General features: G+C 42.5%; 1 protein-coding gene and 1 pseudogene across 2 annotated transcripts; both read right to left on the minus strand.

The window, feature by feature from the left end:
- Positions 1-6,260: 6,260 nt before the first annotated feature.
- Positions 6,261-106,566, minus strand: HERC4 (HECT and RLD domain containing E3 ubiquitin protein ligase 4). Of its 2 annotated transcripts, XM_073596442.1 has the most exons (25): positions 106,389-106,566; positions 101,186-101,490; positions 98,434-98,593; positions 83,248-83,324; positions 81,225-81,446; positions 77,583-77,674; positions 77,327-77,457; positions 71,249-71,409; positions 71,100-71,176; positions 65,422-65,546; positions 61,902-61,961; positions 59,733-59,844; positions 57,184-57,373; positions 49,760-49,932; positions 47,472-47,591; positions 43,002-43,025; positions 41,940-42,038; positions 39,831-39,998; positions 39,610-39,753; positions 36,814-36,980; positions 22,156-22,222; positions 18,398-18,480; positions 12,888-13,071; positions 9,632-9,734; positions 6,261-6,790 (listed from the first exon to the last, which is right to left on the minus strand). In XM_073596442.1, the coding sequence occupies exons 2-25, from the start codon at positions 101,409-101,411 to the stop codon at positions 6,582-6,584; spliced, it is 3,174 nt and encodes a 1,057-aa protein (XP_073452543.1). In that variant the 5' UTR covers positions 101,412-101,490; positions 106,389-106,566; the 3' UTR covers positions 6,261-6,581. The 2 variants fall into 2 exon arrangements, with proteins under 2 accessions (XP_073452543.1, XP_073452544.1); XM_073596443.1 differs by lacking the exon at positions 43,002-43,025 and having other exon boundaries at positions 106,389-106,565.
- On the minus strand, positions 24,024-24,142 carry LOC141107019 (5S ribosomal RNA; annotated as a pseudogene).
- Positions 106,567-144,179: the final 37,613 nt, after the last annotated feature.

Below are 144,179 nucleotides of genomic sequence, written 5' to 3' on the forward strand. Positions count from 1 at the left end.
TAATTCACTCACAATTAACTTTGATGGTGTTTTTTATTTATGTTTTTATTTATTTGTTTATCTACTTATTTAAATCTATATTACTACATGATTATCATATCTAATGTAAGCGCACAATTTTTTCTTTGTACATAACCTCTGAGGACTTCTTATCACTAGGACCAATATATACATGGATGATTTTCTCCTACATTCTATACTTAGAACTGTTGGTCTATTTTTTCATCTTGATAGTGGACATTTCAAAACTTTTTAGCGCTACACCTATTTTTGTTTTCTTTGTACTTGGCATATATCCTGTTGGCCGTGTTAGCTGCTGTTTTTTGTTTTCAGGGCAGCGCAGAATTATACTGTATACTTTTTCTTCAATAAATAAGTGTAGCAATCCCCTCTGATTGTGTGTACTCCACCTTCAACACTTGTTGTGTGTGTGTGTGTGTGTGTGTGTGTGTGTGTGTGTGTGTGTGTGTGTGTGTGTGTGTGTGTGTGTGTGTGTGTGTGTGTATGTATATATATATATATATATATACACATTTTTTTTTTTCCTTGATGAAGGCTTCACCTTGGTACTGTATGTGGTATTGAAGAATACCATTAGGGTGAATTTGTGTTTGCTTAAATGAGGGAGATATTTATTCACAAAAGAAAACATTTTAAATGTTTAACCACTTAATAGCAGAGGGTAAATAAATCTTAATGTCTGAGCACAATTTTGCAATTTTATTATGCGTTAGTAAAACTGTACATATCATCACAACTATTGTGTATACAGGTGGATTATACCTTGTTTTTTAGAACTAATTGGCTTTTCTTTTGGTGGTAAATGGTAATGGATAACTCCTGATTTTTTTTGTTTATTATCAAAGGAAACACTAACCCTGACACGGATCTAGATCAAACCTTGATCTAGCTATTTTTTTTTTATTTTTACACACTTTTGTTTACATTTTTCTCCCCTGGCAATGAGAGAAAGATACAATGCATCTTTCCCTCCATTCAGAGGTGAAAAAAATACATGGGCTGGCTGCACAGTGACTGATTACTGTGATAGCCAATCAGAGGCTATCACATCAGGAACTGGGAGTCCTGGCTCTTGATCGTTAGTACGAGCCACGGGGCTTTTGGTGAGAGCCCAGTCTATGTGCTGGGAGCACACTGTGAGGCACGCTCTTAACGCAAACACTGGTACAGTATGTATATATGCAACCTCATGTAAGAAGACCTACTTCCATGAAGCCTCAGATATGTTTACATATATGGGTTAAACTGGGAAAATGTACCATTTTAAGAAAAAAATAACGTCGTTTTGAAATTCATCTAAAAAAAATTGCGACAGGGCCATGTTTACCACAGTGTAGCATCCTCTTTTTTTTTTTAACAACACTCTGTAAGTGTTTGGGAACTGAGCAGACCAGTTGCTGGAGTTTTGGGAGAGGCGTGTTGTCCCATCCCATTCTTAGCTGAGCATATACTGCTCTAAATTGTGGATATAGCTTTCAACATTGATGGAACCTTTTCTGATTTGCAAGCTGTTTATTCCATATGCACTAATGCACCCCCATACCATGAGAAATGTAGACTTTTTAACCAAGCGCTGATAACAAACCTGAAGATCACTCTCTGCTTTAGTCCTGAGGACACGTTACCCAAGGTTACCAAAAAGAATGTCAAATTTCAATTCATCTGGCCACAGAGCAGTTTTCCACTTTGCAACAGACTATTTTAAATGAGCTTTGGCCCAGAGAAGACAGTGGCATTTCTGGATCATGTTCAGATATGGCTTCTTCATTGCATGACAGAGCTTTAACCACTTGCCTCGGCTGCACGAATCGCTGTACCAGTATGGCGGTTCACGCACTAGCTTGTGTGGGTGTTTGCAGATTGGCCAGCGGGGGAGCCAATCAGCAGGTCCGATGGACTCAATGTCCGCCCGCGATCCTTCCCCGCGGATACAGAACGGAGATCTGCCGAAGTAAAAAAAGGCAGGTCTCCGTTCTGACAGTGGATTACACCGAGATTTTGTCTTTCTGCTATGCAGGAAGATGAATCTCTGTGTTTTTCCAGGCAGCCCACCCCCCATAGTTAGTAAACACACCCAGGGAACACAGTTAATCCCTTGATTGCCCTTGATGATAACCCCTTCCCTGCCAGTGTCATTAGTACAATGTCAGTGCATATTTTTAGCACTGATCAATGTATTGTCACTGGTTCACAAAAAAGTGTAAAAAAAATGTCAGGTGTCCGATCTGTCCGCTGCAATGTCGCATTCCCGCTAAAAATCACTGATCACCACCATTACTAGTAAAAAAAAATAAAATAAAAATAAATCTATCCCCTATTTTGTAGACGGTATAACTTTTGCACAAACCAATCAATATATGCTTATTGGTTTTATTAAAAACCACAGGGGTGATCAAATACCACCAAAAGAAAGCTCTATTTGTGGGAAAAAAAGGAGATCATTTTTTTTTTTTGGGTACAAAGTTGCACAATTGTCAGCTAAAATAACGCAGTGCCGTATCACAAAAAATTGCCTGGTTATTAAGGGGGTAAAAACCTTCCAGGGGTTGAAGTGGTTAACTTGCATTTTTGGATGGCACTGCAAACTTACAAACAGTGATTTATGGAAGTATTCTTGAGCCCATGTAGTGATGTCCATCTTAGAATCATGCCCGTTTTCAATGTAGTGCTGTCTAAGGGCCCGAAGATCACAGGTATCTAGTACTGCGTTTCAGCCTTGTGCACAGAAATTTCTCCAGTCTCAGAATCTTTTGATGATATTCTTATGGTAGATGATGACTGATTAAAGTCTTTGCAATTTTATATTAAGAAACATTATTCTGAAATTGTTTGACATATTTTAGAAGCAGCTTTTCATAGATTGGTAAACCTCTACCCATTTTTACTTCTAAGACACTCTGACTCCCTAAGATACCCTTTTTATACCCAATCATGTTACTGATCTATTGCCAATTCACCTAATTAGTTGCAAAATGGTCTTCCAGCTCTTCCTTGTTCCACTTACTTTGCCAGCTTTTTGTTGTCCTGCCCCTACTTTTTTGAGATGTGTTGCTGCCATCAATTTAAAAATTACCGTATTTATTGGCGTATAACACGCACTTTTTTCCCCTTGAAATGGGTGCGTGTTATACACTGATCCCTGCTGTCTCTGAGGGAAGAGGAGTGAGCGCAGCTGATCTCCTGTGTACCTGGTGCTTCTTTACTCACAGCCACGCCTCCTGGCACCGCATTGGGCCACTGTTCTGTCTATCATATGAGCAGGGCCAGGAGGCATGGCTGTGAGCGACGGAGCGAAGGGTACACAGGAGATTGTGGCTCTGTGCAATTCAGCGGCGCTCACTCCTCCTCTTCCCTCGGAGACATCAGGGATAATCCAACACTGGTGAGGCTGAATTGTTCGTAAATTTGTAGGCTACAGATGGGCACTGAACAGGCTGCATTGTTGATCAGTTTAATGGCTGCAGATGGGCACTGAGCAGGGTGCATTGATGAGCTGTGACCCGAATTATTTAACCCCTTGCCGACCGGCTCATGCCGATATACGTCGGCAGAAGGGCACGTACAAGCATATTAACGTACCTGTGCATTGCCCTTTAAGACGCGGCATTGTGGGTGCGGACGCCCACCGCTAGCTCCGTGACTGTGATCACGGGTCCAGTGGACTCGATGTCCGCGGGGATACCCGCGATCATCTCACAGAGAGGGAGAACAGGGAAATGCTGATGTAAACAAGCATTTCCCGATTCTGCCTAGTGACACTGATCACAGCTCCCACACGTAGCCCAGCCCCCCCAGTTAGAATTACTCCCTAGGACACACTTAACCCCTGCAGCGCCCCCTAGTGGTTAACCCCTTCACTGCCAGTCACATATACACAGTGAAAAGTGGGTGGAAATACTGCGCCAACTGTGATAGTGAGCAGCCAACACAACAATTAGACAGATTGTAAGGTGACAAAAGAAACAAAAAGTGTGGCACTAGGTGTTGTCTGTTATTGTACAAAAACCTAACCAGAACGGAAATCTCGAGGGCTGCATAATAAAAGTTACACTTATATGGCATAAACCATCACATGTGTTACAAACACACATCCATTAATGCAAAAAAGTAAATGGGTGTATTCAACACATATCTAGTAGTATGTGTTACTAGACAAAGATGAAAATAGGTTGCTAGTAACCGATAAACACAAAAAAATATTAATAACAATATTAAAATACTCTAAATGTGAGTACAGTATTGTGCATAAATAAAATTGTGTACACAAAAATTAAAATATCATATATAGAGAAAACATAGGTATAGCAATGACTGTATAGCTGAGCTATGAGTATAGTACTGTACATACGCCGGAATACATAAGAGGTATTGAGAGATCTCAAATGAAAACGGCTACGGACATAACTCCAACTACAAAGCATACATATCAAATCAAAACAAAATAAGCAAGACTTTGAAGTCTACCATCACAAATACGAACCACATGTATCTCCTGTGAAGGTATACCAACTATGTGTAATAGCTGTATAAAAAAATAAATTGAGTGCTACTAAAAAGTGAGGTATAGGCATAAATGGTGGTATTATACAGCTGTAAATAAGTGTTGCCTCTAACAGAAATCCGGCATAATCTATACCCAGTGTCCGTGTAGAAACTATAGTGACTATGAAAAATCAGTAGTAAGTATCACCCTTAAAAGGGAAGGAGTTGAGTCCGCATGAACGTGTACTAAACGTTCACATGAATGGCTTCTACATCCATATAAAGTTTATCTGATCAGTGTATTCAGTGTTGGGAGTAGGCACTCAAGTAATACTGATCAAAACTTCAAAATGGTAGAGGAGAGGTTGGGGTACCCTTAACGGAACAGGTGGACTCACAAGCCGGAGGGGGTGAGTCAAACGAGCTTATACCGAGATTCGGTAGATGGAGCGGTTAGCCCAAAGGATGTAGATGTGGAGCTGTATCCAAGGGAAGATCTGTGGACGACCTTGGCTATTACTCACCAACCATCAGGAGTGGGTGTTACTGGCTTGGAACCTCCATAGTAGTAAGGCTCCAGATTTCCGTTCTGGTTAGGTTTTTGTACAATAACAGACAACACCTAGCGCCACACTTTTTGTTTCTTTTGTCACATATACACAGTAATCAATGCATTTTTAATCGGACTGATCGCTGTATAAATGTGAATGGTCCCAAAATAGGGCCAAAAGTGTCCGATCTGTCCGTCATAATGTCGCAGTCACGATAAAACTAGCAGATCGCCATTACTAGTAAAGAAAAAAAAAGAAAAAAAATTATTAATAAAAATGCCATAAAACTATCCCCTATTTTGTAGACGCTATAACTTTTGCACAAACCAATCAATAAATGCTTATTGTGATTTTTTTTTACCAAAAATATGTAGAAGAATACGTATCGGCCTAAACTGAAGAAAAAAATGTTTTTTTTTTTATATATTTTTTGAAGATATTTATTATAGCAAAAAGAAAAAGATATTGCGTTTTTTTCAAAATTGTTTATAGTGCAAACAAAAACTGCAGAGGTGATCAAATACCACCAAAAGAAAGTCTATTTGTGAGAAAAAAAGGACGCCAATTTTGTTTGGAAGCCACGTCGCACGACCGTGCAATTGCCAGTTAAAGCGAGACATTGCCGAATCGCTCTGGTCTTTGGGCAACCAAATGGTCCGGGCTGAAGTGATTAAAATGCAAGTTTTTTTCCTTAAACTTCCCTCCTAAAATTTGGGTGCGTGTTATACGCCTGTGCATGTTATACACCGAAAGATACGGTATTTTATTTTTTTTCTAAAAATGGTACATTTCCTCAGTTTAAACATTGGATATGTTTTCTATTTTCTATTGTGAATAAAATATGGGTTTATGAGATTTGCAAATCATTGAATTCTGTTTTTATGTAGATTTTACGCAGTGTCCCAACTTTTTTTGAATAGGAAAGTACAGTCCTTTAGTTAAAATAGAAAGGGCAGCTACACTTTATGACATGTGTAAGCAGTGGTAAATGTTCAGTAGTCTCCAAAGCTCCGGTAATGATAGATTCCTCAAACATTAAAACATTAAAAAAATGTAAAATTGTGGACCAATAGGTTTTCTCTGTCCATTTTTTGCTAAAGTAAGACACCAGTGATGGAGAAGAGGCGGGCCAATCTCCTATTAGCATTCACTTTTGTATACCAGTAAACGATAAAATAAATATTATATAAAATGCCCAACACAGAATTACCAATGCATAATGTAAAAACATTGTTTATTTTTCACAGAATAGTTTATAAGGCTTGTATAGCATAAAATTAAGGTTTGAAATAACTAACTGGTGAGCAAACTGAAGCCTAATTTATGAGGGAGAAAAGTATTTTGTCTAGTTATATACAATGAATAATTTCTGTGTTTTACTTACACAGCCTGTACATGTTTCCCGTTTTGTTAATAGCAAAAACAACCTTTAGAAAACAATATACATAGAATAAATATAATTTTGGCTGGCTCAGTTATTAAGAGACTGCAAATAATCAATTGAGAAAAAGCCTTAATAGAAGTTCTTCAAACAAGGTTGAAGCCTTCATAATGGTCAATGGCTTGAATTAGTTTGTCTCGCAGAATTAATTTGCTGGTGTATTTGGGAAGGTCCAATAAATTGAAGCAGGTATGAGCGACGGGTAGAAAATCTTCTCCCCCTCCTGTTGGCTGGATTATAAGTTTTAAACTTTTCATGCCAAGAATTGGGATACGGTCACTTCCAGTCAAAAACACTGCAAAAAATATATAACAAAATGTCATATAGCGAGACGATAATACCAATGCATCGTCTAAAAGTATAATTATCATCATGTCACACAATATACAATTGCATTTGTATTTTTAGTTTAAAAAAGTGTCAGGTTTCCGTGATGTAATAAAATGAGACAAAGATAAATAATTTCAGAACTTTTTCCACCTTTAATGTGACCTATAAACTGTACAACTCAGTTGAACAACAAACTAAAATATCTTTTAGGGGGAGGGAAGTAAAAAAACAAAAATAAAATAATATGGCTGCATAAGTGTGCACACCCTCAAACTAATACTTTGTTGAAGCACCTTTTGATTTTATTACAGCACTCAGTTTTTTGGGTATGAGTCTTTTAACATGGCACATCTTGACTTGGCAATAACTCCCCACTCTTCTTTGCAAAAACACTGCAAATCTGTCAGATTGTGAGGGCATCTCCTGTGCACAGCCCTCTTCAGATCACCCCACAGATTTTCAATCGCATTCAAGTCTGGCCCCTGGCTGGTCCATTCGAAAATTTTAATCTATTTCTGTTGAAGCCATTTCTTTGAGGATGTGGATGTATGTTTTGGGTCGTTGTCATGCTGAAAGATGAAGTTCCTCTTCATGTTCAGTTTTCTAGCAAAAGCCTGAAGGTTTTGTACCAATATTGACTGGTATTTGGAACTGTTCATAACTCCCCCTACCTTGACTAAGGCCCCTGTTCCAGCTGTAGCAAAACGGCCCCAAAGCATGATGCTGCCACCACCATGCTTCACTGTGGGTACGGTGTTCTTTTGGTGATGTGAGCTAAACATATCTTTTGAATTATGGCCAAAAAGTTCAACCTTGGTTTCATCAGACCATACCACATTTTCCCACGTGCTAGTGGAAGACTTCAGATGTGTTTTGCAAAATTTAGCCAGGCTTGGATATTTTTCTTAGTAAGAAAAGTCTTCCATCTTGCCAATCTACCCCATAGCCCAGACATATGAAAAATACGGGAGATTGTTGTGACATGTACCACACCGTCAGTACTTGCCAGATATTCCTGCAGCTCCTTTAATGTTGCTGTAGGGCACTTGGCAGCCTCCCTGACCAGTTTTCTTCTCATCGATTTTGGAGGGCGTCCAGTTCTTGGTAATGTCACTGTTGTGCCATATTTTCTCCACTGGTTTATGATAGTCTTCACTGTGTTCCATGGTATATCTAATGCCTTGGAAATTCTTTTGTACCCTTCTTCTGTCAGATACCATTTAACAATGAGATCCCTCTGATGCTTTGGAAGCTGTCTGCATACCATGGCTTTTGCTGTAGGATGCGACTAAGAAAATGTCAGGAAAGACCTACTAGAACAACTGAACTTTATTTGGGGCTAATCAGAGGTATTTTAACCACTTCAGCCCCGGAAGATTTGGCTGCTTAATGAACAGGCCATTTTCTGCAATATGGCACTGCGTCGCTTTAACTGACAATTGCGCGGTCGTACGATGCTGTACCCAAACAAAATTGACGCCCTTGTTTTCCCATAAATAGAGCTTTCTTTTGGTGGTATTTGTTCTTCTCTGCAGTTTTTATTTTTGCGCTATAAACACAAAAAAACACAATATTTTGTACTTTTTGCTATAATACATATCCCCAATTTTTTTTTAAAAAAAAGCTAATTTTTTTCCACATTTTAGATATGTATTCTTCTACATATTTTTGGTAATAAAAATCGCAATAAGCGTATATTGATTGGTTTGCGCAAAATTTATAGCATCTACAAAATAGGAGAAAGATTTATGGCATTATTTTTTTTTTTACTAGTAATGGCGGTGATCAGCGATTTTTAATCAGGACTGCAACATTATGGCGGACAGATCGGACACTTGTGACACATTTTTGGGACCATTGACAATTATACAGCGATCAGTGCTATAAAAATGCACCAACTACTGTGTAAATGTCACTGGCAGTAGGGGGCAATCAAGGTGTTAACTGTGTTCCCTAGTGTGTGTTCTAACTGTAGGGGGATGGGAGTGACTGGAGGAAATGACAGATCATTGTTCCTAGCTAGTAGGAACTCACGATCTGTCTCTCCTCTCCTCACAGAACAGGGATTTGTGAGTTTAGACACACACACACACACAAAGTCCCTGTTCTGGCTCTCATGTCCACGACCGCCGGCCACGCGCATCAGCACCCCCGCAGTGCAGCGGGTGCACGCGTCTGCCATCCCGCTTAAAGGGGCCGACGTACAGCTATGACGGTTCGTGCTGACCTGCCACAGTATAATGACGGTGGCTGGTCGGCAAATGGTTAAATGATGGCACGTGTGCACTGACTCCTATTTAACATGAGTTTGAATGTGGTTGCCTAATTCTGAACACAGCTACATCCCCATAACTGCACACTTATGCAACCACATTATTTTTTTTATATTATTTTTACTTCACCTAAAAGATTTCAGTTTGTTTTCCAATTGAGTTGTACAGTTTATAGGTTACATTAAAGGTGAAAACAGTTCTGAAATGATTAATCTTTGTCTCGTTTTTTTACATCACAGAAATCTGACATTTTAACAGGGGTGTGTAGACTTTTTATATCCACTGTATCAACAGCTACACTTTTCATAATTCCAACTTTAATAAATGTTCCTGTTTAATATTGCAGGCCCACAGACAGGTTATCTGGCTTATCTTTATAACAGACACAAAGTTCCAGTGTGAATAAATGTGTCTCTTGTAATGCTTGGAGGTACAGAGCAACATGGATCATATACAAGTGGTATCAGACTACCTGAGGAACTGGTCAAATATGGAACAAACCACTGAAGAATCATAGTGTAAACAATACTCACATAAGAACTGCTTTTTCTTTTCCAGGGATAATTCATGGAAAACGTTCCAGAAGATTTTAATCGTTGGGTGATCTGCCCAATACTCGCCCCTATATTCTGTATGCTAAATAGAACAAAATTTGAACTTTTAAATCACATGTATTGTTTATACTTCTATATTATTATAGAACTATGCCATATTTAAAAGATTAATATTGAAATATATACACACAGTATCTCACAAAAGGTGAGTACACCCCTCACATTTTTGTAAATATTTTATTATATCTTTTCATGTGACAACACTGAAGAAATGACACTTTGCTATGATGTAAAGTAGTGAGTGTACAGCTTGTATAACAGTCTAAATTTGCTGTCCTCTCAAAATAACAACACACACCCATTAATGTCTAAACCACTGGCAACAAAAGTGAGTACACCCCTAAGTGAAAATGTCCACATTGGGCCCAATTAGCCATTTTCCCTCCCCGATGTCATGTGACTCGTTAGTGTTACAAGGTCTCAGGTGCGAATGGGGAGCAGGTGAGTTAAATTTGGTGTTATTGCTCTCACTTTCTCATACTGGTCACTGGAGGTTCAACATGGCACCTCATGGCAAATGACTCTCTGAGTATTTAAAAAAAAAACAAAAAAAAAAAATAGCTCTACATAAAGATGGCCTAGGCTATAAGAAGATTTCCAAGACCCTGAAATTGAGCTGCAGCATGGTGGCCAAGACCATACAGTGGTTTAACAGGGCAGGTTCCACTCGGAACAGGCCCCACCATGGTCGACCAAAGTTGGGTGCACGTGCTCAGCGTCATATCCAGGGGTTGTCTTTGGAAAATAAACGTATGAGTGCTGCCAGCATTGCTGCAGAGGTTGAAGGGGTGGGGGGTTAGCCTGTCAGTGCTCAGACCATACGCCGAACACTGCATCAAATTGGTCTGCATGGATGTCGTCCCAGAAGGAAGCCTCTTCTAAAGATGATGCACAAGAAAGCCCGCAAACATTTTGCTGTCAAGCGTGTGTGGCGGCAGCCAGGTGAGGAGTACAAAGACAAGTGTGTGTTGCCTACAGTCAAGCATGGTGGCGGGAGTGTCATGGTCTGGGGCTGCATGAGTGCTGCCGGCACTGGGGAGCTACAGTTCATTGAGGGAACCATGAATGCCAACATGTACTATGACATACTGAAGCAGGGCATGATCCCCTCCCTTCGCAGACTGGGCCGCAGGGCAGTATTCCAACATAACGACCCCAAACATACCTCCAAGACAACCACTGCTTTGCTAAAGAAGCTGAGGGTAAAGGTGATGGACTGGCCAAGCATATCTCCAAACCTAAACCCTATGGGGCACCCTCAAATGGAAGGTGGAGGAGCGGAAGGTCTCCAACATCGACCAGCTCCGTGATGTCATCATGGAGTGGAAGAGGACACCAGTGCCAACCTGAACTCCATGCCCAAGAGGGTTAAGGCAGTGCTGGAAAAGAATGGTGACCACACAAAATATTGACACTTTGGGCCCATTTTGGACATTTTTACTTAGGGGTGTACTCACTTTTGTTGGCAGCTGTTTAGACATTAATGGCTGTGTGTTCAGTTATATAGAGGGGACAGCAAATTTACACTGTTATACAAGCTGTACACTCACTACTTTACATTGTAGCAAAGTGCCATTTCTTCAGTGTTGTCACATGAAAAGGTATAATAAAATATTTACAAAAATGTGAGAGGTGTACTCACCTTTTGTGAGATACTGTTATATATATATTGCACTGACAAGGCTGCACTGACAAGGCTGCAGATGGACACTGATAAGGCTGCATTGATGGGCATTTAAATGTAAGTTTTTTTTTCCTTAAACTTCCCTCCTAAAAGATTTTTCCTTTAAAATTCCCTCCTAAACTTGGGGTGCGTGTTATACGCCGATAAATACTATATTTTATATATATATATATATATGTATATATATATATATATATATACATACATACATACACATACATACATACACATACATACATACACACACACATATATACATACACACTGTATATCTTAGTTGAATACAAATTAACACATGGAGTGTAGTAAGAAGATGGTCTTCCCATCTCAAAATGTATGTAAACCTGAAGTTTCACACTGTGTGGCATCAAGCATCATTGTGTACCTTTCTGTAAATCAAATCTTTGTTGAATTGTTTTCTATGTTTATTACCTGGAGATCCTGCTGGTATTAGTACCTGTTTAAAGCGGAATTCCAGCCTAACATTAGCTAGTCTTAAACATGTTCCCTCCTGCTGCCTAACCTGTGTAAAGAAGATCAGCATAATTACCTATTTTTAGTCCACTCCGGTGTTGGAATTTTACTTTAAGGACAACACCATTAGGATTTTCCCTCGCAGTTACCACCAGCAGTGATGTCAGCTTACCATGCACGCTCCTTCAGTGAAACTACAGGATGCTGTGCATGCTCCTTCAATAGGATTACAAGAGACCTTGCTCACACACCATTCCTGTAGTCTTCACTTTAGCCTGTCACAAAGTTTTGAACACTCCTCCTTCTCTGCCTCCTGTTCAGACATACAGTACTTATGCAAGGCTACATTGAACATGTTCCAAGAAAATCCATATTTGCCATAATAAAGAGATGTGCACCCACTAGGAGAGCCAGAGGCAAAGTTAAAAGCATTTTTTTTTAGAACAAAGTGATTCAGCAGATTTATAAACACTATAGAGGAGCATTATTTTAAGGTTTACTTATACTTTAAACTGGATTTTACTCTCTAAGTAAACAGTATGTTAAAGATGGGGTTATAAAGAAAAAAAAAAATCTATCAAGAGCACTGGAAAAAACATGGTATGGTATTTATGAATTTGCATGACATGAATTTATGTGCAGCTAGCAATCACAAAATAAAGCTATGGTGAAACTTTGTTCCTCCATCTTTACTGGTAATTCCCCCACTCTTCACTAACAAGAGATGGCTTGGGATGGGAAACAAGCTCCCCATGAACTTATTTTTTAAAACATTTTAATAACCTGCTGAAATGGGGGTAACTAGGATTTCTTTTTTCATTTATTTGTATTGCATGAATAAGGTACTAGCCAGTTTACCATTCTAAACTCCAAAAAGGATGTAAAAGACCTACAGGAATAGTACATTTGAACTGTATAGGTTTGCAGAAGTGAATAATTTGTGGAGTAAATTTAAACAGCTTCACTTATTTCTACTAATTAGCAAAATATTTTGTAAAATGCTCTTGATTTTCGGACCTTTTCTAGCTCCATCCAGTCGTAGTTTGTGTTGCCAATGACCATAGCCTGCAGTTCATTAGGCTGAAAGAGCTCTAGAACTCTGCCTCCACACACTTTATGGAAACCTTTGTAAAATGCATCAAATAAGGAGGCCACAGAGTGACTGAAGACGTAGTCCACATAGGCTTCAACAAATTCTTGTCTGTGAACCGAAAAAAAAAACACAAAATGTAAAAACACTATTCATACTGCAAATCCAGTACAACAAAGCTCCTTTACTGTACACATTTTTTGTCTACTAAAAATCTCAGCCCCTGGTATACTTTCTTTTATTTTAAGAAGCATAGGTCAATCCAAAAAGTGAACACACTAGGATAACGATCTTTATTAAAGAAATAAAGCCGTTAATAAAAATGTTACTAAGAGATTTGATAATTACAGTCACATCTCTAAAATAGAGCTCCTTATCCTTGTGTTAAAGCTTTGTTAATTGAGTTTATAGTCTAGTCAAGCTTCTTAAAGCAGAACCACAGCCAAAATAAATACATTGCCCATAATAAGTATAAGAGAAACTAAAAAAGAAAAAATGCATGTCAAAAGAATGACAATATTTTAGCTGTAGTTATAGTAAAGTTTACTCCATGATCAGATGTTTCTTCCTCTTCTTGTGCTGTCCACTAGCTGCAGACATTTCTACTGCATTTGGTTCAAGGCCAAATGGCGTTATCAAGCTCAGTCACTTACATTTTCCAATAGAATTGAGAACTCAAATGACTATAGTGCTTAGCTTACAGCTAACTGCAAAAGAGGTCTTTGCTGTGTAATCTGACAAGCATCTCAGAAATATCTGTAGCTTCAAAAACATGTATTTTAACTCCTTAAGAGTACCTGAACTAAATAAACCACCTGGCAGGCCCAAAGCCATGAGCTCTCAACTGTAAAAGGTCCAATCTGTGCTTTCTTTTGCCACATTCCATGCCTTGCTGCTGGCTGTTAAATGTGATAGGTGGCTTTAATGATCAACTGACCTGTGGGAATCTGGGGTAAAATATTAAATTTGAAAATACATGCAGTCTTGGGTTACCAACAAGATAGGTTCTGTAGGTTTGTTCTTAAACTGAATTTATATGCAAGTTGAAACAGGTAAAATATTTTAAGTGCAACTCCAGCCAAAAATTATTTTGTTTTGGATAGCATAGGGGAGGGTTAACTGGCCATGCAGTGATGTGGGATTGCTGGCTGGTCCACCTGGCAGTTTCCGAGAACCAGTGTGACGTCACACTGCCTCCGTTCTTCAGTAGGAGTTGTATGTAAGTTGGATGTTTGTAACTCAGGTACTCCCTGTATATCTTTCATTTCTTGTGTGAGAAAGAAAGACTGAACAAACCATGTCAAAGTAAGGGCTCCTTCACGCGGACGTGTCCATGTACGGAGCCCGCTCTGCTCAGCGGGGGATCGCTCCGTCAATCCCCGCTGAGCAGGCAGATGACAGGTCCGTCGCTGCACACTGCTCTCCCCTGTGGGGGATCGGATGACGACGGACCATAGAGTCTGTCGTCACCCGATCCGATGACGGATGGAAAAGTAGGTTTTTCCTCCGTCACACTTTTTCGGATCGGAGCGGGTCGGATGCCAGCGGACATGTCACCGCTGACATCCGATGATCCATAGAGGTCTATGGAGCGTCCGTTCAGGTCCGCCTAAAAAACTGACAGGTGGACCTGAACGGATCGTCCGTGTGAAAGAAGCCTAAAGCTGCATTTTTTTTTATTCAGCACGAAAGGAACCCCAGCTGTGCTGATGGAACCAGGGAAGCAAAGATTCCAATCACTGCAATAAAACACCTGGATAAAACTTTTTTCTTATTAGATCGGAATTATAAATTTTCCTGTCTTAACGTTTGAACAATCCGTTCACCACAAACAATGTATATGTAGCAATATATCATTAATGAACCTCTTTAAATTCTAGAGCAGGCTACCTCAGCCCCCAGTCTCATATAGAAAACTTCTCCATCACATCCTGCTATCTGTCTTGGTATTTGGAAAGGGAAAACTGTTCTTGAAGTAAGGAAGTTGATCAGCAGCTGACCTCATTAACATACACCCTGCACCTGCTCTCCCCCTTCAGGAGAATGCTCTTGCCTGCCTCTGCATTCACAGCCTCTCTTTTAAGCATGCCTGTACTTTTATGCTGGCATGGCTGCCTCCTTGCCTTTATAATAAGTCTATAAACAAGGAATTTAAAAAAAGTGCTCTGTAGCCCATCGACTAACAACATACCACCCCTCTTCCATTGTTTAATGTATATTTGAAAATCTAAATAAAGAATTGATTACAAAAAGTTCTTTATCATTCCAGCAAAACAGACCCGTTTATATAGGCCAAGTTGGCATAATATGGGATGTATTATAGATTAAGGCAGTAGATAAGTGTAAAAAACAAACAAAAAAAACAGAAAACAAAAACAAAACCGTATGGGTTTGGACCAGAGATGTCTATGCAAATAGTAAAGCAGTTTTAAAAAATATAACATTTTGCAAGTTTATCCTCTGCAGACACGATACCAAAATATATATTTTTTTAAGCACCATATTAAATTTAAAGAGCCAACATTGAATCCCTGGTACTAAAATCTCCACTATTACTATTATTAACTAGTATTTATAAAGTGGGCATTCATGGTAATTGGTGTCATCATCAAGACTCATCAAGAGTACAGCAGAGGACACAGGAAGCAGAACAGGGCCAACCACAGTTGCTGATCATGGGAAGCGATGATTATATCCAGAGCACTAAAAGAAAAGAACCTAAATGTTTAAGTGCCTGCTTATGTCCCTATGAGTGGGCTCCCTCCAGGCAAACCTGCCCTTAATTTAACCACTGCTATATATGCTCCAACTTGGAGACTCTTAAAAATACAGAGTTAGGACCACAGTATACATAAGAGTCTTGGAGGGATACTGCGGCTTTCACATATATTTGCAAGTGTGTGCAATTGTTAGACAGGGTCAGTTTTCCTGAAGGCTAGCCAGTAAGTGTGCTGGAAAAAGGTCTCTTGTTTGTGATGTGCAAAGCCCTTCCATGTGCATCTTACTGCAAAGGCTGGCAATAGATTGGGGTGGTTGCCACTTATCTGTACAGTTTGTCAGTGGATCTGACGTAGGGACACGTTGGATGGTTTCAGCTGCTGTTGTGCTTTTGCTGGGCATCCAATGTGTCCCTTTGCCTTTAAGGAGAAGTGGGCTCCCGACAGGCAAGCCTGACCTTAATCTAACCACTGCTATATATGCTCCGACATACATATATATATATATATATATATATATATATATATATATATATATATATATATATATATATATATATATATATATATATATATATAAAACTCTCAAAATTATAGTTGTTAGGAGGTAGGACTGCAGTATACAGAGAACCCTTGGCAGGGTACCGTGGCTTTCACATATATTTGCAAACGTGTGCAACTAAACTGCCTTTTTTTTTTTTAACTTGTTAGACAGGGTCAATTCGTTTTTTTTGCAGGCTAGATGGTAAGCGTGCTGGGAAATTTTCTGCTGTTTGTGACACTAAAAGAAAATAACCTAAATGTTCAAGTGCCTGGAGAAGACCGATATTCAATGTGGAAGTTTCTCAAATCAATAGGTATATTTTACACCAAGAATCTTATCCATGGGTCACTGTGAAGATGAAAAATTAGTTTCTGTGTAAGCGTTACAAGAAAAGCTGCACTAAAAGGAACTTCTAGGTACCATCCACAAGGTGGTGCCAAACACAAAGCTTATAATGTAGCTGGGAAATTGGGAACCCTTTGGGTCTTTGTCTCCTGGCTTTGTGTGAAATGTTGCCACTTATGTTATCTATTGTTGTGGTATTATCCAGCATACTCAGAACAGCAAGTACAGCTTGTACAAGTGTCTTCTTCTAGAAAATCTGCTCCAAACCCATGACGAAAAACCAAAGATCTTCAGCACTCAGATGTGCTAATTAATGAACAAAGGCTATTTGTTCACACTGGTATTTTTAGGTCTGTCATCAGCTCCCAGCACTACGAACCTAAAGCGTTAGCCTGACTGTCTGAATGTATTTTTAGGCAGCAGTCATAAGTTGTTAGCATTGCTGGCATATCTGTCCGCTCTGACCTCTGCACATTGGACAAGTACCTTCATTTTGTAAAGGTGATATCACTGGTTACTTTGAGGCCCGTGAACAGGACTGTAGTTATTAAGTCTTCCTTTTATCACATGGAATGAGCTGGCTTTGTAAAAGACCTTTCACTGAAGACCTCCCTGATGCTCATGATCGGCAATCAAATGTGTTATATAGATGACAGAAGTTAGCCATGAAAGATCTTGCATTACCCTGTTAAACATAAGCAGCTGTGCGCCATTTTAGAGCTACATATAGAAGCAAGATAGCAGCCTGATATACGTTGAGGATCGGGATGCTGAACAATCTTCCTAGCAAAAAGATCATTATACAGGGGGACGGGGGTAACACCTAAACAGTGGCTTATGATGCAGAGGAACACTGACATCAGCCATGGTGGCTTGTACTCACAGTCTTTCCTCAGTTTTCTGAGCTGGGCAATGCTGGGCATCCAAACCAGAAGACTGAAGACATCTTGTGGCGAAGAAAAGGCACTGCTGGAGACTGTTTCAGATAGAGTATTGCAGCTTTTTATTTAAAAAACTTCTAGGAGTATAGTATGTTGGTATTATTTTAATTATTATTTGGTGTAATGTTAGACAAAGCGGTGTATTATTTGCATTTGGTAGCTTGATTTTCTGTTATTTTAATCTGTTATTTATTCTATGCTGTATGGATGGATTATTAGAGTATAGTTTTATTTTTTTTTTTATTTGGTGCTAACGGCTGTTATTGGTAATTTTGTTGTGCCTTTGTATCTTGTTCTGTTTATTGTTGTGATCTTGTGTTGTCTTTGTTGTGTGTGGCTGTGTCACAACAATTTCCCTTTGGGATAAATAAAGTAACAGTAAAAGTAGGAGGACACTTAAAAAATTAGCTCTGGAATAGCACAGCATTTGCTAGATAATGCCATACATAGAAGACTTTTTTTTTACTATTCATATGCAAACTTTTTTTTTTAGCTTTCGTCTATTTTGTTGGTTGATTTTTGAAGTGAAAGCATATTTCATTTGTATATAACTGCCGTGATTTGTAGCAGAAACACAATAAGTGTCATTATAAATTGGATAAACGATTGAACAAACTTATCTACAGTAATACTAGTTGTTTCAGGAAAATTATAAATATATATACTGCATATCTTTCGGTATAATAAGTAGTGAAGTTTTTTCTGAATCAATTTACTCACAGCTAAGAGATAGAAATTTGCTCCAGTCCATTTAAGTATAAGCATAAATCTGCTCACTGGCCTGATACACAACGAAAAAAGTTTAGCTGAGCAAACCTGCCAACTAGTAAAAAAGCCAGATAAGACAAAATATACACTTTAGATCTAGTAAGGAATTCTTTGGAAATTACCTGTTTTTCTTGTTTACGAGTATTTCGGCACCATTTGCAATCAGCTCCCTGACCTCTGTTGTCCCAAAATTATCCACTGTGATCTGTTTAACAGAAAAACAAAAGCAAAGTTCTAAAATGCATAGAAAACTAAAACTGCTTTAATAATCAAATAAAAACACAGCTATAGTTTCAAAGATTGAGGCCCATAAATAGGCATATTAAACAGATCTGACCAGCCAAGGAGACAGACATGACCTACCATCCATCAGTTGTGGAACATCCGAACTTCACACAGTATACGTAATACACACAATTGGGTCTTAAACAATCACATCTTCCATCAATACTGCTCAAGATCCAAGTAAAATAATGGCAGAGCAAAAAGGCAGTGAAATTCACACAATTATAAGCAGAGAAGGTACAAAACCACCTTTTTTGCAGTAAAACATAACATTTCATATAACTTAGCAAAATGTTGCGTAGAACGGAATGAGACTGCAGAAAAGACATTTGACTGTAAACCAAGCAAGGGCAGCAACTAAAACAGAACAAATGTTCTCTATGTTCTTTATGAAGCACCAGCAACAACAACGTATGACACTACAAGTTTGCATTTAAAACTTTTTATTCAGGGTACTAGGTGGAACTATGACCCAGCAGCTTTACATTAACATTAATTTTAAAAACACAGTGATGTTTGTGCTACTTTCAAAGCTATAATCCCTTTTCTAGGAAATGTACAATTTGCTCTAGCGCAAATTCGACAGCTTCTTAAAGTTGTGGGTTTGTTTGACAGTTGCATTGGGACGTTGTATGGGGATGTGGCTAATTAGCTGCTATGGTAGTGCTGTGCCTATCTGTGGGTACTCCCCGTCATGTTCTTGAACTTGATAGTTCCTACTCAGTTATGTGATGTTATCGCCATCGCGTTACTGACTGTCTTTAGGTGCATGCGGGTAGTCACACCACTTAGCAGTATAATTTACTGGGATTTTGTGTGCATGCATGAGTGCTGTGGTGCCCTGTTAGGTTCTTTATAGCCACGTTGTCATGATTCCAACCCCCTCCCGGCCTTTTAACCACTTAAAGCGGGATTCCGGCCACCTACATTTTTTTTTTTTTAAAAGTCAGCAGCTACAAACACTGTAGCTGCTGACTTTAAATAAGTAGACTTACCTGTCCTGGGTGCCCGCGACGTTGGCCGCCTGAGGCCGACCCGTCCCTCGGCTCTCGGCACCACCAACCTAAGAAAGGGAAACAGGCAGTGGAGCCTTGCGGCTTCACTGCCAGTTTCCTACTGCGCACGCACGAGCGGCGCGGCGCTCTGTGAATGGCCCCGTGGTTTTCTGGGAACACACACAGTTCCCAGAAGGCAACAGGGCCGCTCACCAAGGAGCATTACACGCCGCGGAATAGGAAGAGGCAGATTAGGAAGACTGCCAAGCAACAAGGGTTTCAGGTAAGTAAAATTTTTTTTTTTTTCACGTTTTTTTAAAAGAAAATTTAAAAATTTTTGTGTATTTTTTTTTTGGGTGGTCCTCCACTTTAAGGACCGAGCCTATTTCTGACACGTGTTTACAAGTTAACATTTTTCTTAATTCTTATTTATTATTTTTATTTTTTTTGCGAGAAAATTAGAACCCCCAAACGTTATATATATATATATATTTTTTTTTTTTAGCAGACACCCTAGAATACCCAAGATATATAGATATATATCTATATATAAATATATATCTATATATATCTATATCTATATATATCTATATATATCTATATATAGATATATATAGATATATATATATATATATATATATATATATATATATATATATATATATATATATATATATATATATATATAGAGATATATATATATATATATATATATATATATATATATATATATATAATAAGAATAAACTGGAGATTGTTGCAATACTTTATGTCACACCGTATTTGCGCAGCGGTCTTAGAAACATAATTTTTTGGAAAGAATACACTTTTTTGAATTAAAAAAAATAAGAAAACCGTAAAGTTAGACCAATTTTTTTCTATGACGTGAAAGATAATGTCACGCCAAATAAATTGACACCAAACATGTCACGTTTCAAAATTGCGCCGCTCGTGGAATGGCAACAAACTTGGCACTTAAAGACCTCCATAGGCGACGTTTAAAATTTTCTACACGTGTGGTTTGAGCACCGTTTATATATGTGGGCACGACTTGCGCGTGGGTTCGCTTCTGCGCACGTGCTCGGAAGGACGGAATGCTTTAAAAAAAAAAAAAAAAAAATGTTTTTTCCTTATTTTTATTTTATTTTTTTACACTGTCCCTTTAAAAAAAAAAAAAAAAAAAAATTATGGATCACTTTTATTTCTATTACAAGGAATGTAAACATCTCTTGTAATAGAGAAAAAGCATGACAGGGCCTCTTTAATGTGAGATCTGGGGTCAGAAAGACCTCAGATCTCATATTTACACTTAAAAGCAATAACAAAAATGTATCCCTTTAAGGCCGGAAGTGACATTTGATGTCGCTCCGGTCCTTCAAGGGCATAGAGTGGAGTGGGGACATAATGCCCTCACTCGACTTCCTGCCCATTCATCGCGGGGATCAGATAGTTTCTGCAGCTTCCAATGGCTCCAGTAAGCGGTGGGGAGAGGCGCCAGAGGCACCTCTCCCACCAACCATAAAAGTGATCTTGTAGCAAATCTGCTGCCGAGACCACTTTTATTTTAAAGAGGATCGCTGGCTGTGGATAAAAAATACCAAGGTTATGGCAGCTATCTGCTGCCATAACAACGGTATTTAACGTTGAAGTAGCAACGTATATCTGCGGTGGGCGGTCCGGAAGTGGTTAAGGGATTTAGGATGCTGGGAGGTGGGGCAGGGTTTATGATCATGTGACCACCGTGAATGGCTGTCACATGGTCTCCCGATCAGGAACTTTCCGTTAGCTGCCGGTAACTGCGCCAGGAGCGCGCAGAGCACATACTCTTGACACAGCTGTCTTTACAATATTGCATGCAAATATGCAGCCGCTCAGCGCCAAGTCTCACCCACCGAGAGGCAGCATATATGCCTGCGGCCGGCACCAAGAGGTTAAAGCGGTTTTGCCAATTTTGCAAGACTATGCTGCCTGGGTTCTCATTCTGTGAGTCTTTGTTTGAGACACCTTGTCTCCATGTGTTTATGAGTAGATTTACAGTCTTGAGAGCCACATCCTAGTTGTTGGTGCATCAGCGAGTTTTGCATTCTGGGTAAGTGATATTAACCCCTAATTATTGGCTCATATATTATCCTGAATTATTTAACCTATAAGATGTACAAATATCAGACAAATGTCACAAAATAAACGAAAGACTTAGGCTGCATTCACACTACAGTGTTTTGAATCGCGGGCAGATTTGTCACGAATCTGCTCGCGATTTGAAAGCTCTGATGTGTGAATGACAAATCACGGACTTCATTTGAATGACACCTCAAATCGCAGTGCGGGTCTGCCGCGATTGTCACGCGATAAAACATACGTCAATCCAAAACGCGGGAAGCATGTCGCCCAAAAAAGTTTAGGAGCTTCCTTAGGGTGACATGCACTGCGATTTGAGGTGTCATTCAAATGAATGGCATCTCAAATCTGCCTACAATTCAAAACGATGTAGTGTGAATGCAACCTTAGGGTAAAGTGTAGTAAGATCCTTTAGAACTGGGGCAGCCCACGGCTTCACTCAGACTTAGTAACAGGCAAAACGGTTATCAATTGACACGTACTGTAAAGTTTAGGCAAAATGTATCTTCAATGTCATCTTCTGTATAGTCCAACAGCTGCTGCATGCTCCTGGATCACACAAAAATGAGGAAAAATGTTTAGAAGGGTTCACAAACCAGAAACTGTAAACTACTACTACTACTACTGGAGTATTATTATAAAGGTCCAGAGAATCATTTTCCCTTTATGAAAACAGCCTTTCTGGTTACGGTAAATGCCTTCACTTACAATACGTTTTATTGGAGTGCACCTGGGTTCAAATTTGACCCACTGCATCAAAATGGATTGGCTGTGCTTCAATGCTGCATGCCAAACACCATATAAATCACGATCCAGATCTCCCACTAACAAAAACTAAATAGAAGGCAGGCTGTATCCTTGAATACACATACAATATATAGACAGAGAGAGAGAGAGACACACACAGACATACAGATGCACGCACTCCGATCAGCTATGACCACTTACATGTACAGTAAATAACATTGATTGTGTTATAATGGCATCCGAAAATGGATGGGATATTAGACAGCAAGTGAACATGTTGTTCCTGAAGTTGATGTGTTGAAAGCAAAAAAAAAAAAAAATAGGATTTTTATAACAGTTTACCTGTAAAATCCTTTTCTTTGAAGTACATCACGGGACACAGAGCCATAGTAGTTACTATGTGGGTTATAGTATATAAACCCTCCCACTACTGGGAGTACCTCAGTTTTTGTAGCAAAGCAATACACGTGTATACTAGAAAGAGGGGTGGGACCTCTGTGTCCCATGATGTACTTCAAAGAAAAGGATTTCTTGATAGTACTCAAGACCGGCTTTATTTCTAATCTCATCTGTAGAAAGTCAAGGATTCTACCTATGGTATATTTCCTGGGGTGCCAACCCCTGGATTCACACCAGGAGACATATGCCTTCCAGACTCTATAATATATGACTCTGGAGGCCGGGTTCCTTGCATTAACCAGAGTAGGCTCCACTGAACCTGACAGCCCACGCTTCTACAGAATGTGGGTCTCAATAGCCAAACCATTAATTTTAACGTTTGTAAAGCAAGATGGAATACTGGACCTTGCGAGAGAAGGTCTGGCAGTGGCGGTAGGGTCTATGTGCCCCCTACCGCCATCTTTACGATCTCTGCATACCAAGATTTCCTGGGCCACAAGAATCACCGACTTCCCTTCCTGCTTGATCCTGCGAAGAAGTTGTGGATGCAGGCAGAATAGGAGGGAGTGCATAAATCAGTGAGAACCGATTCCACGGGAATAGCAAGGCATCTGTTCCGCATGCTAGCGGATCCTTTGTTCTTGACACAAAATTGTTCATTTCTTTGTTTAAACCTGGATGCAAACAGATCAACGTCTGGGATCCCCCATCTTTGACATATTGACATTAAGATTTCAGGGTGAAGGAACCATTCTCCCGGGAACAACTGCTGGCGACTCAAGTAGTCCGCCTGACAATTTTCTATTCCTAGAATGAAGACTGCCGATAGGCAAAGTACATTGTTTTCTGCCCAAGATAGGATATGATTCACCTTTCTCTGGGCCGCACAACTTCTTGTGCCCCCTTGGTGATTAATATAGGCCATTGTTGTGGCATTGTCGGATTGAATCCTGGCAAGAGAATTCTGTAAACTGAACATTCAGGCCCTCAGGACCAAGTGCTCTGCCTGAATTTCTAGAATGTTAATGGGCAAGGCCATTTCTGACCTGGGCCACTTCTCTTGGACAGTTGCCTCTTCCAGGACTGCTCCCCAACCCAAAAAAGGTTGGCATATGTTGTTACCACTTCCCAGGTAACTGAAGGAAGGATTTTCCCCTTTGCAGATTTTTGGTTATTAACCATAAACTGAGGCTCCGGCACACCCAGCATACAGCACCTGGTATTTCCAGGCGGTCTCCCATCCAGGCACTAACCAGGCCTGACCCTGCTTAGCCTGCAAGATCCGACGAGATCGGACGCTTTCAGGGTGATGTGGCCGTAGACTTTGGAGTCAGACACATTGGGAATCTGGGAATCTAGAGCTTGAACCCTATGTTCCAAGCCAATAGGATACTGTTTTGCAGCAGTCTCGAATGAAACTGAGCATAAGGAACGGCCTCAAATGAAGCCGCCATCTTTCCCAACAACCTCATGCAAAGCTGACTGAAGAATTCATCTTGCTTCGACCACCTGAACCAGTTCCTTTTATGGCGCTGATCTTTGCCTGGGGCAAGAATACCCTTTTCTGGGTGTATCTATGATCAGACCCAAGTATTTTAGCCTTCTTCATGGTTTTAAAGAAGATTTCTTCTAGGTTGAGAATTTGACCTAGATATTCTAGGTAGTTGAATGTGGTGACCATACTTTGGTCTAAGCGGGCTACCGACTGGTCTATCAAGAACAGATCGGCTAGGTAAACCATAATTGTTATACCTTGGGCCCTTAATCTGGCTAGAAGAGGGGCCAGAACCTCTGTAAACACTCAAGGTAGACCGAAAAGCAGAGCTACACACTGAAAATGAAGATTTTCCACCTTGAAAAGTAGATATTACTAGTGAGCGAGGAAATAGGCACATGGAGGTATGCATCTTTGATGTCGATTGACGCCAGAAGTTCTCCTCCTTGTAGGATGGAGATAGCGGATTGGATTGACTCCATGCGAAAAAAGGAGTGGTTATATTCAGGAATTGGATTTAAATTTTTGAGTTCCAGAATGTCCATTCGGTTTTGGAAAAAAAGGTTTGAACCAAACCCCAACCTCTGCTCTTATATGGGGACCACCATGATCATTTTTTGCCAAAAGATGGTCCAATGCTTGAGTGAAAGACCTCTTTTTCTCTGGATCCTTAGGCACGTTTGATCTGAGAAAATGAGGAGAATTCCGGTTGGTACCTTGGAGCTATTGAGGAAGTTCCCCATCTGCCTCGACACTCTTCCTGCCAGATCCTTGGAGAACTGCAGAAGAATTCCCCCTATTCGAGCGAGGGCGACTCCTTATAAGGAGGCTTCAGTATTTTGTGAGGTTTCCTTCACCAAAGACCTCTTTTGTCCCTGGGGTTGACCCTGAGGATTACCTTTTGAATTTGACGACCGAGGCCGTTGTGACTGCCTGGAGTTTTTAAAATGAAAATACATTTACTCCTTTTCTTAAATGGCAAATGGGTACTTTTTCCACTAGAATTTCTTTGGATGCATTACCCGAATCATCCCCAAATAGCTACTGCAAAAGGAAGACTAGCCAGGAGCTTCTTGCATGGTGCTTAGCGAAGGGCGCATGGCCTGAAGGAAAGAATCTCTGATAGCAACTATTGCAAACATAAAGCTGCTAGTAACTTGCCAGATCTTGAGCCTGCTGAGCAGGATAACACCTGTTTAAACTGGTCTCTCAATGATTAACCAATTACTATCAGTGCAAGCTGAGACACTCAATCTGCCAGAGAAAAAAGGGTTTGTTTTTTTTTTTTTTTAATAATAGCAATTCCAACTTTTTATTCGTTGGATCTCTAAGCATTGTCTGCCAGACAAGTCAAACTCTTAGCCCTCATGCACACAGGCTGTTAAAAAAACGTTATGAAAACGCCAGTATCTTTGCAGTGATTTTTTTTAACTTTATTCAGCGTTTTTGCAATAGCGTTTTTCCGCGGGTTTTTTCTTTCAAATTTTTTTTTTTTTTTTTTTCAATGGATCAAAAACGCTAAAAAACGTTGGTGAATGACGTTTTTGAGCGTTTTTCAGCGTTAGAGCGTTTTTACAGCTGAAAAACGTCTCTCAGAACCCACTGGTTCTGGGTTTTTTTTACAGCTTAAAAACGCCTATGCCACTTGCAGCTCAAAAACGTCTAGGTGGGCATGAAGCCATAGACTAACATTGGCAGGCCTTTTTAAGCTGCAAAAAAAGCTCAAAAAAGCAGCTGTAAAAACGTCCGTGTGCATGAGGACTTAGGCCTCATGCACACAGGCGTTTTTACAGCCGCTTTTTTGAGCGTTTTTTGCAGCTTAGTTCATGGCTTCATGCCCACCTAGGCGTTTTTGAGCTGCAAATGGCATAGGCGTTGTTAAGCTGTAAAAAAAAAAAAACCCAGGACCAGTGGGTTCTAAGAGACTTTTTCAGCTGTAAAAATGCTCTAACGCTGATAAACGCTCAAAAACGTCACTCACCAACGTTTTGATCCATTGAAAAAAAAAAAAAAACGCTAAAAAACGCTAATGTGGAAAAACGCTAAAAATCGTTATTGCAAAAACGCCGAAAAAAGCTGAAAAAAGTTAAAAAAAAAATCACTGCAAAGATACTGGCGTTTTCATAACGTTATTTTAACATCCTGTGTGCATGAGGCCTTATTCCCAGAGGATATTGCTGGTATACCCCACTTTTAGTGAATTTTCTCTACCATAGGATAAAGTGTGAAAAAACTTTTTAGGAGGGAAAAAAATGCTTATCTGGATGATCCACTAAGATACAAAAAAGCTTTTCAAGCAATGAATGGACAATAAAGATACGCAGCTTGAGGAGGCTTTAGCGAACCCAAACACTCAGTTAAGGGTACATAAATGTGGAACAGACCATTAAGCAAGAAATTGCATCATCAATCTTACAGATTGTGAAAGCTGATCCACCTGCATTTGACACCTCAGAAGAGGAGTCATTAGCCTCACCACGGTCCCGAGGGAATTCATCTCCTCCTGCCCCTAGTTCCTGTTTGAGGGCTCTAGGTAATGGAAGAGAACCTGTCACATTTTGTCCCACACTGGGATGCGATTAAAGCCACTAACTTTTTTTTTCAATCCTATCCTGGCTGAGGAAAAAAGACCTGCAGTGTTGAAAACAGTTGCAAACATTTCATGGTCCCGATGCTCACTCTGACCAGTTACCCCCTCTCAGGGGAGGATGCCATTGTAGAGATGAGTAGGCTTTCCAGAGCTTGAGGGAGACCCTTTTAGCCCTTTTTTGGGGGTGTTTCAACCCCCTTTCTGACCTTAGCCCGATGCACAAAAGCAGAGGTACTATAAAAAGAAATCGCATCCACTGCTTGAGCATTAGTTCAGCCACTGCCGCAGCTATTAACGCTTAGCCTGATGCAAATAGTAAATGTGTCAAATAGGAAATTTGTGTGTCACCAAACCTCTTTCATGCCCCTCTTAGCTCTCGTGTCCCTCTGAGAACTTGCAGCCAGCATAAATGGAGTTTTTACAACACACTCCCGCACCAGAGTTGGAGGACGCCAACGCCACGCTAAGCTGCGCCCCCCCCTCCTCTCTCTTTTTTTTTTAAAGAAAAAAGTTTTCCTGCGCGAGCGCGGGCCTCCGATCCGCCGGGATTGGCTTGTGTGGTAGGGTGGGGTGGCGAGGAGGAGACCTGAAAGCCGCCTCCGTGCTAGGGGCGGTGAAAGAAAAAACAGCATCGCCGATCGCTCTTTAGCTCTCTCCTAATGTTCAGCCTCATGAAGAGGGGGAGAGTTCAACCCAGGTGGGGGGTGTCTGGTGAAGCAAAATCCCCCCGAACTTACCGGAGGTCTGCCTGCTAGCCGGAGGAAAAAAGCCTGCTGCTTCTGTGACACAGCTTGATCTCTGAGCAAAGCATGAGAAGGTACGTGCTCCATACAGCCCCCAGTGGTAACACTTAGGCATGACAACATTTTACTTTTTAAAGGAGACATTTCATAAGAAAATGTAAAAAATTTATTAGAAAAAAACTCCACTTACCTTTCCCGCCGCAGGATTTTCTGTGGTAAAAACCAACAGACACAATCTTCACCCTTCACAGTGGGTTCCGTTAACAAACCTTCAGGGACTGGGGACACGCGGGGAACCCACACTCCTGGCCCTGTAATAGCACCAAGCCAGTAAAAAAACTTTATGGCTCTAAAATACCAAAGTACTGGATCCCGGGGTCCAGCTCTCTAAAAAGAGAAGTGTTACAGGTAAAACCTTGTTTCTGCGGACATGAGGCCCGGGTACCATTCAATTCGGCCTAAAAGACACTTTGAATGGATCCGGCTGCATAGCTAGCCCCAGCAAGGTTTGCTCCAGTGGAGCTCAGCACAGCACATCTTTACTCGTGACTGACACCTTAGACACTGGTGAAAAAACTGAGGTACTCCCAGTAGTGGGAGGGGTTATATAGGGAGTGGACTTCCTGTCTTAGGGTGTGCCAGTGTTCATCACCTGAAGGTGGCCTAGAACCCACATAGTAACTACTATGGCTCTGTGTCTCATGATGTACGATAAGAAAATGGGCAAGTCTAAGGATTTGAGTGACTTTGTAATGGCTAGACAACTGGGTTGGAGCTATTCCACATAAGTGCAGCTCTTGTGGGATGTTCACATTCTGCAGTGGTCCAAGGAAGGGAAACTGGCAAACCAGCATCAGGGTCATGGGCGGCCAAGGCTCACTGATGCAGATGGGGAGTGAAGAATGGCCTGTGTAGTCGGATGCACTAGAAAAGCTACTGTAGCTCAAATTGCTGAAAAAGTTAATGCTGGTTCCGATAGAAAGGTGTCAGAACACACAGTGCATCAGTTTGTTGTGTATAAGGATGTGTAGCTGCAGAGCGCCAAGGTTGCACATGCTGACCCATGTCAACAGCCAAAAGTGCATACAATGGGCATGCGAGCATCAGAACTGGACCATAGGAGTAATGGAAGATGGTTGCCTAGTTTCATGAATTCAAGAATGGTCTGTGGAATGCAATAAGTTTGAAGTGTTGGCTTGACCTCCAAATTCTCCAGATCTCAATCCAATCGAGCATCTGTGGGATGTGCTGGGGAAAAACAAGTCAGATCCACGGAGGTCCCACCTCACAACTGACAGGGTCTTAAGGATCTGCTACTGAAGCCTGGGTGCCGGATACCACAGTGGAATCCATGCCTTAACAGATTTGGCGAGTGGTCATAATGTTATGGTTGATCGATCGATCGATACACACATATACACACAGTTGTGCTCATAAGTTTATATACCCTGGCAGAATTTAAGATTTCTTGGCCATTTTTCAGAGAATATGAATGATAACGCAAAAACATTTCTTTCACTCATGGTTAGTGTTGAAGCCAATTATTATCAATCAACTGTGTTTACTCTTTTTAAATCATAATGATAGAATCTACTCAAATTACCCCGGTCAAAAGTTTACATACCCTGGTGTATTGGCCTTATAGCATGCACACAAGTTGACACAAAGGGGTTTGAATGGCTATTAAAGGTAACCATCCTCACCTGTGATCTGTTTGCTTGTAATTAGTGTGTGTTTTTTTAAAAGGTCAATGAGTTTCTGGACTCCTGACAGACCCTTGCATCTTTCATCCAGTGCTGCACTGACGTTTCTGGATTATGAGTCATGGGGAAAGCAAAAGAATTGTCAAAGGATCTGCGGGAAAAGGTAGTTGAACTGTATAAAACAGGAAAGGGATATAAAAAGATACCCAAGGAATTGAGAATGCCAATCAGCAGTGTTCAAACTCTAATCGAAAAGTGGAAAATGAGGGGTTCTGTTGAAACCAAACCATGGTCAGGTAGAAAATTTCAGCCACAACTGCCAGGAAAATTGTTCGGGATGCAAGGAAAAACCCACAAATAACTTCAGGTGAAATACAGGAAATATGTGGTGTGGCTGTTTCAAGATACACAATAAGGAGGCACTTGAAGAAAGATGGGCTGCATGGTCAAGTCGCCAGAAGAAAGCCATTACTACGCAAATGCCAAAGTATCCCACTTACAATACGCCTAACAGCACAGAGACGACAAGCCTCAAACATTCATTTGGAGTGATGAGACCAAAATTGAGCTTTTTGGCCACAACCATAAACGCTACATTTGGAGAGGAGTCAACAAGCCCTATGATGAAAGGTACACCATTCCTACTGTGAAACACGGAGGTGGATCGCTGATGTTTTGGGATGTGTGAGCTACAAAAGGCACAGGAAATTTAGTCAAGATTGATGGCAAGATAAATGCAGTATGTTATGAAAAAATACTGGAGGAACATTTGCATTCATCAGCTAGGAAGCTGTGCATGGGACATACTTGGACATTCCAACATGACAATGATCCAAAACCAAGTCGACCTGTCATTGGCTACAGCAGAATAAAGTGAAGGTTCTGGAGTGGCCATCTCAGTCTCCTGACCTCAATATCATTTAGCCACTCTGGGGAGATCTCAAACGTGCAGTTCATGCAAGACAGCACAAGAATTTACAGGAACTGGAGGCTTTTTGCCAAGAGTAATGGGCAGCTTTACCATCTGAGAAGATAAAAAGCCTCATCCATAAATACCACAAAAGACTTCAAGCTGTCATTGATGTTAAAGGGGGCAATACACGGTATTAAGAAGTGGGGTATGTAAACTTTTGATCAGGGTCATTTGGGTAGTTTGTGTTGTCATTATGATTTCAAAAGAGTAAACACAGTTGACTGATAATTAAATGGCTTCAGCCAAACACTAACCATGACTGAAAGAAAAGTTTTTGTTTTATCATTCATATTTTCTGAAAAAAGAAATCATAAATTCTGCCAGGGTATGTAAACCTATGAGCACAACTGTGTAATATATTAATATAAATATATATATATATATAAATATATATATATATATATATATACATATACATACATACACACACACACACACACACACACACACACACATATATATATATATATATATATATATATATATATATATACACACACAACAGCTGGTCAGACACAATTGGCTAAATGTATCCCTTGAAATGTAAATAAAAAACATATGCTATTATATTTCATGTTTCTGTGAGAGATTTTGCCAACATCTGGTTAAATCTGGGCAGAAGCTGGTTTGTTTTTGATATCTGCAACCCTAGCTAGAGGGTTACAGAGAAATAATATAAAGTCCTCAACCAATTAAGAGCTGCCTTTAGACAACCGTTGGTAGTAGAAGAAACGTCGAAACAAAGAAAAAGTACTTTATCTATGCGAAATGTGTTGATCCACCAGGCTCTGTGTCTGTTTATTTTGAATATAGAATTTTTTTAACCATTCTATGATTTTTATTGTACTAATAAAATATTCAGCTCCACATTTTGTCATGTTACAAACAAAAACATAAATATATTTTATTGGGATTTTATGTGATAGACCAACACCATGTGGCATATAATTGTAAAGTGGAAGGAAAATGATAAATGGTTTTCAAAATTTTTTACAAAGAAATATCTGAAAAGTGAGACGTGCATTTGTATTCAGCCCCCTTTACTCTGATACCTCTAACTAAAATCTAGTGTAACCAATTGCCTTCAGAAGTCACCTAATTAGTAAGTAGAGTCCACCTGTGTGTAATTTAATATCAGTATAAATACAGCTGATCTATGAAACCCTCATAGGTTTGTTAGAGAACGTTAGTGAACAAACGGCATTGTTAAGGCCAAGGAACACACCAGACAGATCAGGGATAAAATTGTGGAGAAGTTTAAAAGCAGGGTTAGGTTATAAAAAAATATCCCAAGCTTTTTTGAACATCTCACAGAGCACTGTTCAATACATCTTCCAAAAATAGAATATGTATGGCACAACTGCAAACCTACCAAGACATGGCCATCCACCTAAACTGACAGACCAGGCAAGGAGAGCATTAATCAGAGAAGCAGCCAAGAGGCCCATGGTAACTCTGGAGGAACTGCAGAGATCCACAGCTCAGGTGGGAGAATCTGTCCACAGGACAACTATGAGTCGTGCACTCCACAAATCTGGCCTTAATAAAAAAAGTAGCAAGAAGAAAGCCACAAGAAGACCTCTTTGCAGTTTGCGAGAAGCCATGTGGGGTACACCACAAACATGTGAAGAAGGTGCTCTGGTCAGATGAGACCAAAATTTTACTTTTTGGCCTTAAAGCAAAGTGCTATGCATGGCGGAAAACGAACACTGCACATCACCCTGAACAAACCACCCTCACTGTCAAACATGGTGGTGGCAGCATCATGTTGTGGGGGTGCTTTTCTTTAGCAGGGAAAGGGAAGCTAGACAGAGTTGATGGGAAGATGGATGGAGCCAAAAACAGGGCAATCTTAGAAGAAAACCTGTTGAAGTCTGCAAAAGACTTGAGACTGGGGCGGAGGTTCACATTCCAGCAGGACAACAACCCTAAACATACAGCCAGAGCTACAATGGAATGGTTTAGATCAAAGCATATTCATGTGTTAGAATGGCCCAGTCAAAGTCCAGACCTGAATCCAATTGAGAATCTGTGGCAAGACTTGAAAATTGCTGTTCACAGACGCTCTCCATCCAATCTGACAGAGCTCGAGTTATTTTGCCTTCAGAAGTCACCTAATTAGTAAATAGAGTCCACCTGTGTGTAATCTCAGTAGAAATACAGCTGTTCTGTGAAACCCGCAGAGGTATGTTAGAGAACCTTAGTGAACAAACAGCATCATGAAGGCCAAGGAACACACCAGACAGGTCAGGGATACATTTGTGGAAAAGTTTAAAGCAGGGTTAGGTTATAAAAAAATATCCCAAGCTTTGAACATCTGACAGAGCACTGTTCAATCCATCATCAAAAAATGGAAAGAGCATGGCACAATTGCAAACCTACCAAGACATGGCTGTCCACCTAAACTGACAGGCTGGGCAAGGAGAGCATTAATCAAAGAAGCAGCCAAGAGGCCCAAGGTAACGCTGGAGGAGCTGCAGAGATCCACAGCTCAGGTGGGAGAATCTGTCCACAGGACAACTATTAGTCGTGCATTCCACAAATCTGGCCTTTATGGAAGAGTGGCAAGAAGAAAGCCATTGTTGAAAGAAAACCATAAGAAGTCCCGTTTGCAGTTTGCAAAAAGACATGTGAGGGACACAGTAAACATGATAGAAGGTGCTCTGGTCAGAGGAGACCAAAATTGAACTTTTTGGCCTAAAAGCAAAACGCTATGTGTGGTGGAAAACGAACACTGCACATCACCCTGAACACATCCTCCTCATCGTGAAACATGATACAGGCAGCATCATGTGGGAAGGGTGCTTTTATTTAGCAGAGACAGGGAAGCTAGACAGAGTTGATGGGAAGATGGATGGAGCCAAATACAGGCAATCTTAAAAGAAAATCTGTTAAGAATCTGGAAAAGCCTTGAGACTGGGGCGGAGGTTCACCTTCCAGCAGGACAATGTCCCTAAACATACAGCCAGAGCTACAATGGAATGGTTTAGATCAAAGCATATTCATGTGTTAAAATGGCCCAGTCAAAGTCCAGACTTTAATTCAATTGAGAATCTGTGGCAAGACTTGCAAATTGCTGTTCACAGACGCTCTCCATCCAATCTGACAGAGCCTGAGCTATTTTGCAAAGAAGAATGGACAAAAATTTCACGTTCTAGATGTGCAAAGCTGGTAGACACATATAGTGAAGGAAAAAAAGTATTTGATCCCCTGCTGATTTTGTACATTTGACACTAACAAAGAAATGATCAGTCTATAATTTTAAATGGTAGGTTTATTTTACCAGCGAGAGACAGAACAACAAAAATATCCAGAAAAACACATTTAAAAAAAGTTATAAATGGATTTGCATTTTAATGAGTGAAATAAGTATTTGACCCCTACACAAAACATGACTGTCACCATGTACGGAGGTCAGACGTTTCTTGTAGTTGGCCACCAGGTTTGCACACATCTCGGGAGGGATTTTGTCCCACTCCTCTTTGCAGATCCTCTCCAAGTCTTTAAGATTTCGAGGCTGACATTTGGTAACTCAAACCTTCAGCTCCCTCCACATATTTTCTATGGGATTAAGGTCTGGAAACTGGCTAGACCACTCAAGGAACTTAATGTGCTTCTTCTTGTGCCACTCCTTTGTTGCCTTGGCTGTGTGTTTTGAGTCGTTATCATGCTGGAATACCCATCCACGACCCATTTAAATGTCCTGGCTGAGGGAAGCAGGTTCTCACCCAAGAGTTGACAGTACGTGGCCCCGTCCATTACATGCAGTGAAGTTGTCCTGTCCTCTTAGCAGAAAAAGACCCCCAAAGCATAATGTTTCCACCACCATGTTCGATGGTGGGGATGGGGTTCTTGGGGTCATAGGCAGCATTCCTCCTCCTCCTCCAAACACAGCGAGTTGATGCCAAAGAGCTTGATTTTTGGTCTCATCTGACTACAACACTTTCACCCAGTTCTCCTTTGAATAATTCAGATGTTCAATTTGCAAGCTTCGGACGGGCCTGTACATGTGCTTTCTTGAGCAGGGGGACCTTGTGGGTGCTGCAGGACTTCAGTTCTTCACGGCATTGTGCGTCACCAATTGTTTTCTTGGGGACTATGGTGCCAGCTGCCTTGAGATCATTGACAAGATTGCCCCGTGTAGTTCTGGGCTGATTCATCATCCTTCTTATGATCATTGAAACTCCACAAAATGAGATCTTGCATGGAGCCCCAAACCGAGAGAGATTGACAGTTATTTTGTGTTTCTTCCATTTGCGAATAATCTCACCAACTGTTGCCACCCTCTCACCAAGCTGCTTGGTGATTGTCTTGTAGCCCATTCCAGCCTTAAATAGGTTTACAATCTTGTCCCTGACATCCTTGGACAGCTCTTTGGTCATTGCCATTGTGGAGAGATTGGAATCTGATTGTTTGATTGCTTCTGTGGACAGGTGTTTTTTATACAGGTAACAAGCTGAGATTAGGAGCACTCCCTTTAAGAGAGTGCTCTCAATCTCAGCTCGTTACCTGTATAGAAGACACCTGGGAGCCAGAAATCTTGCCTACTGTAACGGGATCAAATACTTATTTCACTCATTAAAATGCAAATCAATTTATAAACTTTTGTGAAATGTGTTTTTTTGGATATTTTTGTTGTTATTCTGTCTCTATTAACCCCTTCCCGCGGAGCGTACGCAGATGTGCGTACTCGGCTTTCCGGGGTTATACCGGGATGATGCCCGCAGCTGCAGGCATCATCCCGGTACTATTTTGAAGAGCGGGCGATCGGCTTTCTGGGTATAACAACCGATGCGGCTAAAAGCTGCTAGGCTGTTATACCAGAGGAGCGGGAGGGGACGTCCCCCCCTCTCGCCACTCTTACCGGGTCTCCCATTCCATTGGGAGGCCTGATAACCAATCGGCCACCTCCAGCGGCTGGGGGCGGGCTGGAACGAATCCATGGGCGGCTTCGTTCCAGCCTCCTAATCTTAAACACGGAAGCTACATCATGACGTCACTTCCCGTTTACTCGGCTGCCAATGGCGCCGGTTTTAAAAAATACACAGTATTCAGAATCGCCAAAATCGGCGATCTGAATACTTTGAAGTGCAAAGGAGGGATCGGGGGTCTTTTAGACCCCCGATCCCTCCATAAAGAGTACCTGTCACCATCTATTACTGTCAGAAGGGATGTTTACATTCCTAGTGACAGCAATAAAAGTAATCAATTTTATTTTAAACACAATTTATAAATATAAAATTTAATAAAATAAATAAGAAAAAAAAAAATATTTAAAGCGCTCCCGTGCACGCGAGCTCGCACAGCAAAGAAAACACATACGGAAGTCGCGCCCGCATATGTAAACGGTGTTCAAATCACACATGTGAGGTATCGCCGCGATCGTCAGAGCAAGAGCAATAATTCTAGCACTAGACCTCCTCTGTAACTCTAATCTGGTAATGGTAAAAAATATTTAAAGCGTTGTCTATGGAAATTCTTAGGTACCATAGTTTGTCGCCATTCCACGAGTGCGTGCAATTATAAAGGGTGACATGTTTGGTATCTATTTACTTGGCATAACATCATCTTTCACATTATACAAAAAAATTGGGGTAACTTCACTGTTTGGTTTTTTTTAAATTCATGAAAGTGTCCCTTTTCCCAAAAATTTGCGTTTAAAACACCGCTGCACAAATACCATGTGATATAAAATATTGCAAAAATCTCTATTTTATTCTCTAGATTCTCTGTTAAAAATATATATATAATGTTTGGGGGCTCCAAGTAATTTTCTAGCAAAAAATACGGATTTTAACTTGTAAGCACCAAATTTCAAAAATAGGCTAAGTCATGAAAGGGTTAAAATAAACCTACCATTAAAATTATAGACTGATCATTTCTTTGTCAGTGGGCAAATTTACAAAATCAGGCTGAATACAAATGCACGCCGCACTTTTCACATATTTATTTGTAAAACTTTTTGAAAACCATTTATCATTTTACTTCCACTTCACAATTATGTGGCACTGTGTGTTGGTCTATCACATAAAATCCCAATAAATGCATTTACCTTTTTGGTTGTAACATGACAAAATGTGGAAAATGTCAAGGGGTATGAATATTTTTTCAAGTGGCACTTAGAATATCTCCCATCTGGAAGTTGGAGTTCCTTTTGCTCAGTTTTAAATATACATATTTGGGGGATAATGTCCACTCTTTTCTTTTGTGCAGTGTCATTCGGGTCACCTATATATAGATGTATTAAAATAAAGTATCCCTTTTGGGATGGCAAAACTGATAAGTGAAATCACCGCAATACTTTTCTGAGGTTAGACTACCATTCACTTCTAATGTTTCTGCTTATTTTTGTCTTTGCCAGGAAACACATGATTCCACTAAGGTTATGAACAGAAGTATGTACTGGGTTATGGGGCAGAGCATGAGCCGAACAGAAGTGAAAAACATAAAAACCCACCTACATGGAATACAAGACCAAGTTCTCGCTCACCTTCCAACATCTGGCATTATCTCTTTCAAATCATCCAGTGCAGGTTTCTTTTTCAGCAGCTTCTTATACAAGGCCAGTGGAAAATGAAGATCAACAATTGTAAAGTTGTAAATAGCTAAACCACAAACAACACCAATGAGGTGGAACAAATCACTGTCTTCAAAGGTCTACAACAAAAAACAAAAAATAAATTATGCATTTCCTTCTGATCTTACACTTACTTATTTTTAATGTGCCTACTTAAAACATTCCAAAGACAGGATATACAAAAGCAAGTTTGTAATAAAATATACGTATATACAGTATCTCGAACATGGAAGCACACCCCTCACATTTTTGTAAATATTTTATTACATCTTTTCATGTTACAATACTGAAGAAATTACACTTTGCTACAATGTAAAGTAGTGAGTGTACAGCTGGTATAAAAGTGTAAATTTGCTGTCCCCTCAAAATAACTCAAACATACAGCCATTAATGTCTAAACTGCTGGCAACAAAAGTGAGTACACCCCTAAGTGAAAATGTCCAAATTGGGCCCAATTAGCCATTTTCCCTCCCTGGTGTGACTCGTTAGTGTTACTGGTCACTGGAAGTTCGACATGGCACCTCATGGCAAAGAACTCTCTGAGGATTTAAAAAAAGGAATTGTTGCTCTGCATAAAGACCTCCTAAGGCTACATGACAATTGCCAAGCCCCTGAAACTGAGCAGCAGCATGGTGGCCAAGACCATACAGCAGTTTAACAGGACAGGTTCCACTCAAAACAGGCCTCGCCATGATCGACCAAAGTAGTTGAGTGCACATGCTCAGCGTCATATCCAGAGGTTGTCTTTGGGAAATAGATGTATGAGTGCTGCCAGTATTGCTGCAGAGGTTGAAGGGGTGGGGGGTCAGCCTGTCAGTGCTCAGACCATACGCCGCACACTGCATCAAATTGGTCTGCATTGCTGTCGTCCCAGAAGGAAGCCTCTTCTAAAGATGATGCACAAGAAAGCCCGCAAACAGTTTGCTGAAGACAAGCAGACTAAGGACATGGAATACTGGAACCATGTGGTCTGATGAGACCAAGATAAACGTATTTGGTTCAGATGGTGTCACACGTGTGTGGCGGCAACCAGGCGAGGAGTACAAAGACAAGTGTGTCCTGCCTACAGTTAAGCATGGTGGTGGGATTGTCATGGTCTGGGGCTGCACGAGTGCTGCCGGTAATGGAGAGCTACAGTTCATTGAGGGAACCATAAATGCCAACATGTATTGTGACATACTGAAGCAGAGTATGATCCTCTTCCTTTGGAGACTGGGCCGCAGGGCAGTATTCCAACATAATGACCACAAACACACCTCCAAGACGACCACTGCCTTGCTAAAGAAGCTGAGGGTAAAGGTGATGGACTGGCCAAGCATGTCTCCAAACCTAAACCCTATTGAGCATCTGTGGGGCATCCTCAAATGGAAGGTGGAGGAGCACAAGGTTTCTAACACCCACCAACTCCGTGATGTCATCATGGAGGAGTGGAAGAGGACTCCAGTGGCAACCTGTGAAGCTCTGGTGAACGCCATGCCCAAGAGGGTTAAGGCAGTACTGGAAAATAAAGGTGGCCATACAAAATATTGACACTTTGGGCCCAATTTGGACATTTTCACTTAGGGGTGTACTCACTTTTGCTGCCAGTGGTTTAGACATTAATGGCTGTGTGTTGAGTTATTTTGAGGGGACAGAAAATATACACTGTTATAAAAGCTGTACACTCACTACTTTACATTGTAGCAAAGTGTCATTTCATCAGTGTTGTCACATGAAAAGATAATAAAATATTTACAAAAATGTGAGGGGTGTACTCACTTTTGTGAGATACTGTATGTATCATTACTCTATAAAAGTACACATTCCAGTACCCAAATTGTACCAACAGCCTCCTCTACTACAACGCAGGCACTACTTCTGTCTTTGGACCCCAAATCCCAGGCTGTTGTAAAAGTTTAGACACTTTGCGCTAATGTTAAGTGCTGGCCCTCCCTCCTGGTCTTACCGACCAATAGGAACAAACGGGAACACCATTCTAAAATGTTGAAACTTGCAGGTGACAGGAAACCAGGATTCAAAGCAGACAGACCACAGAAGAAAGCATTTAGATGTATGTGCGGGCATCATTTTGTGTCTACATTGTAATGCTGGAGCCCATTACAATTTGGGTACAGACAGCTGTATTTTAAATGTCATGCACGCTGACAATTAAGCCTAAATTAGGCTTAAAATGTAAAATTCCAGGGAGCCGTAAGTGAAGCGTACAGTCGGCCAGACAAGTGAATAGCTGTACATGTCTATACCACCGGTGCTCCAGTGCATCTGCATAAAGTTATAAATGCAAAAATTACCTCTTTCCTCCACATGAGATGCTTGCATGTTCAAGAAATACATTATGTGCAAGTGTGGGTAAATGGCAATGCACAGCATCAGGATTTACACAAGTACAGCCCTTCACTTGTATGGCCGGCTATAAGCACAGGAAAGCACTGAAAATTTTACACTTGAGCACTTTTGAACCTGTAAATGTCTGTGTACATAAGGGCCAAAAATCAACAAATCTAAAACAAATATTCTGATTATAATACCCACAAGTGTACATAAAATAAGTAATTTATGTAACTTTGCCATATGGCATACTGTCACTAGTGCCCATAAAGAGACCACACACACACACACATCATCAGCAGCCTAATATAACACTTGAGGGACGATCTGTTCATGTAGAACTAGAAGCTTAACATCTTAAAGTTTTAGATTATTCTGTACCTGGTCAGAAAACCAGATAAGCCTTGAATCTTCATAGTAGCGAAACATCCCATACTTTGGATCTAGCAGTTCCCTCATGATAAGCAGGAAAAATTCCTTGCGGACACCACCAGCATCAACAGCCTCTTCACCCACAAAAATGACCTAAAGGAAGAGGCAAGAAGGTCAGAGTACACAATAATAAAATATTTATACTAAAAAGTTATTGTTTCCAACTTTACCTTCAGTGGCTTCTTGTAATCAATATTCTTTGTTTTTCTTAACACCTCCATAGCATCTCCTACTATATTGTCTCTACGTACTATTAAAATAAGGCATGGGTCCACTGACTCAACCACTGGAAGAAACATGGATGAAAAATTCTGTCTGTGGGCTTGGTCAACAGCCATCTAAGAAAACATGAAGGGAAAAAAGTTAGACTTTGCTGTCTTTGAACTATAGCCCACACCTCAATATGGCACTATCTATCTACAGACACTAAGAACATTTGTACATGCGTCAGCTAGCCCAGTTCCTGGATTCTTTTTCCTATGAATAACCTGCTGGTAATAGGTAAACATTATATTAGCCATGACCCTGCAATTTTTTTTTCATTCCACTGTAGTGCAAGTAGGCAAAGCCTACATGAGAGAGGCAACTCTTGTGACAGACCCAGCCAGGACAGGGGCTTTTGGAGGGGACTGCAGGGTGGCCTCTTGCCTACCATGGGCCCTGGCTTTTAAGGCAACACTATTAATTTGGAGGCGTGTGCCTGGGGGACCCTTAGAGTGGTCTTGCCTTGGATTCAAGGCCATATCTCCCCAAAACACACAGACTCTGGGAACTGGAGGTTCCATAAACATATCTGTGGCCTCTATGCCTCAAACCAGCAATGACTAGATGTTGATCAGCTTAAACCACTGGGGTTGCCTAGACCTGCCATAATGTGTTTATTGTAAGTAGGTCTCTCCCATAGTGTGCCTCCTAAGTGTCTTCCCCCAATTGTTAATTGGATCCCCTATTGTTTCTGTCTGTCTGCTCCTCTGTGTGTTTATACTTGAAATAATGTGCATTGTACAGTACTTTGTATTCAGGGCTGTAGGTGCCAAATGGTCTGGTCACCTAGGCTGGTTTAAGAGCCTAGGTAATTAGCTAATGTTAATTATATCACTGTCAGTTATTAATTGCTATATGTGGATTGGCACATAGTATATGTTGGTTGTTCCTTAGTTATGTTAATTATATTCCTATATACAGTTTCCTTTGCATACGATAATGTAATCAAGCTTTTATCTGATTTTGCATGGTAAATAAATGCTCTGCGAGTTTTCAATAAACAGTTTTATGTTTTTCACCACCCTACACTGTGTCATGACTAGTGACTGGATAGGCTTAGAGATTTTATATCGTTCTGTTACTGGGCAAGGGAGGCTTAAATGATAGACATACTTCTCTTAAAGTGTTACTAAACCCACAACAGTAAAATCAGTCTGTATATGCAGCATAGCATACTTGTTATACTCACTGTGGAACTTAAGGGGTTAATCCTCTGCATTGTGTAAAAAAGGCTGTTTTAACCTATATGCACAGATCCTTCCCTCCCTGCACCGTCTATCTGGGGAAGGCCAGCTAACACAGGCAAAGTAGCCGACCTGCACATGCTCAGTTGTGTCTTTTATGCTGGAGAGCACGTTTACTTGTTGATCAGAGCTAGCCAGGTCACATGATATTGACATTATACATGTGGGCGTGTATAAAAGGCTGAAGTGGAAATCTCCTCCTTCCTGAACTCTCAGCACTGGAGAAACTCTGCAGTTTATCATGTAAAATGGTATACAGATCATCCAAAAAGGTATATAGTGACAGTATTTTAATGTAAAATGATGATTTATAAGCTGTGGGCACTGTGGGGGCGGATGAACTATTTTCATATTACTGGATTTAGTAATACTTTAAGTACTGGGTCTGTCACAACTCTAAGATATGAATGCAGGAGCTGTGCACATCATTGCCACAACATCTCAGGAAGCTGCATTAAGTAGGCAGGCTCAACAGGTATGTGTGGGACAATTAAACATTGCAGCACAGGTTTATGGTTCTACTTTAAGCCACAAAGGTTACTGCAATAACCATAGTAACCTCCAATCAAGTGGACGATTTTCTTTGTAAAAAAAACACAATTAAGGATGGAAAATTCACCAGCCCACATGTATTAACTAACTGGGCTTCAAGTAAATGTCTCAAATTTCGTGTTGTTTTATGCAACCAGATTCACATTTATCTCTAGCATGAACATAAGCCGATTGGCTGTTACAGGCACCACATTTCTCTTTTCGGCTGTAATAGCCTACCTGCATTTGTATGAAGGCATCAGTCTGTAGCAGCGTTGTCTTGGCTTGTGCATCAAACACAAAAGGATATGTGCAAATAGTCAGAGAACCATCTGGCCCCTGTAAAACAAGAGGGAAACTTAGGGTACAGTAGCAATGAAGTTGGCTCTCCAAGTACATACTGTATACATAAAAAAAGACCACACAGGAAAAAAAATGTTTAATACTCTAACTGCTCAGCATGGATAATTCAGTTTTTAAAATGCCTAAATCTGAAATCTCCTTTATGGACAATGCATACAGACATGCAGCCAATTTGCTATAATATTAAAGTGGTTGTAAAGCCTCAAAGTTTTTCACCTTAATGCATTAAGGAGGACCTTCTGTGGCATTGGCTCCCGCTGCGGTCAATCAAATCACGTGACACGGGAGCGGTTGAGGCGGGGTTGAGTCCTGCTGTCTGTGTCAAGGGACACAGCAGCGGGACACAGGAGCATGCCCGCAGGAGTGCCCCCATGGAAAGTGGCTTTCCTTGGGGACACCCGATGAAGAGGAGGGGCCTGGAGCACCGGCAGGGCACCCCAGAAGAAGAGGATCGGGGCTGTAAGTATAGGCATGTTTGCTATTTTTACAAAATAAAAAAAAAAAAAACACGAAGGTTTACCAACCCTTTAAGGTACTGGAAAAACAAACTCCTAAATAATGAATATAATACAACTCTTAATAGATTAAAACAGGTAACCATGTGGAAATAAAAATGTCCTATTTAAGTGTATAAAAGAATAAGAAACAAAAGTTTAGCCGATTACTGATTGTGCACATAAAAGTGTAATGTCGGAACTAGAATTCTGAGGTTTTGGCAGCATTGTCCTATAATACACAAGATACCATATGCTCAAACTTTTATATAGGATCCAAAAACACCCACCCCCAGCCCACCTTTAAGGGGAAAGATGTAATGCAGCTGACAGAGGGTGGAACAATGCTAGCATGTGACTTATTACTGGTGCAAAGGATGCTGGAAGGAAGAGGACTGGTTGCATGGATATGGCAGGGGACATGAAAAAAAAAGCCTATTCTTACCTCTGGTAATTCCTGGTTTACGTCCTGAGAAAAATGCAGTAGTAGGAAAGTGCTTGTTAGTACCCAAATTCCCAATGCAATTTTCATGCACACTAGCCACAGTTCATATCCATCAAACAACTAAATCTGGGTATCTACAATTTTGTGCACCATTAGAAATATATAGACTAGACTACACATGTAGTGACATAAATCAATACATCATTGCATCTTAGCAGGTTACTGTCATATAGCATGACAAACAAAATCATTGCTTAAAAAACACCTTAAAAGGCCCTCACAATGTTTCTACTGTAATGCAGCCAGACTGCAAATACAGTAATAAATCTAATTTGATTTCAATCTTTTTTGCTGCAGCAAAGGTTACCATACCCTGTGCTGCAGCAATCTGGAGAGCATTACTGCATTGCTTTAACACAAAGCAGTGGCCCGGCTATCCCACCCCACCCCCCATCCTGAACAGTGCATTAAAAAACAGTGCTACTCAAATAGCGAGAATGCAGTCAATTGCATTGCAAAGTGCACTATTCCTGGGAGAACAGGAAAGGGGTAAGGGGGTTTACTGCAGGAAAACCTGGGCTAATGCTGTATGAGAGAGAGCCATGGACCAGAGGGCATTTCAACCTTTGCTGCAGCATTTACCAATTAAATTTAGCGTAGAAGATCAGTTTTATTACTGTATTCACATTACAGTAATAAATCATGATGGTTCAACAGGGCTTTAAAAACAAAATATAGCAGCTTTCAAAAATTAAATATATGGACAATCAGCACAACCAGACCACAGTAAAGCATTCAGATAAAGTAACACACTTTTGGATGGGTTTATTCCCTCTACATCAGGGATATGCAATTAGTGGACCTCCAGCTGTTGCATCATGCCTCTGTCTCTGGGTGTCATGGTTGTGGCTGTCAGAGTCTTGCTATGCCTCATGGGACTTGTAGTTCTGCAACAGCTGGAGGTCCGCTAATTGCATACTCCTGCTCTACATGTTAAGTTTCAACAGGTGGCACAACCACAGATAAGAGCAGACATTGGGCAAAGCTCCACCTTTTGTTTTTAGATGTCTGGGTAGAGTGAAGCAAGGATTCTTCTATCCCTGGTTGGGTCTTCACCTCTCAACCCCTTCCTCCCCAAGACTGTCCTAGTCATGATATCTGGCAAGCAACTGTGGCACAAACCTCCTGTGTTCAGTCTGCATTCTCTATACAAAATCCTATGGAGCATTTGCTATAGTGCTGGTGACAGAAAAATACCGTGGCATGCAGTAGCCTCCTTAGAAATATATGAAAAAGACAATCCAGACAGCAAAGCCAAAGTTTATCTCACAAACATCTGCTGACTGTCATGGCGACATACTGGGGTGGGAGTAAACACCCAACCAGAGTGATGTTTTGCAGTAAGGACCCAGCATGGTATCAAACCCTGCTCCACACCACCCAAAAAATCTATTTTGTGCAACCTCACTTTATACTTCCAGGCAACATTTTTTTCCAATCAAAAAAAAGTGTAGACACTAATCCAAGTCGTGCGACTTCCGATCCAACTTTGCCCTGCAACTTCAGTTCAACTTTGATCTGACTTAATGTGACTTTTTACACTCTATGGCAGTGGTCATCAACCCTGCCCTCAGGGCCCACTAACAGACCAGGTTTTATGTATTACCTTGGGGAGATGCAGACTAGAATACTGCAATCACTGAGCAGCAAATGATATTACTTGTGATGTATTTTAGTTATTTTGCAAACATGGCCTGTTAGTGGGCCTTAAGGACAGGGCTAATGACCACTGCTCTATGGCACTGAAGTCATATCAAAGTTGAACCAAAGTAGTGCAAGAACCTTTTCTAAAGTCAGTGCGACTTGAATTGGATCAGTTAAGATGGCTTTCATAGGGAAACAATTAATTTTACAAGTCATGCGACTTGTACTCTCACAAGTCAGATCCCATGTCGCACCAGTGTGAACTGGGCCTTAAACCTAAATCCTAATGGTTTTTATGAGCAATGCAAAAATAAACAAACATAAGGTAAACACCACATCAATTCAGCCTCTTTGCAGCCGCCCATTCAGTTCACGGCATGGCTGGGGGGCAGGGACTAGAGGTCAGCTGACTGGTGAGGAATGTGAAGTGGGAGGGGCTGGAGGAGACCCCATCTCCTGATTTCAGCATAGGTGTCACTGCTGCGAGACACCACAAACTCAGAGACACAGTGAAGCCGGAGACAGTGAGTAACACTACCTGTGATTATAGTTGCCAAGTCCCCACTACAGTTCTCAGATCAGCAGATGACCTTAATCAAGAGCACCCAAGTTGGCTGATCAGAACTCCCCCCAGCAGTGCCACTGATCCCACCCCCGCCAGCACTGCCACTGATCCCACCACCCCGCCAGCACTGCCACTGATCCCACCCCCCGCCAGCACTGCCCACTCATCCCACCCCCCCGCCAGCACTGCCACTCATCCCAACCCCCCCGCCAGCATTGCCACTCATCCCAACCCCCCCGCCAGCACCGCCACTCATCCCAACCCCCCCGCCAGCACTGCCACTCATCCCAACCCCCCCACCAGCACCGCCACTCATCCCAACCCCCCCGCCAGCACCGCCACTCATCCCAACCCCCCCGCCAGCACCGCCACTCATCCCAACCCCCCCGCCAGCACCGCCACTCATCCCAACCCCCCCGCCAGCACTGCCACTCATCCTAACCCCCCGCCAGCACTGCCACTCATCCCAACCCCCCCGCCAGCACTGCCACTCATCCCAACCCCCCTGCCAGCACTGCCACTCATCCCAACCCCCCGCCAGCACTGCCACTCATCCCAACTCCCCGCCAGCACTGCCACTTATCCCATTCTCCCCCACCCCCCCACCAAGGAGTAAGAGAAGGAAATAGAGAATACACGGAAGGGAGAGGAAAAGAGGGTGAGGAACAAAGAAAAGGGAGAGAAAGAATAAGAGAAAGAACAAGAGCTAGTGAGAGGGATGGGAAAAAAAAAAAACAATAAAATTAGGATAGAGCGGGATAAAAGGGAAAGAAATAAGAACAAAGAGAAAGAGTGGTGCATCCTAAAATATATCATAAGGCATTTTAATACTGTACGAGTGGAAAGGACTCAGGGAACGCTAAATGTCCATGTGTTAGGGGCGCAAATTACTTGTTATGCCTTGGGCGCTGACAACCCATGCTAAGAAAATAATTTTACTGTTAGGGGTCCCCACAACTTGGAAAATTTTATCAAGGGGTCACGGCACTAGAAGGGTTGAAAACCACTGAACTACATGAATTGATGTGGTTTTCACCTTGTTTATTTATTTATTTATTTTTTTTGAGTGACCGAAAAATAAGTTCAGAATTATTCCTGCACTTTTTAGTCATTACCTAAGCATCTTAATATGTATGCTTTTGTTGGATTAGAGCTACACTTTTTTTTGATTTAACATTTTAATATGAGATATCACATATTGTGTAAGCAGCTTTTCACTTTCATCAATTTTTTTGCTGATTACAAGCACGGTTTAATTTCAAGCTTTGTATTTTAACTTTTTTTGATGTTTTAGTCACACATTCAATTTTATACAAGAACCTATGAAGAAATTTCTTAAAGTAGTTGTTAACCCACTTCTTTAACTTTATATAAGCCGCTCTGTGTTCTAAAAACAAGTGCTCAGGTCTGTTTCAATTAAAAAAAGCCTCCTTTACCTTGTTTCACAGCGGTTCCCCACAATCACTTTACCGGCCGTGTCGCCTCTCTGCCCGGCTGACAGATGCAGCGGGTAGGGCCGAGATTCCCCCGCTGACATGAGCCAAGACGCGAGGAGGAGAGGAGGAGAGAGACAGAGCCGACCGTCATGTGATATATGGTAAAGGAGACTTTTTTTAATAAAGCACACAGACAGGAGCACTTTTATTAGGGCTTATATAACATTTTAAAAGTTTTGAGAGCAGCAGGAGCGGAGGGGACTGGCACTGACACAGGGGCAGACAAGCAGGGAGGGGAGGGGGGAGGAGGACAGAGGAGCACATAGGAGGACAGGAGGGCTGCAGATGACAAAGGCATGTAAACTGACCACGATGTCAGGGCTCAGCAGCCATGATACACCGTGGTCAGTTTACACAGAGGGGAGGGTATAGCCAGGCAGGATCAGCCAGGTATTACAGGTGGCAACATGACACAGCACAAGTACTATGCTGTATAACATGCTTTAAAAAGGGACAGAATCAATTTTTTTTTTTTTTTTGGGTTAACAAACGCTTTAAGACCCTGAGACAACTGAACAAACTACAGCAGCCAACCAGGAAGTTCTTACTTTGCCATACAAAAACACCAATAGTCTCGGCATTAAATTGTCACCAAATGTCAGGAAGCAAGAGAGTACTGTAAACTAAGAATACCTATACTCCAAAAATTCACAGATAAGAGCACTTGCCTAGTAAAAATAATAAAATATGAGGCATCATACTTACCACACCAAGCGCCCGTTGCTGGATCCAATTCACATAATCATTCCGAATATCAACAAAGTCTTGTATTTCATGGATGTAGAACTTATCATAAGGGATGATCTGTGATGATTTCTCATTTACCTGAAGAAAGATAGCAATATTCCATTACCATTTGGAATATTAATGGTATCCTTTGGGCAGGAAGGGTTAGCCTTCAGCACAGAGAATCCTGGGGCAAGAGATGTCTTAGCCGGTTCAGCAGGGACTGGCCAAGAGTCGAACCATGTATGGGCAGGCGGAATGTACCCAAGTTGATCAACTTTGGTACAACCAGCCTGTTGGATTTTACATGCAATTATTGCTAGCCTTGGAGAATACAGCTCTGCGGGATGGTTTCCCCATCAATATTTACTGTGTTGATGGGGGAATTCAGTGGCTTTCTTTCCTGCATCCAGTGATTGCAGGAAAGAAAAATCGCTCCATCTATGGCCGGCTTTGGTGTGAGGTCTATTGTTTTTAGGAGGATAGTGGGTAAAGGCCCCAGACATTGTATTTTAAAAGCAGCACTCGCTGCTCTCAAAATACAGTGCCATGAAAAAGTATTCATACCCCTTGACATTTTTCAAATTTTTTCATGTTACAACCAAAAATGGAAATATATTTTACTGGGATTTTATGTGATTGACACAAGGTGGTAAATCCACCTTACTCTGCAATTACAGCTGCAAGTCTTCAGGGATGACTCTACCAGCTTTGCACATCTAGAGTGACATTTATGCCCATTCTTCTTTGCAAAATAACTCAAGCTCTGTCAGATTGGATGGAGAGCGTCTGTGAACAGCAATTTTCAAGTCTTGCCACAGATTCTCAATTGGATTCAGGTCTGGACTTTGACTGGGCCATTCTAACACATGAATATGCTTTGATCTAAACCATTCCATTGTAGCTCTGGCTGTATGTTTAGGGTCGTTGTCCTGCTGGAATGTGAACCTCCGTCCCAGTCTCAAGTCTTTTGCAGACTCCAAAAGGTTTTCTTCTAAGATTGCCCTGTTTTTGGCTCCATCCATCTTCCCATCAACTCTGTCTAGCTTCCCTGTCCCTGCTAAAGAAAAGCACCCCCACAACATGATGCTGCCACCACCATGTTTGACAGTGAGGGTGGTTTGTTCAGGGTGATGTGCAGTGTTCGTTTTCCGCCACACATAGCACTTTGCTTTAAGGCCAAAAAGTAAAATTTTGGTCTCATCTGACCAGAGCACCTTCTTCACATGTTTGTGGTGTACCCCACATGGCTTCTCGCAAACTGCAAAGAGGACTTCTTGTGGCTTTCTTTCAACAATGGCTTTCTTCTTGCTACTTTTTTTTATTAAGGCCAGATTTGTGGAGTGCACGACTAATAGTTGTCCTGTGGACAGATTCTCCCACCTGAGCTGTGGATGTCTGCAGTTCCTCCAGAGTTGCCATCGGCCTCTTGGCTGCTTCTCTGATTAATGCTCTCCTTGCCTGGTCTGTCAGTTTAGGTGGACGGCCATGTCTTGGTAGGTTTGCAGTTGTGACATACATATTCCATTTTCGGAAGATGGATTGAACAGTGCTCTGTGAGACGTTTAAAGAAGCTTGGGATTTTTTTTTATAACCTAACCCTGCTTTAAACTTCTCCACAATTTTATCCCTGACCTGTCTGGTGTGTTCCTTGGCCTTAACAATGCCGTTTGTTCACTAACGTTCTCTAACAAACCTCTGAGGGTTTCACAGAACAGCTGTATTTATACTGATATTAAATTACACACAGGTGGACTCTACTTACTAATTAGGTGACTTTTGAAGGCAATTCGTTCCACTAGATTTTAGTTAGGGGTCTGTGTAAAGGGGGCTAAATACAAATCCACGCCACACTTTTCAGATATGCATTTGTAAAAAATGTATTTCATTTTCCTTCCACGTCACGATTATGTGCCACTTTGTGTTGGTATATCACATAAAATCCCAATAAAATACATTTTAGGTTTTTGGTTATAACATGACAAAATGTGGAAAATTTCAAGGGGTATGAATACTTTTTCAAGGCACTGTATGCTGATCAGCATGCTGCAGCCACTGATCGATAGAACATTTTCCAACATGTCCCTCCCACAGAAGTCGATTAAACAATTGAGTAGGGAAGCCCACACACTGGTCAAAACCTGTTGTGCCATCCACAATTCTATCATGTATGTAGGCATGGGTGTGTCCTTTGCTTATACTAAATGTTATACAACAATATATGTACTTTATTATCAAAATACAGAGATATAACAGCCCATACATACCCTATGCAGAATCTCCAAAATTTGGAAGGCTGTATTCAGAAATGTGTTAAAAACCCTTCTTTCATTAAATGGGATTCCAATTTTTGTTAGTTTCAAGAGATGTAAAACAACATCCTTAAAAAGCTGTACTTGCAGCATGAACTTAGGGGGTTCGAGTCCAGACCACCAGTTTTCTGTAAAAAGATACACATTACAAAATTTGACAACTTTGAAGCACAAAGAACTATACAATTCTAAATGAAGAATTCTTACAGGTACAATTATAAGCAATAATGCAGTGAATTGGCACCAAAGGGGGTTTACTGTAAAGTGAGCTCTACAATTCTCACAAACAATTCACTGAACACAAACTAAACTCATGACTTCTAGTAGTAGCAGCAGTCACATTCAACTAGACTTGGTTTGTAAAGCTAAAGACATTTCGTAGCTTCCCCAAACCTGGAAATTCAGTTGAATGCGGCTAATTACTATCAGATATACCTTGACCTGGATAAATGAGAACCTTCACATACAAGCCCACTACAGGTTTCCAGCATGTCACAGAATGCATGCAGTGAAGGGCTAAAGTGTCCCGGCAAGCACTCGACTGGTCAGAAGAGTTGAATATCTGTTTCCCTCTCAGCTCGCTGTGGTTCCTCCCACTGGATCCTATGTCTTGTACTAACATCCGATTTGTCTGAGGTAGTTTCAAGTATTAATCTAGTATCACCAATGACAATCTATAACCCATTCCACTGAATAAGAGCTATTAGGCTGATGTTACATGGGCGATTCTGCAGCTAGTGACAACTTGCCAATTGGGGTTTCATGCTGTAGAGCAGTGATGGTGAACCTTGGCACCCCAGATGTTTTGGAACTACATTTCCCATGATGCTCATGCACTTTGCAGTGTAGTGGAGCATCATGGGAAATGCAGTTCCAAAACCTCTGGGGTGCCAAGGTTCGCCATCACTGCTGTATAGTCTTTGGCTTACCTTTGCAGAATTGCTCCCTCACTGGCCCTGAACACTGCCAAAGCATTTTCTCTCACCCAAGTTGAGAAATCCAAGTGTCACAGGTCAAAAAAAATGCACCAAATGAAAAATCGTTAGAATTACAATTATTATTTGTTAAAAAAAAAAAAAAAGTAACGTTGTTCCAGGTCCATCTGCTCACTAAGATACAACACGCATCCTGCTCCGGGGTAAGCCCAGCTTGTCACGTTTAACAATATATGTGAGAAGGAATCCAGATGGCTGCACTCTGAGCTCGCAGTGCAGCCGCCAAGATTCCTTCTCCTATACAAACTCTTTATTGTCCAACTGGCAGGGGAAAGGACAGCCAACATGTTTCGGGGGCTACACAATCCCCTTCATCAGGGCAGGGTGAAATGGCAGAATGTTACATGGACTTAAAAGTGCTCAGAGCCAGCGTCAGCATAAGGCAGCTAAGGCGGCCGCCTTAGGGCACCAAGGGGGGGGGGCGCTAAAGCTTGGGGTCTCCCAAAAAGAGCTAATGCTGGCACCGCCTCTGCTCACACATTTACATAGCTCAGCTCAACACAACAGAGACAGTGACAGGCAGCAGTGCAGCACAGCCGCGGGCTCTGTGAACTCGCCTCCAGGATCACTATAGCTCCTCTTCTCTCCTGCCCTTCCTTATCCTCCTCTCCCCCGCCCATACTTCGCCCCCTCTCTCCCAGATCAAGGGCAGGCGATTGCCAACGCCCCCACTTCTCTGCCTCCAGCCACCACAATGAACAAACCCCTCCTACCTGGGTGGTAGCAGAAGCAGAGTCCTCCAGTCCAGCACAGAGAAAATCACTGCTGAATTGGAGGCACGTGAGATGAGGGGGAGGAGCCGAGTGAGACCAGGAGGAGGGGCCGGTAGGCACAGGAGTGGGCATGGCAGGGATCTTCTATGGAAGGTAGAGCAAAGACTGCTGTACCATGTCTGACTGTATGTGGTTATTATAAAGACTGCTGCATGTACAACCTGAACACCTGAGGAATACTATAGATGGGAGATGGGGACATAGGGGCAGTCAGAGATGGGCAAACTGATGGGGACACCTGCTCCATAAGGGACACTGATGGGGACACCTGCTCCATAAGGGACACCCAACTCCATAAAGGACACCTGCTCCATGGGGACACTTCCTCCACAAGGGACACTGATGGGGACACTTCCTCCACAAGGGACACTGATGGGGACACTTGCTCCACAAGGGACACTGATGGGGACACTTGCTCCACAAGGGACACTGATGGGGACACTTGCTCCACAAGGGACACTGATGGGGACACTTGCTCCACAAGGGACACTGATGGGGACACTTGCTCCACAAGGGACACTGATGGGGACACTTGCTCCACAAGGGACACTGATGGGGACACTTGCTCCACAAGGGACACTGATGGGGACACTTGCTCCACAAGGGACACTGATGGGGACACTTGCTCCACAAGGGACACTGATGGGGACACTTGCTCCACAAGGGACACTGATGGGGACACTTGCTCCACAAGGGACACTGATGGGGACACTTGCTCCACAAGGGACACTGATGGGGACACTTGCTCCACAAGGGACACTGATGGGGACACTTGCTCCACAAGGGACACTGATGGGGACACTTGCTCCACAAGGGACACTGATGGGGATACTCTAAGGGGACACTTACTCAATGGAGGCATGTGAGATGAGGGGGAGGAGCCGAGTGAGACCAGGAGGAGGGGCCAGCAGACACAGGAGTGGGCATGGCAGGGATCTTCTGTGGAAGGTAGAGCAAAGATTGGGGACACCCAACTCCATAAAGGACACCCGCTCCATAAAAGGATACCCGCTCCATGGGGACACCCACTCCACAAGGGACACTGATGGGGACACCCGCTCCACAAGGGACACTGATGGGGACACCCGCTCCACAAGGGACACCCGCTCCACAAGGGACACTGATGGGGACCCTCGCTCCACAAGGGACACTCGCTCCACAAGGGACACTGATGGGGACACTCGCTCCACAAGGGACACTGATGGGGACACTCACTCCACAAGGGACACTGATGGGGACACCTACCCGATGGGGACACTTGCTCCACAAGGGACACTGATGGGGACACTTGCTCCACAAGGGACACTGATGGGGATACTCTAAGGGGACACTTACTCAATGGAGGCATGTGAGATGAGGGGGAGGAGCCGAGTGAGACCAGGAGGAGGGGCCAGCAGACACAGGAGTGGGCATGGCAGGGATCTTCTGTGGAAGGTAGAGCAAAGATTGGGGACACCCAACTCCATAAAGGACACCCGCTCCATAAAAGGATACCCGCTCCATGGGGACACCCACTCCACAAGGGACACTGATGGGGACACCCGCTCCACAAGGGACACTGATGGGGACACCCGCTCCACAAGGGACACCCGCTCCACAAGGGACACTGATGGGGACCCTCGCTCCACAAGGGACACTCGCTCCACAAGGGACACTGATGGGGACACTCGCTCCACAAGGGACACTGATGGGGACACTCACTCCACAAGGGACACTGATGGGGACACCTACCCGATGGGGACACTTGCTCTATAATCACTTGATCTGTTCTAAGGGGACACTTACTCAATGGAGGCATGTGAGATGAGGGGGAGGAGCCGAGTGAGACCAGGAGGAGGGGCCAGCAGGCACAGGAGTGGGCATGGCAGGGATCTTCTGTGGAGGGTAGAGCAAAGACTACTGTACCATGTCTGACTGTATGTGGTTATTATAAAGTCTGCTGCATGTACATCCTGAACACCTGAGGAATAATATAGATGGGAGATGAGGACATGGGGGCAGTCAGAGATGGGCACACTGATAGGGACACCTGCTCCATAAGGGGTACTGATGGGGACACTGATGGGACACCTGCTCCATGGGGACACTGATGGGACATCTGCTCCATAAGGAAAACCTGCTCCATGGGGACACCTAACTCCATAAAGGACACCTGCTCCATGGGGACACTCCTGGGCACACTGATGGGGATACACCGATGGGGACACCTGCTCCACAAGGGACACTGGTGGGGATACACCGATGGGGACGCCTGCTCCATGGGGGGAACCGATGGGGACGCCTGCTCCATGGGGGGAACCGATGGGGACGCCTGCTCCATGGGGGGCACCGATGGGGACGCCTGCTCCATGGGGGGCACCGATGGGGACGCCTGCTCCATGGGGGGCACCGATGGGGACGCCTGCTCCATGGGGGGCACCGATGGGGACGCCTGCTCCATGGGGGACACCAATGGGGATGCCTACTCTATGGGGACACCTGCTCTATGGGGGATACTGATGGGGGCACCTCATCTATGGAGACTCTCTGATGGGGACACTTGATGTAAGGGGCATTGTGATGGGGACACTGATAGAGACACCTACTCCATGGGGACACTGATGGGAAGACCTTCTCTATGGGGACACTGTGATGGGGGCACCTGATCTATGGAGGCACCCTAGTGGGGACACCTGCTCTATGGGGGCACCCGCTCTATGGGGGCACTCTGATAGGGACGCTGATTGGGGTACCTACTCTATGGGGACACCTGCTCAATGAGGACACTGATGGCAATACCTGCTCTATGGGGACACTCTAATAGGTACACCTGATGTAAGGGGTACTGTGATGGGGTCATCTGATCCATGGAGGCACTCTAATGGGGTCATCTGATGTAATGGGGTACGCTGATGGGGACACCAGATATAAAGAGGCATTCTGGGGGAACCTGATCTACGGAGCACTCTGATGGGAACAAATAACGTTAGGAGGGCACACTGATGGGGGGACCTGATGTAAAGTGGCACTCAGATGGGAATACTGTTGAAATGCTACGGAAATTGTATGTTTCTCATTTTCAATAGACCTACAATGACTACAATCTCATAGTCATAACACAATTTTGAGATTTGGACCTCGGATGGGAGTGCATTTTAGTGACCTGATCTCTTTGAATTTGAATTCAATATTCCTGCTCTATTCATGAATGGAGCACAAATAAAGTGTATGGGGGGGGGGGGGGGGGTAACAGGTGGACTGTTGGGGGGGAGGAGCACCAAAATGCACCTTTGCCTGCATCCATAATGTTTATACAGCAGCCCATTTCCAAAATAAACTATGCCCAAGCACCAGCAGAAACACTGTTGTGCAGCTTATACTCTCACAGGCACCACAGCCTTGGTCAGAAGAGAGGGGGAGGAAGGAAGCAGAGCACTAACCACACCTGCGGCTTCTCCAGTGGCTTGCACTAGACAAGTGCTGGGACAGAAGGTGGAGACCATTTGAGAAAAGAGGGCATACCTCCAAAACACATTGTGTGATCTCAACAACTTATACGCTCCTAGGTCACACAGACAGGACCCTTGCCAGTCTCTTCCTTCTGTCCCGACGCTGGGATGGCTGTGAGAGTATAAGCTGCACAACAGTGTTTCCGTTGGCGCTCGGGCTTAGTTCAGTTTGAAGATGGGCTGCTGTACATCTTGTGGCTCGCTGTGGACACATTATGGATGCACAACTGTGTTTTTTTAAGTCCGTATAATAAAAGGTTTACTGCTTTAGGTTGCGATTCCCTCTCTTTTGTTTTTTGTACAGATTGTTTGCAAGTCCTTGTTCAGACAGTTAAAGGGACAGCTGCACAGATCCTGGCTTAGGCTTATTCATTGCTGACATTGGAGTATTTTCTGGGCTGGATACACTTGTTGTGCACAAGGGATATATGCGATTTAGCCTTTTACAAAAATTGACAATGGCAATTTGATAACGGTTTCAAAATCATCCATGGGTCGTCAGCCTTAGGACATAAGATGCTAAATGGTGGTGGGACGACGCACTATTTAAAAGACAGCATTTTATGACTGGATTTAATCTTTTTATTCCTCATCCCAAAGTGGCAAATGACCCTTTCTCTGCCAAAGTCTTTTTTTGGCACATGTTAGAATGGACATTTTAGGCCTAAAAATTTCCTAAAACCCCAAAACATTATAGTTATTTGAAAGCAGAGACACTATAAAACAAAATAGTGCAAGTTGCAATTTTTTATGTCACAATATTATAACGATTTCTATTAACCTTTAGTAAAAAGAAAAATATACTCAAATTATTTTAGTGCAAACAAATGCAATATAATACAGTTTTGTTTGGTAAAATAAAAAAGAAAGGGATTCGGCGAGTAAATGAATACCAAATTTGTCAAGCATTAACATCTGTTAAAAACAAAAAAATTATGTCAAACCTTAAAATTGTGCAAGCTCATGAACAGAAAAAAAAAACGATAGTACCCAAAATTGTCCAAAGTTCATTAATTTAGAGTTAACCATGAATGACGGCCCTAGATTTATTACTCTATGTGATAGCACAGTGCAGGTGACAGGTTCTTTTTAAAAGTAGAACTGAAAGCAGGATAGACTAGAGTGAGAGGATTAAAAACCATCCGTTTTTTTGCCATTTTGTTGCCGTCTGTGTCCCATTGGAGATATTTCCCTTTTCTTGTCCCATAGCCACAACAGGAAGTGAGAGATAAACCCTCCAACGTGAGGGAAATCCCTGGTAGTCACCAAGATCACCAGATCAGCTTCTTCCTCAGCCAGGCCCAGGGTAATGACAGCACTGAACCCTGAACCAGAGCATGTGGAAGTGATCGAGCGACTTTACAAAAACCTGAATCAGTTCTACAAAAATGCCAACATCCCATTAAAAAAAGGTGAACAAACTCCCAGCTCCCCGCCGACGTAACCCTAATGCCGCGTACACACGATCGGACATTCCAACAAAAAAATCCTGGATTTATTTTCGACGGATGTTGGCTCAAACTTGTCTTTCTTACACACGGTCGCACAAATGTTGTCGGAAATTCCCGAACGTCAAGAACGCAGTGACGTACAACACGTACGACAAGCCGAGAAAAATGAAGTTCAATAGCCAGTGCGGCTCTTCTGCTTGATTCCGAGCATGCGTGGAATTGTGTGCGTTGGAATTGTGTACACATGATCGGAATTTCCGACAGCAGATTTTGTTGTCGGAAAATTTGAGAACCAGCTCCGATGGAGCCTACATACGGTCGGAATTTCCGACAACAAGCTCACATCGAACATTTGTTATTGGAAATTCCGACTACTGACTCAAGTGAAAGTTCATAGGAAACCTGTACTAAGAGAAATATGTAGGTTGCCATTGCTGACCTTCTACTAGAAATGATTGTTCTTTGGAAGTGATGCTGACTCAGTCACTAACATTATACATACAAAGAGTTCTGACTTTATTCTGACTTCATGTGTTGCATTTTGGCTCTGTGACTTAAAAAGGATAACAGCTAAAGACAGTCAAGAAAATAGCAATTTTTGCAATTGGTTTTCTCTACAAGCCTCTTTTGACCTATAGAAGTGGCAGTGTGTAAGACATCTGTGATACTCACCTAGAACTTTCAACGGTGCTTTCTCGAGGCTAACAATTGCTGTCCCAAATGGCACTGCTAAAGAGAAAAAATTGTTGGGATCTGTCATCAGTGGACACTCTGGCAACGTGAGGTATAATCTCAAAGCTTCAATGTCAGGTGGTGAACTTGTTAGTTTTGGTATAAGATTTTTTTCTAAACTGGCAGCCACCTGCATGGTGAAAAAAAAAAAAAAAGCAAAATGAAGCTTAATAAAATGAACAATGCTGGAGCCCAAACACAAACTTCAAAGACTGAAAAACAAAAAAACCTTTATCTGCATGTACCATGACATGTGACAACCTTTCCAATGTTAGCCTGCCTGGATAAGGGGAGGAGAGTAGTTCTTTAGGCACAAAAATTAATAAAACACACATTTACAGGAATTCCTGTTAAAGTCTAAGGAACCAAGAAAACACCTAAATACTCTTGGAAAAATAGCTCATGTACTTTTTTTTGTGTGAATAGGGACATTTAGAAAGAATGGAGATACTGCATTTTGAGTGTAATCAGGCTTAGGGAAACAGGCTGAAAAGCTCAAGTGCGAATTGCAGCCTATCAAGTCGAGACACTTGCTAAAACCATGCTGTTATCAAATGTGTGGAACTGATGCATGAAAGATACAATACTTTTCCAAAAACAACATTTTTCATTTTGCAACTGAAATAGTTAGAGGATTTACTGTTCAGCTAACCACCTATTTCAGCTATTACATAGTGATCATATGTAGGGGCAGGGGGCATCATTGAACATTATGTTTGCCTTCAGCCTGCAGATGAACACTGCCTTCTTCGAGGTGCAGCACCAAATCTTAATGTTGTATTATCAGAATACTGTGTAAAATATATTACATACATACATACATACACACTGTGCAACAGTTTTAGGCGGGTGTGAAGAAATGTAAATTAAAAAGCCTTAAAAAACATATTTTTATCAATTTACAAAATGCAGTGAGTGAACAGAAGAAAAATCCAAATCAATATTTGGTGTGACCACCCTTTGGCTTCAAACCATCATCCTATCTTACACTTAGTCAGGGAATTTGAAAGATTAGAGTCAGGTTTATGATTAACCAAATATATCAAGAAGGTGCTAATCAATAATTTCATATGTAGGTTGAAACACCATCATTAACTTAAACAGCTGTGCAAAAGGCTTAAAAGAACATCCAAATACTGCTACTAAGGTGAGGTTTTGGAAGACAGTTACATGTCACAGGTCATACACTATGGCAAGACTGAGCACAGCAACAAGACACAAGGTAGTTATACTGCATCAGCGAGGTCTCTTCCAGGCAAAGATTTCAAAGCAGACTGAGGGTTTCAGGACATGTTGTTCAAGCTCTTTTGAAAAAGCACATAGAATTTGGGCAGCGTTGAGAGCCATAGACACAGTGGTCGGCCAAAGAAACTTTATGTAGCAAATGAAAGGCACATCATGCTTACTTCCCCCTGACATCAGAAGATGTCCAGTAATGCCATCACCACAGAACTGGCAGAAACCAGTGGGACCCAGGTACACCCATTTCCTGTCCAGAGAAGTCTGGCCAAAAAGTGGTCTTTATGGAAAAAATGCGGCCAAAAAGCCATAACTCCGACATGCAAAAAAAGGCTATATAAACAAAACTATGCATGAAAACAAGGAACTGGGGTGCAGAAAAATGGCAGCAGGTTCTCTGGACTGATAAGTCAAATCTTGAAATATTTGGCTGCAGCAAGAGGCAGTTTGTTTGCCGAGGGGCTGGTGAGCAGTATAATGAGTGTCTGCAGGCAACAGTGAAGCATGGAGGAGGTTTCTGGCAAGTTTGGGGCTGCATTTCTGCAAATGGACTGGAAGATTTGGTCGGGATCAATGGTGTTTCAATGCAGAGAGCCCTGATCTCAACATCATTGAGTCTGTCTGGGAATACATTAGGAGACAGAAGGATTTGAGGGAGACTACATCCACAGAAGACCTGTGCTTAGCTCTCCAAGATATATAAAATATCTTGCCAAAAACCTTGCCGTGTTCCTTTAAAAAAAACTGTGTGCAAGTGTACTTAGAAGAATGTATGCAGTTTTAAAGGCAAAAGGGTGGTCACTTCAAATATGGATTTGATTTGGATTTCTCTTCTGTTCATGTACGTTCCATTTTGTTGATAGATAAAAATAAAACTATTAACAACTCTATTTCTGAAAGTATTCTTCTTTTATAGCATTTTTTCACAGCAGCCTAAAACCTTTGCACAGTACGAGATATAGATAGAGATATCTATATATCTCTATCTATATCTCTATCTATATATAGCTCTATAATATATATAGGATAGATAGATTAGATAGATAGAAATAGCGACAGTAGTGATTTTAATAAAACTGTACCAAAAAAGTATTTCATTAAAATGTAAAAAAACTATTTATAGAAGTATTGTCGGGTTAATTAACACATGTCGACACTGCTAAACTTGGCCAGGAAATCTAGAAATCGATGACTCCAGCTTAGACTGTCTTGTAATACACAATCCACAGTGGTGTTTGGTTGAGTCTAACCTGTTGTATGGTTTGTGGTTGGGCTGAATCCAGCAGCTTGTGAAAAAGAAGTCTTGCAGAATTCATATCTATCCCTGAGAATTTTGCACATGTTCTAAAATGGTCATTATTGCTGCAAAAGAAAAAAATATAAGACATGGAACCACAGCTGAAAAAGAACAAGGCAAGCAAAACATAGGACAAATGAGGACCTACAGTAAGCATTCAGATTTCAGTGATCCATACTCAGCATAAGATGAATTCTGACTTGTCACTTAAGATTACTGCATGTTGCACAGTTCTGTATTTAAGTGGACCTATCACAGATCTACTACTTATACATTTGCTACTCATTCGCTGTATTCATTATCATAATAAAATGTAAGGAATACAGTAAATCCTTAAATGCACCTTCCTCTGATCCTTGGCGCATGCATGGCCTATAATCCGTTGTCTTCAATACAGAGTCCACCTGCAACTTTTTATCCCGTTAATGGAAATTCCTTTTAAGTGAATGTAGCCATGTCAGGGAATGGAAAATTAATATTTCTAATGTCAAGGACATCATTTTTTTGCTAGAAAATTACTTATATTAAAAATATATAATGTTAGGGGTTCTAACACCCTAGAGAATAAAATGGCGGTCGTTGCAATACTTTGTCACACCGTATTTGCGTAGCGGTCTTACAAGCCCACTTTTTGGGGAAAAAAATACAGTTTTTTGCATTAAAAATAAAGACAACAGTAAAAAGTTAGCCCAATTTTTTATATTGTAAAAGATAATGTTACGCCGAGTAAATTGATACCCAACAAGTCATGCTTCAAAATTGCACCTGCTCGTGGAATGGCGACAAACTTTTACCCTTAAAAATCTCCATAGGTAACGTTTAAAAATGTCTACAGGTTACCAGTTTTGAGGTACAGAAGAGGTCTAGGGTCAGAATTATTGCTCTCGCTCTAACGATCATGGTGATACCTCACATGTGTAGTTTGAACACAGTTTTCGTATGCATTCCCTTCTGCGCGGGAGCTTGTCGAGACGGGGCACTTTAAATTTTTTTTTTATTATTATTTTACTTTTTATTTTGACACTGTCCTTTAAAAAAAAAAAAAAAAAAATTGGGTCACTTTTATTCCTATTACAAGGAAATGTAAACATCCCTTGTAATCGAAAAAAAGCAGAACAGGACCTCTTAAATAGGAGATCTGGGTTCAAAAAGACCTCAGATCTCACATTTACACTAACATGCAATAAAAAATAAATAAAAAAAATCTCCTTTAAGAGCACTGGGCGGAAGTGACGTTTGATGTTGCTCCTGCCCATCAATGCTATGGAGCCAAGTGAGGGCCATCTTCCCCTCACTCGGCAGCCAGCCTAACACAAGAGAGGACCCTATTGTCTCCGCCTGATACCGGCGGCTCCGGTAAGCGGCGGAGACCACCGGAGCGCGGTGGGAGGGGGGGCCCTCTCCCGCCACTGATAAAAGTGATCTAGTGGTGAATCCCCCACAGAGACCACTTTTATCTGAAAGCAGATCGCCCGCTGAAGAAGATGATACCAGGGTTATGGCAGCTATCTGCTGCTATAACAACGGTATTCCTCTTCAGACGTATAACGTCGGCGGCTGTCCGCAAGTGGTTAAAGTACATGTGAACCCTTACCTTGTAAAAACAACCCATTCCGTTTAAAATAGAAATGAAAAGCAAACATTTATGTGTATTTATATAAATACCCTTTCGTTCCTTTTTTCATAAGTAATCACATAATCTATGTTCTCAGCTGCACAAGGGACTTTCAGAGGTGGGGGTGGAGAAACAGCAATACACAGATCTTGCCTGGGAATGGCTGTGCGTGGGGGGGGGGGGGGGGGGAACGTGTGTGCACAAGTCTTGGCCATTGGAGCAAAGTCAGAAAATCGACCGTGCTGGGATGGTTCTGCTCTCCTGCCAAGTGTGGTTAGTTTGAAATAAGAAAGCAGGGGAACTGGCAGGTTCATCAGGTATTGCACAATAAGGATGAACATGGTACTTTTTAACAAAAGTACATGGTACAACATACACATCAGGAATTTGCAATGTTGCAGTAACATTCTTTAACACATGCAGTGCAGTGCATTACATACATAACTTTTCTTCTAATATACAGCATAAACAACTTTTAAGATGATTGAACAGATTAGACCTTTTTACCTGGTAGATAAAAAGCTTCCATTCAGACAGGCAGCAGATGAAAACACTTTGTCGATTTCACTGTCAAAACAAAATCCCTAGAAATTACTAATTTAAACAAAAATCAAGAAAGCCTCAGTTTCCTGAATTACTTTTGCCAAAGTATCACTAGAAGCAACAAATTTTCTTCTACATGCCCTGATCTTCATTGGTCTGTGAACTTGGAGCCTGTTTAGCTGACATCGGGATGGGCTACACTAAACTTTTTTGATTCCAGTTCACTGATCCACTCTGTACTGACTGAACCAGAAAGTGCTGTGCCCTAAGCACATCTAGATGCAAAGATATAGCATCACACTTACAGGAATAGGGTGAGGGGTGGACTAGGAGACTCGTTGGGGTTTATTTACTAAAGCTGGAGAGTACAAATCAGGCTCATTTCTCTCTAGAAACCAATCAGCTTCCAGGATTTATTGCCAAAGCTTAATTGAACAAGCTGATGTTAGAAGCTGATTGGCTACCATGCACAGCTGCACCAGATTCTAAGTGCACCAGCCTTAGTAACTCTACCCCACTGTCCCTATACTGATCTCCTAGGCACAGAGAAGATGCTAGGGACTTATATCTTAAAAATGAACAATACAAATACAATCCACATGGGGACATGTCAAATTATTTGTGACAGTAATATATAAAATTTACAGAGGGGAAAATGATTTGATCCCCTGCAGATTTTGTAAGTTTCCCACTTACAAAGAAATTAAGGGTCTATAATTTTTATCATAGGTGTATTTTAAATGATAGAGACAGAATATCAACCAAAAATGCAGAAAAAACACATAATACAAATGTTATAAACTGAGTTGAGTTCAGTGAGTAAAATAAATTTTTGATCTCCAAGCAAAACATGACTGAGTACTTGGTAGAGAAACCCTTCTTGGCAAGCAAAGAGGTAAGACAATTCTTGTAGTTGGTCACCAGGTTTGCATACATCTCAGGAGGGATTTTGTTCCACTCTTCTTCACAGATCTTCTCTAAATCCTTAAGCTTTCTTGGCTGTCGCTTGGCAACTCGAAGTTTCAGCTTCCTGCATTAAATTTTCTATAGAATTAAGGTCTGGGGACTGGCTAGGCCACTCCATGACTTTAATGTGCTTCTTCTTGAGCCACTCCTTTGTTGCCTTGACAGGCTGTTTTGGGTGACTGTCATGCTGGAAGACTAGATTGTCAAGAGGGAGTAAGGTTCTCATGGAAGATTTTACAATACATGGCCCCTCAATGCGGCAAAGTCGGCCTGTACCTTTAGCAAAGAAACCGCCCCAAAAGATAATGTTTCCACCTTCGTGCTTGACTGTAGAAATGGTGTTCTTAGGGTCATAGTCAGAATTTTTCTTTCTCCAAACACGGCGAGTCGAATTAAAGCCAAAGAGCTCAATTTTGGTCTCATCTGACCACAGCACTTTCTCACAATCCTTCTCTAAGTCATTCAGATGTTCATTGGCAAACTTCAGATGGGCATGTACATGTGCCTTCTTGAGGAGGGAGAACTTGTGGGCGCTGCAGGATTTCAATCCATGGTGGCGTATTGTGCTACCAATGGTTTGTTTTTTGACTAAGGTTGCAACTACCTTGAGATCGGTCACAAGCTCCTCCCGTGTAGTTCCGGGCTGATCCCTCACTTTTCTCATGATAATCCTTACCCTACCAGGCAAAATCTTGCATGGTTATTTTGTATGTATTCCATTTACAAATAATCGCTCCAACAGTTGTCTCCTTTTCACCAAGCTTCTTGCCGATGGTCTTGTAGCCCATTCCAGCCTTGTGTAGGTCTACAATCTTGTCCCTGATATTCTTTGACAGCTCTTTGGTCTTGCCCATGATGGTGGATTTGAATGGAAGAAAGAGATTCTGTGGACAGGTGTCTTTTATACACATAATGAGTTGTCATTAGGAGCACCTTCTTAAATTGACAGAACTAATCTGTGCATAACATGAGCACATACAGAAGCCAGTCTGCAAGGGCCAGAATTATTGTTGGTTGGTAGGGGATGAAATACTTATTTTACTCACTGAACTGCAACTCAGTTTAGAACATTTGTATCATGTGTTTTTTCTGGATTTTTGGTTGATATTTTTTTTTTTTTATAAAATTTAAAATGACTTATATTATTTAAAATACACCTATGATAACAATTATAGACCCTTCAATGCTTTGTAACTGGGCAAACTTACAAAATCTGCAGGGAATCAAGTAATTATTTTCTCCACTGCGGTGTGTATATATTTTTTTTAAAGTATACACAACACACATATCAAAACAGTATATGTGCTCCATCATTTTCTGAGGACAGTCAGGGTCGCCATCCCTCTGCATTTGAGATCTTCCGAGATCCCACCTGTTTAGGAATAGATTTGGCAGCTAGATAGTATCATGCATTTGCAATATCTACTAGTGGTTGAGCATGATAGACTAGAAAATTATACCAGTATAGGGGCCCCTTGGAGTGTTTTCCATAATTCCCTGGAGTGTCAAGTTACTATATGGAGCTAGGATGGTGTTAATGTGGGGCCATGGCAGAGAGAAGAGATCCTTTTTTTCGTGTTTTGATTAATGATGAGGTATTTAGTAAAAGTTATGTACATATGTAAGTCCTTGTGATAGATTTCCTTATGCAGCTAGCAAATACATATTACACATACATACACACACAGACAAATACACACATGCACAATTGTATATTTGTATTTGTTATTATAATTTGTCGATCTAAGTATGGAAAGATTTTAAGGTTTAATTATTATTTTGATTGGAAAACATATAAAGTTAGGATTGAAAAAAATAATGGTCTGTTGCAATGTGGAAAACTGTTCTGTAGTCAGACGAATCGAAATTTAACATTCTTTTTAGCAACCATTGTTGCTACATCCTTCAGACTAAAGAGGAGAGGGACATTGCAGCTTGTTATTAGCACTCAGTTCAAAAGCCTGCATCTCTGATGGTATGGGAATGCATTAAGCCCTGTACACATGGGCCGAATGCCGGGCGACATTGGCTGGCTCAATAAAAACCGCCCCAAATTCGGCCCTTGTGTATGGTGGCCAGTCCAACAGAAGCTGGCCATTTGGCCAGCTTCTGTCAGACGAGCATGCTGGAAAACCAGAAGCCGACTGGCTGAGAGCACGGATTGGAGTGTTCTGGCAGGGGGGCATCCCCCTGTCAGAATACAACAGCTCAGCGGGGGAGATCAATGTACTAAAGTCGGATCCTTAGTACAGTGGTATTAGAGCAGCATATGCGCATATTGAGATGATATCATTTTCAAGGAAGACTTTGGATATTTCAGCAGAACAATGCTAAACTGCATACTGCATCTATGAGAATGGTATAGATTTGCAGTAGTAGAGTCCAGGTACTTAAAAGGATAAGTTCACCTTTTTAAAAAAAAAAAAAAAAAAAAAAAAAAACTGCGTTTACAATAAACCAGTGTGCATGAGGCCTTAGGAGAAACAAATAAAATTGTGTACATAGACAAAAATCTTACTTTACTATGTCTGGAGGAAGCCTTCCAGATGAGTAAGTCAACCATCTCTGAATGAGCTCTTCATTTATGGTCCATATACATCTGGAATGGCTACGGGTTCTGAAGTCATCTGGAGGAAGGCAGTTCTAAAAATGAGAAACTTAATTTAATGCATTGACATAGGGTAGAATCATGTACTTCCAAGCTGATCTCACACTTGGGGGACCAAGTAATATGAGATCTAAAGGATGCACACAAATATATTTCATCCTTTAAATCATGATCTGCCCTATCTCATAAAAATCATTGAATGAGATCAATATTTCTAGCACCAACACCTCTAAAGTAAATAGGCCACTCACCAGATCCTGATGGCATATGCTTGGTGGAGACAAACAGAAGCAGTCTCTAATACACAGGTTGCACTGATAAAGGAAATGAGCACCAGCGAGGATATACAGAACTCTGTAATAAACACTAGCAGCTACTACACTCACTTTATCAGGCGTCGCTCATCCTCCATGACTTAGTCTCTTAGTCTGCCAAGCAGAATATCCCCCTGGATTAATACTTTGGTTGGTTAAAGTTAGAAGTTCAGGCACTATAACTCTTACCTTTCAAATGCTGCTACCCCCACGCCTCCTCATCGTGATGCATAGTACAGATGCACAGAGTAGCACAAATCGCAAAGTAAATACATTTTTTACATAGTTTTTTTTTGTAGTCACATGACCACAAAGCCCCGCATTACCGGGGTTGATTGGAATTGCTCTGGCGGCTGTGGCCATTGGCTGACTTGTCGGATTTACACATGTTTCTCCCTGCTGTAGCAACCGGGAGCATGTGTGTAAAAAAAAAAAAAAAAAAACCCACTGCTGCAGATGTGCAGTCATGGCCAAAAAAAAAATGGCACCCCTGCATTTCTGGCAGATAATGCACCACTTCGCCCAGAAAATTGTTGCAATTACAAATGTATTTCTCATGTTTCTTTTGTTTGTTAAGACACAAAAAAGTGGAGAAACAAAAAGCCACATCTGACACATTCCATGCAAGACTCAAAAAATGGACTGGACAAAATTATTGGCACCCTCAATTTAATATTTGGTAGTGCACCCCTTAGAAAAAAAAAATGAAATCAATTGCTTCCTGTAACATCAATGAGTTTCTTACACCTCTCTACTGGTATTTTGGAGCACTCTTTCGCCAACTGCTCCTGGTCTTTTAGATTGGAAGGGTTCCTTTTCCCAACTGCTGTTTTGAGATCTCTCCACAGGTGCGCTATGGGATTTAGATCTGGACTCATTGCTGGCCTTTTCAGTACTCTCCGGCGCTTTGTCTTCAACCATTTTTTGGGTGCTTTTGGACATGCACTTTGGATCATTGTCCTGCTGTAAAGCCCATTACCTCTGACTGAGGCCCAACTTTCTGACACTGGGCCCTACATTGCACCCCAGAGTTGTTTGATAGTCTTCAGATTTCATAATGCCATTCACATGATCAAGACATCCAGTGCCTGAAGCAGCAAAGTAACCCCAAAACATCAGTGAACCTCCACCATGTTTGACTGTAGGGAGTGTATTCTTTTCTTTAAAGGCCTCATTTATTTTTATTTTTAAACAGAAGAATGATGGTCTTTACCAAAAAGCTGTAATTTTGTTTCGTCTGTCCACAGCACATTCTCCCAAAAGGATTTTGGTAAGTTTTGCCAAACTCCAAACTGGCTTTTTTATGTTTGTGTCAGCAGTGAGGTCCTCCTGGGTCTCCTATCTTAGTGTCCCTTTTCATTCAGATGGCGGCGTACAGTGCGAGCTGACACAGTTGTACCCTGTGCCTGAAGGTCAGCTTGAATTTGTCTGAAAGTTGATTGAGGTTCTTTAACCACCAATCGAACATTCCTTCATTGCAATTTTTGATAAATGTTTCTCTTTCGTCCACATCCAGGGAGATTAGCTACAGTGTCACAGGCTGTAAACTTCTTGACAATGTTGAGGACAGTGCACACAGGAACATTAAGATCTCTGGAGATGGACGTGCAACCTTGCGACTGAGGATTTGAGAACAAAAATTGTGGAAAAGAATGGACAGACAATCTTTGCTGATCTTTCTCTTCTCCATACTCCGTGTGGCACACAGAGAGGTTGAGTACATTTTTTACCATTTTAACTGGTTGCTGGTGTGATTTCTATATTCCCAGCACATGTCAATTGATACAGGTGAGTTTAATTACAAATTACAGGAGCATCACAAACTTGGAATGCAATTATTTCTTACAATTTCGAGAAGGTGCCAGTAATTTTGTTCAGTCCATTTTTGAAATTTTGCGTGGAATGTGTCAGATTTGGCTTTTTGCTTCTCCACTGTTTTGGGTCATACCAATACAAAACAAAAGAAATAAACATAAGAATGCCTAAACATTTGTAATTGCAACACTTTTCTGGGCAAAGAGGTGTATTATCTGACAGAAATGCAGGGGTGCCAATAAAAATAAAAATAGAGTTTGCGAAAAGGCATGTGGGAGACTTCCAAAATGTATGGAGGAAGGTGCTCTGGTCTGGTGAGACTAAAATTGAACTTTTTGGCCAAAGAAAAGGCTATGTCTGGCGCAAACCCAACACATCACATCACCCAAAGAACACCATCCCCACAGTGAAACATGGTGGTGGCAGCATCATGCTGTTGGGATGTTTTTCAGCTGTCGGGACTGGGAAACTGGTCAGAGTTGAGGCAAAGATGGATGGTGCTAAATACAGGGATATTCTTGAGCAAAACCTGTACCACTCTGTGTGTGATTTGAGGCTAGGACGGAGGTTCACCTTCCAGCAGGACAATGACCCCAAACACACTGCTAAAGCAACACTTGAGTGGTTTAAAGGGAAACATGTAAATGTGTTGGAATGGCCTAGTCAAAGCCCAGACCTCAATCCAATATAAAATCTCTGGTCAGACTTAAAGATTGCTGTTCACAAGCGCAAACCATCCAACTTGAAGGAGCTGGAGCAGTTTGGCAAGGAGGAATGGGCAAAAATCCCAGTGGTAAGATGTGGCAAGCTCATAGAGACTTATACAAAGCGACTTGGAGCTGTGATAGCCGCAAAAGGTGGCTCTACAAAGTATAGACTTTAGGGGGTGAATAGTTATGCACATTGACTTTTTCGGTTATTTTGTCCTATTTGTTGTTTTTTTTTTTTTTTTATTTATGTATTGTGAAGCAAACAACATCTTCAAAGTTGTGGGCATGTTCTGTAAATTAAATGATGCAAATCCTCAAACAAATATAGATATATATATATATATATATATATATATATATATATATATATATATATACATACACACACACACACCAATGCAAGAATATACTGTACAGTACCTTTCATATAAACGCAATTTGCATAGTTCGTATTAATATTATATTATCACTACTATACAGAATTTATATAGTGCCAACAATTTGCATAGCATTTAACAATATTAAAAGGAAACAATACAATTTCAAAACAATTCAGAACAAAAAGGTTAGGAGGGCCCTGCTCATGAGCGCTTACAATCTAAAAGGCAGGGGCAAGTTATAGAAAAAGTTAAAAACTGTGGGGGGGGGATGTGTTGATGGAGAAAGTAAAATTGTTATTGTTAAACAGAGGTTGGCTAGAGCTTCCCTGACGAGTTTTCAGGGATCATCTAAAGTCAGAAAGTAGGAGATAGCAGTACAAGTTGGCGAAGGGAGTTCCAGAGGATATGAGAGGTTCTGAAAAAGTCAAGGAGGCAAGCATGGGAGGAGGCAACAAGGGAACTAGACAGCAGGAGATTTTATAAAAGATCAAAGAGGGCAATGTAGCTCAGGGCAGAGTTGTCCTTAAATTGGACAACTGACCCCATAACTGTGTTGCGGCAAAAGGCCAGTGTAAATAGTCAGTATAGAGTAGATGTTAACCTGATAACTGTGCAACACACACACATACAAATATAAAAATTATATATATATATATATATATATATATATATATATATATATATATATATATATACACACACATTTTACTCAAGTATAAGCCGAGTTATACGGCACTTTTTTGTGCTGAAAATGCCCCCCTCGGCTTATACTTGAGTTAGGTTGCCACTTACTGGTCTCCAGTGTGTGTGGGGGTTCTCCAGTCACTCCTCTAGAGCAAGTGTCTCCGTATCCTGGCCCGCAGGCCACATCCGTCCCGCTTGTGTCTTTCGCCGTAGCTGGCATACAAAGCTGCTCCCATAACTTCCGCCCATGCTGTGACGCTGGGCGCTAGGATTGGCTGCTGGGACTGCAGATGTCCTAGCAGCCAGTGACATCAATGGCGCGGCACGTCCCGGCTACCCGCCCGCTGTTTGCATTAAAGATCCTTCTGCAGCGGGCGGGAGTTGGGAGATGAAAGAGTTGAAGTCAGCTCTAATACTAAGGCAAGTAATGTATCACAAAGGGGAAAAGAAGAGAGCCGCCACTGGATGATCAGAGCAGGGAACATCACAGCTTTCGTTTCAATATCTGTGTGTTCCCCTGCGTGCGCCGTCACATAAGGCCCTCCTCTTTTTCCAGAACTTTGATATACAGATCACCCGTCCAATCATAGGGTGAAATATATCAAAGTTCCCCGATCAAGGGGAGGGGCTTATGTGACGGTGCACGCCGAGGAAACACACAGCTATTGAAACGAAAGCTGTGATGTTCCCTGCTCTGATCATCCAGTGGCGGCTCTCCTCTCTTCCCCTCCACAGGCTGCATGGTGGGACACAGGCTGCATATGGGGACTCTCTGATAAAACACTGATGGGGACACTCTGATAAGAGTGTCCCCATCAGTGTCTGATAAGACTCTGATAAGACACTGATGGGGACACTCTGATGTAATTTTACTGGTATCTATTTTTATTTTTGAAATTTACGGTACCAGTACTGTACCAGCTACTATACCAGTAGCTGCTGCATTTCCCACCCTAGGCTTATACTCGAGTCAATACGTTTTCCCAGTTTTTTGTGGTAAAATTAGGTGCCTCGGCTTATACGCCCAGCTGCAACACATATATGTGTTTATGGTGTTCCAAGCCTCTGTGCAGAAAACCCGCCCCGCTCACAACACACTGAACAAGCCTGTCACTGACAACTCCCAGTCACTGTTTGTGACTGAGCAGGCTCCCAATCAGGTGACTTCTGTGATAGCTAATCATAGCAATAACATGATCGGGAAGCTGCCTCCACCTCCCAGCATTATCATTTACTTAAAGATTGCTGAGAGGTGGCAGGAAGGGGTTAATGGAGTATAATAGCAAACCCATAAACATTTCCTTATTTGCTATGTATGCTGTGTTGACAAGCTAGAACATTAGGGATAAAATGCATAGCATTACGAGGTGCTTCATATTGCTGTAACACAGCACATTAAGACCAAGTATATTTTAGAATTTCAAATATGAAACAGTTAGCTTATTGTAACAGTTCTTGGCTGTCATAATAGACGATTTGGGGAGATTGTGGTGTATGAAATGTCCTATGACACTTCACCTGCATGTCTATATCAGAGGCCTACTGTAGTGAAATGTAGTTTTAACCCAACAAACTAATTTCAGGTACAAATACCTTCTGCTGAACACCACAGCAGCAAAACACAGCTAAACGCAAACAGCATGAAAAAGGTAACATCCTCTATAAATAAACCAGTCTTAAAATACCTTTATATGAAAATAATGTGCAAAACTTTGGTCTCCACCAGAATATATCTTCTTCACGCAGTAATACCCGTCCACATCTAAAACATAAAACAAGGCAGTTAGCCAGAAGGAAAGCGTACAGCAAAATGAACATCAAATATGGAACCTACCCTGAGGTAGCTGGGAGTAATCACTATGGGATAGCCAGTTTCCCTTTACAGTGAATGGACTTTTTCTATTGCACGTAGACCCAGTTCCTAATTGCCCATTGCCACCTAGTCCAAAAGAGTAGATGCGCCCCGAAGAAGGAACAAAAGCCAAGGTGTGTTGTCTATGGAGGGGGAAAGAGGACAAAAGTTACAATGGACTCCATGAGACAACATTAAAACAGATTTAATAAAAAATATTTTGCAACCCATCTACCACACAAAGTTATAACATCAGCCTGAAAATAATTTTAGAAAATAGCCACTCATTTAAACAGGGTGGTATGGCTGTAGAATAGAGTGAACATTCTATGCATCGAATAATTTTCTCTACCTGACATTAACTCTGTGTAGCCCACACAAGAGAAAGATGGCCGATCACTGGATTGCATACGTAGAACATCTAAGTGCCACCCTGTATGCTAATCATGAGATGTGTAATTTTATGATTATTTTTATATAAGGAAATTATGGGTTTAACCAAAGGGGTGGTCACCAACTTCAAGGCTAAATGCAGTTTTCCAAAAAAAAATAAAATTTATAAAATGTACATCTTTTTTGCAGAAAAAAAAGGGGGCATTTATTATTTTTTCCTGCAGGAGCCTGGAAAGTACTGCACCCACGGTCAGTAGATCACGGGTGCAATGTGGGTTCCTGCAGGCATGTCCTCCAGCTTTCAGCCCATACCTCTGTACAGGCTTTGTTTGGAAGTCAAAGGACATGTCAGTGGACTACGAGAGCGCTCATCAGCACTCCTGCAACTTACTGAAACTACAAGTCCATCAGCCACAGTGGAAGACAGTACTTGTAGTTTATTCATTCATAAGAATCTGTGAATGAGGGATTTTCACTACCTCTGAAAAAGCTAGTCACAGAGCATAGGTTGTAAGTTTAAATCCAGTCTAAGGAATGCTTCTACTGTGCAGCTGTCAGTATGGTAACTGGGAGAGCGCAAACATATGTACAGGAGACACCATTAGTACCATATAAACACTCAGCCATACCAATTGCTGCAACATTGTGATAATCATGTTGAGAAGTGGGGATCTTCTGGCTGACTTTTAATATATGAGAAAGTTAACATTTCTGGAATTAGAATCTCATCTGTTAAAAGTTTGCTGAACCTGGACACCTGGACCTACTGCATGCCATCGTTTTTTCGGTGCATACTACTGCAACAGGGTGGTGTGAACAAGCCTGATAGGAGACAGTGCAGTGTAATGTAAAAAGTACAAGACCTTACATATACCAGATAAAGACTTACAGCAAGCTGTATGTTATGGCTTGGCAGGGACTGAGCACTGTCTATATCCCCCAGCTCCACACATATGCTGGCATCAGCCATAGAGAATAATGGGCAAACTCCAGAGTGTCTCAGGCACAGCAATTGTACAACCCCCAATTACAAAAAAGTTGGGATGCTGGGTAAAGTCTACATAAAAGCAGAATGCAATTATTTGCAAATCTCATAAACCCATACTTTATTCACAATAAAAAACATATCAAATGTTGAAAATTAGAAAATGTACAATTTTAAGAAAAAATTGGGACAGGGCAAAAAAAACCTGGCAAAGTAAGTGGTACTCAAGGAAGGGCTGGAAGAACATTTTGCAACTAATTAGGTCAATTGGCAGCAGGTCAGTAACATAATTGGGTATAAAAAGAACATCTTAGAGAGTCAGAGTGTTTCAGAAGGAAAGATGGGCAGAGGTTTGAAAAGCTGCGTCAAAAAAATAAAAAATAATCACAAAACCATTTCAGAATAATGTTGCAAAGACTTTAAATGGTACTGTAAGTTCACCTTTACAGAAAAATCTATAAGGTGAATTTACACAGGATCCCCCCACCCCACCCCCCCCCCTGGTCCCGCTGACCTGGAGCGCGGCGATCACCTGCACTGACACATCGGGTCACCGCCTCACTGGTCCGGGGCTTAGTCTCCAAAACGTACCTCGTCAGGAGGTACATTTAGGATCATTCTAATTGGTTGGCGCTGAGCAATCATAACCGTGTAGCCCATCCTGTCACCACGACGAAGAGGAGAGAAAGCCGTGGGGGATTTCAAATCCCCTGACTGGTAAAGTGGCGATGCGATCAGTCAGAACAATTGCCGGACTCCAGGTTGCGGCGGGGGGGGGGGTCCAGTGTTGGTTCACCTTACAGATTTTCTGTAAAGGTGAACTTACACTTTAAAGACTCGTAATCTACAGTACATATCATCAAAAGATTCTGAGAATCTGAAAAAAATCTCTGTGCGCAAGGGAGAAGGCCATAATGCAATACTGGATGCCCATGATCTTTAAGTCTTTTAGACGGCACTGCATTAAAAACAGGCGTGATTCTGTGGTGAACATCAGTAGTTCCAAAAAACACTGTCTGTGAACACAGTTCGCCATGCCATCCGAAAATGCAAAGTAAAGCTCTATTAAGCAAAAGAAGCCATATCTGAACATGATCCAGAAAAAACACTGTCTTCTCTGGGCCAAAGCTCATTTAGAATGGTCTTTTGCAATGTGGAATACTGTTCTGTAGTCAGACGAATTGAAAATTTTACATTCTTTTTTGGCAAGCATGAGTGCCACATCCAGACTAAAGAGGAGAGGGACCTTCCAGCTTGTTATGTTCATCAATGCTGAAAGATATATCCAGGTTTTAGAGCAGCATGTGCCCCCATACAGACAACGTCTATTCAGGGTGTGTAGGGGATTCTGGGAGCCCGTGCCAGCTCTACTGTGGTCTTCTCTGGACAACACACATACCATTCTCATGGTTATGCAATCCGTGTGATTTGATAATAATATTCATGAGCATAACTGCATAAGAGGGAAACTTAAAGTGGAGTTCCATCCACTTTTACAACTCTTCAGCATCCCTCACTAAACTGAGCACTGTAAACAAATTGGATATTTTTTTATTTTTTTTCTCAGCACCTACTGTATATCTGCTGTATTCATTTTTCACTTCCTCCTCCCTGGCCGCGGCCCATCGCATCATTTCCTGCTTGCAATGCCTTCTGGGAAGGGGCGGCAACTTCCTCTGAAACTGCCGTTGCTATGGAAACCTGACCTGAAACCTATTAAACTGCTTGTGCTGCACTGAGCATGTGTGAGATCTGCAAGGATGAGATCCAGGAAGAAATACAGTCTGGCTTCAGATGCCCACACTTAAGATGGCCACGGCCTGCTGTAAGTTTATAAAATAACAAACTACTGCTATAAACTAACAAAACAGACCTTAGTTTACAGACTAACTTTATTAGAATACATTAAGCTTGTGTATTATAGGGGTATTTTTATTTAAAAAGTATAATTTTGGCCGGAACACCACTTTAAGACAGCTAAAGTGCATACAGTACAAGATTTGAGTCTTGTGTAGATAAATGAGAATATTTAAACAGGGTTCCACTATATGATCAATACATCAACAATATAATTTCGTATTCTTTATACATATGCTATAGAAACAAGTCCAGGTATGTTCTTAGACTGTTTACCAGAAATCAGATTGCAAGTCATCTATGTTGGTACAATGCCAGCAGCCATCTTAGGATAACTTTAAGTAAACCCTATGAGAGATGTCCATCGTTTTATGAAAGTCTAACTCTTTCTTACCTGATACATCTGGTCATTCCATGTGACATAAGGAACAAAGTAATATCTGCAAACATCTGTTATATAATTGGATGACATGTAGCAGGATTGGGGAAATTCATAATGTTATTGGACATATTGCAATCCCTAATGTACTTGGATAAAAGTAGGTCTGTAAGCGGATTGGTCAGTAATTAATGAGCGAATGGTAATTATACACACTATCTCCGTTGGAGATATTCCACCCAACTCCCTGCGTGTTCTGTGTGCACAATAAATCCTTATCTGATCAAAGACCACCTGCATCCTCATCCCTATTCAAGAGAAGGTCTTGACTATTTCAGCAGAACAAAGCTAAATGGCATACTGCGTCTATGACAACAGCACGGCTTCATAATAGAAGAGTCCAGGTGCTTAACTGGCCTGCCTGCATTCCAGACCTGTCACCAATTGAAAATATGTGGTGCACCTTAAGGCCGGGTTCAAAGGTAGAAAGAAATATTATTTAAAATATATTCTATTTATTAGAGAAAGGATATCAAATTGATAGTTATGACATATAACAGATTTACAAATCTAAAATGGATGCACATTAGCGGATGTTGGATATAAACATGAGACATTAACCAATTCTATTGAAAAAATGTGATCTCATGTTTATAACCAACATCCGCTAATATGCATCCATTTTAGATTTGTAAATCTGTTATATGTCATAACTATCGATTTTATACCCTTTCTATAATAAATAGAATATATTTTAAAGAATATTTCTTTCTACCTTTGTATCAACACCAAGTGCTTAGTGACCCAATTCAAAGTCCCATTAGAGGATCCACACTCTTTTTGAGTGAATTTTTTCTATTGTATCAGGGATGTGGGTTCACTAACAATCTAACTACATACTGGGGTGACACTGTTCCTTATATTAAGGCCAGGCTCACACCTATGCGAATTAGATACGGGTTTCCCCGCATCTAATTTGCATAGCAGGAGAATGTGACTGGCTCCCTGTGGACACATATCTCCGTTGTGGCTGCGGAGCGCACTGCACAGAAACGCTGTGCGTCTTTGGCTCCGTTTCAGGGCCAAATTGAGGCAAAGATTATGTCCCGATTCGTCCCTGAAACGGAGAACAGGGACGGACAGCGTTGCTGTGCGAACTGCGGCCAGTTTAGGTGTGAAACCGAGCCTGAAACAAAAAATAGGTAATAGAAGACCCAAGACTGCTAAGCAGTTAAAATCCTAAATCCTAAATCAGGCAAGAATGGAAAACCATTCCTCTCCCAAAACTCCAGCAACCGGCCTCCTCAGGTCCCAGGTGTTTACAGTGTTAAAAGAAGAGAGGATGCTGCACCGTGGTAAACATGGCCCTGTCCCAACTTTTTTTGAGACGTGTTGCTGCCATCAAATTTCAAAATTTCCTTTTTTTTTTTTTTTTTTTTTTAAATGGTACATTTTTTAAATTTAAACATTTGATATGTTTTCTATTGTAAATAAAATATGGGTTTATGAGATTTGCAAATTATTACATTGTAGATTTTACACAGCACCCCAAATTATTTGGAATTGGTTTTGTGGAATGACCTACAAAGGAACATCGACAAGATATTTGTTTTCAAATAAAAAAAAAATCTTAATTTTAATAAACTGTGTTCTTGCACAGAGGAAAAGGTTAAAATAAACTATACCAGATGAAATGAATTGCAGAAAGATTAGTACACTAGTCCAGCTAGACAAAATATTTAAAGCTATGAAATCTAAATCTGACCAGAGTCTAATAAAATTTGTTTGACATTATGTAACTGGACTTCCACAATAATAATATCTGCTCTGTCTCACCATGTGTATGAATGGGAGGGTGCACAGGTACAGTTGACAGGTGAAGGTTATGTTTGTTAGGCTGTCTATAATAATTTACTGTAATTAACTGAAGCTTTAGGCTGCATTCACACCAGAGCATTTTCTGCTCATAAAACGCCCGAAAAACGTCCAACAAGCAAAATCCCATACATTTCAATGGCACCTGTTCACATCTGAGCGTTTTGTCACCTGACGCAAAACGCCTGAAAAACATCCTAAGCTCAAAAAAGAACATGAGCTTCTTTGGGGCATATTACAGGCGTTTTTTTTTCTGCCTTTTACATTGGTGACCTGAACAAAATCGCGGCAAAAACGCAGCAAAATCGTAGTAAAAAAAGTGCAACTTTGAAACTCTCAGGTGTGAATGCAGCCTAAATTATTAGCATTTAATTGTTATGCCATGATGTATACAACATGTAAATTATGAGAAGACAGTCTGCTGTTGTATGTTCTTTAAAACATAAAAGTTTAAAAAAAAAACAAACAAAAAAAAAAAAAAGACACAGTACCTTTACAATCTTTTATCTTTATAAAGTAAATCTAATCAAGTGGTTCAAAGCAGTCATATTACTGGTTTGGAAGTAATTACCTGCCACATGCGATCTGTGTGACAATGCTACCCATGAGCTCAAACACCTTCCTGGGGTTGATTTCATGATTTGTAGAATTGTGGCCTAGTTGCCCATATCCTCCAGCTCCAAAGGTGAACACGCCTCCCTCCTGTTCAAAAGAATCAATCATTTACTACCTATGACCAATATGAAAGAACAGATTTTACAAAGACGACGTCAGTTTCTCTTTTTATACCTTTATTACAGACATAATTATCTTGTTGATTATCGTACCTTAGTAAGTGCAGCAGTGTGATCTTCTCCACAGCAGATATGTACAATCTTCTGAGAGCGCAGTGACTTGAGAAGACATGGAACATATCTGTCTGCAGGAAAAAGACATTTATAATTCACCAAAAATCAGTTATAAAATGAATTGAATTCAATCACAATTACAGGATACGTGAGTAAGTTTGTGTACAAACTAAGGTCCATTGGCATGGACCATAGGGCGAGTACATGGATTAAAAACTGGCTACAGGAGCGAGTTCAGAGGGTGGTGATAAGTGGGGAGTACTCGGATTGGGCCGGTGTGGAAAGTGGGGTTCCCCATAGTTCTGTCCTGGAACCAATCCTATTTAATTTATTCACAACCTGGAAGATGGGATAAGCAGCTCAGTCTCTGCATTTGCAGACGATACTAAGCTAAGCAAGGCAATAACTTCTCTGCAGGATGCGGAAACCTTGCAAGAAGATCTGAAAAAAATTAATGGGGTGGGCGACTACATGGCAAATGAGGGTTAATGTAGAAAAATGTAAAATAATGCATATGGGTGGCAAAAACATGAATGCAATCTATACACTGGGGGGAGAACCTTCGGAGGAATCTAGGATGGAAAAGGACCTGGGGGTCCTAGTAGATGATAGGCTCAGCAATGGCATGCAATGCCAAGCTGCTGCAAGCAAAGCCATCAGAATTTTAGCATGCATTATCCGGTTCAATACAGGGCATTTTCACCCCCTTCCTTCCCAGACCAATTTTTAGTTTTCAGCGCTGTTGCACTTTAAACGACAATTGCGCGGTCGTGCGAGGTTGTACCCAAACAAAATTGACGTCCTTTTTCCCCCCACAAATAGAGCTTTCTTTTGGTGGTATTTGATCACCTCTGCGGTTTTTATTTTTTGCGCTACAAACAAAAGAAGAGCGACAATTTTGAAAAAAAAACACAATATTTTTTACTTTTTGCTATAATAAATATCCCAATTTTTTTAAAAAAAAAAAACAAATTTTTTCCTCAGTTTCGGCCGATACGTATTCTTCTACATATTTTTGGTAAAAAAAAAAAAAAAAAATCGCAATAAGCGTATATTGATTGGTTTGCACAAAAGTTATAGCATCTATAAAATACGGGATAGATTTATGGCATTTTTAAAAAAAATATATTTATTTTTTTTTTTTTACTAGTAATAGCGGCGATCGCAATTTTTTTTCATGACTGCGACATTATGGCGGACACATCGGACACTTTTGACACATTTTTGGGACCATTCACATTTATACAGCGATCAATGCTATAAAATTGCATTGATTACTGTGTAAATGTGACAGGCAGTGAAGGGGTTAACCACTAGGGGGCGGGGAGGGGTTAAATGTGTTTCCTAGGGAATGCTTCTAACTGTAGGGGGAGGGGACGCACAAGGGGAGGAGACCGATCAGTGTTCCTCCGTTCTGGGAACACAGATCGCTCTCCTCTGAGCTGACAGGACGTGGATCTCTGTGTTTACACACAGAGATCCACGGTCCGGCCCGGTTAACGGGCAATCGCGGGTGTCCGGCGGACATCGTGGCCGCCGGGGACACGCACCGGGTCCCGAGCAACGCCCCATAGGCGGCCGGGAACCCGAGGCCGTCATATGACGTCCACCCAGGATGGGAGATCCCATCTGTGAACGTCATATTGGGTAGGGAAGTGGTTAAAAAGGGGATCAACTCCAGAGATAAAACTATAAAATTCTCCCACTCTACAAGACTCTGGTCCAGCCGCACCTGGAATATGCCTACTAGTACTGGGCACCAGTCCTCAGGAAGGATGTACTGGAATTGGAGAGTCCAGAGAAGGGCAACAAAGCTAATTAAGGGACTGGAGGATCTCAGCTATGGGGAAAAACTGCAAGCACTGAACTTATTCTCTCTGGAGATGACGCTTCAGAGGGAATATGATTTCAATGTACAAATACCGTATTGGTGACCCCACAATAGGGATAAAACTCTTCCGCAAAAGCGAATTTAAAAAAGACACAAGGCCATTCACTAAAATGAGAAGAGAAGCGGTTTAACCTTAAACTGCGTAGAGGGTTCTTTACTGTTAGAGTAGTAAGAATGTGGAATTCTCTTCCACAGGCAGTGGTTTCAGCGGGGAGCATCGATAAAGTTAAAAAACTATTAGATAAGCACCTGAGTGACCATAACATACAGGGATATACAATGTAATACTGACATAAAAACACACATACAGAGGTTGGACTTGATAGACTTGTGTCTTTTTTTCAACCTCACCTACTATGTAACTATGTGTACAATTGTGTACAGTGTGTATACGTACACTATTAGACCCATGTAGGGCAATGACTAAAACCCATGGCAACCAATTTGTACAGTAGAAAAGCAAACTATCATAGTTAGGCACACTGTTTTGATTTGCTTTAATTAGACCTTTTAGATGTTGTGGACTTACAAGCAAGCTGATAATAAATATAAGTAAGAGGATGGCCAGGAAGTTGCCACAGCATGCTAGGATTTGTAGTTCCACCACTGGTAAATATTGGGGTTGGTGTACTAAAGTGCAATCACTCCAGAGCTTAGAAAATGAGGTAAAGTTTCACTTTGCAAAGAATACCCGATCACATGCAAGGAAAATAAAAAAACAGCATTTTTGGTTTGTACATGATTGGATGATAGAAATCAGCAGAGCTTCCCCCCAGATCTAGAGAAGCTGCACTTGCAGGGCACAGTATCTTTGCCTTTAGTAAACCAACTCATTGTCTGTTGTGTGTTTATATTCTAAATGTGAATGCAAAAATACAAGGCACATTTTTTAAACAGAAAGTACAAGTCCATGAACTTATGTTTCTGCTGGGTTCACACTGGTGCGAAGGTAAACTTCAGCACTTACATGGTTAGGTAATAAGCAGAACAAAAAAAATGTTGTATGTAACCCCTTATCAGATAAAATTGCTTTGATTTTCTGTTTAACATGCACAGAAAACAGAAAAAAGATGACCTGTAAAGGTTTGCTATGGCTAATAACCCCAACGTTCCTGTAGGTTTCATACATTATTTCAGGAATTTTCAGGTCTACTCCATGTCTTGTGAATGCAAGACATTTTATTAACAGTTGCAAGCCATTATCATTGTTATTCAGACTTTTCATATAATATGTAAATTGTAAAATGTATGTCTTAGTATTCTTATGCCCTGTACACACGATCAGACATTCCAACAACAAAATCCATGTTTTTTTTCAGACGGATGTTGGCTCAAACATGTCTTGCATACACACGGTCACACAAATCTTGTCGGAAATTCTGAATGTCAAGAACGCGGTGACGTACAACATGTACGATGAGCCAAGAAAAATGAAGTTCAATAGCCAGTGCGGCTCTTCTGCTTGATTCCGAGCATGTGTGGAATTTTGTACGTCAGAATTGTGTACACACGATCGGAATTTACAACGGATTTTGTCGTCGGAAAATTTGAGATCCAGATCTCAAATTTTGTGTGACGGAAATTCCGATGGAAAATAGCCGATGGAGCCTAAAAACGGTCGGAATTTCCGTCAACAAGCTCCCATCGAACATTTTCCGGCAGAAAATCCGACCGTGTGTACAGGGCATAAGTATGTAAAATACTGTCTTCGTATAAAAATACAGTCTTACCATTGTCATCGTTCAGACCAAGCTGACCAAATTTGTTCCGCCCCCAGCCAAAAACGGCACCTGAGAGCGTTAGTGCAAAGCTGTGGGCACCTCCAGCAGTAATCTGGTGAAAAGGGATCCCCGATAAAGATTTTAAGGGTCTTGGCGCAGTTACATTCTTCTGTTCATAGCCCAGACCAAGCTGGCCATATCTGTTCGATCCCCAGGCAAAGATTTCACTTTCTGTAGTGCAATAAAACACAATATTTAACAGGCAAATATTTACACAGTTTATCAAAAAAAAAAAAAACATTGAAATTTACAAATTTAAGCTTGGTACACACAGGCCGAATATCGTCCAATTTAACAGAAACCGCCAAACATGCTGGAAAACCAGCATCCGATCAGCACTGGAAGCCAATGGCTGCGAACGCTGACTGGTGTGTTCTGGCAGGGGGAGTGGACGTAAAAATTCTTTACATGGACTCAGCCCCTACTCCCTTTATATTATCCCCTATCCCCCAGGCAGCTTATTGAAGTCTATTAGGACGCAGTGGCTGCACGGACACAGTTGCTCACCCTAATGTGACAAGCATGCAGGTGAGCCGTACTAAATGCAGACTAAGCAGCTTGTTCACGGTATATGGGCCCCAGAGCCCATGTGACTGAGGCATCAAGGCTTGTTTAACCCATATGCAATTAAATGCATTTTTAAACATGTTATGAACATGCAAGAAAAACTGATGTATTACAATGAGCCTAGTTCACACCATTGTGGTGCTTTCACATGCATTTAAAAAAAGTACAGCATGCTGCATTTTTTTTTGCATCAGAATGTACATGAGCACACTGCCAAGGCATGTAAATGCAACTCAGTGAAGTATCCATAGGGACGAGTTTACGTTTGTATGTATATACTTCTCCCATATATGGTTTCAACCACGGTACATATTTATTCATGTTTTGTTGTAGACCCAAGTGCACCTGCCCCCGAAGAGTCCAATTTTATATACATGAAACGTGTCGGGCTTACTGAATGCATCTACTCTGTAGATCTATTGATTTTAATATACTGCATGTACTAGATTTCTGTGATCTTAATTTGTTTCCACATGGAAGATCTTACCATTTACCATACTATGGGCCTGCCATGCTGCATTACTGTTTTCACCATACATGGTTTTTAACATGTGATTTCATATTTACTCATTGCATTTATGTTATGCTGTGATGCTTTTTGACAATAAAAGGTATCCTTTTCAAGACCGACTTATCATTTAGCAACTCCCACCCACCTCATTCAAAGTCCCGAAAATCCACCCGTTTTGCAACTCGGTGAAGAAAAACATTAAATTACACCCCCCTCAAAATAAATAAATAAATAAAAAAAAAAAACAAAAACACACAATGCAAATGCATCACAAACACATGTAAAATTTGCATGTGGAACCGCACATTAAACATATGGAGCCCCTAACCATTGTAGTGTAAAGTTTCTGGTGAATATTAAGAAAACTAACCAATACGTTATGTATTCAATAAGAAAAGATCATAAAATGTATTTTTAAATGCAACTAGACTACCTGAATTTAAACTTGATATCAGCCGATTTTAATCCCCTGTACAGTACAACTCAGACAGAGAAACAGATGGCTAATCAGGTACACTGCATACATGTGCTGGCAAGGAGAATCTTATCAGTCTGCTGCTGCTCCTTCACTGACTACTTGCGGGCTGGATGTAAGGAGGCGACTAAAGTAGAAAGTGTAGTAGTAGCCTAAACTTTGTCTAGTTTTAGTTTGTATGGGGAAGGTTTAGACCCTCTGTCAGGCCATCAATAAATATTGCCAGACTCTAAACATTCCTTGCCACCCCAAATTGGAAAAAGTTTTGACTACAGATACAATTTAACATGCTAACTGTAGCTGGACAAATATCATTGGACATAAACACAACACAATGGCTTGTAGTGGTGTGTTGATGAAGAAGAAACTGAAATTATCATTGGACATTGTAAATGACAGGGAATATTGTAACTTATTACCTCTAGAGAGGGCCATTGAGTGATGGTACCCACATGTCACCTGCACAATCTGGACTTCAGACAAACTCTTTATATTTCTGGAAGAAACAAAAATGAATTCAGACACAAATTTGGCAAAATTTAAACTGTCAATAAAGTCCAACTCCGGGATCCACTGGGCTATTGGCCCTGCATTAATCTTGAGGACATGAGAACCTTAAATCAGTGGAGCACGGGGCTTTGTTATCGAGGAGTCGATAAGTACATCTTCTTTTCTATGCCTCCTAGCCTAAAACAAACAGTTAACCCTTGCAGTGTGGGCGCAGAACCCACCACGAGGGAGAAAGTTTCCCAGAGTTGACTTTAAGTACTTTAATCCACTGTACTCCAACAATTTTAAGTAATTGTTGCTGAATTAAAGTCTTACAAAACACCAAGTTGTAGGCCCCCATTCACACCTGAGTGTTTTTCGGCTTGTTCCCTACGCTTTGGAATGCTGAAATAGTGTCCATTCTTTCTAAATCCGATTCTTTTTGTTCCCGGAACACGTCCGAGTCAGGCTGATCGCTGCTCAGCCATTCACAGGGAGCTTAGTATTTTTTGTATCAATGAATACAAGGCTTCCTCCTAACAGCTGAAATGAAGATTGTTACGTTATCTGCCCATCTGCCTCTCCACCTCAACAATATCCTGTGAATGGCTGACTATTTTGTTCTGGCAGCAGATTAGAAGACCCCATACCACTGCCAGAACACAGCAATGTATAGCGTATGTAGTCGATGCTACATCCAGCTTATACATATCTGACAGCAGCCACATGTGTTAGTAGAGGAAATGGTTTGTTTAGACTAGCTTGACCCATCAAAACTATTTGAAGTGATAGCAAAGCTGGAGTTAGACTTCAAATTTATGCAGGATTCTGGTAGCAAGATCCCGTATAAAAAGTGGTCTGCATCTGAACCCATACAGACATAAACGCACTTGAGTTCATATTGATTGAGATGCATATATTCTGTGCTTGTACTGCCACTGCTGATTACACCGACATGCATGCAGTTGCATCACAGAAGAACTTTGGTCCTCAGGCAGAAAAGAATGCATTTGGTACAAGAGGAATCAGAGGGCCCTGCTTGTTAGAGCTTACAATCTAAAATTTATAAATTAGTGTAATTGAATCGTGAACACAGAATTTTCTTGTTTTGGTTTATGCAGCTAAATGCTATGAACCAAGGCAAGGAATGCCTTAAAGCGGGGGTCCACCTATCTATCGTTTTTTTTTTTTTGAGTTCATTCACAAACTTTTCTTCTCAGCATTACATACTCACATATTGTGTGTAATATGTCCACCTGTGTCAGATTTCGTCGGAAAGAATAACTTATATTATTCACTGCAGGCAGTTTCCATCTTCATTGTGGGCATTTGAAGCCCACAAGTATTTATTTCCTGGATATGGTGAATGCTGTGTTCCCGCACATGCTCAGTGGCATCCTGGGAAGCCTGAGACTAGCTCCCAGGAGTCTGGGAGAGGCTAGAAACATGCCTACTCCCACGGGAGGAGAACCAGGAAGTGCAAAGAAGAATAGAAAAATAAAAGGTAATTGCGGCGATTTAAATTTTTTTAAACGGCATGTCAGCATCTAGGCAACGAAGAGAATACATACAGATATTGTTCAAAATTTGGGTGGAACCCCGCTTTAAGGCAAAAAATGTTTAGGCATTAGAACCATTTTAACAATCCAAAAGGAAGCGAATAAGAGAAATTCATTGTTAAATTTTTATATAACACAGTTACATAGTTACATAGTAGGTGAGGTTGAAAAAGACACAACTCCATCCCACGTGTGTGATTATATGTCAGTATTACATTGTATATCCCTGTATGTTGCGATCGTTCAGGTGCTTATCTAATAGTTTCTTGAAACTATCGATGCTCCCCACTGAAACCACCGCCTGTGGAAGGGAATTCCACATCCTTGCCTCTCTTATGCCCCGTACACACGGTCGGACTTTGTTCGGACATTCCGACAACAAAATCCTAGGATTTTTTCCGGCGGATGTTGGCTCAAACTTGTTTTGCCTACACACGGTCGCACAAAGTTGTCGGAATTTCCGATCGACAACCACGCGGTCACGTACACCACGTACAACGAGACTAGAAAAGGCCGGTTCAGAACCAAGCGTGGCACCCTTTGGGCTCCTTTTGCTAATCTCGTGTTAGTAAAAGTTTGGTGAGAGACGATTCGCGCTTTTTCAGACTCGTGGCTTTCAGATCGTTTTCTGCAGTTCAGTTTGTGCTTGTGGGTTTGTATCTGCTCTTCAGTGCGTGCAAGCAAGTTCCGCGTGACTTTAGGTAGTCATTGTATTCTTGTTCGTTCGTTACTGGTTTTCAGGTCGCTCTTCACAGGCCTTGCTGTTCTTCAGTGCGTTCTGTTACTTCGTTCTGAGCAGCCGACCGTTTTCTAGCCATGTTTCGTATGCGTACTCCTCGTACAGTTCGTGCTGTGCGGGGGCTTGGTGTTGGGGTCCTGACCTTGACACAAGTCCAGTCCATGAACAGGGTGGGGAGGAGTTCATGGACCAAGAATTGGTTGCTTCAGCGTGACCAGTTCTGTCATATGCCTTTGCTCCGTGAGATCCGTGAGAATAATCCTGATGATTTCAGGAACTTTCTCAGGATGATGGACCCCATATTTCACCGTTTGTTGGCTTCGCTGACCCCTTATATCAGCAGGCAGGATACCTGCATGAGGCAAGCCATCACTCCAGAGCAGAGGCTCGTCGTTACCCTGCGGTATTTGGCCACAGGGAGAAGTCTGCAGGACCTCAAGTTCTCGACAGGCATCTCCCCCCAGGCTCTTCTTTGTGGACATTTACTGCTTGTGTTTTTTTGAGCTGACCCTGACAGAAATGTGTGGAGTCCAGAAAATGTCGTGATTGTGTAACCTTATACAAAGCACTGTTGGCTGTTATTTACTAAATGCAAAGACACTTTTCACTACAAGTGCACTTGCAACTGCACTGAAACTGCACTTGTAGTGCAAAGTGGATTTGCCCTTAGGAAATTACCCCCATTTTCTCATAAAACAACAATTACATCACCCCAAAAGTGTTGTAGCGTTGAGACAATAATCCACACATTCTTGATGAACAATCTTTTTAATACCTGCACAATCACATGTACATTTACCAAAGGTTTTTCTGACAAACCGACATGTTTGTTGTATAACAATTTTTGTGGTGTCATTATCCAAAATCAAATGTGCATTTTATAGAAAACAGGCCTGTGTAAAACCAACAAGAAAGACACAAATCTTGATCTTACAAAGTTCACATTTGGTAGAACTGGAAGGCAATATCAGACATCAGTATTTAGGAACTGTGTTTGATATTGCGTTCAGATGGGGGAAAATCACCCCTGGAAAAGCCAAATTTGGAAGATGCACACAAATTTCACAATGTCAACATGTGCTATTTGCCATCAGGGGGGATCAAGGGACGTGTTTTGGGGGAGAAAGCCCTTCCTCACCGCTACTTTATTATTGAGGAAGGGGTTGCACCCCCAAAACGCGTCCATTGATCTCCCGTGATGGCAGATAGCACATGTTGGCACACTGTGTGCATCCTCCAAATTTGGCTTTGGGAAAAATCACAAAAACATTTCGCAGACAAAAGAAGAAAGTGATTTGGAGGGGTTTTAAACTCGCCCCAAAACATCAATGATGTTTTTATATTTTGGAATAACATCATTGATGTTTTGCTTGATGTTTTCCAATTGTAAATACAAACCATGATCTCCCCGATCAGGATCTGGGCACTTTCGGATGTGAAAGGATCTTCATCCACAACCTCATGATCACCTAAAAAGAGAGGAACCCAAAATAAATTAGGTATCCAAAAAAATGCCGCCATCCATCTCTTATCGGAGCCTGTGGTCGCAGACACTCACCTGCTGTGGTGACTAGTTCCACCACGTCTTCTTCCTCCTGCTCATCTTGTGTTGGGTAGATTTTCCCTTCTTCCAGAGGTGGGGGGTCTCTGGTCTCCTCAGGTTGAGGGGTGTCCTCTGAGTCTTTTCTCCCCTATGTAAAACAAAAAAGGTATACTTAGCACACAGATATTTGATGGCAGAACTATAAAGATGAAACATTGCTTGGAAGTGGGGTACAATTATCTATTTTAGCCGAGTTCCAAGATGTAGCTTTTTTAGTGTCCTTTGTCAACCTGCAATACTTTACCTGTTTAGTACAAGCTTCACAGATGGAGACCCCCCCTATAGTATACACTGGAGCACCTGTGTGCCCCCCCCTAATAAAAATGGTGTTCTTGTGTCCCACACTAGTGCTCCAGTGTCCAGATGTGAAAACAGCTGCTCAGTGTCCTCTCCTTACACACAATCTAGTTTGCATTTCATTCTAGTAACAAAGCCATCTACATAACCCAATTCTTTGAAGCCAAGTATAGGGCGTCAAAATGGTGGCCAAATGCATATGGGCTAAACAATGGTATTTTATAGTCCGAAATAAAAATGTGTGATCCGAACGAATAATGTGCCCATGAACATGAAAGTTGCCATTTTAAACTGTACAACAGTTCCTAAAAGCACATGGAGCAGCACGAACGTAATAAACACAAAAAGAATAGGAACACAGCACAACTACTTACTTTTTTGCAGCACTCTCCGGATCTTTCTGTACTGCTCATGTTCTCGTAATTTCAGGTCCGACCACCGCTTCCTGAGCTGATCTTTCGATCTTCGTACCCCGAATTTCCGGTGAAGACTCCTGACCACTTTCGCCATGATCTTGGCCTTTCGGACATTGGGGTTGGGGTAAGGCCCATACTTTCCATCATAGTCGGCCTTCTTCAGGATGTCCACCATCTCCAACATCTCCCCAAAGGACATATTTGAGTCCTTCAATCTCCTTCTGGATCGGGACGTTTCATGCTCCGGCCTTTCCTCCTCCTCCTCCTCGTTGCTACAATTAGCACGATCCTGCTGTCTATCCGCCATGTGCTCTTCCCCCACTGCGCCGAATAAAAAGGGGCGGGGAATAGACTAGAAAGAACGTCAGGGGCGGGCGGAGTTATATGCATGCACAGTGTGTATAAATCGTAACACGCGCGCGTCTTACGTACGATCTGTGAGCGGAGGAAGGAGCATCGGAGACGCCGATCGTGATAACGAAGGTAGGATCTAAACTTGCGCCTATACTGCTTAGAAATGGAAGCCTATATTGTAACAAGATTAGGGGAGTTTGGCCTGTCATTAGGGTTTGTCTTGTGTTGTGTCTTGCAGAGAAAATGGATGGGTTCAACGACCACAATTTCCTGCCCCTGTTCATAGATAAGTACAGGGAGCTGCCCTGTCTGTGGCAAGTGAGACACCCCCACTATAACCACAAACAGAAGAGGCAGGCAGCACTGGAGAAACTGCTGGAGTTGGTGAAGCCGGTGGTCCCCACAGCAACCATCCCTTATTTAAAAGCTAAAATTGGTGGCCTGAGGAGCACTTATCTTAGGGAGCGCAAGAAGGTCACAGATTCCCAGAGATCCGGAGCTGCAGCAGATGACATTTATGTCCCCAGGCTGTGGTACTATGAGAGACTGCGATTTCTGTCAGACCACACTGAAGTCAGGGAATCCCTCTCTACTCTTCCTTCCACTCTTCCTTCCATACCAGCTGAGGCTTCTGATGTCCAACCTGGGACTTCCAGCCAGGAAGAAGTGGAGGAGCCCAGCTGGAGTCAGGTATAGCATTCTTCTACAGATTTCTGGGCAATAAATAAATGATGTTTACTAGATGTTATTATTGATCATTAATTGAAAGTGTTTTACATATCAATAGACAGTAGTGGGCACCCAAAATTGGGACAAGAATGAAAAATGCTGGGCTCAGAAGGATAGTCTGTTATATTTGTTAACATTCAATTTGCAGCAGTCAGGAGGTGAAAATTGTGTGTGATTGATGGAAAAAATACTAAAACTATGTCCCTTTTTCATACACAGGAAGACCTCAGCCAGGAGGAGGTTGTGGAATGTGGCAGTCAGGAGGAGGCGGGGATTAGTGGCAGCCAGGAGGAGGCAGGGATTAGTGTCAGCCAGGAGGAGGCGGGGATTAGTGTCAGCCAGGAGGAGGCGGGGCTAAGTGTCAGCCAAGAGAAGCCTGGGACAAGTCGCAGCCTGACTGAGTCTCAGGTTCCTCCCCTCCACCTGCCATACAAAAGGGCCAGGAAGGCCACTCCCAGTCCTGTGCAGGATTCAGCATACAGGCTGATCCAGGAGGCTTCTGCGTCCCTCAGAGCCTTCCCCAGTCCTGCAGAGGCCTTTGCCTGCATGGCTGCCACCAAATTGCAGGGCATGCAGGAGGGCCAACGCAAGCTCTCTGAGGACCCGATTTATAAAGTCCTACGTAAGGGGGAGAGTGGGGAACTGACACCCAAGACGGATGTCATTGAGATCGACGATCCTCCTCCTCCTCCTGCTGCCACAACTCCACCACCAGAGCCACCACGTGGAAGGAGGCGTGGAAAGAAGACCAGAGAGTGATGACCCTGGATTCAGTCTGGTCTGACAGAAGATGCAGTCTCTCGTATGACCACAGCCTGGGGACACAGATGTCACCTGCTGCTTTCCGCATCTCTGGGACTTCTGGACCACACTGCCCTCCCTTAGATATGGACTCCTCAGGCCACCAATTTTGCTTTTAAATAATTGATGTCTGCCCTGGGGGTCCAAGGCTTCGCCCACTTCTGCAGTTTCTCCAGCGTTGCCTCCCTCTTTGTTTTTTTATAGTTGTGACCCCTTAATAAAATTTTTTTAGGTAAATTCTACTCTCCTGTGTGTGTTTTCATCCAAAAAGGACAGTTTGTTGGTGACGATTCAGGTACATTTCTAACATAAAATGTGAAATGAACAAGGGACAACAACACGAAACAATCTCCTACAGATTAAATAGAACAACATATCAATGGTGTTGTGGGAACTTGTCACAAAAAACACACAAACATTTTCGGGAGTACAAATCAAAATCACCAAAAAAAAAAAAAAAAGAAGAGAAACACAAAAAAAGATTCTACATTAAAGGCAAAAAAAAAAAATATACAAAAATATGTTGTCAGATGTGAGAAATCAAAATATATTGAGGGAATCCCGATAAATAGTAACGAAAGAAGTTTGTGAGAAGTGTGTGTGAATATGAGCATCATAACTACTTAATTCTTGTCACATTATAAAGAAGAAGAGAGTGCGCTGTATTAAACAATTTTTAACATTGCAGCGTGACGAAAGTGCTGTATCCATTGCGAACGCTAAGTTTACCAGAACGAGCTGTCCCGTCTCGGAATTTCTTCTGAGCATGCGTGGCACTTTGTGCGTCGGAACAGGCCACACACGGTCGGAATTGACGCGATCGGATTTTGTTGTCGGAAAATTTTATCTCCTGCTCTCCAACTTTGTGTGTCGGAAAATCCGATGGAAAATGTCCGATGGCGCCCACACACGGTCGGAATTTCCGACAACACGCTCCGATCGGACATTTTCCATCGGAAAATCCGACCGTGTGTACGGGGCATTACAGTAAAGAACCTTCTACGTAGTTCAAGGTTAAACCTCTTTTCTTCTAATTTTAATGAGTGCCCACGTGTCTTGTTAAACTCCCTTCTGCGAAAAAGTTTTATCCCTATTATGGGGTCACCAGTATGGTATTTGTATGTTAAAATCCTATCCCATCTCAAGCGTCTCTTCTCCAGAGAAAATAAGTTTGCAACCATTCCTCATAACTAATATCCTCCAGACCTTTTATTAGCTTTATTGCCCTTCTTTGTACTTGCTCCATTTCCAGTAAATCCTTCCTGAGGACTGGTGCCCAGAACTGGACAGCATACTCTAGGTGCGGCCGGGATAGAGTCTTGTAGAGCGGGAGAATTATTGTTTTATCTCTGGAGTTGATCCCCATTTTAATGCATGCCAATATTCCGTTCGCTTCGTTAGCAGCAGCTTGGCATTGCATGCCATTGCTGAGCCTATCATCTACTAGGAACCCCCAGTCCTTTTCCATCCTAGATTCCCCCAGAGATCCTCCCCCCATGTATAGATTGCATTCATATTTTTGCCACCCAAAAGCATTATTTTACAATTTTCTACATTGAACCTCATTTGCCGTGTAGTTGCCAACCCCATTAATTTGTTTAGCTTAGGCTTAAGCTTAGTATCGTCTGCAAATACAGAGATTGAACTGTTTATCCCATCCTCCAGGTCGTTTATGAACAAAATAAATAGGATTGTTCCCAGCACAGAACCCTGTGGGACCCCACTACCCACCCCTGACCATTCCGAGTACTCCTCATTTATCACAACCCTCTGAACTCGCCCTTGTAGCCAGTTTTCAATCCATGTACTCACCCTATGGTCCATGCCAACAGACCTTATTTTGTACAGTAAACGTTTATGGGGAACTGTGTCAAATGCTTTTGCACAATCCAGATAAAACACGTCTACGGGCCTTCCTTTATCTAGATGGCAACTCACCTCCTCATAGAAGGTTAATAGATTGGTTTGGCAAGAACGATTCTTCATGAATCCATGCTGATTACTGCTAATGATACTGTTCTTATTACTAAAATCTTGTATACAGTCCCTTATCATCCCCTCCAGGAGTTTACATACTATTGATGTTAGGCTAACTGGTCTGTAATTCCCAGGGATGCATTGTGGGCCCTTTTTAAATATTGGTGCTACATTGGCTTTTCTCCAATCAGCTGGTACCATTCCAGTCAGTAGACTGTCAGTAAAAATTAGGAACAATGGTCTGGCAATTACTTGACTGAGTTCCCCAAGTACCCTCGGGTGCAGGCCATCTGGTTCCGGTGATTTATTAATGTTAAGTTTCCCAAGTCTAATTTTAATTCTGTCCTCTGTTAACCATGGAGGTGCTTCCTGTGATGTGTCATGAGGATAAACACTGCAGTTTTGGTTACTGAAGACCCTTCCCGATTCCCTCGTGAAGACTGAGGAGAAGAATAAATTCAAAACCTTTGCTATCTCCCCATCCTTTATAACCAGATGCCCTTCCTCATTGTGTATGGGGCCAATATGGTCTGTCCTCCCTTTTTTACTGTTTACATACTTAAAGAATTTCTTGGGATTTTTTTTTGCTCTCCTCCGCTATGTGTCTTTCATGTTCTATCTTAGCCGTCCTTATTGCACCCTTATATTTCTTGTTGCATTCTTTATAAAGTCTGAATGCTGATGATGATCTCTCAACCTTGTATTTTTTTAAGGCTTTCTCCTTTGCTTTTATATGCATTTTAACATTGGAGTTAAGCCATCCAGGATTTTTTTCCACTCTTTTAAATTTATTACCCAATGGGATGCATTGGCTAATGCCCTTATTTAATGCTCTTAAAGCAAACCCATCTCTCCTCTCTCCTGTTCTTTGTTCCTAAGATTTTATCCCAATTTATGCCTGTGACGACACCCCGAGTACGAAATGGGTTAAAGTCGTTTAGGACATTCCACACCCAAACACAAAGTCAGCTACCGAACACTTCCATCAGCCAAACCAGGAACCCATACAAATAATTCTCCTCCAAATAGGAGACAAGATGCTCTGTCTTAAGGGTCAAGCAGGAATCAACTCATTTATTATCACACATGGACAAAACAGATAAAATAACAGAGACTCTTTCCCCCCCCCCACCCTTGGAAAACAGGGCGGGTTAAACTGTCCAACGGCAATAGACACACCGGTCAGGTGTGTTCAAACTTCTCGTCAGTAAACAGTCTTATCAGCAGGAGGCTGCTGGAAGAATCCCCCTGCCTCCATAGAGATAAAAATCCCATGATCCAAGGCAGACAGACACAATAGAACATTGGAATACAGCCCCACCCAAACTAGCACAGCAAATAGTACACAACACAATGAGACAGCACACATTATATATACAGCATTGAGTCCGATTAGTACAGATCAGACTGTATTTCTCATTCACCTCACAAAGTATTGTTCCCTTAAAATCCAGGGCCCATAATCAAAAGGCAAGAGGCCTGCATTCAGTCCTCTCCAAAAGCCTGTGTCCTGGCTAGGTCTGTCACAATGTCTTCTAGCAAGGCTCGTAGTTTAGGGAAGTTGGCTCTTTTGAAATTCAGTGTCTTTGTATTCACCTTACGTTTCCTATTTGCGTGACTTGCACCCATCTTGTCCGCCAGGCTCCTGACATTGGTGAACATGCCACATAGTTTAGACCGGTCACATATTGTCCTCTTATTGGGTGTTCCGAGACTGCAATTAGGGCTTGCTACTATACTTACCTTGGGTTTATGTGCTTTGGTCAACCTACCACTAAATGCCCCCAATACTACCCTCTGGAATAAGTTCCGCGTTGACTTTCTCTACATACACCGTTTAAGCTCCTGCTGAAACTGAAACCGAAAATTCAGGATGCGCTTGGCTGAAAACCGACATGGACAGTTTTTAAAAAAAAAGAATTGAAATTTAATTAGCCATTGTTAACTCTTCCCTGTGAAGACCAGAAGTTCAGTAAAGCAGCACTGATACAGCAGAGGCCAGTCGCATTGAACGTCGTAACTGCAAGTCCCGGGGCAAAAAATTTAACAAATTTACTGGGGAATTATTTTTTTTTTTGCTTAATGTGTTAAGGTAATAAAAAAAAAAATTAAAAAAAGTGAGGGAATAACATACACATAAGCAGCAGTGAAAGGAAACGCAGAAGGGTTTCCCCACCCCGTGACTGCTGGAAGATATCAGAAAATACTAAATGCCTGAGCTATTAAAATAGCCTCAGACAGTGGGATTCCATAGCCAGCAGCACAGACACACTCCAGCAGTGCAGAAAATATTTCCAGTAGAGTGCAAAGACTCAAGTGTTAAATCCTCAACTTCCTTTTTAGACTGCAAACCTTAATAGCAAAACAGAACCATGTTAGTATTGGAGAGATGCACTCTGTTCCAAATTTCTCAAATTCAATGAAAAATGCACCTCTGCATTGACTATTGAATGCCAACACGAAGTCTTAGTAAAGAACTAAGACTACTCCTTCCAGCAAAACAACACACAAGACAGGAATGAAGAACTAAGACTACTCCTTCCAGCAAAACAACACACAAGACAGAGGAATGTATGAGCTGTGTACAATATAGTCATCTGATATTGTGGTTCAGCTTGGCAGCAGAGGAGGGTGCAGGAAAGTGAGACCCATTTAAAATTATTATGGTCGTAAATTAAAATGTATTTATACCCCTAGCTCCTGCTGAAGGTGTATGGATGGGGAATGCACATATCTGGTGGGAATGGTGTGTTATTTACCCCTTTTTCATTACACACAATAGTATGTGCACAGCTAGTGCTGAGGCTTTTCCTGAAGTAGTTCTCATTTCCATGATCCCAGTGTCCATTTCAGGTTAAAAAGATAATCTTGAGACACTGGGGGAGATTTACTAAAACTGGAGCACTCAGAATCTGATGCAGCTCTGCATAGAAACCAATCAGCTTCTAGGTTTTATTGCCAAAGCTTAATTAAACAAGCTGAAGTCAGATGCTGATTGGCTACCATGCACAGCTGCACCAGATTCTGAGTGCTCCAGTTTTAGTAAATCTCCCCAATGTCTCATAGCCCTCTAAGTGCAGACTGATTATAATTTTTATTAAAAGGAGAAGTATAGCCAAAGTTCTTTTGGCTGTACTTTTATGGATCAGAGGAGTGCAGTTTGTTCTGCACTCCTGTGACCCGTTTTCAGCAGAGAGCGTGCTGAAGTCCACTCTCTGCTGACATCACTGTTGGTCCAGGCTACGCGTCATCACGACCATGGAGTCTGGATCCGTCAGATCCCTGGCCGCTGAGAGCCAGGGCCGGCCGCTCCCGCCCCCTCCACAGCTCAGTGCTCCAGTCAGAGCGGGACGGCAGAGCAGAGAGCTGTGATGGACAGTCAGCAGCTCTCTGCTCGGGGAGCTGTTATAACCGAGTGATCGGTGGTGTTCGATCGCTCCGTTCTCAGTGTTAGAGGCGCCAGGGGACAGATGCAGCATCAGACCAATACAATACATCCCCGTAGCAGCTGCCTCTGGAGCCCGCTGGCTTTTTTCAGCTGAGTTTCTCCACCTCAATGATCCAGTGCTGGCTGCTCGCTACCGTCACTTGTAAATACAGAAGGGCTGCTTCTGTATTTACAAGTAACAGCGCTCTCCTCCCGGTGGCCATTTAGAACCCCCCCTGCTCTGCATAACAATTCATCTATCTCTATACGAGAGCAGAGGGGAGAGAGGGCAGGGGATGTACACAGGCAGAAGTTGCTCCAAGAACATGCAGCAAGTTACAACTTCTTTTCTTAGAAGAGGAACTTAGATGTACACAGCTCGCCCCTCAACCCTGCACTCCGTACACAGCTCGCCCCTCAACCCTGCACTCCGTACACAGCTCGCCCCTCAACCCTGCACTCCGTACACAGCTCGCCCCTCAACCCTGCACTCCGTACACAGCTCGCCCCTCAACCCTGCACTCCGTACACAGCTCGCCCCTCAACCCTGCACTCCGTACACAGCTCGCCCCTCAACCCTGCACTCCGTACACAGCTCGCCCCTCAACCCTGCACTCCGTACACAGCTCGCCCCTCAACCCTGCACTCCGTACACAGCTCGCCCCTCAACCCTGCACTCCGTACACAGCTCGCCCCTCAACCCTGCACTCCGTACACAGCTCGCCCCTCAACCCTGCATTCTGTATGTAGCTCACCCCTCCACACTGCTCTACTGCAGGCAACATGACTAGTCATTTATTTCTGGCAGCCTGTCCTCAGGGATACTGCTCCTATTGGGCTCTGTTCCTAGCTGCACTCAGTTAACCTTCAAAAGCTGTATGTGCTTTGCTCTGCTCATTGCTAATAACAAGTTCTAGGAGTTTGTCTATTGGCAAGTCCCCTCACCTCCCCAGTCTATGGTGTGGAGGCAGTGAGAAGATGATGTGCTATGACCTTCAGTAACCAATCAGTGAGCTGTATTGATGTGCTGTGACCTCGAGCAACCAATAAGTGGTAAAGATGCACAGTAACCTCTAGCAACCAATCACTGAGTGGTAATAATGTGCAGTAGCCTCTTGCAACCAGTGAGCATGTAACATCTAGCAACCAGTGAGCGGTAAGGATGTGCAGTAACATCTAGCAACCAATGGGTTAGCAGAAACGATGTGCTGTAACCTCTAGCAGCTAATCGATGTGTCGTAATGTGTGCTGTAACTTCTAGCATCCAGTTAATGAGCAGTAATGATATGCTGCAACCTCTGGCAACCAATCGCAATTGTTGTCTGACCTGACTTTGAGTCTAGCTGCTATTTATTGTATGTCTCAGAGCGGGGGGGGGGGGGGGGGGGGGGCAAAGAACATTTTGCCCAGGGTCCAATCAATACAACCAATATTAAAGATGGCCCTGCCCTGATATTACACACTATGACAAGCCTACCTTTTACCTGCTACATGTGAGTAGCCATTTTATAAGTCTACACTTAGAGGCACTTTCCCCTTCTCTCTTCTGCCTCATAGCCACATGTGTAGCCCTTTCACGTCACTGGAAAACAACAGCTCCAGCACATGTTTTGAAGTGGGTCCAGATTCTTGATGGCATCATGGCAATAGAGACATTAGTAGCCACAGACAGTACTGACCCCAATAAGACCCACACACTTTGGACATGCTGATGGGCTCAGAGACTCAGATGGCCTTCGTACCTTCACTTTACAATGATTGCATAACTATCATTATATTGACTGTACATTGTATCATATCAACTGCATCAGGTTTTCCTTTCTTTGTGAATGCTTCTCTCCCCCCATCTCCCCCACAAGCCCCTTTCTCCCAAAAGAACTTGCTTACAATTCCTTATCCTTTGTCTAATTCTTTTCCTTCCCTGTGGCTGCATTTTTTTCTGGTTCAACCATTTGACATGACCAGTCGTTAAATAACATGATTGCTGATATTATGTTCTCTTGTACAACAGAAATGTTTAATAAAAAGAGATATTTGAATTAAAATGTATTTATAGGCACCCCCCCCCCCCCCCCCCCCCCAAAGAATTCCACCCAGTGTTGTAATGTGGCTGACACAGTAAAAGCTAAGCTCTGGCAGGGATCACATTATCTCAATCAGGATGGACTGTTATACCGACTGATCATGAGGCTCACAATTTGCAGTAGCACTGGCCATGGGGCTATGGTGTTCTCTTTACAGCGAGGTCATGGGCAAGCCTACTAACCTACTACTCCATGTTAAAGCACATTAATGCAAGAGTAAAATGACTGTTGATAATAAGTCGCTGCATTCTTTTGTTCTTTATATTTATAGGCAAACATTTGCTTTTTACATTTTAAAACCGAAAAAGGAATATAAATCGGATTTTCCAGAGCAATAAAGTAGTTTTAAACGCCAGACATGAAATGAAACATGAACAAGCCATATCCCTCTATAGTGTGTACTTTTATCAGTTAAGAGCGCTAAGTGTCATTTCTGTCTGCTGCCCCATTCCTCTGCTGTCAGCATGACTCCCTTATGACAAGTTTTCCTGACACCAGGAGAAAAATGGTGACAGGAGGTATCTCCAGCTGACTGACAGCCTCAGCTCTGTTCCTGCGAGCTGTGTGGAGGGGGTGTCCCTCCTTCCCACCAATCAGCTCTCCTCACTAAGCTCTCCATACTGTAACTTCAGTTCGACATCCCCTTTTTTTCTGACAGCTCAGACAAGCTTTATAAATTCCTGGACTTTGAACAGCTGTAGAGAAGACCACTTATGTATGATTTGTTTCATCTATGTATCACCTGAGACCAGTCACTTCACTGGGTATATGTAAGGGTTTATAACAAATTTAACAAGACCTAAATTTGCCAAACAGTAAGGCTGGGTTCACACTAGTTTCCCAGCATCCAATTCGCACAGTAGGATATTGCAACCAGCTCTCTATGGAGCCGGTTCACATCTCAGCAGCGGCTCCAGTGCGATTTGTCTTGTGCGTCTTTTGGTCCGTTTCAGGTCTGAATTCAGCCAAAAATTCAGGCTAAAAATCGGACCTGAAACAGTGAAGGAGGACACACTGGACTCCTGCTGTGAGCCGCTGCGTGCTCATATGTGAACCCAGCCTAAAACTACATTTGCCAAACAGTTTTTGCTAAAAGTAAAAAACGCAAAATATTAAGAAATACAGGCTACCTTGGTATTCTGATGTATTCCTCTATCACAGATAGACCTAGCTGTCCATCCTTAGCTAGACCCCAAGAAAACACTTGACCTTTGTCATTGAGAGCCAATGTATGTGATTCCCCGCAAGAGACGGCAACAATACTCTGAGCATCGAGGGCTCCAACTTGTTCTGAAAATAAAGAAACAAGAGTCATTATCCCCACCGATGGTCTTTAAAAAATAAATGGATTACTGCTTCAGAGGTTGCTTATATTACTGTTCATAGCAAGTGACATCACGTTGCATCACTAGAACTAGTTCCAAAAAATGTTTTTTTTTTTTTTTAATGCATTCATTTATATATCTGCCTGGAGTCCAGCTTAAATAAGACTGCTGTACAATTTCCTTTTAATGCAATATTAAAGTTGACCTTTTTTCCAAAGCATTATGCATTCTTTGCTTAAACCCCTACTCTGGCATACAGTAAAATGATCCCTTGCAGTGGGGCTGCGCCTGCTTGTTTTGTCTATGGAAGAGGAGAAGAGCCTTTACATACCTGATCCTCCACTCCCCCACGCTCCATTGGTGAACTGTCCCTTAGCATCATTAGATCCAGTGCAGGGCTAGGGACCCTGCATTTGTCTTGATGACGTCAGGATCTTAGACCACTGGAGCATGGGGGAGAAGACCTTGCAGAGACCAGTCTAGCAGTGGGTAGAGGAGTGGAGGATCAGGTAAGTAAATCTACTTTGTTGTGTCCACTAGACTTAAACGGGCAGTTAAGCCCTGCACTGCAGGGACAGCCCACTACAAGGGATAACTGTAAAGTTTCCCGGAGTTGGGCTTTAAGAACATGGCTGCCTGGGAGTTAACATCAAAATCCAGATCTGTGTATAGGCACTGCTATTATCCAGAGAACTGCAAAGGCATTGATAAGAAACTAGATTTATGTATTCCTCTGTGTCGGACACCATTTTTTAAATAACAAACATGTCATACTTACCAGCTCTGTGTAATGGTTTTGCAGAGAGCAGCCCAGATCCTCCTCATCTCGGGTCCCCCGCCAACGCTCCTGACAACTCCCCCTTGACCAGTGCCCCCAATAGCAAGACTCTTGCTATTGCCTTTTTTTTTTCTTTTTTTGGGTTCCGGTGGTATGCCGGCATCGTGATCGACAATGGATTTACATCGGGGGACACAGTTTTTTTATTTTTTAATAAAGGATTTGTCAAAAACTGTCTCTGGGTTTTTCTTCCTTTTTCTGTTACCCCATACTCATTCACATAGGGGCGGGATCTGGGGGTCCCTTGTTAAAGGGGGCTACCAGATTCTGATAAGCCCCCTGCCCGCAGGCCGGCCACGGTTGTGGGGATGAGGCCCTTGCCCCCAAATGCACCCCGCCCTGTTGAGGGCATGTGGCCTGGTATGGTTCAGGGGGGATGCGCTCGCTCCTTGTCGTCGCCCCCCCCCCCTTTCCTGACCTGCTACGCTGCATGCTCGGATAAGGGTCTGGTATGGATTTTGGGGGGGGGGGGGGGGGGGGGAGACCACATGCTGTTTTTTAAAAGAAAAAATAAATTGGCGTGGGCCAAAAGCCTGAAGGGCCTGGTATGGACAGGGGGAGGGGACCCCACAATGTTTTTTTCTCATACTTTTTAATTGTCGCTTTTTTATTTTTTTTTTTATTTTTTTTTTTTTTAAGCGGGGAAGCCCGCTGACAGCTGGTGAGTTATTGGTTGTTAAAGTAGAGGGCCACCCTAAAAAAAAAAAAAAAAAAAAATTTACATGAAAATGTTCCTAAAAATCTGGAGAAAAAAAAAAAAAACAGAAATGGCTTACCAGAAATGGCTGTTGCTAGGCAGATCGTCCTAATCTGCCACTTCCTACACCGCGGTGATCTTCAGTCTTCTCCCCCTCGCGTTGTCTTCCGGGGAATGGTGAGCGGTGTGTTCTGGGAACTGTGTGTGTCCCACAACACAGCGCGACCCATTCACAAAGCGCTGCGCAACTTGCGCATGCGCAGTATGAAACGGGCAGTGAAGCCGCAAGGCTCCACTGCCTGTTTCCCTTAGTTCGAATGGCGGCGCCGGGACCCGAGAGCCGAGGGACGGGTCGGCCTCGGGCGGCCAACATCGCGGGCACCCTGGACAGGTAAGTGTGCTTATTAAAAGTCAGCCGCTTTGTGAGTAGCTGCTGACTTTTAAAAAAATTTTTTTTCAGCTGGCCCACCACTAAGGACGCGGCGGCTGGCTTCCCAGCCTGCTGCTTAGCAACCATCTATTTGTCAATAAACAGCCTGGGGGTCCCCCAATCCCCAGGCTGTTTTTTTGCAAATACAGCATTTTATACCGCCAGAAAACCCTAGTGGTAATTATCGCATGCTTTTTATGCGATATTTACCGGCACATTTTTTTTTTCTTCTGGTAAATATCACATAATTTGTTTTTTTTTTTGTTTTTGTTTTTCTTGGGGGGGGGGGATTGGACTTAATATACAGCATGTGATAATTTATGCAAACGAGTAACATGATACCCTTATCACATGCGGTAAAGCTTACTGAATTGATGCCAAAGTCATATTATTCTGCACTATCATACAGTAGATCTCCAATAGATGTTGAGTTCTTTTTAAAAAGTTTCCAGAGGAAAAAAAATGAAAGTGAAGTTACCATCACGAGTGTCATTATTTCCTCTACCGTTGTGATAACTCAAACCAAAAGTAGATGTTTATCATTGCAACTGCACATATTTTACACTTCAAGCATTCAAACACAGCCCCTTACCTGGCTTTTTTCTGCCTCTGTCATGTCCTAACTGTCCTAGATCATTGCATCCACAGGTATAAACTGTCCCATCATCCAATACAAACACAGTATGCCTGCTGCCACAGCCAACATCACGGACAGTTTTATTTAGGAAAAAGTCACATCTTGTGGGTTCTACGATAATTTCTCCATCGATTCCCCCTAGTCCTAGTTGTCCAAAGGAAGCATTTCCCCAGCACAACATTATCGATGGGATCCAGGGATCAGTGATATTCCAGGATTGCGGATTGAAGAGTCTTTTTCTGTAATACTGATATGGAGACCTAAAAGAAACAAAAAGAGAAGAATCAAAAAATGAAGAATTGGGGGCTGACAAAAACTCACTAAAAACAAAAGCAAAAAAAAAAAACTATCGGAGGTCTGGGTCACTGTGTTAACTAACTTACATGGTGGACATTTTCTGAAACATGACTTCTGGGTGCAGTTTGGGACCTGAGTGCCCTCCTCAGTGTAGGATTACTACCTGTGTCCACATTTCCTATACCATAAATGAAGTTCAAAACTAAAACATAGCTGGCTAAAACATAGAGGATAACACTCTGCTTGGTAATGCTATGTAAGTGACAGCTCTGAGTCAAAGCCTCACCCATTTGGTTTATAAACTATGACTCAGAACATAAAGCTCATCCAGCCATGCCAAATTCATTTAATCACTCTAGATAATACCAAATAAAGCTTAAAATGGGGAAAAGTTTGTAAAATTCAGAGCAGAATAAATAAAGAGCCATTTCTGCACTTGGTGTACTTTTCTTGGTAAAGCCGATCTCCAGGCACAAAAACATTTATTTAAATATTTTCCTCATTAGCCATAAAGGATAAAAACCTGCTTTGCGAGCTCCAAATTAATTTGCAAACAATGATATTACCTTGTAAAAGTAGCAGTGACATCATCACTGTGCTGTACATAGCCTGTACAGTAATGAGAGCTGTGGGAGGAGCCCAGCAGGCCCCACCCACTACAGGCTGCCTATAGAAAACTACAGGAGGGGGCAGAGACAAGATCAGACCAGGAGACAGAGCAGCAGTGATCTGTAATAATACAGGAAGCTCCTACACAAAGGCAAAGTTTCACACCGGATTACTGCCCAGATCTGGGAGAAGCACAGCAAGATAAAGGCTGGGTTCACACATATGCGATGCGGGAACCAGCACAATTCCAGTGCGGGATCCCGTATCGCATGTCACTTGCAGGCAGTTCACACTGCCATCTGCGAACCACTGTAGGTGTCAATAGAAAGTTAATGACACGCAAGATAGGTTTCACAGGTGGCAGTGCATACTGTTAAAAGGTACAGGAATTGGATCACATGGGTGTGAACACCCATGCGATCTGATTCCAGTGCAGACCAAAAAAGGGTCCTGCACCATTTTTGCGCAAACGTGATGCGATTTCAGCCACACAGTTTGTATGGCTGAAGTTGTATCGCACCGACATCGCATGTGATCAGCACAGCAATGTGGTGCAAATCACATGCAATGTCTCCGTTCGCACCAGTGTGAACAGCCTCAAGAAAGAATAAACGATTCTTGTATTTAGACAATATTTGCTTACCCCGGAGTTCAGCATTAAATACAGTGCCTTAGAAAATTATTCATACTCTTTGACATTTTCCACATTTTCTCATTTTACAACCAATAAGGTAAATGTATTTTATTGGGATTTTATGTGACAGACAACACAAAGTGGCACATAATTGTGAAGATAATGATAAATGGTTTTCCTTTTTTTTTTTTTTTTTTTTACAAATAAATATGTGAAAAGTGTGGCATGCATTTGTATTCAGCCCCGAGTCAATACTTTGTAGAACCACCTACCAGCTTTGCACATCTAGAGAGTGACATTTTTGCCCATTCTTCTTTGCAAAATAGAACAAGCTCTGTCAGATTGGATGGAAAGCGTCTGTGAACAGCAATTTTCAAGTCTTGCCACAGATTCTCAATTGGATTTAGGTCTGGACTTTGACTGGGCCATTCTAACACATGGATATACTTTGATCTAAACCATTCCATTGTAGATCTGGCTGTATGTTTAGGGTCGTTGTCCTGCTGGAAGGTGAACCTCCGCCCCAGTCTCAAGTCTTTTGCAGACAAACAGGTTTTCTTCTAAGATTGCCCTGTATTTGGCTCCATCCATCTTCCCATCAATTCTGACCAGCTTTCCTGTCCCTGCTGAAGAAAGGCATCCCCACAACATGATGCTGCACCACTAAATTTTACGGTGGAGGTGGTGTGTACAAGGTGATGTGCAGCTTTCTGCCACACATAGCCTTTATTCTTGCCACTCTTTCATAAATACCAGATTTGTGGAGTGCACGACTAATAGTTGTCCTGTGGACAGATTCTCCTACCTGAGCTGTGGATCTTTGCAGTTCCTCCAGAGTTACCATGGGCCTCTTGACTGCTTCTCTGATTAATGCTCTCCTTGTCACTTTAGGTGGACAGCCATATCTTGGTAGGTTTGCGGTTGTGCCATACTGTTTCCATTTTCAGATGATGGATTGAACAGTGCTCTGTGAGATGTTTAAAGCTTGGGATATTTTTTTTATAACCTATCCCTGCTTTATACTTCTCCACAACTTTATCCCTGACCTGTCTGGTATGTTCCTTGGCCTTCATGATGCTGTTTGTTCACTAAGGTTCTCTAACAAACCTCTGAGGGCTTCACAGAACAGCTGTATTTATACTGAGATTAAATTACACACAGGTGGACTCTATTTAATAATTAGGTGACTTCTGAAGGCAATTGGTTCCACTAGATTTTAGTTAGGGGTTTCAGAGTAAAGGGGGCTGAATACAAATGCACGCCACACTTTTCAGATATTTCTTTGTAAAAAATTTGGAAAACCATTTATCATTTTCCTTCCACTTCACAATTATGTGCCACTTTGTGTTGGTCTACCACATAAAATCCCAATAAAATACATTTATGTTTTTGGTTGTAACGTGACAAAATGTGGAACATTTCAAGGGGTATGAATACTTTTTCAAGGCACTGAGGCTCCATTCACACTCGTACAACATATTATGCTACTTTGGACACTAAAGTCACATGACAAGTTGCACCCCATGTTTTTCAATGACAGGGGCTTTTAAAGCCTCGCCTATGGAAAATTTAGGATACTGAAGTCTGCCGTCATTTCACGGGCGCATGCAAATTTAGGGTTTGACATGTTGGATATCTATTACCTTGGTGCAACCTCTTCTTTTATATTTTACCCCCCCCCCCCCCAAAAAAAAAAAAAAGGTTAATTTATTTAAGTTACCTTTGTGGGAATATTGTCCAAAATAAAAAAAATGGCACTACCACTATTTTATTTTCTAGGGTGTCTGCTTTCAAAAAATATATAACGTTTGGGGGTTTTACGTAATCTTCAGGCCTAAATTTTTTTTTTAAGGCCCCTTTCACACAGACATGTACAGCTCCGCTTTGCTCAGAGGGGGATCGCTCCGTGGATCCCCACTGAGCAGGCAGATGACAGGTCGGTCTCTGCACACTGTGCGGGGACCGACCTGTCAAAGCTTCGCTCTCCTCTATGGGAGATCGGATGAAGACGGACCGTAGAGTCCATCTTCATCCGATCACGGATGGAAAAGTAGGGTTTTCCTCCGTCATCAGGAACGGAGCATAGTGGAGACTGATGTCATCGGATGTTCATCTGCTATCCCATAGGGATACATGTATGTCCGTTTTCCATCCAAAAATGGATGGATGAAAAACGGACATACGGTCCACCCGTGTGAAAGGGGCCTAAATGTGTGCAAAAAATGGCTCTGGCAGCAAAAGTGTTAAGGGCTCTAGCTTTGCTCTCTGAGGATTGATCTGCATTTAGATCGCTCTTCAGAGAGCATTTCAAAGGTGGTAGGGAGATGTTGTATCCTTACCACCAGCTTTAACCCCTTGAACCCTGTGCTTGAGGGGCAGTTGCAGAGCAGCCCCATTCACATCTATGTATTTTTTGGTGCTTTTTGCAGAAACGCACTACAGTCCATTTAACATGGTTTCCTATGTGACACGTTCACATCTATACTTTTTTTCAGCCGCTGCCCTTTTGGAAAGGGTCAGGATTTTTTTTTTTTTAAATGCAAAAAGATGCTTTTTTTGTTCAATAGACTTCGATGGAGAAGCTGTAGAAAAACATGTATGCGTTTTTTGCCACAATTTGCGTTTTTTAATCTGCCCAACAACAAATTGGCCAAAAAAACAAAAATGCAAAACACAAATTGGGGTAAAATCGCATCTGCGAAAAAAGCAAAAAAGTATTACAGAAAGCATCAAAAGCAAATTGCAGAGATGTGAACTGAGCCCTAAATGGGTTGTGTTGACGGGGGTATAATTCCTACTGTGGCTGCAAAACAAAGCACGTGTACACCAACCAGCTGTTGTCTTGGCAACTAAAGTGCGTAGTGGCGCTGGACAGCTGTAAAAGCACAGCTAAACTGCGGGGGTTTTACCACCCCACTACTGCTAAAGTGGGGGGTCCTTAAAAGCACAGTTCAACTGCAGGGTTTTACCCCCCCACCAAACCACTAGTGTGAAAGAGCCTTAACGGCTGGTTCACACTTGAACGTTCCTTTGCGAATCCTGTGCAATTTTTAAGCCCATCATTTGCATGGGCTGAAATCGCACTGGATTGCATGAGTAATAGTGCTTGCACTACTTTTCAGAAATACACTGCAACCAGATTGTACCGCTGTACCATGAGATCTGGTGCAGACAAACCCTGCATTTGGGGTATGGTTAGGGTTATAGTAGCACAGATAACACACAGTGCGCTTTGAAGACGGGCGCAGAATGGCGGTGTGAATGGGCCCTGAAGGAGACGTCCTGTGTGACATGCTGAATGGAGGCTGATCTCTTCTCTCTCACTCCTATACATCTCTTCTCAGGCCTTCTCCTCTTCCATCCACATTTTTCCTAAAAATAAAAACTTCTCCATGGACCCCTATGGGAGTTTCCAGATACAAAGGAAGGACGTGAGTACAAGCAAAGCATGATCACAGGGGAAGCTGACAGATCACCCGGGGACTGAGTACCAGGAGAGGGCACAGGGGGCAGCAGCCTGACATGTAGGCATTGATCTCCCCGGGTGCACACATAACACAATGACATCAGCTGTCAGTGAACAATAACAACATGTGTACCAGAATACCGAGCACTCACCCGCAGCCTCCGCATCCAACCACAACCCCGGCTCAAAGCGGCGCCGTGACGTCTATCATGTGCGCGGTGACCGGGGGAGGGGGTGGAACATTCCAGGGAGTTCTGGGTTACCGGGAGGGGGAGCCGAACCGAGCGCTGACGTCATCGTGTGCTAGAAGGTGCCGGAACGCTGAGGAATTGTTTACTGTCACAGACATGGTAGACGGGGGCGGGGCGAGTGTGTAGGAAGTGCAGAGCAGTGAGCAGGCAGGGGGTGTGTGGGGGTAGGTAGAGGTTGGGGTGTCAGTGCTGTGTGTGGGGGGCTCTCATGGTAGACTCAGAAGTGTAACTACAAACTTCAGGGACCAGGTGCAAGAAATGAAGGCACCGAACCCCCCCCAGCATGATTTTGATACTATTTTTTTTTTCCACTGTACAACAAAGTAAAACGTTTCTGTTTATGATTTCAACTGGAGGGAGGGTTGCTGCGGTGGTACTGGAGGGGGGTGGTAGCGGTTGTACTAGGGGGGGGGGGTGGTAGCGGTTATACTAGAGGGGGTAGCTGCGGTGGCACTTGAGGGAGGGTTACTGCGGTGGTACTGGAGGGGGTTGCTGCGGTGGTACTGGAGGGGGGTGGTAGCGGTTGTACTGGAGGTGGGGTGGTAGCAGTTGTACTGGAGGGGGGTTGCTGCGGTTGTACTGGAGGGGGGTTGCTGCGGTTGTACTGGAGGGGGGGTGGTAGCGGTGGTACTGGAGGGGGGTGGTAGCCGTTGTACTGGAGGGGGTAGCTGCGGTGGCACTCGAGGGAGGGTTACTGCGGTGGTACTGGAGGGGGTTGCTGCAGTGGTACTTGAGGGGGGTGGTAGCGGTTGTACTGGAGGGGGGGTGGTGGCGGTGGTACTGGAGGGGGGGTGGTGGCGGTGGTACTGGAGGGGGGTGGTAGCGGTTGTACTGGAGGGGGGGTGGTGGCGGTGGTACTGGAGGGGGGTGGTTGCGGTGGTACTGGAGGGGGGGTGGTAGCGGTGGTACTGGAGAGGGGGTGGTAGCGGTTGTACTGGAGGGTTGTTGCCGCGGTGGTACTGGAGGTGGGGTGGTAGCAAGTGGTACTGGAGGGGGGTGGTAGCGGTTGTACTGGAGGGGGGGTGGTAGCGGTTGTACTGGAGGGGGGTGGTAGCGGTTGTACTGGAGGGGGGTGGTAGCGGTTGTACTGGAGGGGGGTGGTAGCGGTTGTACTGGAGGGGGGGTGGTAGCGGTTGTACTGGAGGGGGGTGGTAGCGGTTGTACTGGAGGGGGGTGGTAGCGGTTGTACTGGAGGGGGGTGGTAGCGGTTGTACTGGAGGGGGGGTGGTAGCGGTTGTACTGGAGGGGGGTTGCTGCGGTGGTACTGGAGGAGGGTGGTAGCGGTGGTACTTGGGGAGGGTGGTAGCGGTGGTACTTGAGGGGGGGTGGTAGCGGTTGTACTGGAGGGGGGTTGCTGCAGTGGTACTTGAGGGGGGGTGGCAGTGGTGGTGCCATCCTCTCCCCACCACCACCTCTGCCTCTTACTGATCCCATCCCCCACCACCACAGATCTCATCCCTACCCCCCCATCATCACCTCTGTTGTAGTGGTGATGGGGGGAAGGGATGAGATTTGTGGTGGGGGGATCAGTAAGAGGCAGAGGTGGTGGAGGTTGGGATCAATTGCAGTGCAAAATGTCACTTGACTTACCGCCAATCTTGTCAATCGATTCCCCCTCAGAAAACCTTCACCGTGCTTCCTCCAGGAATGCCTTGCCTCGTGGGTAGACGCCTAGACGGGATAGGTACACCAGTCCACACATTCGCAGAGGGGAGAGCTCCTCCTCCACCTTCACTCAATTGGTGTCAATAGGTCTGCTGACTTTATTTTGCAGAGTCCACAGTCTCTCAGCGCTGCCTCTGCCTTCTTTCTCTCCCCTCAGCAGGCGACAGCCCCCTCCTTGCGGCGGAACGAACCACCGGCACATGTCATGACGCCCTCAGCACAGCAGCCAGAATGGAATCACAGCACAGGACAGTCAGGGGGGCCCCTCTCACACTGACGAACTGGCAGTCGGCAGGCCTCCCTGAAGTGGCGTGGAACACAGGGCCCAGTCGCAACAGCGACTGCTACGACCCTGATAATTCCGCCGCTGGGTGGAGTTATAGTTACCAGGACAGCTTGTGTAATGTTCTAGACGTTTCCTTGCTCATACAGTCCTCCTCAGTTGTAATGACTGCCTTATGTACTATTGGGGTGCATTTACCTAAGGCAAACAGACTTTGCAAGTGCTGTTGCCATTATTTTCCTTAGAGCTTGTGGTGAGGATTCACTTGGTAAAGAATACCCAATCGGGTGCAAGGAAAATAAAAAAACTGCATTTTTTTTCTTGTACATGATTGGATGATGGAAATCAGCAGAGCTTCCCCACATTCACTAAGTTCTGGGGCAGGAGTCTCCAAATGTTTGATAGAATGGGCAACTTTACTACCCTTCAAACTTTAGGGTGTCTGGACTGTGGCCAGTGGGAGTAGAAAATGCCCTGGCATCAGTGCTATATGGCCATGCCATAGGCTTAGTGATCAGTGGGAGTAAAGAAATTACATAATTGGTGTCAGTGTGAGGAATAGTACCCCATTGTTGGTGTCAGTGGGAGGAATAGTACCCCATTGTTGCTGTCAGTAGGAGGAATAGTACCCCATTGTTGGTGTCAGTAGGAGGAATAGTGCCCTGTCAGTGGAAGGAATAGTACCCCATTGTTGCTGTCAGTAGGAGGAATAGTACCCCATTGTTGGTGTCAGTAGGAGGAATAGTGCCCTGTCAGTGGGAGGAATAGTACCCCATTGTTGCTGTCAGTAGGAGGAATAGTACCCCACTGTTGCTGTCAGTAGGAGGAATAGTACCCCATTGTTGCTGTCAGTAGGAGGAATAGTACCCTATTGTTCGTGTCAGTAGGAGGAATAGTACCCCATTGTTGCTGTCAGTAGGAGGAATAGTACCCCATTGCTGGTGTCAGTAGGAGGAATAGTGCCCTATCAGTGGAAGGAATAGTACCCCATTGTTGGTGTCAGTGGGAGGAATAGTGCCCCATTGTTGGTGTCAGTGGGAGGAATGGTACCCCATTGTTGGTGTCAGTGGGAGGAATGGTACCCCATTGTTGGTGTCAGTGGGAGGATGGTACCCCATTGTTGGTGTCAGTGGGAGGAATGGTACCCCATTGTTGGTGTCAGTGGGAGGAATGGTACCCCATTGTTGGTGTCAGTAGGAGGAATAGTACCCCGCTCTTGGTGTCAGTAGGAGGAATAGTACCCCATTGTTGGTTTCAGTAGGAGGAATAGTACTCCATTGTTGGTATCAGTGGGAGGAATAGTACCCCATTGTTGGTGTCAGTGGGAGGAATAGTACTCCATTGTTGATGTCAGTGGGAGGAATAGTGCCCTGTCTGGTGTGTCAGTAGGAGGAATAGTACCCCATTGTTGGTGTCAGTGGGAGGAATAGTACTCCATTGTTGATGTCAGTGGGAGGAATAGTACCCCATTGTTGGTGTCAGTGGGAGGAATAGTACCCCATTGTTGGTGTCAGGGGGAGGAATAGTACCCCATTGTTGGTGTCAGGGGGAGGAATAGTACACCATTGTTGGTGTCAGTGGGAGGAATAGTACCCCATTGTTGGTGTCAGTGGGAGGAATAATACACCATTGTTGCTGTCAGTGGGAGGAATAGTACCCCATTCTTGGTGTCAGCAGGAGGAATAGTGCCTCATCTTTGGTGTCAGTGGAAGGAATAGTACCCCATTGTTGGTGTCAGTAGGAGGAATAGTGTCCTGTTATTGGTGTCAGTGGAAGGAATAGTACCCCATTGTTGGTGTCAGTGGGAGGAATAGTACCCCATTGTTGGTGTCAGAGGGAGGAATAGTACACCATTGTTGGTGTCAGAGGGAGGAATAATACACCATTGTTGGTGTCAGAGGGAGGAATAGTACCCTATTGTTGGTGTCAGTAGGAGGAATAGTGCCCCGTCTTTGGTGTCAGTGGAAGGAATAGTACCCCATTGTTGGTATCAGTAGGAGGAATAGTGCCCTGTCATTGGTGTCAGTGGAAGGAATAGTACTCCATTGTTGGTGTCAGTGGGAGGAATAGTGCCCTGTCTGGGGTGTCAGTAGGAGGAATAGTACCCCATTGTTGGTGTCAGTGGGAGGAATAGTACCCCATTGTTGGTGTCAGGGGGAGGAATAGTACACCATTGTTGGTGTCAGGGGGAGGAATAGTACACCATTGTTGGTGTCAGTGGGAGGAATAATACACCATTGTTGGTGTCAGTGGGAGGAATAGTACCCCATTCTTGGTGTCAGCAGGAGGAATAGTGCCTCATCTTTGGTGTCAGTGGGAGGAATAGTACCCCATTGTTGGTGTCAGTAGGAGGAATAGTACCCCATTGTTGGTGTCAGTAGGAGGAATAGTACTCCATTGTTGGTGTCAGTGGGAGGAATAGTACACCATTGTTGGTGTCAGTGGAAGGAATAGTACCCCATTGTTGGTGTCAGAGGGAGGAATAGTACACCATTGTTGGTGTCAGAGGGAGGAATAGTGCCCCACCCATCATTGGAGCACAGGTGTGTCAGGAGGAAGCTGTCTCTGAAGCTGCTCCAGGTGATCCGTGTGAGAGGGGAGTGGTGGGGAAATCTCTCCCAGCCCTCCTGGCCCCTTTCTGGGGAAGCCATGAAGGCCAGCAGGGCCTCTCCTGCTGGAAGCTCTCAGCCATCTCCTGGCCCATCGGGTGACATGCCTGCCCCCGTACAAACCATGGCTGGGGATCTCTCTGCCCCTGGTGAGGATGAAGGCTCAGAGGCCATCCGGGAGCGAGTGGTGGCTGGGATTAAGGTCCTGAATAGGGAAAGAGACAAGCTCTATAAACTGAGAGCGGAGCTGAAGCGCTTGAGAAGGCAGCATGAGGGCTTGCATAGCCAGAAGCGTGGGTCCATGGATCCGGAGATCCAACTGGCCAAGGTCCGGGTGGAACACCAAGAAACCATTGTGGCCATGATGGAAGGCAGAGATGGGCCCTTCAAGGAAAAATTCTGCAATGACCGAAGATTTGCCAGGATGACAAAAATGGAGGTGGAGGAGGAGACCCCCAGTTCAGACCCCCTGCCCCCTCAGGGAGAGGTAAGCAGCCCTATGCCTTCCCAGGACTCAGGAGGCATGCTGAGGGTAATCCAGGCAATGGAATCTCCTATGCAGGGGGGTCAGCTGGTGTTTCATGAGGAGGACATTGCTGATAATGTGCCTGACAAGGTAAAGCCCGTCAAGCCTCATGTGGTGCATAAAACTGTTTTGTGAACACTGTGACTGATACAGACAATGTGCCCAGTAACAATCAGGCTGCTAGTCCCATGTGTGGCAATGCTGTACCTGCTGATGCTGCAGTGCAGCAAAAAATGCATTTAAAAAATGACATTCCTGCAGAGGAACTGCAACATTCAGCAGAACCAATTAACCCCCCTTTAGCTGAGTCTAAAGCTGTTTGCCCCACAGCTGCTGAAGACTCTACAGCACAGCTTCAGGAGACAGCTGGTGTTACATCAGAAACTGTGACTATTCCTGATGGGAATGTGAATGTTTGTGTGACTGATAAAAATTATCCCAGTACCAGTGTGATGGACAGTCCTACCAACTCCGTTCCAGCAGCAAATAATAATACTTGTAATGTACAGACTAATGTGACATCAGTGTGGCCTTGGCCCTGATAAACCTACATTTGCTCAGGTGGTACGCTCTGCTTCTGGTAGCTCCGCCCCCAAGCGGGTTTTCCCCCTGCGACCTACCACCTTGAGCACCCCAGGATCTGGTCTTAGGTCTCTGGCTTCTGCTGGGGGTCCGAGACAGAATGTAGTGATTCTTAAATGGGAAGGTGGTGCAATCCCTCCAGCACGGCGTGCAGTGGTGGACATGATTTTGGAGATGGGTTTTGGGGCAAACGATCTGTATGCCCTAATACATGTAGCTGGGACACGGGAATACACTATTTGTTTCACCAGTCCAGAGGGTCTTGACCTGTTCTGGGAGAGATATGAGGCTCGGTGCAGGTCAAGACCTGAATGGGAAGGTCTGACCCCAGTTGCAGTTTCACAGAGGTCTGCAGTGAAAAAAATCACAATTATTCTCACTAATGAGAGTGTTCCTGCTCGAGATTTAGAGGTCTGGTTAAAGAATTATGGTGAGGTATTGACTAAGCCTGATAAAATACTTGATGAGCGTAACATCTGGACTGGGGGTTGGTCGGTTACAGTCAGGTTGGCCAGGGATGGGAATGTTGTCCGTCACCTGCCCTCCTCAGCTTTTATAGGGAGGGATAGGATGACTATTTTCTACCCTGGTCAGCCGAAGCTGTGTCACCGCTGTGGAGAAAAGGGGCATTTGAGCTCCTCCTGTTCAGCCTTGATATGTTCAGTGTGTCGGGGTCAGGGTCATATGGCCAAGGACTGCACCGAGATGATCAGGTGCAACCTGTGCCTGCGCCTTGGCCACCCTTATAGCAGATGTCCTGAAGCCTGGCACAATATGGCGAAGGAGGTACTAGATGACTTGTCAAGGCTGGACAGAATGGAGGGTGAGGCCCCTGGTGTACCATCCTCCTCTGCGGTGACCAACTCCCCTGGTCCTGTTCAGGATCCCTCTCCAGTTCCTGTGGCCACCCCTCCTGTGTCTGTAAGTATTCCTTCTGTATCTGTCTCTGTGTCCCCCCCGCCTACTGTATCCCCTCCTCTTGTGTCAGAACCTTCCAAGTCTGTGCCCCCCGAGTCAGTTCCCCCCCAGGAGTCTACCCCTCCTAAGTCTGACTCAAAGGGAGCACCCCCCCCCCCACCAGGAGTGGTAACATGTACTAAAAAGGTTGCTTCTTCCTCTGTAAAGAAGTCTTGTGGAAAGACTTCACAGCAAAAAGTAAGAGATGAGGGCATCTCTGAAGCTGACCTGCAGTACCTGGAGGAGAGAACGAAGGTTGGGAAGCGGAAGAAGCAGGTGGTGAGGACGGAACAGGCTCCAGTGCCTGTCTCCAACCGTTATAGGTCCTCTAATTGGGATATATCTTCATCTGGAGCTTCTTCGGAGCGAAGTTCTGATTCCGAAATGGAGTTTGAGGCGGCCTCAAGAAAGAGAGAGGCATCTGGTGATGAGCAGCAGAGGGGAGCTAAGAAGCAATCCACCCAATAACCCAAATGGCGGTTCCCCCTCCGTTAAAAGTGGTGACAATAAATGTCGCCAGCATTAAGTCAGTAAGAGCTCGTTCTATGGCCTTCTTTTTGTTCAGCCAATTAGACGCTGAAATTTTATTTTTGCAAGAGACTAGGCTCACCTCCTTGGCAGATATTCATATGGCCAAGAGAGAGTGGAGGTATGGTCCATCTTACTGGTCTCTTGCGGCCGAGCCTTACGGCGGGGTGGCGGTGTTGTTTAAAACCGGCATGGTAACTGTCCAGCGGGTTATTGAGGTGGAGATTGGGAGATGTATGGTCTTAGACGTCCTTGTGGGAGGGCAGGACCTGCGCCTAATTAATGTCTATGGGCCGCACACAAAGTGGGACAGGAGGTGCCTTTTTACAAGGATCAAGCCATTTATTTTTACATCCCGGCAAGTGGTCTTTGGAGGTGACTTTAATACAGTAACTAGGCCCAAGGACAGGAAGGACTTCAAGGACAGGCTGGGATATGATAGCGTTTTTTTAAATAGTATGGTTAGGGATGCTGGTCTTGTGGATGTGCACATTAAGCACCTCCCGGATGACACTGGGTTCACCTTTCATCGAGGTAATAGTCAGAGTAGGATAGATAGGTTTTTTTTTTTTTTAAGGAGACCTCTGCTTTCCCCCAGTGGTGCAGGCAGTAGAGTTCTCTGATCACTGTATGCTATCTGTGGTCCTGAATGCTTCAGACGCCCCTCAGAGGGGTAAGGGCATCTGGAGATTGAATTCGACTCTACTCAAGGAAGAACATGTTAGACAACCCTTTGAGGAATTCTTTCAGGCACAGGTGACCATCCTGGACTTTTGTAACAGCAAGGCTGAGTGGTGGGAGCTGACCAAAAAGAGGATTGCTGGATTCTTCAGGGGCCTAGCCAATAGAAAGCAGTTTAATAAATACATGACCTACCAACGTTTACGGAGGAAGCTGGATATACTTGTCTCGAGAGGAGGAGATCCTGGGGCAATCTCCGAAGTGAAACTCCTTCTCAGGAAGTGTCAATATGACCGGCATGCCTCTTTGGTTCTGGAGAGGGACTATGGGAAGTACCACTCCACTCGCCTGACCCTTACCAGAACTGCAAACAAGGTGTAGCAGTTAAAACGGTCGTTGGCCTTAAGGACAGTACAGGTTCCTTGACAAAGTCCAGGTCTGGGATTCTGGAGGTCGTGAGGTCCTTTTATGCTGACCTTCTTGGGAGGAAAGAGCTTGACCGTGACAAGATGGAAAGCTTTTTGGACTCCAGGTCTAAATGATGAAGATGTCCCATTGATGAATTTGACAGAGGAGATCACAGTTGAAGAGGTGATGAGGGCAATTGAACAGCTTGCCATCAAAAATTCACCTGGACCGGATGGCTTGACGGCTGAGTTTTACGAGGCTTTTAAGCCTATTCTGGCCCCACATTTGGTAGAGGTTTTTAACAGTTGCCTTGCAGATGGGGTACTTCCCCCTTCTATGAGGCACTGGGCTGTGATTCTTCTTTCAAAGGGTAAAGATCCTTCGATGATTGAGAATTGGCGCCCCATCAGCCTTCTTAATGTCGATAGAAAGATACTGGCAAAGATATTTTTCTGGCGCCTATCGTCAGTAGCAGAGTCTTTGCTTTCTCACCATCAGCACTGTTCGGTCAAGGGTAGAAGCACCTTCACAGCGGTTTTAGCTGTCCGGGAGGCCTTGGAGCGATGCAGGGCTGCAGGCTGGGGAAAGTATTTGCTGACATTGGATCAGGCAAAGGCTTTTGATCGTGTTAACCATGAGTACCTGTGGTTGCTCCTTAGTAAGTATGGTCTGCCGGGTGGTTTTGTCGATTGGTTGAAAGTCTTGTATAAGGGGGCAGAAAGCTTTCCTCTTGTTAATGGTTGGGTTGGGCAGTCCTTTGAGGTTGGCTCTGGAGTGCGTCAAGGTTGTCCCCTGCTCTATGTGTTTGCAATCGACCCTTTCATCAGGAGGCTAGAGAGCGGCATGTTGTGTGGGGTGCCAGTGGGGCTCCCGGGTGAGCCGCCTTTGAGGGTTGTTACCTATGCGGACGATGTGTCGGTGATTGTCACCGGGGCGGATGAAGCAGAGGAGGTGGTCTCTCTGACATCACGGTATTCTGAAGCATCAGGCTCCAAGATCAATCAGGAAAAGAGTGAAGTTTTCTGGATGGGAAAGGAAGGTGAGGGGTTTGATCTCCCGGACACCTTTCCAGTGCCCCAGGAAAGAATTAAGATTCTAGGCATTGAATTTGGACCTGGTGATTTATGGCCTCAAAAACTGGGAAGGCATACTGGAAATTGCCAATACTAAGGTGGTCAGCTGGAAGAGATGGAAGTTATCTATGAGGGAAAGGGTTGATCTGATTAAGACTTACCTGATTCCGATCTTCTTGTATGTCAGCTTTGTCTGCATCTTGCCAGTGTCTCTCTATGCTAGGGTCAGTAGTGTGTTCTTCCAGATGTTGTGGGGGAACAGACTGAACCCCATCAAGAGGAATGTCACCTATCTATCCAGGAGGGAGGGTGGCTTAGGTATGGTCAACCCAGTTCTTTTCTTTTCACTGCTTTTTCTCAAGTTTAACATTGGTAATATGCTTGCAGTGGAACCTCCTGGATGGGCAGGCATATTTAGATCTTGGTTTAGGCCTTTTCTACGACTTTGGGAAGAAGGTGGCCAAGTGAAGAATCTCAGGGGTCATCGTGGTCAGCTACCAGCCTATGTCGCTCCGTGCCTGAAGTTACTACGGCAGTGGCGATTGTCGGCTGAAGATCTCAGATCGGTTCCGAGGAAAGTCCTTATGAGCTGAGTCTTGAGCAAAGTCTTTCATGACCCACTGGCCTTAAGGGATTGCCCAGGCCCAGTTTTGAGGGCAGGGTTAAGACTTATTAATTTGGACAGAGTAGTCCCTAAATTCAGGGATCTGGCCTGGTTGTGCTTCCATGGGAGGCTCTATGTTGGGGGCAATTTGAAATTCCGCAGTGGGGTGGATCGTAGCTGTCCTCGGGAGGAGTGTGCAGGTGAGGAGGAGACTATGGACCATTTTCTGCTTCATTGCCCTTTTAACATAGAGGTGTACAAACAGGTGGGGCGGGCCCTCGGTGTTCCTTTCCTCTCCAGGCTGGGTTATGCTGAGTGGGTGTACGGAGCATTCAATACTGGTGGTGTTTTTTGTTTAGATACACTTTTTCTAGTTAGCCTAGTAGTCCGTTATTTCACTTGGAACGCACAGTGTCAGGTTAGCATTCGGCATAAAATCCTTCCTGTTGAGGTGGTGGTGTATGTCATTTTGCATGAGGTGGAGAAGATTCGGGTACTCGAGAGAGACAAGCGGAGTCAGGGGGCTTGGTTGAAGGCGTGGAGGGGTTTCAAGCCTCCCTGACTGCCAGGAGTCTCTTTCCCGGGTGTGGCTGTCTGTCTCTTATCAGCCTAGATTATTTTTTTTGGATTAATTTTTGATATATGGCTGCGTACATAGGTGATGGGTTGTGCCTCTTAGGCCTTCTCTGCTGCTTTATGTAAATAATTTTGGTAGTGGATTATGTATATATTGTATATATTCTGAACATGGATGTGTATTCCTTGAATTTCTGTTGAAGTTTTGTACTATGGTTTTGTTTTTTACTTTTGTATAAAATTGGTTGCTTGATTCTTTTTAATAAAAGATCAATAGTACCCTATTGTTGGTGTCAGTAGGAGGAATAGTGCCCTGTCATTGGTGTCAGTGGAAGGAATAGTACTCCATTGTTGGTGTCAGTGGGAGGAATAGTGCCCTGTCTGGGGTGTCAGTAGGAGGAATAGTACCCCATTGTTGGTGTCAGTGGGAGGAATAGTACCCCATTGTTGGTGTCAGTAGGAGGAATAGTACCCCATTGTTGGTGTCAGGGGGAGGAATAGTACCCCATTGTTGGTGTCAGTGGGAGGAATAATACACCATTGTTGGTGTCAGTGGGAGGAATAGTACCCCATTCTTGGTGTCAGCAGGAGGAATAGTGCCTCATCTTTGGTGTCAGTGGAAGGAATAGTACCCCATTGTTGGTGTCAGTAGGAGGAATAGTGTCCTGTTATTGGTGTCAGTGGAAGGAATAGTACCCCATTGTGGGTGTCGGTAGAAGGAATAGTGCCCCGTCTTTGGTGTCAGTGGAAGGAATAGTGCCTCAAGGGCCAGATAAAGCTAAGCAAAGGGCCACAGCTTGTAGACCCCTACTCTGGGAGAATGAGCGCAATTGCACATGCAATGAGTAAATCCACCTCATTGTGTCAGTTCCCTCCGACGTACTGCACTGGTGTGCGCTGCAAAAAAGTTGGACAGGAGGCATTGTTACGCAGTGTTGCAACAAATCATATTGTGCTGTGGTGCAAAAAACAGAAAATTGTATCAGATATCTACTGTTCCTTTCCTGGTGTCACTCCATGGCATCGTATTACCCAATGACAGTGTTCTGTCAAATTAGCCAACTCGTCGGAAACTTTAACCACGTCACTTCCGGTTTCTTTAAACCATCAGTAATTGCAGATTTTGATGAATACCTGTTTGGACACAACACCGGCAACCGAATACAGTCCGGTACAGGAAGATTTAACTGTTTTGACAGCACAGCGGCTAACAAGGACAAAGTTGTCGCCACCTCGGAGGCGGCCATTTTGTTGGCTTGTATCGGTGCGAAGTAACAATCTCCACTCATAATATCTGTATTCAGTTGCCGGTGTTGTGTCCAAACAGAAATTCGTCAAAATCTACAATTACTGATGGTTTAAAGAAACCGGAAGTTAAGTAGTTGGAGTTTTTGGCAAGTTGTCTATTTTGACAGAACACCGGGAAAAGATGCCAGCTTGTGCCCCTTCCCCCCACCCCCCTTCATTATGTGTGAGCTTATGAGGAGGAGGGGGAGAGAGAGCACAGCCCACACCTTCTCTCTGCTCTCCCCTCCTCTCCTTGCCGCTTCCAGCACTGGGCTGACAGAGGTAGTGATGCCACTGTCACTACTCCTGTCAGCCTTATAGCAGAAGAAACTTGCAGTGCCCCCATCCCCACAACACATGCTGCGCCCAGGGCAGTCGTTCCTTCTGCCCACCCCTTGTCCCAGCCCTGATATTATCACATGTTTGCTGCCATGCTGGTGCCAGGAAGGTTAAATAAAATGTCATTGACTCAAATAGTAGAAAAATCTGCACTAACGCACACAAGGCAGCCAACAGTAGGTCTTTATCCCCTTAGCGCCAACTGTACGCACATATTCGGCCTTGGCTTGAAGGGTTATCATTTTTAGAGCGGGCGGTTGGCTCTTTAGGGATAAAAACAGATGCGGCTAAAAGCTGCTCGGCTGTTATCCTAAAGGAGCGGGAGGGGACGTCGCCACCTTCCGCCGCTTCCCTTATTATAGGCTTACCTGTAGGTAAAAATGTGAAAGCTGGGTATACAACCGCTTTAAGGGGGAGCAGTTTAGGTGAATGCATTTCCACCATGTGTTTTTACGGCTCCCCCAACCACAAGTGTAAACAAGACCTTGCTTACATTACACAACGAGTCCAGTTCAATGTGACTACTTCTACTAGCTGATTGTTGTGTAGATTGTATCAGATTTCACTAAGACCCCATTCACACTGAGGCGCTTTTTAGGCGCTTTCATGCTAAAAAAAAGCGTTAATATCAATGGATCACTGGGGCAGTGCGCAGGCGGGGCAGTGAAAAAGTCCTGCAAGCAGCATCTTTGGAGCATGTTTGGAGAGCTTAAAAAAGCCCCTCAAAAAAGCCCTTGTCCATTTAAATGAATGGGAAGTGCTTCAAAAGTGACCTTAAAAAAAGCCCACCGCTAACGCCACAAAAGCGCCTCAAAAACGCTTGACGTTTTATGGGCAGTTTTTGAGCGCCTCAGTGTGAAAGGGATCTAAAGATTATTACATGCGATATTTGTGCATCAAAGTCAACTCAACGAAAAATATAAAATTTTATGTAAATTCTGCAAATACGTTAAAAATGTGAGGTAAATACTGCAAAAATGACATAAATCAATAAGTCAATTCACCCATAAAAAAAACACACATTTATTATCCCATGGTACAAGCAATATATATTATATTTCAGTAATGTACAAAATAACAATGAGGGGAACATACAATGTGTCAGTGTGGAAATGTTCTGCCCTGAGCTCAGGAATGTAAATAAATTGTAACATTTTCCTGAGAAAGCAGATTAGCTTTCTAGTGTGAACTAGCCCCAATAATGTGTTCAGAGTTTCCCAAAATGTGCCTTTAGTCATAGAACAATTGTCCCCTGGTGCAGTGTTGGCCTGTAAAAAAAAAAAAAAAAAAAAATGATAAAACAAAGTAAAAATAATATTAGATTTAAGTGCTAAATATCATAAAACATAAACATGTAATGCATTGGTTTTTAGTGAATTGTCTGCTTTTGAGATAAATACTGCAAAAATGTATGTGGTATGTATCTTAGTAAATTGACCCCTCTGTCCTAATAAAATAAATTGCATTTTGCATTTTTGAACAACAACAGTTAATTTCATAGGCTAATTCTTTGGCTCTGAAAGAGAGGTAAGCATTTCTGTTGCTGACTTAGTACTGCAAAGTCCTAAGATTGTACTGAGCCCCAACAGGCTAAGATTGTACTGAGCTCCAACGTGCTAAGATTGTACTGAGCTCCGATGTGCTAAGATTGTACTCAGCTCCAACATGCTAAGATTGTACTGAGCTCCGATGTGCTAAGATTGTACTGAGCTCCAACAAGCTAAGATTGTACTGAGCTCCAACAAGCTAATATTGTACTGAGCTCCAATGTGCTAAGATTGTACTGAGCTCCAATGTGCTAAGATTGTACTGAGCTCCAATGTGCTAAGATTGTACTGAGCTCCAGCAAGCTAAGATTGTACTGAGCTCCAACAAGCTAAGATTGTACTGAGCTCCAACAAGCTAAGATTGTACTGAGCTCCAACAAGCTAAGATTGTACTGAGCTCCAACAAGCTAAGATTGTACTGAGCTCCAACAAGCTAAGATTGTACTGAGCTCCAACAAGCTAAGATTGTACTGAGCTCCAACAAGCTAAGATTGTACTGAGCTCCAAAGTGCTAAGATTGTACTGAGCCCCAACAGGCTAAGATTGTACTGAAATCCAACAGGCTAAGATTGTACTGAAATCCAACATGCTGAGATTCTAGTGAGCCCCAACATGCTAAGATTGTACTGAGCCATAACAGCATTAATCACGTCCAAATGTCTCTGTGCCAAGAGTGGCTGATACCTATGCCACCACAGCAATGAGGGTGGATGGTCAATCCCCCTGTTGTCAGGGCAGTGTGGGGCAACCCCCAGTAGCCATGACAACATTGCATATCCCTTGCAATGGCACATATTTTTTGGTTGCAGTAGCAGTGGTGGTATTCCCTCCTTTGTTATGCCAACACTGCCATGACAGGTTTTTTCATTGCCATAGCAACAGAGGTGATTGCTCTTATGCCATGGAAATGGTGCTGTGACTGTTTCTTTGTTCACTATGGTATCAGGCTGATCTCTTTATTGTTGTGGCCACATTTCTGGGACTTGGTTCTGTCATTGCAGACAATGCTACAATGGAAATGGAGCCAATCCGTCACCACTGTAGTGCAGATGATTCCACTATACAATAGCCATAGCAATAGCACAGTAACAAACCCCTTTATAGCAGTAGGGCTGATCGTTCCATTAAAGGCATAGTTCACCTTTACCAAATAGCTGCCTATGAAGATGAGGGACATCTGTAGGAAAAAAAAAAAAAACTGTGAAGCTTTGACCAAAGTTGAATAAAGCTTTTGCTATAGGTGTGGGCCATTTACATACCTCCCAAAGTCTCACTGAAAAACTCCCAGGACTTTGCTCAGAGAGGCCCAGCTATTACTGCTCACCTTCACCATCACAGGAGTGAGTTTTTTCTCTGATTCAAACTCCCTCACATGCACTTTCTCTCCCCTGTTGCAGTAGCTCTGAGCTCAGCTTTTGAGAGCTCACTCCTGTTATGGTGAAGGTTAGCAGTAACACTAGGCTTTACTTATCAACGTTCTAGAAGTTTCCCTGTAAGGCTTTATGAGGTACGTCCACAGCAAAAAGCTGACCCAGCAGTTGCCATAGCATGGGCAATGTGACATCCCTCTTTCTTTTTCATACATCATGAGACACAGAGTCAGGCTAAGATCCATTACCTGCTGGGTTATACTCCATCTCCAGGTGAATGGACACTGGTAGAACAAAAGTCTTTAGACAGGAAGTGATCCCCTATATAACCCCTCCCACACAGGAAGCACTTCAGTTTTTTACAAGTGTCTGCAAGGTGGATGGCACGATTTGTTTGAGCTCCAGGTCTCTAGTCCCACAAACGGCTCTCAAATGAATCAAGGGATTGACCAATCAGATCCATTTGACACAGGCTTTATAAGTTTAGATAAATGGTACCCGAGCCTCGCAAAGAAGACTCAAGATCCTGCAAGGTTTTGCCTGTAATGCGGCCTCCGGGCGCTGGACCCAGCGAAGTGGAATCCTGGACACCACAGCACTAAGGCATTCCTGCAGGGTGCTGTACAGGTCCAAAGGAGTGGACCCTAAACATGAAAAGGGTACCCAGTCCTTGAGGGTCCTCAAGTGACAGGAACCCGCCGTGAAGGGTGAAGATTGGCCTCTTAGTTGCTAAGCTGCCCTGTGCTTGGACAGGTAAGTGAAACACCTTTACTTATTATTGTGGGGTGTCCCAGTGATTGTAACAATCAGTCAAGCTAGCTAGAGGCTGGACACCTGTGTGCGGTGACCAGACGGAGGAGTTTTGGGCTAGCTATGGGTGTTTGCAAAGTGTACCTTTTTTGCTTGTGTCTGGCTGTTTTTTTTTTCACCTGTATGATGGCGCGCGACGGTGCGCCATTTCGCCTTGGTTCACCAGGGTGCACGTGTATTCGTGCCACTGTGCTCAGCAGTTGTTGTTTGGACTTAGTAGTTTGGCGGCCATGGCGCACACAGCTTCGCCGCACAGGCACAGTGGCCGTTATCTGGGCGAACGAGGATTTGCATCATGCGCAAATTCATCCATGCCCGTTCGCAGGGACCACGCACGTGCTTGCACACGCATGCACAGAATGTTCCGGTGCATACCTAGCTTATTTAAGCTGTATAGGACAAGAATGCGGTGCTTCCAGAAGGCAGCTGTGGGACACAGAGCAGGCTCTGGACAGACACTTGCAGTGGTTCATTTTTTCCCTACACGGGTCACGTGAGTCACCAAGTGTTGCTTGGCAGGCTAAAGGTGCTTAGCAGGATTCTTACATAGGGGCTTGGCTAGCCCTATTAAAGGGTCTCCCTTCTGAGGTGTTTTAATACTACACACAAGTACTCTCTTTTTGTGGCTGGTAAATGTCTTCAAAAAAGAGGAGCGGGACTAACACTACAGGGAAGGGCACACCGATGTTGTCAGTAGTTCCTGATGAACCTAGTCATATCCCTAGTGTTGTATCCCCTGAAAGACCTGAGGCTTGAACGACCCTGTTGACAAGAAATTGGAGTCATTATTAAAGGCTTCCTTTTCTTTCGTCAGCCAGCTGTTGCAGCAATTGGTATGTGCCAGTCCGTAAAGGATCAGGTCAAACGGCCTAATAGGTCTAACCAGGAGGATGATCTGCCTGAAAGTAAGACAGATATTTCTCGAGCGCTGTGTTTTGCTATTGACGTCTTGAAGGATTCAGTACAGCAGGTTTCTCGTTTGGCTCTCTCGTCTGTACATATGCACAGACTCTTGTGGCTTAAGAACTGGTCAGCCGAGCTTCCTTCTAAAAAGTTATTGGCAGGTTTCCCTTTTCATGGGGAACGTTTATTTGGTGATCATTTGGACAAATATATCCAAAAGATTTCCAGAGTCAAGAGTTCTCTACTTCCTGTAAAGAAAAGCACCAGACGTCCCTCGTTTAAAACCTCAGGGACTGCTTCCTCCAATGTTTCAGCGTCAAGGCGGTTCCGCCGCCAACAGGGCGCTAGGGCCAGGGGTAAGCCACAGGGCTGGGGCCAGAAGACACCCTGGGTCCAAAATTCTTTTAAACTCAGCACCAAGCCCTCCTGATAGGACGCCCCACTCCATCGAGTGGGGGGAAAGCTGCTGCACTTTGCAGACATTTGGAGAACAATCATTCAGGACAAGTGGGTAACCTCAATTATATCTCATGGTTACAAGCGGTTCCCCCTCAGAAGTTTTTAAGATCCAGCGTTGCTTCAGATCCTCCAAAAATAAACTTATTGCTTCAGGCACTACATCATCTAGTGCATCAAGGAGTGGTTGTAGAGGTTCCTGTATCTGAAAGGGGCACAGGGTTTTACTCAAACCTGTTTACGGTTCAGAAACCAAACGGGGACACAAGGCCCATTTTGAACCTGATTCCTGAACAAGTGTCAGGGACCAGCAGAATCGCGGATCTACAAATACGAATTCCCCAATGCTAATGCGCATGCACGTGGGCGAGAACGGCAGGTTCCTGTATCCGAAAGGGGCACAGGGTTTTACTCAAACCTGTTTACGGTTCGGAAACCAAACGGGGACACAAGGCCCATTTTGAACCTAAGATTCCTGAACAAGTGTCAGGTACCAGCAGAATCCCAGATCTACAAATACGAATTCTCCAATGCTAATGCGCATGCGCACAGGAGCGAGAACGGCCAGGACAGTATATTCGCCAGTGTGCATGCGCACGCCAAAGCGCACGCAATACGTGAGAGACTCCAGGCGCCAGTGTCCTATTTAAAGCCTGCTGCAACAGTCACCAACTGCTGCATGATCTTCAGCTTCTTGTGTATTCCTGAGTTCCTGTTCCTGTTTGTCTTGGATTACCTGCTAACGACCCGGCTTGCCTTGACCCGTCTGATCTATGTTGACCCCGGCTTGACCCCTGGCTTGTTCCTGTTTACTCTACTCTGATCTGCTGCCCTGTGTATGAACCCCGGCTTGTTCCATTGACTTTGCTACTGCTGGCTATCCTGTGTATGAACGCCGGCCTGGCTCCTGACTCTGCTTCTGGTTCTCCCTGCTGCTCAATCTCGTCTGGTACTTCCGAGGTACCCCTGCCTAGCAGTCTACCCTGCTCGTCAGCTGCCCACCAGTGGACTTCTCTTCTCCACCTCAGCCTGCCGCAGCCAGCAACCTCTGCCGCTTTGGCTATAGCTCTCCCTGTGCCACCTTCAGGGGGCGCTCTGCACTTATTCGCAAGGGAAGCCCGACCAGCATTTCAGCCTCCGATCAGGTACGTGATAACAAGTATCTACTGATACAGTCTGGAGTCTGTCCGCTCAGTAGTAGCCTCACTCCAGAGGGGAGAGCCTTCATCGATATAAAAGACGTGTATTTACACATACCTATCTTTCAACCTCATCAGAGGTTCCTACGTTTTGCAGTAGAGGAACGTCATTTTCAGTTTGTGGCTCTACCCTTCGGGCTACAGCTCCCCGGGTGTTCACAAAGGTCCTAGCACCAGTACTGGGTCTTTTAAGCGCCCGAGGGTTACTAGTGCTCGTGTATTTGGAAGACCTCCTGCTCAGAGATCACTCATTACAGGCTCTAGAACAGAGCATAATATGCACAGTGCGGTATTTGAAAAGCTTAGGCTGGATCATAAATACCGAAAAGTCAGCCTTGAAACCAGCTCAAAGTCTAAAGTATTTAGGCCTGATCCTAGATACGGTTCAAGCAAGAGTATTCTTGCCACCTGTAAGGATCTGTGCCCTGAATGTTCAGTTGTGACAGATAAGGGGCACCAGACAACCCTCCATTCGGCTCTGTATGAGTCTTCTAGGGAGGATGGTATCCTCCTTTGAGGCAGTGCCCTATGCCCAGTTCCATTCCAGGCCTTTACAACAAGACCTCTTGTTGGCCTAAAACAGAGGAGGACAGGCCCTGGATTATCCAATGTGCTTATCGCCTCATGCATGCTTAAGCCCAAACTGGTGGTTGCAGGATCAGAACCTGCGAAAGGGAAAATCCTTTCTCCCGGTAACTTGGAGAGTACTGACTATAGATTCCAGTCTCTCAGGACATTATTTTGCCTTGTTTTTTCTCTCAGTCTCGTTCGGCAGAAGAGAGACGACTGCACTCCTTGGACGTTGTCTGGGCAGTCAAGGTTTATTTGTCTAGATCTGCGGAGATCCGAGGATCAGACTCCTTTTTAGTTTTACCAAAAGGACCCAATTGTCAGGGCTGGGCTCAGCCCTTCCTTCTCAAAGCTGGCCGCTCAGCTGTCGGCTAATTGCCAGCTCCTTTCTATCCACAGTGACTTACCTGTTAATGATATCCTGCTCGTCAGTCCTGCCTACTTAAGCCGTCCAGCCCAGATGATCTCTGCCTTCGCCTTGGTCACATCTCTACAGATGCTCTCCTGTGTTCCTGTTAAAGACTTGCTTGGCTGACATTCCTTCTGGCTCCAGATCCTGCTTGCTGTTCTACTACGTTCATCTCTGGCCGTTGTACTGCGGGCTGCCGTATAAGTTCTGATGGCTATCATCTGGCAGGGTGTCTCCCTCCCCTCAAGGCTATTGCTCTGGGACATCCCAGCAGGTAATGAATATTTGCCTGACTCTGTGTCCCATGATATATAAAAAAGAAAGTAGGATTTTTTTCCTCATACTTACCTGTAAAATCCTTTTCTTTGAGTACATCATGGGACACAGAGATCCCTCCCCTCTTTTTTGAGGATTCGGTGCTTGCTACAAAACTGAAGTGCTTCCTGTGTGGGAGGGGTTATATAGGGGATCATTTACTTCCTATCTAAAGACCTTTGGTCTACCAGTGTCCATTCACCTGGAGATGGAGTATAACTCAGCAGGTAATGAATATTAGCCTGACTCTGTGTCCCATGATGTACCAGGATTTTACAGGTACGTATGACGAAAAAAATCCTATTTTTTGCCATGTCAATGAAGCAGATTCATGTATAGCAACAGCAGCATCATAATAACTAATCCCCCCACTTCCATTGCAGTGAGGCTAGTCCATGGACATGGCACAGATTTCATTGTCAACACAGAAACAGAGCCAATCCCTTCATTGTCAAGCCAACACATTCATCACTGTGGCACAATGGCACAGATCCTTATCAGCAACATGGTATATGGGGTCAGCCTCCATGGCAACAGCAGAGTGACTGATCCCAGCTTTGCTGCGACAACTGAGCTGATCTGCCAGCAATACTGTTACAGTTTCCTTAGTCTTCATGGCAAAAATATTGATTCTTCCGTTGCCCTTGGGAAAACCATTGTACCTGATTCTTCTGTTACCAATCTTTCCACATTAAAAGAGGGCAGAGCTCTTCATTGCCATTGCAGTTGCACAGTTTAATTTGTCATCATGACAGTAGGGTTAAACTTTGCTTCACCAACAAGGACCAATCTCTCTATTACTACAGCAACAGGTAAATCCTTTAGTGCTATGGAAACCAGGTCAAGTGCTTGATTATTATGGTAACAATACAGTGAGAGATCTCGTACCATGACGATCTTTCAGTTTTTATGCTGAATGGGCCAATTCAATAGCACCACAGCAGCAGAACCAATCTCTTTATTGACATGGAAGTGGCACATATCCCTTAGTCACCATGGCAATAGGGTTAGTCTTTTCATTGCCACACTGATAGTTACCAATCTCTCCATCGCCACCTCAACTGGCTGATCCCCTGCTAACCAAGACAACAGAAAGTGTCTGATCCTTGGTGACCATAGCAACAATGGTGTGAGAGATCACTCAATCACCATGGGGGGCAGGGCTGGTCTTTCTATTGATATGTTGCCACCATTCCAAATCTCTCAGTTGCTATGGCATTGGGGCTGTTCTATCCATCTCAATGGCAGCAGGGCAATCTTTCTACCGCTATCGTAACAGCGCCATTCCTCTGTTGCAGCATCTCCTTTTTATAGCAGCAGAAAACCAAAACAGTTACTTTCAAAGTATGCTGTGAATGATTACTGTCACATTGCTTGTGCTCCCAGCCAAACTGTCAAGCCATTAAATAGCTGGCCTCACAATTGAATACATTTGCAGCACAATAGAAACTGCAGATTCAACAGAGACAAGACTAAGATGGCAGCTTCCTTGGCTGTATTGGATAGAAGGGCTTAGTTGGGTGTATGGCAAGCAGAGCAGGCCTTTTCTTGCAGTTTCCATTCAAAAGCAGCTGCTTGCATTCAAATAGAAAATGCACCATTTTACTACAAAGCTTATCAAAATGAACTCTACTGGTGCCATTGCTATGGTGATAAGATCAATCCAGTTGCTATGGCAAAAGAAGAATCAGCCACTGTGCTGTTATGGCAGCAAAGGGCTTAGCGTTATTGCAATGATGATGGAGAAATTGGCTCTGTTGCCATATCATAGGGTGGCAGTTAAACTAATCCTGACAGGGGAGGGACAGCTGAGAGATGAGTAACAGCTGACCATGGAACAGTGAGAGGAAACCCAGAACAGGAGAAGACTGTAGACCTGGGGAGGTAATAAAGGGGAGGCAGAGTTAAATTGAATAAAACGAACTGGGGGAAAAGAGTGAGAATCTGATCCACACCATAAATATCTACTGCTCTGCCACCCACCCTCACTCTCCATGTTCCACTCCTACTGGTCCATGACCCACTTTTCTTCACTCTGAATCTTTGATCAATTCACTCTTTGCTTCCTCTTTATTTCCTCTCAGAGCATGTAGTCATCTCTCCTGTTTTGCCTATTCTCTCACGGTTCCATGGTCAGCTCTTACTCCTCTCTAACCTGCTGCCATAATCAGGTTCATTCTGGCTCTCAAGGATTCACCCCGGTTTACAAATAGTTCACAGTCAGCTTCCACTCAGTCTCATTTTTCTACAACCCACTGCCCATGGTATGCCCGCTCTGCCAGTTTGCCCACTGACCCATTGTAAGCTCAAGATCCCTCTCTCGTACACTCCCCCCAAAATCCACACAAGTGTAATGACACACCTGACCGATAATATGTCTCCAGTTAAAATATGGTCATATTTGGCAATAATGTTGCCTACCAGCATGTCATAAATCACTCAAAGTTCCAAAAATCATTCAGCCTAAAATAAAGTGACTCCTAAGAACTATTCTCCAAAAATTGCCCATACACATCAATTACTTAAAGAAGAACTGCAGTCAGCTCACATAATTTGTAATAAAAACATCTTTGCCATTCTGAAGCGTCCCTCCAACTACTTTGGATATTGTTCTACATATAATGTGATTCTTTACTTGCCAAATATGCTGCAGAAATCTCCCTCCACTGAGTCTGGCTGCAGACATTTTAACTGTGGGCAGCTGAAGCTGCTGCCTGTTCACTTCCTGGATTTTCAAAGACACACAGAGGCACACTCCCAGCTCTGCAGCTCTCATTGGCTCTCTTATGACTCACCCCCCTCTCTTCCTGGAAAACTCACACAAAAGTGAGAGAGCTGTGCATGATGTCATAAGTCAGGGGTAGGCAACCTTGGCCCTCCAGCTGTTTTGAAACTACAAGTCCCATGAGACATTGCAAGACCCTGACAATCACAAGCATGACTCCTAGAGGCAGAGGCATGATGGGATTTGTAGTTTTACAACAGCTGTAGGGCCGATGTTGCCTACCCCTATGACATAAGCCTAGGCTAATGACAAGAAAGAGGAAGTGGGCTGTATAAGGTATTTACTGGCAGAAAAAAAATGTTTTACTATCCAAAGTTAAAACAACAAGGGCAGAAGATTAAATAGATGGAAAGTTGAAAAAATGGCTGAAGAGCCGCTTTAATGCCCCTGTTATCTATTTTTTTTATGGAATTCTTTCGTATCATGTTTTTCTGTCTGCTTCCTTGTAACATCTTCTGTAAGTTCTTGAAACTCTCCTTTTCCCCCCCTCACTTCTGTTTGTTTGGAATGAGCAGTGCACATTCATGTACACTGCACTATGCACACTACAAATCCTATAGTCCCTATTCTATCTTCAGAGCGAGCAAGAGAGGGTGGCTACATTCCTACTTACAGTGGGACCATGGAGAACAAATGTAGCCTCCCTCTAACAGCAAGTTGGATCACAGCAGCAAAAAAAAAAAAGGAATTTGAAGATTTGGAGGCTGGAGTAGGCTGAGAGCAACAAAAAGTTGTTTTTTAAAGCAACGCAGTGCGTATTGCAAAAAATGGCCTGGTCAGGAAGTGTGTAAAACCTGCAGGAGCTGAAGTTGTTAAGGTCACCCATACCCGGCCCCTTTTCTACAATGTCATGAGGGGGAGGGGCTTAGTCTTTATCACATAAAGCACAGGCATGCCAAGGTTTGAGAAACCTGATACAAAAGCTTAACAGAAGGATGAAGCTGCCATTGTCTGATTAGCAATTTCTAATCTGTTTTTATGCTTACAGAGGTTTCCAATGCTGACTTTTCTTTATGAAAATGCCAGCACCATGGCTCTGTTGTTCCAATATTTATATTCATTAACTCGGAGGAGGTATGCAGGTAAGAATTTTTAACTTTCCTTAAACTTTTCTGACGTACATACAGGCTCTGGCTTATAAAGCATTCAGACCCACGGATCAGCATTACAGCCAGGTAAAGAGCATTTTTAGAAGGTTAGCAATGATATCTCCCGCATATCTATCATGAAATAATTAATTTAACACCTTGACCGCAATTATACAAGTAGTGCTGTTAGATGAGCTCCAGAACATGGATACAGGTGTTGGTCAAGGTGGACAGCTCACACTCGGCTCTTCAGGCATGCTCCCTTCCTTCCCTCAGGCTCTGAGCCGCGCTGACTGGAGAAGATGGAGGAGGTGGGTGGAGCCAAAATTGACCAGGCGCGAAGGAGGAAGAAGTTCCTCCTCCGCTCTGAATGCTAGGGCCTCATGACATGACAACACTGGTTACTAGATGGCAGGCGAGTCTAGCAACCAGTGCAGCGGGCAACAGAGAGGCCAATGGACGGTGCAATAAGAGAGTCTAGGGAGTCAGGGCAGTGCCGCTGCTGCTGAATGTAACAGTAAGTGACTGCCACAGCTTTGGCACCTCCCCTTTGCGGCAGCTTCCGGGGGGGCACTTGCCTCCCCATGTGCATTATTTAACGCTCAGTCTACCGGATTTTTTTTGTACAACCTTGCACCGCCAGGGTCCAATGGGCCCTGTACTATAGTTTGGTACATATAATGAATAAATATTGGTACATATATTTAATAAAAGTTTTAGTATAATTATTTTTTATTGTGAAACAGGGTAAATATGAATTTTGATTATAATTTTAGCTAGTAAAATATTGAATAACCATGAAATACTAAGCAATGCTTACTCATTTGGTGATAATAAAGTGTAGTCTCCATATTTTGAGCACTAACTGTAAAGATAAAAAAACAGCATAAAATAAAAAAATACCGCGCTGGAGCAATAGAATAGAGCAGCAGTAAACAGTGCGACAACACAAATCAACAATATTAAAAATAAACTGCGCTAAATGTCCTTTAGTGGATATTGACATAAATATGGAGTATAAATGGTATAGTCCAAATATCGCTTAGAGTGAGCGAAAACTCCCCAGATCCTCCAAGTGGTACAACATGCGTGGGAATAATTAATAATCCAAAAAGATCACGACCATAAATTGCCCTTACCAGAGCGCAAAGTATATTGAGCAGACGGCTTAAACCCAGCCAGGGCCTTTAGGGACAAGGACCGATCAGATCTGTCTGAGTTCAGGCGTAGTTCCCTCAGTTCATCACCGATAGAGAAACAAAAATGCTTGCCATAGTATAATATTGTTTGCAATCAAGGTAAGCATGCACCTGAAACCAACACCCTATTGTGCATATGGGATGAAGGTGATAACCCACCACCACAGCTGTAGATTGTGCTTACCAACTCTCAGGCTTTAGTATTCATTGAGCTGAATATCACTGGGAGATTGGTAGCTGTGTTAGGAAATCCTTATCCATAGTATGCGACCTGTCTCCATGTGTTCATCTCTAGAGTTGAACACATGGAGACAGGTCGCATACTATGGATAAGGATTTCCTAACACAGCTACCAATCTCCCAGTGATATACAGCTCAATGAATACTAAAGCCTGAGAGTTGGTAAGCACAATCTACAGCTGTGGTGGTGGGTTATCACCTTTATCCCATATGCACAATAGGGTGTTGGTTTCAGGTGCATGCTTAACTTGATTGCAAACAATATTATACTATGGCAAGCATTTTTGTTTCTCTTTCGGTGATGAACTGAGGGAACTACGCCTGAACTCTGACAGATCTGATCGGTCCTTGTCCCTAAAGGCCCTGGCTGGGTTTAAGCCGTCTGCTCAATATACTTTGCACTCTGGTAAGGGCAATTTATGGTCGTGATCTTTTTGGATTATTAATTATTCCCACGCATGTTGTACCACTTGGAGGATCTGGGGAGTTTTCTCTCACTCTAAGCGATATTTGGACTATACCATTTATACTCCATATTTATGTCAATATCCATTAAAGGACATTTAGCGCAGTTTATTTTTAATACTAACTGTAAAGAGTCTTTCGTCTTATAATATTTTGCACATAAATTCACAGATGTAGTATGGGTCTATATTCATAATTGATTTACAAAGAACTTGGTATTATGAGTTATTAACTATGATAGTTTTAAGGTGATTACTTCTATATATGTAAATATGTATGTTTCTGCATACATTGATCTCTCTGAGCTCACAGATGGTCACATTGTCTCAGGACCATTATGGCTAGTCTTTTGTTAGTACCAGAGGCTTCTTCACACCTTCTTCCAAGCCTTTAAAAGGTTAGACAATAGAGAATAGCGGAGAACTTCTTCCAGGACATGAATGTGCCTGGACATTGAAGAGACTGTCGACTTCCAGAACTTTCTGACGATTTCAGAAGTTGAGGGGTTCCCTGGATTGAATTCTGAATTTATCCTGTATTGTATCATCTGTAATACATCTTTAATCGAAACTAAGTAAATTTCCTTTATTACATTCTTTGTGTGTTGTGTGTTATAATCCTTGCATTTACTGACCACATATCTGAAAGGGTAAATATATGAATGAACCTATGAATAAATATAACACAGAATTTAACCCCTTATTACATAATGGCGCTGTAAACAGGATATTTAACCCTTTCAGTACTGGTTTGAAGTGCAGTGATTAATTCTAGTAATACTGTTGTGAATTGTAATTTTTTTTGACAATTGGGAAGCTGTATTATTAGTGTGCACTGTGATAGGAGGTTTGTTGCTAGCTTTGTTTTGGTGGCATTATAGTGGTTTAGCACGTGGTGTGCACGTAGTGAAAAGGGAGGATGTTTAACTGGATAAAAAGAGTGAAGGGGGAGACAGTCGAAAGAGCCCCATTCCAGAGTGGGCAGATTCTAGACGCTGGTCTACTCTGGCTCGTGATTTGATCAAGTATCAGGATGCATTTCAAGTGGAAGACCCCCGCCATTGTATCCTGAATCTTGATTTGTCTCGATATTCAAAATCAGAGCAAAAAGCTGCATCTTTATTAGGATGGATATTTTTGCAGGCGCTCGTAGATGAGACAAAGAGGAGGGAAGCTGTTGATGTGGAACTGCAGGCAGTAACAGATCAACTTCAAATCCTAAAGGAATGTTTTAGATCTTCTGAAAGACACAAGGAAGAAATGGAAACACAGTTTTCAGAGTATGTAGTGAGAACTGTGAACAAGCAGCGTAGAAAGAAAGGTAGGAGATTACCGGGAAATGCTGCAGTGAAAGTACACACCCTGGTTACCAGGGGAGATTGGGAGGAATGAACATATTGATCAGGATCAGACACAGATGAAGAGATAGAAATTGATGAGTTAAAAGAAGGCAAGGCTCGTCCTATTGTTACAACTAGACAAAGACAAGAGGTAACTGAACGAGCTAGTTCAAGCGTAAGTAATGTTCTTTCATCTGAAGATTCATCACGTCCAGCACAGGCAGCTGAACAACAATATACAGAAGAGACAAGGTCTTACACAGCAGGGGAGCTTATGGAGCTAGGGCAGAAATTTGCCCAGAGACCCAAAGAATGCTTATTGTCATGGGTTTTACGTGTGTGGGACTTGAGAGGAGATGCAATACTTTTGTCTAACAGAGAGGCAGTGGTGTTGGGCAGCATGGCCAAAGACCCCAGAGTAAGACTTTATCTGCGCAGAGCTAGAGACACTACTGTTGTATTCTCCCTATTGCATCTGATAAGAGATTCTATAGTTCGTGACACTCCTACAGAACATATGGATTTAACTCCTTGGCGTACAATAGGGGAAGGAATTCACAGGCTGCGAGAATATGGGTGTGTAAGTGGATTGATTGCAGACCCTCTAATAGAAACTCCTACTGTGCATGATAATTGGACAGGACCTGATATGGCTTTGTTCATGGCACACATGAGGAATAAATTGCTTTCTAATGCCCCGTCTCATTTAAAGGCTCCATTGTTTACAATGTTGAGTGCTATTGATGCAAAGAAGGAGAAGGTTCACGAGGCAGCTGCCTTACTGGGACAATTAGGAGAATTGGAGAGGGTCGGAGACAGGGTTAAACAAAGGAGTGTGGAAGAGAAAAATCCTGTAGAGAGGTTGAAGACTACACAAAAGCAGTTCTTTTTAGATCTTGTGCAGAGTGGTGTACCAATATCAGATATTGATGGCATATCAACAGGCTCTCTTTTAAAACGATGGAAAGAATTAAAATCCCAAGGGAAATTAAAATCTATCTTGCCTAAGGGTGGCAACCAGTGATGTAGAGGATGTCCCCGTGTTTCCTTCTGCCCCTCCTGTGGAGAGAAATTTAAACCCTTATGGGGCGGCAGCAGAAGAGTTAATGAAACACAAAAAGAAATTTGGGAGCAGAGGATGGGAAGTGCCCACTCCTCTGGAATGACAGGAGGGCGGATCCTCTGTGCCACTGGTTCAAGCTAACATGCTGAAATCAGGGGATCGCCACCCATATGTATCAGTTACAATATATTGGCAAGGACAATATAGACCACAAAGGGTTACTGCATTGTTAGACACAGGAGCTGAAGTGACTTTGTTTCACAGCATCAACAGTAAAAAATATCAGAGCACAGGGGTAGTGGCAGTTGAAGGGCTGGGAGGACAACATACATGGGCACACAAGGTATACTGCAGATTGAAAATTGGAAAAGGCCCCATATTTAAGGCACAAATTTTAATATCTGAGCTGCCTGATAACATACTGGGAATGGATATCTTGAGGGGTCAGACAATCCAAACTGATGCAGGTGTGTTTTCGTATACCTGGAGGACACCAAGAAGTGACTGACACAATAAAGGCCTTGCTGGATGTAGGAGTATTCAGGCCTGCGGTGAGCCCCTTTAACGCGCCTATTTTTCGTGTAAGGAAACCGGATGGAACGTATAGGATGACTATAGACTATCGAGCGCTAAACAAAGTGGCTCCACCTCTTGCAGCAGCTGTCCCAGATATGGTGTCACTTGTAGAGACTATTTCCCAAACTGCTGGATAATGGCATGCAGTACTGGAGCAAATGCATTATTCTCCATTTCTATTGATGAGGAATCACAAGATCAATTTGCTTTTTCTTGGGATGGAAAACAGTATACAGCCAATGTTGTCCCTCTGGGCTATTTGCATAGTCCAACAATTTTCCATGGTATGGTAGCCAGGGATCTGGCTATGTTACCAAAACTGGACTGTAAACTGTATCATTACATTGATGATATCATGCTCTCTGGTAATACAGAAGGACAAGTAAGACAAGACTTGACTACAGTGCAGGCCCATATACAGAAAAGAGGATGGGCCATTAACCCTACAAAGATCCAAGGAACAGCTACAAGTGTCAAATTTCTAGGAATGATTTGGTCTGGGCCCATCAAGACTATTCCACAACCTGTATTAGACTCTATTGGAGACCTTTCATTCCTCACTTTGGCCTGATTCATTTCTGGGTGGGTGAGACGAGAAGGCTTCCAGGCTCACACAAGTGTGGCACAAAAGCAGACGCTACAGAAATGGAAATGGTACTTAAGTGAAAGGGCATTCATTTAATCTCAGGATCCCAGTCAGATATCACAACAACTGGCTGGACATGTGGACTTTGAATCAAAGGTTCCTGAGTTGCCTCCAATGGAAGTGGGAGAATCGCCTTTCAAGGAAGCACCTCTTTTTGTTGAGCTGTCAGATGAAGACAAACAAAATGCTTGGTTTACAGATGGGTCGGCCAAAATCACCCCTTAGGGTAAAGTATGGACTGCAGCAGCAGCCAGGTACTGAAAAGGTGATTCACCAAAGTGGTCAGGGTAGATCGAGTAAATATGCTGAGCTCCAAGCTGTGTATATGGTGGTGCAAGATATACCAGGAAATTTGATCATCTATACCGATAGTTGGGCAGTATTTAAAGGACTAACTACTTGGCTAAGAGCATGGAAACAAGACAACTGGCAAGTAAATGGAAAAGAACTGTGGGGTGGGCCTCAAATCTGGGAGTTTTGTGGCAAGAAGTGGACTTAGCACTATATGACCATATAGTGTGACCAAACCCCCATATTTTTTGAATATGTTCAGGTGTTTTTTAACTAGCCTTTCAGGAAATGTCATACTTGAGTGTGTGTGCTGTAAAATATTTTGTACTGTTTGTAGGTCTTATAGCAGCACCATATTGAATTTAAACGCATTGTAGGGTGTGCCCCCCAAATATGTTTTTGTATATTGTAATAGACCTTGACCAGGTTTTTTGGGCTGGAGCACCTCTCCCCCTCCTCATTACCTCTTATTTAGTGGCCACCAGTGCTTAGGATGTATCCCCTTCAGTTCTCCCACATAGAGGAGTTCAGCTCCCATTGAGACATGGTTGAGACAAAGGATCTTCCATTCTATTACTAGAGTAGGACCCACTAATTCGGGGTACTTTGTCGCAGTAAGTGGGCTTAGCACTATATGACCATATAGTGTGACCAAACCCCCGTATTTTTTTAATATGTTCAGGTGTTTTTAACTAGCCTTGCAGGAAATGTCATTCTTGAGTGTGTGCGCTGTAAAATATTTTGTACTGTTTGTAGGTCTTATAGCAGCACCATCTTGAATTTAAACGCATTGTAGGGTGTTGCCCCCAAATACGTTTTTGTATATTGTAATAGACCTCGACCAGGTTTTTTGGGCTGGAGCACCCCTCCCCCTCCTCATTACCTCTTATTTAGTGGCCACCAGTGCTTAGGATGTATCCCCTTCAGTTCTCCCACATAGAGGAGTTCATCTCCCATGGTTGAGACAGAGGATCTTCCATTCTATTACTAGAGTAGGACCCACTAATTCGAGGTACTTTGTCGCAGTAAGTGGGCTTAGCACTATGTGACTAAACCCCCGTATTTTTTTTTTTTTTTTAATTTTATTTATTTTTAAACATAGGACATGCTCGAGAACATACATATAAAAAGAAAAAAAAATCACAAACATTAACATTTTTAAACATACTTAAAGCGTAATTTCGTGTCATCCAGCAGTAAGTTGAGTCTATGTCTAAAATAACTCTTACTCAACCATTACCCTGCCTCCTATATAATTTTGAGCCGGTCCTAATCATTTTTATACCCATATATTAACAACAAACAAACACAAAAAAAAAAGAGCCAATCCATGGGGATATCTCTCCAGGACTTTTACATCCCATAAAAGGGGATACAGATAGATTCCTTAAGCAACTACTTTAATCATTCCGATTACTGTCATAGAGAGTCCTTTCCTCTTCCGAGACCAGGAAAGAATTCCAAGGGGACCAAGTCTCGGAATATCTCTCCTGTTGATGTCGTGCAGAGAGAACCAAATCTTCCAATTTATTGATCTCTTTCACTTTACACAACCACATCTCTATCGTCGGTGGCGACGTCGATCTCCATGTCAAAGGAACACAAGCCTTAGCAGCATCTAAAAGATGTCGTATCACAGATTTCTTATATACCTTCTCTGGTATCTGAGACCCGTGAAGAAGGAAAAAGGCTGGATCTTCTGGTATCCTACAGTTAGTGATAGTCTGGAGAATATGTCTGATCTCTGTGCAAAAGTTTTTCAGTTTAGGGCAACCCCAAAAATTATGCAACATCGTGCCCCTATCTGCCTGACATCTCCAGCAAAGGTCTGAGGAGTTGGGGAAGAACTTCTTCAATCTTTCTGGTGTTCTGTACCATCGGGTCAAAATTTTAAAATTGGTCTCCTGAGTTTTCACACAGAGGATTCATGTGTAAACCTAATAATTTGTCGCAACTGCTTTGTACTAAAGTCCTTCCCCAACTCTCGTTCCCAATCCCGGACACAGTTCAAGGGGTCAATTTCAGACATGTGCAGGATGAAAAAATTTGTTTAGTTTAGTTTCGTTTCGTTTCGATTCGTTATTTAACTAAATTTGTTTAGTTAAATTCGTTGCATTCATTACATTCGTTTTCGGAATTTGTTTCGTTTCGACCGCATTCGAAAAAATTCGACCGTATTCGAAAAAAGCTCTCAAATTCGAAAAAATTCTACCACATTCGAAAAAAACTATCAAATTCGAAAAAATTCTACCACATTCGAAAAAAACTGTCAAATTTGAAAAAATTCTACCACATTCGAAAAAAACTATAAAATTCGAAAAAATTCTACCGCATTCGAAAAAAACAATAACTGAATTTGAAAAAGTAAACTATATATAACCATTTTGCGAAATTTGAAATTCGTATAGAATGAAATCGAATTCCAATAGAAAAGATTAGGATAGAATAGAAAGTATAAAAGAATAGCATAGAAAAACAATAGAACAGAATAGAAAAAAATATAATATATTGTATTCTAATCTTTTCTATTTGAATTCGAATTCATTCTGTACCAAATTCCAATTTTGGAAGATGGTTAAATATATATATTATATTTTTTTTCTATTCTGTTCCATTGTTTTTCTATGCTATTCTTTTCTATTCTATTCTAAACTTTTCTATTCGAATTTGAATTAATTCTATGCGAAATTCGAATTTCTGAAGATGGCTTCTAAAATTAGAATTTCATATAGAATGAATTCGAATTTGAATAGAAAAGATTAGAATAGAAAATAATAGAAATAGAATAGACTAGAAAAACAATAGAACAGAAGAGAATAAAATATAATATATATATATATATTATATTTTTTTCTCTTCTGTTTCATTGTTTTTCTATGCTATTCTTTTTTATTCTATTCTAAACTTTTCTATTCGAATTTGAATTCATTCTATATGAAATTCGAATTTCGGAAGATGGCTTCTGAAATTCGAATTTCGTATAGAATGAATTTGAATTTGAATAGAAAAGAATAGACTAGAAAAACAATAGAACAGAACAGAATAAAATATAATATATATATATATTATATCTTATTCTATTCTGTTCTATTGTTTTTCTAGTCTATTCTTTCTACTCTATTTTAATCTTTTTTTATTCAAATTCATTTTATACGAAATTCGAATTTTGGAAGATGGTTTTATATATATATATAGAAATAGAATGAAATCAAATTCTAATAGAAAAGAATAGAATAGAAAAACAATAGAACAGTAGAACAGAATAGAAAGAAATATTATATATATATCTATATATATATCTATATATAGATATATATATCTATATATAGATATATATATCTATATATAGATATATATATATATATCTATATATATGTGTATATAGATATATATGTATATATATATCTATGTATATCTATATAAATAAATAAAAAAATTGGAATTTGGTACAGAATGAATTTGAATAGAAAAGATTAGAATAGAATATTTTATATTTTTTTCTATTCTGTTCTGTTGTTTTTCTATGCTATTCTTTTATATTATTCAAATTTCGTATAGAATGATTTCGCATTCAAATAGAAAAGATTAGAATAAAATAGAAAAGAATAGAAAAGAATAGAAAAACAATAGACCAGCATAGAAAAAAAAAATAAAATATATATATATATATATATATATATATACACATATATATATACCGTATTTATCGGCGTATAAAAGCACTTTTTTCAGGGGAAAATCACGGGTGCGTGTTATTGCGATCCTGAGCTCGGCTCTTCTCGGCCACTTTCGGCTTCACTCGAGCGCCGCCCGAACCTAGCCAAGTGTACTCGGCTAGGTTCGGATAGCTTCGCTCACAGTCACTGGAGCCAAAAGTGAACGAGAGCCGCCGAGAAGAGCCGAGGACCGGCTCTGTGTATTTTGGCTCCGGCGGCACCATTTTCAAATCGCGGTCGGCGATTTTGAAGCTCAGATCGCAGGGGATCACAGGATTTTGCGAGCTGCAAGGCTGCACTGGGGCAAGGCTGCACTGGGATAAGGCTGCAATGGACACTGGGGAAGGCTGCACTGACAAGGCTGCACTGACAAGGCTGCACTGACATGGCTGCACTGAGAAGGCTGCAATGATGGGCATTTAAATGTAAGTTTTTTTCCCTTAAACTTCCCTCCTAAAAGTTTTTTTTTCCTTAAAATTCCCTCCTAAACTTGGGGTGCGTGTTATACGCCGGTGCGTGTTATACGCCGATAAATACAGTAATTTTTTTTGTTTTATTCTCTTCTATTGTTTTTTTATGTTTTTCTTTTCTATTATTTTATATTCTGTAATAGTCTTTTCAATTCAAATTCATTCTATACGAAATTCGAATTTCGGTACATGGCTTCTGACGTTTGAATTTCGTATAGAATGAATTCAAATTTGAATAGAAAAGATAGAAAACAGAATAGAAGAAAATATAATATATATATATTATATTTTCTTCTATTCTGTTCTATTGTTTTTCTAGTCTATTCTTTTCTATTATTTTCTATTCTATTCTAATCTTATATATAGTTTGAATTTCGTATAGAATGAATTCGAATTTGAATAGGAAAGATTAGAATAGAGTAGAAGAGAAAAGACTAGAAAAACAATAGAACAGAATAGAATAAATTATATATATTATATTTTATTCTGTTCTATTGTTTGTCTAGTCTATTATTTTCTATTCTAATCTTTTCTATTCAAATTCGAATTCATTCTATACGAAATTCCACTTTCAGAAGCCATCTTCCAAAATTCGAATTTCATATAGAATGAATTTAAATTCGAATAGAAAAGTTTAGAATAGAATAGAAAAGAATAGCATAGAAAAACAATGAAACAGAATAGAAAATTATATATATATAAAAACATCTTCCAAAATTCGAATTTCATATAGACCGAAATCAAATTTGAATATAAAAGATTAGAATAGAATAGAAAATAATAGAAAAACAATAGAACAGAATAGAAGATATATATTATATATATATTATATTTTCTTCTATTCTGTTCTATTGTTTTTCTAGTCTATTCTTTTCTATTATTTTCTGTTCTAATCTTTTCTATTCAAATTCAAATTCATTCTATACGAAATTCAAACTTCAGAAGCCATGTACCGAAATTCGAATTTCGTATAGAATGAATTTGAATTTGAATTGAAAAGACTATTATAAAATATAAAATAATAGAAAAGAAAAGCATAAAAAAAAATTATATATATATATATATATATATATATATATATATATATATATATATATATATATATATATATATATATATATGTATGTATATGTATATATATATATATATATATATGTATATATATATATATATATATATATATATATATATATATATATGTATGTATATATTTATATATATATATTCTATTGCTTTATTATTTTATATTCTATCTTATTGTTTTTTTAGAAAAACGTTTTCTATTTTTTTCGAATTCGATTATGTTTTCGAATTCGATTCGAATATGTTTTCGAATTCGTTCGTTTTTTTTCGGATTCGTTTAAATTCTTTACTTTTGTAATTCGGAAATTCGGATGCATCCGAATTTCCGAATAATGAAAAATTCGTCCGAATTTCGATTCGGAACGAAACGAAATGTACATGCCTAGTCAATTTCCCTAGTTACAGTTAATATCTCATAATTCGCTGATAGGGTATGTGGTTTCGCTCCCCTTTCTGAACACATCTTCTCATATTATTATGAGGCCTTTCAAACTTCCTCGGGTCTGGGAGGGAGCTAAGAAAATGGGCAATCTGGAAAGCACTCCAGAATCTTAGTCTAAATAATTCCATCATCTCTGTGACTGTTAACCAAGTCCCCCCTTTTATATAGGTGGACACTTGTGTACCCCCCATATTTGGTAAGTGTTTAAAAGCTGTATCTTCATTCCCTGGGGGAAATAGGGGGTTCCCCATTATTGGATATAAGGGGGATGTCTCGGGTATTACACCAACAATAGGGAACGTAGTCGCGCAAATTTTAAGAGTATTTCCTATCAGAGGATGTTTAATGAGCTCCTTGGGGGCGTGTGCCGAACACCAGGGGACTCTTCCTAATGAGACAGGCGACTGGGCGTACTCCATCTGTACCCAAAGTTTAAAATCTCTATTTCTCTATATCTCTCTAGTTTTCTCATGCAACTAGGTTCATATTCCAATTAATACTCTGTATGTACAATTTCATTCTATATTTTGTGGATTGTTGTTATAATTCTGTTTTTTCATTTATTTAGTGGTCTCAACATAACAAACCTCTTGCACATCCCCTGAGGAAGCTTGAATAGCGAAACATGTCGGGCTAGTGTGCAATATTCTCTGTGTGATTTAATATTCCTCTGTATATGATGCTGACCACCAAATGCTTGTATTCCCATACTGTCTAGTTATAGTATGCTCTGTCTGTCTTCTTTTTTAAGCATATTTTGATAATAAATATTATGTTTTATTCATTACAAGTCAATTGTATATCTCTATATCTGACACCCCAAAAATCCCCCCTATTCTCCTTTTTCATTTAAAATCTCTATGTCTGTTCCAGTCAACTACTCGGCTGAGATGTATAGCCCGATGATATCTACGTATATCTGGCACCGCCAGTCCCCCCTTTTTTTTTCGGAAGGGTCAATTGCTTACGTCGTAATCGTGGTTGCTTGTATGCCCATATGAAATCGAAAATCGACTTCTGACACTGTTTAAAGTAAGTAGCTGGGATTCGTATTGGTAATGCTTGTAAAAGGTAAAGAAATTTGGGGAAAATACTCATCTTAACAATGTTACAGCGTCCTATCCATGAGTGTAAACCCGATTTCCATTTATCCAGTAGTATCTTCACTCTTTGAAGCAGTGGGGGGAAATTTAGCCCAAAGATCTTAACAATATTGGGCACCAACAACGGGCCCAAATATGTAAGTGCTTTATCCGTCCACTTAAATTTAAATTTTTTTTAAAGTTGTTCGATTGACGTTTGAGGGCAATTGACCCCCATTGCCTCTGATTTAGTAAAGTTAATACGAAGACTGGATAGTAAGCTGTATTTCTCAAACTCCTTCATTAGATTAGGAATCGTAATTAGAGGGTTTGTCAAGGAAAACATCATATCATCTGCATAGGCCAAGATCTTGTATTAAGCTTCTCCTACCTTTACTCCTGTAATATCTTGATTTAAACGTATAGTGCAGAGGAATGGTTCCAACGACAGGGCAAAAAGGAGTGGTGAAAGGGAACATACCTGACATGTTCCATTTGAGATCTGGAAAGCTTCTGATAACACTCCATTTGCCCGAACACGAGCCGTTGGAGTAGATAGAAGCAATCCATTGCAACATTTTATTCCCGAAGCCTCCATATCGTAAAACTGATAACATAAAATTCCAATTTACCCTTTCGAAGGCTTTCTCCGCATCTGTGTTCAAAAACACACATTGAATCTGGGAATTGTTCACTACATGCAGGAGATTAAGGATTTTTGTTGTGTTATCTTTTGCTTCGCGTGTTGGAACGAATCCCACTTGGTCCAGATGTATCAAATTTGGAATGTACTGTTGAATTCTATTTGCCAAAATTTTTGTGAGAAGCTTAAAATCTACGTTAAGTAAAGAGATTGGGCGATAGCTTCCACTAGAAGTCGGGTCTTTTCCCTCTTTCGGTATTACCGAAATATGGGCTAGCATTGTATCCTTTATGAATGTTGCTGATGATCCAAGGGCGTTAAATAGTTTGACCATGTATGGGGCTAATGAGGGGAGCAAGGTTCTATAATATTGGGCCGTCAGACCATCGGGACCCGGAGCCTTATTCAATTTAGTTGTCTTTACTGCTCTCTGAAGTTCTTCCATTGTAATAGGTTTTTCAAGATTATCTCTATCTGTCTCTGCCAGCCGGGGCATTAATGACCGAGACAGATACATGTCTATTTGAGCTTGGGAAGGGGGCTTAGTCTGCAGATTATACAATGTCTTATAATATTCCTGGAATTCCCCAACTATATCATATGGCTTTGTGACCTTAGCCTTATTAGATGAGACCAGATATGGTATATAATTCATCCGTTTCTGTTCTCGTAGTGTTTTAGCTAGGAAACTTCCGCTTTTGTCACCTGACTCATACGAGAATTTCCTGCAAACCTGTAATGCCGCTTTGGCCCTGTAATACAGAAGGTCTGAGATTTGTGTTCTCTTGATATGGAGCTCCTTCTCCAACGACGGGGACAGAGTCCGTTTATGACAGGTCTCTAGCTTAGCTAATTCTTCTAATAATA

This window comes from Aquarana catesbeiana, linkage group LG08 (assembly GCF_042186555.1).
Source record: "Aquarana catesbeiana isolate 2022-GZ linkage group LG08, ASM4218655v1, whole genome shotgun sequence".
Classification (NCBI taxonomy): Eukaryota; Metazoa; Chordata; class Amphibia; order Anura; family Ranidae; genus Aquarana; species Aquarana catesbeiana.

Bases quoted from the DNA above. Each gene is read 5' to 3' on its own strand.
- HERC4 (XM_073596442.1), bottom strand. From the start codon at position 101,411: ATGTTGTGCTGGGGAAATGCTTCCTTTGGACAACTAGGACTAGGGGGA. The intron at 98,594-101,185 runs GTAAGGGGCTGT...CTTTATTTTCAG, and splicing joins CAGAGGCAGAAAAAAGCCAG to AACAAGTTGGAGCCCTCGAT. The intron at 43,026-47,471 runs GTAAGTATGATG...CATTTTTCTCAG, and splicing joins AGCAACGGGCGCTTGGTGTG to GACGTAAACCAGGAATTACC.